At 50.0% G+C, this 138,709-nt stretch overlaps 4 protein-coding genes across 8 annotated transcripts; 1 reads left to right on the top strand and 3 right to left on the bottom strand.

Moving 5' to 3' along the window:
• Positions 1–19,962: 19,962 nt before the first annotated feature.
• On the bottom strand, positions 19,963–30,521 carry LOC307192594 (armadillo-like helical domain containing protein 1; the record flags this gene model as incomplete). Its single annotated transcript, XM_079933663.1, has 7 exons — positions 19,963–20,168; positions 20,243–20,324; positions 20,616–20,693; positions 20,786–21,134; positions 21,236–21,269; positions 21,302–21,358; positions 30,491–30,521. 7 exons carry the CDS (start codon positions 30,519–30,521, stop codon positions 19,963–19,965), a joined length of 837 nt encoding a protein of 278 aa, XP_079789789.1.
• A 116-nt stretch (positions 30,522–30,637) lies between these two features.
• ARMH1 (armadillo like helical domain containing 1) lies at positions 30,638–78,137 on the bottom strand. The gene is made up of 13 exons (XM_079917561.1): positions 78,021–78,137; positions 64,463–64,575; positions 63,219–63,446; positions 55,928–55,996; positions 54,496–54,662; positions 53,337–53,533; positions 49,993–50,077; positions 31,943–32,065; positions 31,769–31,841; positions 31,493–31,622; positions 31,323–31,400; positions 30,950–31,031; positions 30,638–30,876 (listed from the first exon to the last, which is right to left on the bottom strand). The coding sequence occupies exons 3-13, from the start codon at positions 63,422–63,424 to the stop codon at positions 30,671–30,673; spliced, it is 1,416 nt and encodes a 471-aa protein (XP_079773687.1). The 5' UTR covers positions 63,425–63,446; positions 64,463–64,575; positions 78,021–78,137; the 3' UTR covers positions 30,638–30,670.
• Positions 78,138–78,314: 177 nt separating this feature from the next.
• Positions 78,315–95,793, top strand: TMEM53 (transmembrane protein 53). The gene is made up of 3 exons (XM_079915590.1): positions 78,315–78,648; positions 89,644–89,765; positions 94,275–95,793. The coding sequence occupies exons 1-3, from the start codon at positions 78,537–78,539 to the stop codon at positions 94,926–94,928; spliced, it is 888 nt and encodes a 295-aa protein (XP_079771716.1). The 5' UTR covers positions 78,315–78,536; the 3' UTR covers positions 94,929–95,793.
• A 1,577-nt stretch (positions 95,794–97,370) lies between these two features.
• RNF220 (ring finger protein 220) lies at positions 97,371–134,447 on the bottom strand. 5 transcript variants are annotated; one of them, XM_079915545.1, is made up of 13 exons: positions 134,359–134,447; positions 125,149–125,194; positions 121,525–121,626; positions 116,943–116,985; positions 113,135–113,256; positions 112,642–112,774; positions 104,319–104,415; positions 104,030–104,116; positions 103,836–103,891; positions 103,641–103,719; positions 99,363–99,471; positions 99,141–99,215; positions 97,371–98,390 (listed from the first exon to the last, which is right to left on the bottom strand). In XM_079915545.1, exons 1-13 carry the CDS (start codon positions 134,397–134,399, stop codon positions 98,319–98,321), a joined length of 1,062 nt encoding a protein of 353 aa, XP_079771671.1. In that variant the 5' UTR covers positions 134,400–134,447; the 3' UTR covers positions 97,371–98,318. The 5 variants fall into 5 exon arrangements, with proteins under 5 accessions (XP_079771671.1, XP_079771668.1, XP_079771667.1 ...); XM_079915542.1 differs by lacking the exons at positions 121,525–121,626; positions 125,149–125,194; positions 134,359–134,447 and adding an exon at positions 117,114–117,361 and having other exon boundaries at positions 104,030–104,214; positions 104,293–104,415; XM_079915541.1 differs by lacking the exons at positions 121,525–121,626; positions 125,149–125,194; positions 134,359–134,447 and adding an exon at positions 117,118–117,357.
• Positions 134,448–138,709: the final 4,262 nt, after the last annotated feature.

Raw genomic sequence — 138,709 nt, 5'->3', positions numbered from 1 at the left:
ATTGAGTCTAGCAGTGTGTAAAAGGAATAATGTGCCATCTAGCAATGCACATATTACCATCTTAATAGAAAGAAAGTTTGAGAAAATTGAATCTCAGTGTGGTAAGAGCTATCTACCAAAAACTATAGCAAAGGTCATACCTAATAGATGAAACCTTGGAAACTTTCCGTCTTAGATGAGAAGGCACCCTCCCACACATTCCTCTCCACAAAATCTTTAGTAAAAGGTAAAAGACAAGTGATCTGGGACTTCCCTGGTGGCACAGTGGTTAAGAATCCGCCTGCCAATGCAGGGGACACGGGTTCGAGCCCTGGCCTGGGAAGATCCCACGCGCCGCGGAGCAACTAAGCCCGTGCGCCACAACTACTGAGCCTGCGTGCTAGAGCCCGCAAGCCACAACTACTGAGCCCACGTGCCTCAACTACTGAGCCCACGCTCCACAACAAGAGAAGCCACTGCAACTAGAAGCCCACGCACCACAACGAAGACCCAACGGCAGCCAAAAAAACAAAAAAGGACAAGTGATGTGAAGAGAGACCAGAGTACACTTAGCTACATTTGCCACTCTCACCTTAACTAATTGTAAGTCTCCAAGACTGGTGTCTATTCCTGTGCTATGGCCGCTCCTCCAGGAAAATCTGTGAAAGGGATTTTTGGAAAAGATGTACTCTCTTTTTCTAATCTCTGGAAGAGTTTAAGACTAGAATTTTTTCTTGAATGTTTGATCGAATTCTCTGAAGCTTCTGATCTTATGGAAAAAAATAATTACCGATTCCTTTTCTTTAATGGTTAGAGGACACTTTGGGTTTTCTACTTCTCGAGTACGTTTTGGTAAATTATATTTTCTCGCTGTTTTCGTCTAAAGTTTCAAACATATTGCAAGAAGTTTTCATTATGTCATTAAAAAAATCATTTTAATGAATGTACCATCTATAATGATGTCTCCTTTTATAGTCTTCATATTGATTATATGGGTTTTCTCTTTTTGAATCAGTTCCCTTTGCCCCCAAGTCCCATGGGAGAACACAGATGAACGCCCGCTTATGCAATGGATTTTATTACAAAGAGGAACCCTGATTTCAGAGAACCTGAATGTTATATAGCAGTCAGTAAGCATGCCTGCCCTTTGCTCTAAAGTGGAAAGTGTCTTTCTTTTCTTTTTTTTTAATTTATGGACATTATTATTTATTTATTTACTATGTATGGCTGCATTGGTTTTTCGTTGTTGCGCGCGGGGTTTCTCTAGTTGCGGCGAGCGGGGGCTACTCTTCGTTGAAGTGCACGGGCTTCTCATTGGGTGGCTTCTCTTGTTGCAGAGCACGGCCTCTAGGCACGCGGGCATCAGGAGTTGTGGCATTTGGGCTCAGTTGTTGTGGCACACCGGCTGAGTTGCTCCTCGGCATGTGGGAACTTACCGGGCCACGGTTCGAACCCGTGTCCCCTGTATTGGCAGGTGGATTCTTTTTTTTTTTTTTTTCTTTTTGTGGTACGCGGGCCTCTCATTGTTGTGGCCTCTCCCGTTGCAGAGCACAGGCTCCGGACGCGTAGGCTCAACGGCCATGGCTCGCGGGCCTAGCCGCTCCGCGGTATGTGGAATCTTCCCGGACTGGGGCACGAACCCGTGTCCGCTGCATCTGCAGGCGGACTCTCAACCACTGTGGGACCAGGGAAGCCCGGCAGGTGGATTCTTAACCACTGTGACACCAGGGACATCCCGAACCTATGACTCTTTAACACTATGTGAATTACATCCTGCACTGCCTTGTAGCAAATCACCCCCTGTAGCATTTGCATTTCAGAAAGAAGGTCACGCAGGCCAACAGCCCCGAGACGCAGCGACCCAGTTACCGGGCTGCCTGATGCCAGCAGTGACTGTTTTGAAATAACGCAGGAAGAAGAAGAATGCAAGACCTTCACTATTTTGATCCTTATCATATATGCCAGACTTCGAGCCCCACATATAAAATCTTTTCCTATTCCCGAAGGAGATGGGGGCACAGTTCTTCAGGCGCTAGCCTGCTGTGTCTTCCTTTCTGCCTGGTAGAAAAATAAAGCCATCTCTCTCTTCCTCCAAAATCTCTGTCTCCGTATTTCTGTTCGGCATTGGTGCACAGGCAAGCTGATATTTCGGCAACACCATCGTCCATCTGCTCTTGCTCTTAAGGCCAGTTGAAGATGGTCCCTTGCAGTTTCCCAAGTTAGGTTAGTGATGTGAAATTCTCCTGCCCCTGGCCCTACCTCCTTCCCTTTCCCAGCCACGCAGAAGGCAGTTTGCTGGTTGTCTTCCCCAATTCTTCTCCAAGTAGGTTATGTTTACTCCCCAAATCCCTGAGCCAGAGGTGGGGGTGCCTACACTCCCAAACCCTGAGTGTCCACGTTCCCCTGCTGTTTGTAGTCTCTTGTGCTGTGCCTGCAGTGGCACCTGGGCGGGGGAGGACGCTGCCCTTGTCTAGGTTTTTCTAAATGTCTTACTCAAGTTCCAACCTCCAGCTTGTGAATCAACTGTCTCTTTTTTGCCTTGTAAGCAAGTATTAAGCTTTGGGGTTGTGGGGAGGCCTGTGATGTGAAACAACTTCTTTTCTTCCCTCCCCGCACATTGTTGTAAATCACTTTTAACGGCCAAACCCCAGATTTGCACTTTTCTTTTCCCTAACTGCTAAAACCATGTCCTTCCCCCTGGTGTTACTGTAACATTTGGAAAAGGAATAAATGTCGTCCCTTAATAAAAACAAAACAAAACAAAACAGACTTTCTGTTTGGACTCGGCGACTATATTCCTATCTGGTTTCTGCTTCGCCCCCTGGTGGTGGCTCTAGACCGAGCAGGAAAACTAATAAAGGAAGGCATTTGCCGAAGCGCGAGGTTGGTGACTCAGCTTCATTTACATACCCACAATGCATTGCATTCGGGATCTTGCCTACTTTCAAAAGGCTCTAGCCTTCTATTTCTTTTGACTTCCGACCCCACTCGAAATCAGGATATTTTCACAGAAGTGTGTGAAATAATTGCAGAACTCACTGGTTGTTTGCGGGTAAATAGTTACCGTTGGTGCCTTGGGACTTCCAGTTAGCCGAGGACTGTGTGAGCGGTTATGACGGCATACTCTGGTTTCTCTTCAGAACGCATAAATCTTTCGCCTTTTACTAAAGATTTCCGTGGAGAGAAACAATTCCGAGTTTCTACCCAATTTTTTGAGGCCTTGTTTTATTCAAGGCTAATAAATTTGTGTAAAAAATAGAATGTCTCGTATTTCGGTGCATCAGTGCTGATAGTGTTACACGCTGCGGAAAGTGGCAACACCGTTTTGACTTAGTTGTAGGCCGTTTTTGTGATGGTTTGTTAGTGTGACATACGTGTGATTTCGGAATCCTGGCAAGCGCCTGGAATTAACCTGGTTGGGGGAGCGGTATCATACAGTGTCGAGCTGTTTTTGCGGTTTTTGACCGTTGCTCGTAAACAACTGCAGTCCTCGGTGAGAACAAGGTGTTGTGTCATGTTTCTCTGAGGTTGTCTTCAGGAGGCGAGCTTCGTGTGGACGGGGCAACTGGTGCTCGTGGAGTGCGCATGGTGTTCTGAGGAGGAGGTATCGTACCTGGTTTGAGGAAGGCAGCGCCGGGGAAGGAAGAGAAAGAGGCGCAGGAAAAGTGACCCCCCACCTTCTAAGCGCGAGTGGCCCCACGAGTTATAAGGAATTCAAATACTCACAGAGCTTAAAAACGCGCTTTGTTCCTAGTGCTTTGGGTTTATCTTCTTGGAGACCACCAGGCATAATAAAGTTGAACTGCTTCTCGTGCACGGCACGCGGCCTGGCACAGAGCAGTCAGTCGTCCAGTAGACGGTTGCTCGCTGTAGATTATCTGCTTAACCTGGCTTTGGCTAGGTCGTGAATTCAAGTTCAGGCTTGGGCACATGTGTTTGCAAAGGATTGTTCAAGGCAGTACGTGAGCACCTCCGGGGAGACCCACCTCTCTGGGATTGTGGTTCTAACTGCTGCACTTGTGTAACTTGGCTTTTGTAAAAGCTTCAAAAAAATTGAAGTATAGTTGGTCGATTTTTGTATGATAAATTCAAATATACACTTTCTGATGAGGTAGTTTAGCCTTCAAACTAGAACTGTTAAAAATAAGAAATTCGAGGAATTCCCTGGCAATCCCTGGACCAGTGGTTAGGGCTCCATGCTTCCACGGCAGGGGGCGCGGGTTTGATCCCGGTTGGGGAACTGAAACCCAGCAGGCCACTCGGCGCGGCGGGAAAAAAAAAAAGAATAAAGAAAAAAAAAAGGAAAGGCAATGCTCAAGATCATCTGTAGTTTTCCAGCTTCTAATGTGGATCAAGACCGCAAGTAATTGCTCTAAATTTTAATTTTAGAAGCAAGCTTAGGGCTTCCCTGGTGGTACAGGGGTTAAGAATCCGCCTCTCACTGCGGCGGACACGGGTTCGAGTCCTGGTCCCGGAAGATCCCCCATGCCGCGGAGCAACTAAGCCCGGGTCCCACAGCTACTGAGCCCGAGTGCCACAAGCACTGAAGCCCGGGCACCTGGAGCCCGTGCTCGACAACAAGAGAAGCCACCGCAGTGAGAAGCCCGCGCACCGCATCGGAGAGCAGCCCCCGCTCCACGCAACTAGAGAAAGTCCGCACGCAGCAACGAAGACCCAACACAGCCCAAAATAAATACAGTACATAAATTAAACAGACAAGAAAAAGCTTATACTGCATGACAATCCAATGCAATATACAAACCTTAACTGGATCCTGAACAAAACCCAATAACACACCAAGGAAAGGAAGGCAGGAAGAAAGCAGAAGGTACACTTTTGGTGCCTTTGTGGAAATTTTAGTATGTACTCTATTTCACGTGACAGTATTCAATTAATAATTGTATTTTCTTGCTGCTGTAACAAATTATCACACGCTTAGTGACTTAAAACAACTTCTGGACGGCAGGAGTCTAGAATTAAGGTGTTGACAGGGCTGCATTCTTTCTAGAGGCTTCAAGGGAGAATCTGTTCCCTTACCTTTAAGAAAGCTGGCTTCATTCCTTGGCCTGTGACCCCTTCCTTGCAGTCCAAATCTCTTGCTTCTGTCGTGTCGTCTCCTAACTCTGGATCCTCCTGCCGTATAAGGAGCCTCGTAATTACCTGGGGCCCACCTAGATAATCCAGGAGAATCTCCCCATCTCAAGATCCTTAATCACACCTGCACAATCCCTTTTACCGTGTGAAGTAACATATCTACAGGTTCCTGGGATCAGGATGTGGATGTATTTGGAGGCTATAACTCACACTACCACAATACTGATATAGTAATTATGTAGGAGAACGGCCTTATTCTTAGTAGACACGTAATGTGAAATATTTAGCAGTGAAATGTCATGACATCTGAAACTTTCAAATAGCCCAGTAAACAGAGAGAGAGAAAGAAAATGTGTCATAGGTACTCATTCTTTCAACTTGTTGTAGTTCTGAACATTTGGAAATAACAAGTTGGGGGAGAATAAATGTATAGTAATAGATTTCATGTAACGTATATTTGTTTTGGGTATTTGTATTATACTTAAGATTTCCTTTTTATTTATTTATTTTGAAAAATATTTATTTATTTGGCTGAGCCAGGTCTGAACTGCGGCACGCATGATCTTTAGCTACGGCATGAGAACCCTTAGTTGCAGCATGTGGGATCTAAGTCCCTGACCAGGGATCGAACCTGGGCCCCTCTGCATTGGGAGTGTGGAGTCTTAGCCCCTGGACCACCAGGGAAGTCCCTTAAGATTTCATTTTTTAAAGCTCCATTGTTATTAAAGAGTTATCGTCTTAGACCAGTGGTTTCCTGAGTTTTGGATTTTCCAATTATTAAAATTTCCAAAAAATTTCTGGGGTACTAATTTTTAAAATCATAATTCTACAGAAAGGCCATTCCAAGACTAAAAACAGTAAGAGTGACTTCACAGCAAAGGACAGGACACGTCTTTAAAACAGGATATCCATTTAGCTTTATGGAAAACATACCGATATTTCCTGAGCTTTTCTCTCCTCCCTCCGCCCAAATAGAGGAAAGCTGAGGCTCAAAATCCCAGTTTGGGGTAAGTTAGGCTGCCTCTGACCAACAAGATCAGGGCCGGTGATGCCCTCTTGTGGCACCCTGGAGAATTACTGCAATCTGACTTCATGTCCTCAGACTTCATGTCCTCTGACTTTGAGGGACAGTGCCCACACAGTAACTCGGTCGTTCATTCATATGTGCCAGGCATTGTTCTCAGCATTTGGGACATATCAGTAATGAAAACAAATATCCCTGCCCTGCTGGAGCTTACATTCAGGTGGGGAGACACCCAATAAATAAATAACACATAAATAAGTGCTATGGAAAAACCAGCAGTGGTAGTGGTTGGGGGTCAGAATATAGGGGTTGGTAGTGTGGGACGCAACTTAAAATAGGGTAACCCTCCCTGAGAAGATTACTTTGTTTTTTTAGAAAATTATTGTTTTGGTTGTACCGGGTCTTAGTTTGGCCGGCGGACTCCTTAGTTGTGGCTCACCAGTTCGTTAGTTGTGGCATGCACATGGGATCTAGTTCCCTGACCAGGGATCGAACCCTGGCCCCCTGTATTGGGAGCACGGAGTCTTATCCACTGCACCACCAGGTAAGTCCTGAAAAGATACCTTTTGTGTAAAGAGTTGAAAGGAATTCATGGAGTTAGCCATGCAGACACCTGGGGTGAGGGTTCTAGGAAGAGGACCTCTCTCAAGTGTTCAGCAGAAAAGTCTGCACAAAAGCCCTAAAGCGGGAGCTTGTTTTGTCAACTTCAAGAACCACACAGCCAATGTGTCTGGTGCCCAGTGAAGAAGAGAGAGAGAAGTAGGAGAGAGTTCAGAAGTCATGGGATCCTAGATCACCCTGGAGGCCGTAAGAGTAAGGGCTTGGGCTTAACTCAGTGAAATGGAGAGCCCTGCAAGGTTCTGAGCAGAGTGACAGAATCTGAAGTTTACAAGGACCACTCTGGCTGCTGTGCTGACAAAGACAACGGGGCAGAAAGCAGAGTCATCTAGAAGAGAGATGATGGTGGCTTGGACCCGAGTATTAGCAATGGAGGTAGTGAGACAGAGTTGGATCCTGGATATATTTGGAAGGTAGAGTCAACAGACAGGACGGATCCAGAGGTTAAAGAGAGACATCAAGGAGAACACCACGATTTTGTTCTGAGTGGCAGGAAGGATGAGTTGCCATCAGTTGAGTTGGGGAAGATGGCACAGGACTGGGAGTTCAGCTTTGGACACTGATGAAATACAAATGCATATTCTAAAGCGAGTCAAGGAAAATTTGAACATAAATAATTTTCTCTGCCCTTTGGCCTCCTCTCTTCCCTCTACTGTGCATTGCGTATCTGCACCATGCATCGACCCACCTCCCGGTGGGCAGAAATACCTGGTCAACTGTAAAGAGCAACCTTCTCCTAGTATCAACAAGATAACTCCTTAGGAGATAACCTTCCTCCTTGATCTTGTAAGGGGCCCTGATGACCCCTGACCCATTACCTGCTTTGTAGGTGTCGATGTGGATTGTGTGAATGTCACTGTGTACGTCATTTAACGCACAAAGCCCTGGATAACTGTGCTTTGACCTCTCACAGGCAGAACACTTCTTGAAGCTTTCCGAGAGGCTGTTCCCGGCTCATACGCCACAATTTGGCTCAAATAAAATTTACCATTGCTTTCTTAGATCGACTGATTAAATTTTTCGTCGACAACGCCATGAGGTAGAAATGTTTAGCTGGAAATAGAAACGTGGGAGTCGTTGCACAGAAGTGGTATTTAAAGCAATGGAATCACCAGGGTGTAAAGGTAGGGAAGAGGCTCCAGGTCAGAGTCCTGCCTCACTCCACCTTGAAGGAAGCTGGGTTGAAGAGGAGGAATCAGCAAAAGAGAATGAAAGGAAGCAACTGGAGAGGCAGGAGAAAAACCGGGTGGGTGTGGTGTCCTGGAGGGGAGAGCGCAGGGGCCAGCAGGGAGCTGAGGTAAGGCCCGCTCCACAGGCTGTGCCCTTGAATCTTCTGCGACGTTGGTGGTCCTTCCCCTCAGACCAGCGTTTTTCCTTGGTGAGCAGAGGCACCCCGACCCGTCATCATAACTCTCACTAGATCGCCCTCTGCCCTCCACACACGGACACCAGATAGATAGCAAGACCGTTTGTTTATTGAACCCTTCCCAGCCAGCTCTCCTTTTCCCCTTCTGGCGGGCAGATCCCCAGCCTCCCACCAAGGGCCAAGAAGAGTCAACCGGAGCTTGGCCCTGGCTCCTTCCTTCTGCCAGGCATCCCTGCCACACAGCCTGGGCTTCCTGGCTTGCCTTGGAGGCTCTGTTGCTCCTTTTCTCCCACAGCCTCTCTCTGGAAGTGTGTGATGTAGGCCACCTGACCCTGATTACAATGGCCAAAGTAAAAGCTCATGGTGCTGTCGGAGAGGCCACTGAGATGCAGCTCTGGGGACAGGGAGATGAGCCTGAGTGTGGGTGCCGCCGCACCTCTGCTCCAGCCCCCTCACACCCCACTCACCTTTGGTGACATTGACTTCGTTGGCCGCCAAGATGTCCGCCTGAATGCTATCTATTTTCACGTACAAGTCCTCGGCGTTGCCCTGAGGACAGGAGCAAGGGGAACTGGGCTGGATGCCAGGGTAGCCTGGACGTGCAGTTGGGCGTGGGCACATGGAGGTTGCAGGCTGCGGTCAGGCTCTTAGCCTGACTGGAAGGGCAGGAAAGGGGACGGAAGGATGCCAGGTGGAGAAACCCAAGCCGGGGCAGTCCCTCCCGCCGCCGGCCCCGAGGCCGATCTGTGTGTGGGGTGTACAGGGGTAGGGGCCGTGCGCTGGGCTGTGCACAGGGGCACTGTTGTGTCCCGCGGGGCGCGGCGGGGCGGGATTACTTACACGGAAGAGCTTGTAGAGTTCCTCCCCCATGGACCTACGCACGTGCTCCTCCACCACTGGGAATAACTGCACAAAGTACTGCGTGGGCGGGCGAGGGGGCGTGACTGCCGTGCCCACGCGCTGTGCCTGCCGCGCCGCCCTGCCGCCCGCCACCCGGCCGCCCAGCGCACCTCTAGTGTGAGGCTGGCCTGCCGCTGGCCGTTGCTGTGGTCAGTGTTGCCCATGGCGGCCATGAGGCTGTGCACCACGCGCAGGTGCAGCATGTCCTCGGCCAGGCTCGTGTTGCCTCGCGCCAGGATCCTGGGCGTGGGTGGCGTCGGGTGGGGGTGGGATTCGTGCTGTGGCGGCCCCGTGGGACCCTCTGGCGGCCGGAGCGCTCTTGGGGGCCCGTGGGCAGCGCCGGGGCCTGGCTTGCCGCATCCGCCCACTACCTGCTGCCCGCTTACCCGGTGGCGTTGGCGGCCGCGGCCTGCTGCAAGAACCACGGCAGGTGGGTGCTGAGCTGCAGAACCGAAGAGTCTGGAAGAGGGAGGAGTGGCCGTGAGGCTGGAGGACCCCTCGCCCTCATCTTCCACCCTGCCCCGTCGGGGTCCACCACCCCGTTCTCAGTGGATCCCTACCGCTGACGATCTGGGACTGCTGTTTGCTGGTCTCCTTGAAGGACAGTATCAGCAGCGCCACGAGGCCCTTGAGCAGCGCCGGGCACACGTCGTAGTTGACCAGGTCCTTGATCAGCTCGATGGCTGGGGAAGGCAGGGGCGCTGGAGAGGCCCGCCGCTCCACTCCCCGCCCTCGCCCTCGCAAGGAAGCAGCACCCCCTCCCCTCCAACTCTTTATCGACCTTTCTTAGCACCTCTTACTGGCCAGCACTGTGCCAGGCGTGGGGGGAGCTGGGCCGGCGACCCCTCAGTCCTGCCCTTCTGGAGCTCTTGGTTAAAGGGGAGAGGGAGGAGGAGGCCGAGGCCCCCTGCGACTCACAGAACCAGCCGGAGCCGGAGGAAGAAGGTTGGAGGCTTAGAGGCTGAAAAGAGCTGGAGGCCCCACAGAGGTAGGGCCGCCAAAGGGCTTTGAGGAATCTAGAAGGTTTCCTGGAGGAGGGAAGGACGGCGGGTCTTCACAGGGAGACAGGATGGGGAAAGACAAGGGGTGACGGGAAGACAGAGCAAGTGGGTGGGGATGTGTAGCAGAAAATGAGAACGGAGGCGAGGTCGACAGCAGTTTAGAGAAACTTTGCTTTCTGATGGACCCTTATTGAGGCCTTGTTTGCCTAGGCTCTGTGCTGAGGGCTCTCCGTTCAGAGTCCCAGTGACGATCCCTGTGACCAAGGAGCTTCATTTTGCAACAGCATGATGACTTATCCCTATTGGACATTTGAGGGAATGAGGCACAGAGAGGTAAAGCACTTGCCATAAGGTACCACAGCTAGGAAGTGGTGGAAGCAAAAGGAGGGAAAGATTCGCTTAGGAAGGAGGAGGGGACTAGAATTTAAAGAGGGCATTTTCTGTGGCTGCTTCGCAGTCATTCATTCCATCCAGCATTGACTCAGCCTTTCGGTCAACCTGCATAGGACGCGTCTTGTGCCCGGCGAACAGTTTGGTGACAAGTGCTATAAAAGGGGTCGGTGGGCTGTGGGAGAGCCTGGGAAGATGGCAGAGGACTGAATATTTTTGTAAAGAGAAAAGAACCCCAGACAGGCAGAGCTGGTAGCGGGCAGGTAATGTGGTGTGATAGGACAGCGGGTAAACACAAGTGCTTGCTGCATGGAAGACGGGGCTCAGAAATGAGCTGTCCCCCCAGCTGCAGAGTCAAGTGCCGCTGGCCTCACCACCTACTTCGAGGGCACAGTTGTTTCCCTGACTAGCTCATCTGCATACCAGAATGCAGTGTAGACTACGTGAGAAATATTAACAGTATTATCTGTTTGAAAAACAAAAAATAATGTTCTATTTTCTTTTTAAGAAAATTTAAAAAATCTATTTATTTAAGGCTGCGTTGGGTCTTTGTTACTGTGCACGGGCCTTCTCGAGTTGCGGTAAGCAGAGGGGCTACTCTTTGTTGCAGTGCACGGGCTTCTCCTTGAGGTGGCTTCTCTTGTTGTGGCGCACCAGCTCTAGGTGCGGGGCCTACAGTAGTTGTGGCCCTCGTGCTCAGTAGTTGTGGTGCACGGGGTTAGTTGCTCGGCGACATGTGGGATATTCCCGGACCAGGGCTCGTGCCCGTGTCCCGTACGTTGGCAGGTGGATTCTTAACCACTACGCCACCAGGGAAGTCCCACCTTTTATTTTCTTGTCAGGAGCTTTTACCCAGTAAGAACATGTTTAGGGGTCATTCTCTACAATGGAAGACAAGTTTTTGTTGGTAGGTACAAGGCACCACAAACGTTGGGGGACCAACGAGTATATGGGAGGATGGGCATGTATGGTACACACATACACATTTCTCCCCAGTTTAAGGAAATCTTTTGTGTCTTGGCAAAGACTTTCGTGGAGAGAAACACTTGATAATTGCTAGTGGAGTCTTTTGAGGTTTTACTTAAATAAGGGTAAGTATGTGGGTTTTCAAAGAGAAATGGCTGATGTGTAGAACTAGAAAGAGGTGCATAGTTAAGAGATAGAAGATGCAGCCAACTTGTTGTTTTAGAAAGCCGTTCCAAGTTTAAGTTGTAGGTTGGGAACTGCGTTCTCTGATTCCCTGCCCCCAGCTGTAAGTGAGGCTCTAGAGAAGTTATATAGCAATCTTACTCATGAACACAGATGCAAAAATTCTACACAAAATATTAGCAAATTGAGTCTAGCAGTGTGTAAAAGGAATAATGTGCCATCTAGCAATGCACATATATGATCTTAATAGAAAGAAAGTTTGAGAAAATTGAATCTCAGTGTGGTAAGAGCTATCTACCAAAAACTATAGCAAAGGTCATACCTAATAGATGAAACCTTGGAAACTTTCCGTCTTAGATGAGAAGGCACCCTCCCACACATTCCTCTCCACAAAATCTTTAGTAAAAGGTAAAAGACAAGTGATCTGGGACTTTCCTGGTGGCACAGTGGTTAAGAATCCGCCTGCCAATGCAGGGGACATGGGTTCGAGCCCTGGCCTGGGAAGATCCCACGCGCCGCGGAGCAACTAAGCCCGAGCGACACAACTACTGAGCCTGCGTGCTAGAGCCCGCAAGCCACAACTACTGAGCTCGCGTCCCTCAACTACTGAGCCCATGCTCCCCAACAAGAGAAGCCACTGCAACTAGAAGCCCACGCACCACAACGAAGACCCAACGGCAGCCGAGAAAAAAAAAAAAAAAAAAAAAGGACAAGTGATGTGAAGAGAGGCCAGAGTACACTTAGCTACATTTGCCACTCTCACCTTAACTAATTGTAAGTCTCCAAGACTGGTGTCTATTCCTGTGCTATGGCCGCTCCTCCAGGAAAATCTGTGAAAGGGATTTTTGGAAAAGATGTACTCTCTTTTTCTAATCTCTGGAAGAGTTTAAGACTAGAATTTTTTCTTGAATGTTTGATTGAATTCTCTGAAGCTTCTGATCTTATGGAAAAAAATAATTACTGATTCCTTTTCTTTAATGGTTAGAGGACACTTTGGGTTTTCTACTTCTCGAGTACGTTTTGGTAAATTATATTTTCTCGCTGTTTTCGTCTAAAGTTTCAAACATATTGCAAGAAGTTTTCATTATGTCATTAAAAAAATCATTTTAATGAATGTACCATCTATAATGATGTCTCCTTTTATAGTCTTCATATTGATTATATGGGTTTTCTCTTTTTGAATCAGTTCCCTTTGCCCCCAAGTCCCATGGGAGAACACAGATGAACGCCCGCTTATGCAATGGATTTTATTACAAAGAGGAACCCTGATTTCAGAGAACCTGAATGTTATATAGCAGTCAGTAAGCATGCCTGCCCTTTGCTCTAAAGTGGAAAGTGTCTTTCTATTCTTTTCTTTTTTTTAAATTTATGGACATTATTATTTACTTATTTATTATGTATGGCTGCATTGGTTTTTCGTTGCTGCGCGCGGGGTTTCTCTAGTTGCGGCGAGCAGGGGCTACTCTTCGTTGAAGTGCGCGGGCTTCTCATTGGGTGGCTTCTCTTGTTGCAGAGCACGGCCTCTAGGCACGCGGGCATCAGGAGTTGTGGCATTTGGGCTCAGTTGTTGTGGCACACCGGCTGAGTTGCTCCTCGGCATGTGGGAACTTACCGGGCCAGGGTTCGAACCCGTGTCCCCTGTATTGGCAGGTGGATTCTTTTTTTTTTTTTTTTTTGGTGGTACGCGGGGCTCTCACTGTTGTGGCCTCTCCCATTGCGGAGCACAGGCTCCGGACGCGCAGGCTCAACGGCCATGGCTCACGGGCCTAGCCGCTCCACGGCATGTGGGATCTTCCCGGACTGGGGCACGAACCCGTGTCCGCTGCATCTGCAGGCGGACTCTCAACCACTGTGGGCCCAGGGAAGCCCCGCAGGTGGATTCTTAACCACTGTGACACCAGGGACATCCCGAACCTATGACTCGTTAACACTATGTGAATTACATCCTGCACTGCCTTGTAGCAAATCACCCCCTGTAGCATTTGCATTTCAGAAAGAAGGTCACGCAGGCCAACAGCCCCGTGACGCACCGACCCAGTGACCGGGCTGCCTGAGGCCAGCAGTGACTGTTTTGAAATAACGCAGGAAGAAGAAGAATGCAAGACCTTCACTATTTTGATCCTTATCATATATGCCAGACTGCGAGCCCCACATATAAAATCTTTTCCGATTCCCGAAGGAGATGGGGGCACAGTTCTTCAGGCGCTAGCCTGCTGTGTCTTCCTTTCTGCCTGGCAGAAAAATAAAGCCATCTCTCTCTTCCTCCAAAATCTCTGTCTCCGTATTTCTGTTCGGCATTGGTGCACAGGCAAGCTGATATTTCGGCAACACCATCGTCCATCTGCTCTTGCTCTTAAGGCCAGTTGAAGATGGTCCCTTGCAGTTTCCCAAGTTAGGTTAGTGATGTGAAATTCTCCTGCCCCTGGCCCTACCTCCTTCCCTGTCCCCAGCCGCGCAGAAGGCAGTTTGCTGGTTGTCTTCCCCAATTCTTCTCCAAGTAGATTGTGTTTACTTCCCAAATCCCTGAGCCAGAGGTGGGGGTGCCTACACTCCCAAACCCTGAGTGTCCACCTTCCCCTGCTGTTTGTAGTCTCTTGTGCTGTGCCTGCAGTGGCACCTGGGCGGGGGAGGACACTGCCCTTGTCTAGGTTTTTCTAAATGTCTTACTCAAGTTCCAACCTCCAGCTTGTGAATCAACTGTCTCTTTTTTGCCTTGTAAGCAAGTATTTAGCTTTGGGGTTGTGGGGAGGCCTGTGATGTGAAACAACTTCTTTTCTTCCCTCCCCGCACATTGTTGTAAATGACTTTTAACAGCCAAACCCCAGATTTGCACTTTTCTTTTTCCTAACTGCTAAAACCATTTTCTTCCCCCTGGTGTTACTGTAACATTTGGAAAAGGAATAAATGTCGTCCCTTAATAAAAACAAAACAAAATAAAACAGACTTTCTGTTTGGACTCGGCGACTATATTCCTATCTGGTTTCTGCTTCGCCCTCTGGTGGTGGCTCTAGACCGAGCAGGAAAACTAATAAAGGAAGGCATTTGCCGAAGCGCGAGGTTGGTGACTCAGCTTCATTTACATACCCACAATGCATTGCATTCGGGATCTTGCCTACTTTCAAAAGGCTCTAGCCTTCTATTTCTTTTGACTTCCGACCCCACTCGAAATCAGGATATTTTCACAGAATTGTGTGAAATAATTGCAGAACTCACTGGTTGTTTGCGGGTAAATAGTTACCGTTGGTGCCTTGGGACTTCCAGTTAGCCGAGGACTGTGTGAGCGGCTATGACGGCATACTCTGGTTTCTCTTCAGAACGCATAAATCTTTCGCCTTTTACTAAAGATTTCCGTGGAGAGAAACAATTCCGAGTTTCTACCCAATTTTTTGAGGCCTTGTTTTATTCAAGGCTAATAAATTTGTGCAAAGAAAAGAATGTCTTGTATTTCGGTGGATGTGTGCTGGTAGTGACAGACACTGCAAATAGTGGCAGCACTGTTTTGACTTAGTTGTAGGCCGTTTTTGTGGTCGTTTGTCAGTGTGACGTACGTGTGATTTCGGAATCCTGACCAGCGCCTGGAATTAACCTGGTTGATGGAGCGATAATAATACAGTGGCGAGTGGTACTTGCGGTTTTTGACCGTTGCTGGTAAACAACTGCAGTTCTCGGTAAGAAAAAGGTGTTGTGTCATGTTTCTCTGAGGTTGTCTTCAGGAGGCGGGCTTCGTGTGGACGGGGCAACTGGTGCTCGTGGAGTGCGTATGGTGTTCTGAGGAGGAGGTATCGTTCCTGGTTGGAAGAAAACAGCGCCTGGGAAGGAAGAGAAAGCGGCGCCAAGAGAAGTGACCCCCCACTTTCTAAGCGCGAGCCGCCCCACAAGTTGTAAGAAATTCAAATACTCCCAGAGCTTAAAAACGCGCTTTGTTCCTAGCGCTTCGGGTTTATCTTCTTGGAGACCACCAGGCATAATAAAGTTGAACTGCTTCTCGTGCACGGCGCGCGGCCTGGCACAGAGCAGTCAGTCGTCCAGTAGACGGTTGCTCGCTGTAGATTATCCGCTTAACCTGGCTTTGGTTAGGTCGTGAATTCAAGTTCAGGCTTGGGCACATGTGTTTGCAAAGGATTGTTCAAGGCAGTACGTGAGCACCTCCGGGGAGACCCACCTCTCTGGGATTGTTCTAACTGCTGCACTTGTGTAACTTGGCTTTTGTAAAAGCTTCAAAAAAATTGAAGTATAGTTGGTCGATTTTTGTATGATAAATTCAAATATACACTTTCTGATGAGGTAGTTTAGCCTTCAAACTAGAACTGTTAAAAATAAGAAATTCGAGGAATTCCCTGGCAATCCCTGGACCAGTGGTTAGGGCTGCACGCTTCCACGGCAGGGGGCGCGGGTTTGATCCCGGTTGGGGAACTGAAACCCAGCAGGCCACTCGGCGCCGCGGGGAAAAAAAAAAAAAAAAGAAAAAAGAAAAAAAAAAAAAGGAAAGGCAAAGCTCAAGATCATCTGTAGTTTTCTAGTTTCTAATGTGGATCAAGACCGTAAGTAATTGCTCTAAATTTTAATTTTAGAAGTAAGCTTAGGGCTTCCCTGGTGGTACAGGGGTTAAGAATCCGCCTCTCACTGCGGCGGACACGGGTTCGAGTCCTGGTCCCGGAAGATCCCCCATGCCGCGGAGCAACTAAGCCCGGGCCCCACAGCTACTGAGCCCGAGTGCCACAAGCACTGAAGCCCGGGCACCTGGAGCCCGTGCTCGGCAACAAGAGAAGCCACCGCAGTGAGAAGCCCGCGCACCGCATCGGAGAGCAGCTCCCGCTCCACGCAACTAGAGAAAGTCCGCACGCAGCAACGAAGACCCAACACAGCCCAAAATAAATACAGTACATAAATTAAACAGACAAGAAAAAGCTTATACTGCATGACAATCCAATGCAATATACAAACCTTAACTGGATCCTGAACAAAACCCAATAACACACCAAGGAAAGGAAGGCAGGAAGAAAGCAGAAGGTACACTTTTGGTGCCTTTGTGGAAATTTTAGTATGTACTCTATTTCACGTGACAGTATTCAATTAATAATTGTGTTTGTTTTCTTGCTGCTGTAACAAATTATCACACGCTTAGTGACTTAAAACAACTTCTGGACGGCAGGAGTCTAGAATTAAGGTGTTGACAGGGCTGCATTCTTTCTAGAGGCTTCAAGGGAGAATCTGTTCCCTTACCTTTAAGAAAGCTGGCTTCATTCCTTGGCCTGTGACCCCTTCCTTGCAGTCCAAATCTCTTGCTTCTGTCGTGTAATCCCCTAACTCTGGATCCTCCTGCCGTATAAGGAGCCTCGTAATTACCTGGGGCCCACCTAGATAATCCAGGAGAATCTCCCCATCTCAAGATCCTTAATCACACCTGCACAATCCCTTTTACCGTGTGAAGTAACATATCTACAGGTTCCTGGGATCAGGATGTGGATGTATTTGGAGGCTATAACTCACACTACCACAATACTGATATAGTAATTATGTAGGAGAACGGCCTTATTCTTAGTAGACACGTAATGTGAAATATTTAGCAGTGAAATGTCATGATATCTGAAACTTTCAAAAAGCCCAGTAAACAGAGAGAGAAAAAGAAAATGTGTCATAGGTACTCATTCTTTCAACTTGTTGTAGTTCTGAACATTTGGAAATAACAAATTGGGGGAGAATAAATGTATAGTAATAGATTTCATGTAACGTATATTTGTTTTGGATATTTGTATGATACTTAAGATTTCCTTTTTATTTATTTATTTTGAAAAATATTTATTTATTTGGCTGAGCCAGGTCTGAACTGCGGCACGCATGATCTTTAGCTACGGCATGAGAACCCTTAGTTGCAGCATGTGGGATCTAGGTCCCTGACCAGGGATCGAACCTGGGCCCCTCTGCATTGGAAGCGTGGAGTCTTAGCCCCTGGACCACCAAGGAAGTCCCTTAAGATTTCATTTTTTAAAGCTCCATTGTTATTAAAGAGTTATCGTCTTAGACCAGCGGTTTCCAGAGTTTTGGATTTTCCAATTATTAAAATTTCCAAAAAATTTCTGGGGTACTGATTTTTAAAATCATAATTCTACAGAAAGGCCATTCCAAGACTAAAAACAGTAAGAGTGACTTCACAGCAAAGGACAGGACACGTCTTTAAAACAGGATATCCATTTAGCTTTATGGAAAACATACCGATATTTCCTGAGCTTTTCTCTCCTCCCTCCGCCCAAATAGAGGAAAGCTGAGGCTCAAAATCCCAGTTTGGGGTAAGTTACGCTGCCTCTGACCAACAAGATCAGGGCCGGTGATGCCCTCTTGTGGCACGCTGCAGAATTACTGCCATCTAACTTCATGTCCTCTGACTTTGAGGGACAATGCCCTCACAGTAACTCGGTCGTTCATTCATATGTGCCAGGCATTGTTCTCAGCATTTGGGACATATCAGTAATGAAAACAAATATCCCTGCCCTGCTGGAGCTTACATTCAGGTGGGGAGACACCCAATAAATAAATAACACATAAATAAGTGCTATGGAAAAACCAGCAGTGGTAGTGGTTGGGGGTCAGAATATAGGGGTTGGTAGTGTGGGACGCGACTTAAAATAGGGTAACCCCCCCCTCGAAGATAACTTTGTTTTTTTAAAAAATTATTTTTTTGGTTGCACCGGGTCTTAGTTGTGGCAGGCGGGCTCCTTAGTTGTGGCTCACCAGTGCCTTAGTTGTGGCATGCACATGGGATCTAGTTCCCTGACCAGGGATCGAACCCTGGCCCCCTGTATTGGGAGCACGGAGTCTGATACACTGCACCACCAGGTAAGTCCTGAGAAGATACCTTTTGTGTAAAGAGTTGAAAGGAATTCATGGAGTTAGCCATGCAGACACCTGGGATGAGAATTCTAGGAAGAGGACCTCTCTCAAGTGTTCAGCAGAAAAGTCTGCACAAAAGCCCTAAAGCGGGAGCTTGTTTTGTCAGCTTCAAGAACCACACAGCCAATGTGTCTGGTGCCCAGTGAAGAAGAGAGAGAGAAGTAGGAGAGAGTTCAGAAGTCATGGGATCCTAGATCACCCTGGAGGCCGTAAGAGTAAGGGCTTGGGCTTTACTCAGTGAAATGGAGAGCCCTGCAAGGTTCTGAGCAGAGTGACAGAATCTGAAGTTTACAGGACCACTCTGGCTGCTGTGCTGACAAAGAGAATGGGGCAGAAAGCAGAGTCATCTAGAAGAGAGATGATGGTGGCTTGGACCCGAGTATTAGCAATGGAGGTAGTGAGACATAGTTGGATCCTGGATATATTTGGAAGGTAGAGTCAACAGACAGGATGGATCCAGAGGTTAAAGAGAGACATCAAGGAGAACACCACGATTTTGTTCTGAGTGGCAGGAAGGATGAGTTGCCATCAGTTGAGTTGGGGAAGATGGCACAGGACTGGGAGTTCAGCTTTGGACACTGATGAAATACAAATGCATATTCTAAAGGGAGTCAAGGAAAATTTGAACATAAATAATTTTCTCTGCCCTTTGGCCTCCTCTCTTCCCTCTACTGTGCATTGCGTATCTGCACCATGCATCGACCCACCTCCCGGTGGGCAGAAATACCTGGTCAACTGTAAAGAGCAACCTTCTCCTAGTATCAACAAGATAACTCCTTAGGAGATAACCTTCCTCCTTGATCTTGTAAGGGGCCCTGATGACCCCTGACCCATTACTTGCTTTGTAGGTGTCGATGTGGATTGTGTGAATGTCACTGTGTACGTCATTTAACGAACAAAGCCCTGGATAACTGTGCTTTGACCTCTCACAGGCAGAACACTTCTTGAAGCTTTCCGAGAGGCTGTTCCCGGCTCATACGCCACAATTTGGCTCAAATAAAATTTACCATTGCTTTCTTAGATCGACTGATTAAATTTTTCGTCGACAACACCATGAGGTAGAAACGTGGGAGTCGTTGCACAGAAGTGGTATTTAAAGCAATGGAATCACCAGGGTGTAAAGGTAGGGAAGAGGCTCCAGGTCAGAGTCCTGCCTCACTCCACCTTGAAGGAAGCTGGGTTGAAGAGGAGGAATCAGCAAAAGAGAATGAAAGGAAGCAACTGGAGAGGCAGGAGAAAAACCGGGTGGGTGTGGTGTCCTGGAGGGGAGAGCGCAGGGGCCAGCAGGGAGCTGAGGTAAGGCCCGCTCCACAGGCTGTGCCCTTGAATCTTCTGCGACGTTGGTGGTCCTTCCCCTCAGACCAGCGTTTTTCCTTGGTGAGCAGAGGCACCCCGACCCGTCATCATAACTCTCACTAGATCGCCCTCTGCCCTCCACACACGGACACCAGATAGATAGCAAGACCGTTTGTTTATTGAACCCTTCCCAGCCAGCTCTCCTTTTCCCCTTCTGGCGGGCAGATCCCCAGCCTCCCACCAAGGGCCAAGAAGAGTCAACCGGAGCTTGGCCCTGGCTCCTTCCTCCTGCCAGGCTTCCCTGCCACACAGCCTGGGCTTCCTGGCTTGCCTTGGAGGCTCTGTTGCTCCTTTTCTCCCACAGCCTCCCTCTGGAAGTGTGTGATGTAGGCCACCTGACCCTGATTACAATGGCCAAAGCAAAAGCTCATGGTGCTGTCGGAGAGGCCACTGAGATGCAGCTCTGGGGACAGGGAGATGAGCCTGAGTGTGGGTGCCACCGCACCTCTGCTCCAAGCCCCCTCACACCCCACTCACCTTTGGTGACATTGACTTCATTGGCCGCCAAGATGTCCGCCTGAGTGCTATCTATTCTCCTGTACAAGTCCTCGGCGTTGCCCTGAGGACAGGAGCAAGGGGAACTGGGCTGGATGCCAGGGCAGCCTGGACTTGGAGTTGGGCGTGGGCACATGGAGGTTGCAGGCTGCGGTCAGGCTCTTAACCTGACTGGAAGGGCAGGAAAGGGGACGGAAGGGTGCCAGGTGGAGAAACCCAAGCCAGGGCAGTCCTTCCCGCAGCCGGCCCCGAGGCCGATCTGTGTGTGGGGTGTACAAGGGGAGGGGCTGTGCGCTGGGCTGTGTACAGGGGCACTGTTGTGTCCCGCGGGGCGCGGCGGGGCGGGATTACTTACACGGAAGAGTTTGTAGAGTTCCTCCCCCATGGACCTGCGCACGTGCTCCTCCACCACTGGGAATAACTGCACAAAGTACTGCGTGGGCGGGCGAGGGGGCGTGACTGCCGTGCCCACGCGCTGTGCCTGCCGCGCCGCCCTGCCGCCCGCCACCCGGCCGCCCAGCGCACCTCTAGCGTGAGGCTGGCCTGCCGCTGGCCGTTGCTGTGGTCCGTGTTGCCCATGGCGGCCATGAGGCTGTGCACCACGCGCAGGTGCAGCATGTCCTCGGCCAGGCTCGTGTTGCCTCGCGCCAGGATCCTGGGCGTGGGTGGCGTCGGGTGGGGGTGGGATTCGTGCTGTGGCGGCCCCGTGGGACCCTCTGGCGGCCGGAGCGCTCTTGGGGGCCCGTGGGCAGCGCCGGGGCCTGGCTTGCCGCATCCGCCCACTACCTGCTGCCCGCTTACCCGGTGGCGTTGGCGGCCGCGGCCTGCTGCAAGAACCACGGCAGGTGGGTGCTGAGCTGCAGAACCGAAGAGTCTGGAAGAGGGAGGAGTGGCCGTGAGGCTGGAGGACCCCTCGCCCTCATCTTCCACCCTGCCCCGTCGGGGTCCACCACCCCGTTCTCAGTGGATCCCTACCGCTGACGATCTGGGACTGCTGTTTGCTGGTCTCCTTGAAGGACGGTATCAGCAGCGCCACGAGACCCTTGAGCAGCGCCGGGCACACGTCGTAGTTGACCAGGTCCTTGATCAGCTCGATGGCTGGGGAAGGCAGGGGCGCTGGAGAGGCCCGCCGCTCCACTCCCCGCCCTCGCCCTCGCAAGGAAGCAGCACCCCCTCCCCCCCAACTCTTTATCGACCTTTCTTAGCACCTCTTACTGGCCAGCACTGTGCCAGGCGTGGGGGGAGCTGGGCCGGCGACCCCTCAGTCCTGCCCTTCTTGAGCTCTTGGTTAAAGGGGAGAGGGAGGAGGAGGCCGAGGCCCCCTGCGACTCACAGAACCAGCCGGAGCCGGAGGAAGAAGGTTGGAGGCTTAGAGGCTGAAAAGAGCTGGAGGCCCCACAGAGGTAGGGCCGCCAAAGGGCTTTGAGGAATCTAGAAGGTTTCCTGGAGGAGGGAAGGACGGCGGGTCTTCACAGGGAGACAGGATGGGGAAAGACAAGGGGTGAGGGGGAGACAGAGGAAGTGAGTGGGGATGTGTAGCAGAAAATGAGAAAGGAGGCGAGGTCGACAGCAGTTTAGAGAAACTTTCCTTTCTGATGGACCCTTATTGAGGCCTTGTTTGCCTAGGCTCTGTGCTGAGGGCTTTCCTTTCAGAGTCCCAGTGACGATCCCTGTGACCAAGGAGCTTCATTTTGCAACAGCATGATGACTTATCCCTATTGGACATTTGAGGGAATGAGGCACAGAGAGGTAAAGCACTTGCCATAAGGTACCACAGCTAGGAAGTGGTGGAAGCAAAAGGAGGGAAAGATTCGCTTAGGAAGGAGGAGGGGACTAGAATTTAAAGAGGGCATTTTCTGTGGCTGCTTCGCAGTCATTCATTCCATCCAGCATTGACTCAGCCTTTCGGTCAACCTGCATAGGACGCGTCTTGTGCCCGGCGAACAGTTTGGTGACAAGTGCTATAAAAGGGGTCGGTGGGCTGTGGGAGAGCCTGGGAAGATGGCAGAGGACTGAATATTTTTGTAAAGAGAAAAGAACCCCAGACAGGCAGAGCTGGTAGCGGGCAGGTAATGTGGTGTGATAGGACAGCGGGTAAACACAAGTGCTTGCTGCATGGAAGACGGGGCTTAGAAATGAGCTGTCCCCCCAGCTGCAGAGTCAAGTGCCGCTGGCCTCTCCACCTACTTCGAGGGCACAGTTGTTTCCCTGACTAGCTCATCTGCATACCAGAATGCAGTGTAGACTACGTGAGAAATATTAACAGTATTATCTGTTTGAAAAACAAAAAATAATGTTCTATTTTCTTTTTAAGAAAATTTAAAAAATCTATTTATTTAAGGCTGCGTTGGGTCTTTGTTACTGTGCACGGGCCTTCTCGAGTTGCGGTAAGCAGAGGGGCTACTCTTTGTGGCAGTGCACGGGCTTCTCCTTGAGGTGGCTTCTCTTGTTGTGGCGCACCGGCTCTAGGTGCGGGGCCTACAGTAGTTGTGGCCCTCGTGCTCAGTAGTTGTGGTGCACGGGCTTAGTTGCTCGGCGACATGTGGGATATTCCCGGACCAGGGCTCGAGCCCGTGTCCCGTACGTTGGCAGGTGGATTCTTAACCACTACGCCACCAGGGAAGTCCCACCTTTTATTTTCTTGTCAGGAGCTTTTACCCAGTAAGAACATGTTTAGGGGTCATTCTCTACAATGGAAGACAAGTTTTTGTTGGTAGGTACAAAGGCACCACAAACGTTGGGGGACCAACGAGTATATGGGAGGATGGGCATGCATGGTACACACATACACATTCCTCCCCAGTTTAAGGAAATCTTTTGTGTCTTGGCAAAGACTTTCGTGGAGATAAACACTTGAGAATTGGTAGTGGAATCTTTTGTGGTTTTACTTAAATAAGGGTAAGTATGTGGGATTTCAAAGACAAATGGCTGATGTGTAGAACTATAAAGAGGTTCGTAGTTAACTTGTTGTTTTAGAAAGCCGTTCCAAGTTTAAGTTGTAGGTTGGGAACTGCGTTCTCTGATTCCCTGCCCCCAGCTGTAAGTGAGGCTCTAGAGAAGTTATATAGCAATCTTACTCATGAACACAGATGCAAAAATTCTACACAAAATATTAGCAAATTGAGTCTAGCAGTGTGTAAAAGGAATAATGTGCCATCTAGCAATGCACATATATCATCTTAATAGAAAGAAAGTTTGAGAAAATTGAATCTCAGTGTGGTAAGAGCTATCTACCAAAAACTATAGCAAAGGTCATACCCAATAGATGAAACCTTGGAAACTTTCCGTCTTAGATGAGAAGGCAACGTCCCACACATTCCTCTCCACAAAATCTTTAGTAAAAGGTAAAAGACAAGTGATCTGGGACTTCCCTGGTGGCACAGTGGTTAAGAATCCGCCTGCCAATGCAGGGGACACGGATTCGAGCCCTGGCCTGGGAAGATCCCACGCCCCGCGGAGCAACTAAGCCCGTGTGCCACAACTACTGAGCCTGCGTGCTAGAGCCTGCAAGCCACAACTGCTGAGCCCACGTGCCTCAACTACTGAGCCAGCGCTCCACAACAAGAGAAGCCACTGCAACTAGAAGCCCACGTACCACAACGAAGACCCAACGGCAGCCGAAAAAACAAAAAAGGACGAGTGATGTGAAGAGAGACCAGAGTACACTTAGCTACATTTGCCACTCTCTCCTTAACTGATTGTAACTCTCCAAGACTGCTGTCTATTCCTGTGCTATGGCCGCTCCTCCAGGAAAATCTGTGAAAGGGATTTTTGGAAAAGATGTACTCTCTTTTTCTAATCTCTGGAAGAGTTTAAGACTAGAATGTTTTCTTGAATGTTTGATTGAATTCTCTGAAGCTTCTGATCTTATGGAAAAAATTAATTACTGATTCCTTTAATGGTTAGAGGACACTTTGGGTTTTCTACTTCTTGAGTATGTTTTGGTAAATTATATTTTCTCGCTGTTTTCGTCTAAAGTTTCAAACATATTGCAAGAAGTTTTCATTATGTCATTAAAAAAATCATTTTAATGAATATACCATCTATAATGATGTCTCCTTTTATAGTCTTCATATTGATTATATGGGTTTTCTCTTTTTGAATCAGTTCCCTTTGCCCCCAAGTCCAATGGGAGTAACACAGATGAACGCCTGCTTATGCAATGGATTTTATTACAAAGAGGAACCCTGATTTCAGAGAACCTGAATGTTTTATAGCAGTCAGTAAGCATGCCTGCCCTTTGCTCTAAAGTGGAAAGTGTCTTTCTTTTCTTTTCTTTTCTTTTTAATTTATGGACATTATTATTTACTTATTTACTATGTATGGCTGCATTGGTTTTTCGTTGTTGCGCGCGGGGTTTCTCTAGTTGCGGCGAGCGGGGGCTACTCTTCGTTGAAGTGCACGGGCTTCTCATTGGGTGGCTTCTCTTGTTGCAGAGCACGGCCTCTAGGCACGCGGGCATCTGGAGTTGTGGCATTTGGGCTCAGTTGTTGTGGCACACCGGCTGAGTTGCTCCTTGGCATGTGGGAACTTACCGGGCCAGGGTTCGAACCCGTGTCCCCTGCATTGGCAGGTGGATTTTTTTTTTTTTTTTTCTTTTTGTGGTACGCGGGCCTCTCACTGTTGTGGCCTCTCCCGTTGCGGAGCACAGGCTCCGGACGCGCAGGCTCAACGGCCATGGCTCACGGGCCTAGCCGCTCCGCGGCATGCGGAATCTTCCCGGACCGGGGCACGAACACGTGTCCGCTGCATCTGCAGGCGGACTCTCAACCATTGCGGGACCAGGGAAGCCCGGCAGGTGGATTCTTAACCACTGTGCCACCAGGGACATCCCAAACCTATGACTCTTTAACACTATGTGAATTACATCCTGCACTGCCTTGTAGCAAATCATCCCCTGTAACATTTGCATTTCAGAAAGAAGGTCACTCAGGCCAACATCCCCGAAACGCACCGACGCAGTTACCGGGCTGCCTGATGCCAGCAGTGACTGTTTTGAAATAACGCAGGAAGAAGAAGAATGCAAGACCCTCAGTATTTTGATCCTTATCATATATGCCAGACTGCGAGCCCCACATATAAAATCTTTTCCTATTCCCGAAGGAGATGGGGGCACAGTTCTTCAGGCGCTAGCCTGCTGTGTCTTCCTTTCTGCCTGGCAGAAAAATAAAGCCATCTCTCTCTTCCTCCAAAATCTCTGTCTCCGTATTTCTGTTCGGCATTGGTGCACAGGCAAGCTGATATTTCGGCAACACCATCATCCATCTGCTCTTGCTCTTAAGGCCAGTTGAAGATGGTCCCTTGCAGTTTCCCAAGTTAGGTTAGTGATGTGAAATTCTCCTGCCCCTGGCCCTACCTCCTTCCCTTTCCCAGCCACGCAGAAGGCAGTTTGCTGGTTGTCTTCCCCAATTCTTCTCCAAGTAGGTTGTGTTTACTCCCCAAATCCCTGAGCCAGAGGTGGGGGTGCCTACACTCCCAAACCCTGAGTGTCCACGTTCCCCTGCTGTTTGTAGTCTCTTGTGCTGTGCCTGCAGTGGCACCTGGGCGGGGATGGACACTGCCCTTGTCTAGGTTTTTCTAAATGTCTTACTCAAGTTCCAACCTCCAGCTTGTGAATCAACTGTCTCTTTTTTGCCTTGTAAGCAAGTATTAAGCTTTGGGGCTGTGGGGAGACCTGTGATGTGAAACAACTTCTTTTCTTCCCTCCCCGCACATTGTTGTAAATAACTTTTAACAGCTAAACCCCAGATTTGCAGTTTTTTTTTCCCTAACTGCTAAAACCATTTTCTTCCCCCTGGTGTTACTGTAACATTTGGAAAAGGAATAAATGTCGTCCCTTAATAAAAACAAAACAAAATAAAACAAGACTTTCTGGTTGGACTATATTCCTATCTGGTTTCTGCCACGCCCCCTGGTGGTGGCTCTAGACCGAGCAGGAAAACTAATGAAGGCATTTGCCGAAGCGCGAGGTTGGTGACTCAGCTTCATTTACATACCCACAATGCATTGCAAACGGGATCTTGCCTACTTTCAAAAGGCTCTAGCCTTCTATTTCTTTTGACTCCCGCCCCCACTCGAAATCAGGATATTTTCACAGAGGTGTGTGAAATAATTGCAGAACTCACTGGTTGTTTGCGGGTAAATAGTTACCGTTGGTGTTTTGGGACTTCCAGTTAGCCGAGGACTGTGTGAGCGACTATGACGGCATACTCTGGTTTCTCTTCAGAACGCATAAATCTTTCGCCTTTTACTAAAGATTTCCGTGGAGAGAAACAATTCCGAGTTTCTACCCAATTTTTTGAGGCTTTGTTTTATTCAAGGCTAATAAATTTGTGCAAAAAGAAGAAATGTTTTGTATTTTGGTGGATTTGTGTTGGTAGCGTTACACGCTGCAAAGAGTGGCAACACTGTTTTGTACTTGGCTGTAGGCCGTTTTTGTGATGGTTTGCTAGTGTGACATACGTGTGATTTCGGAATCCGGGCAAGCGCCTAGAATCAACCTGGTTGGCGGAGCAGTATAATACAGTGGCGAGCTGTTCAAACAACTGCAGTCCTCGGTGAGAGCAAGGTGTTGTGTCATGTTTCTCTGAGGTTGTCTTCAGGAGGCGAGCTTCGTGTGGACGGGGCAACTGGTGCTCGTGGAGTGCGCATGGTGTTCTGAGGAGGAGGTATCGTTCCTGGTTTGAGGAAGGCAGCGCCGGGGAAGGAAGAGAAAGAGGCGCAGGAGAAGTGACCCCCCACTTTCTAAGCGCGAGCGGCCCCACAAGTTATAAGGAATTCAAATACTCACAGAGCTTAAAAACGCGCTTTGTTCCTAGCGCTTCGGGTTTATCTTCTTGGAGAGCACCAGGCATAATAAAGTTGAACTGCTTCTCGTGCACGGCACGCGGCCTGGCACAGAGCAGTCAGTCGTTCAGTAGACGGTTGCTCGCTGTAGATTATCCACTTAACCTGGCTTTGGTTAGGTCGTGAATTCAAGTTCAGGTTTGGGCACATGTGTTTGCAAAGGATTGTTCAAAGCAGTACGTGAGCACTTCCGGGGAGACCCACCTCTCTGGGATTGTGGTTCTAACTGCTGCACTTGTGTAACTTGGCTTTTGTAAAAGCTTCAAAAAAATTGAAGTATAGTTGGTCGATGTTTGTATGATAAACATTCAAATATACACTTTCTGATGAGGTAGTTTAGCCTTCAAACTAGAACTGTTAAAAATAAGAAATTCGAGGAATTCCCTGGCAATCCCTGGACCAGTGGTTAGGGCTCCATGCTTCCACGGCAGGGGGCGCGGGTTTGATCCCGGTTGGGGAACTGAAACCCAGCAGGCCACTCGGCGCGGTGGAAAAAAAAAAACAAGAAACAAAGAAAAAAGAAAAAAAAAAGGAAAGGCAATGCTCAAGATCATCTGTAGTTTTCCAGTTTCTAATGTGGATGAAGACCGCAAGTAATTGCTCTAAATTTTAATTTTAGAAGTAAGCTTAGGGCTTCCCCGGTGGTACAGGGGTTAAGAATCCGCCTCTCACTGCAGGGGACACGGGTTCGAGCATTGGTCCCGGAAGATCCCCCATGCCGCGGAGCAACTAAGCCCGGGCAGCACAACTACTGAGCCCGAGTGCCACAAGCACTGAAGCCCGCTCACCTAGAGCCCGTGCTCGGCAACAAGAGAAGCCACCGCAGTGAGAAGCCTGCGCACCGCAAGGAAGACCCAACACAGCCCAAAATGAATACAATATATAAGTTAAACAGACAAGAAAAAGCTTATACTGCATGACAATCAAATGCAATATACAAACCTTAACTGAATCCTGAACAAAACCCAATAACACACCCAGGAAAGGAAGGCAGGAAGAAAGCAGAAGGTACACTTTTGGTGCCTTTGTGGAAATTTTAGTGTGTACTCTATTTCACGTGACAGTATTCAATTAATAATTGTATTTGTTTTCTTGCTGCTGTAACAAATTATCACACGCTTAGTGACTTAAAACAACTTCTGGACGGCAGGAGTCTAGAATTAAGGTGTTGACAGGGCTGCATTCTTTCTAGAGGTTTCAAGGGAGAATCTGTTCCCTTGCCTTTAGAAAGCTGGCTTCATTCCTTGGCCTGTGACCCCTTCCTTGCAGTCCAAATCTCTTGCTTCTGTCGTGTCGTCTCCTAACTCTGGATCCTCCTGCCGTATAAAGAGCCTCGTAATTACCTGGGGCCCACCTAGATAATCCAGGAGAATCTCCCCATCTCAAGATCCTTAATCACACCTGCACAATCCCTTTTACCGTGTGAAGTAACATATCTACAGGTTCCTGGGATCAGGATGTGGATGTATTTGGAGGCTACGACTCACACTACCACAATACTGATATAGTAATTATGTAGGAGAACGGCCTTATTCTTAGTAGACACGTAATGTGAAATATTTAGCAGTGAAATGTCATGACATCTGAAACTTTCAAAAAGCCCAGTAAACAGAGAGAGAAAAAGAAAATGTGTCATAGGTACTCATTCTTTCAACTTGTTGTAGTTTTGAACTTTTGGAAATAACAAGTTGGGGGAGAATAAATGTATAGTAATAAATTTTATGTAAGTATATTTGTTTTGGATATTTGTATTATACTTAAGTTTTACTTTTTATTTATTTATTTTGAAAAATATCTATTTATTTGGCTGAGCCAGGTCTGAACTGCGGCACGCATGATCTTTAACTACGGCATGAGAACCCTTAGTTGCAGCATGTGGGATCTAGGTCCCGGAGCAGGGATCAAACCCCGGCCCCCTGTATTGGGAGCACGGAGTCTTATCCACTGCACCACCAGGTAAGTCCTGAGAAGATACCTTTTGTGTAAAGAGTTGAAAGGAGGTCATGGAGTTAGCCATGCAGACACCTGGGGTGAGGGTTCTAGGAAGAGGACCTCTCTCAAGTGTTCAGCAGAAAAGTCTGCACAAAAGCCCTAAAGCGGGAGCTTGTTTTGTCAGCTTCAAGAACCACACAGCCAATGTGTCTGGTGCCCAGTGAAGAAGAGAGAGAGAAGTAGGAGAGAGTTCAGAAGTCATGGGAGCCTAGATCACCCTGGAGGCCGTAACAGTAAGGGCTTGGGCTTTACTCAGTGAAATGGAGAGCACTGCAAGGTTCTGAGCAGAGTGACAGAATCTGAAGTTTACAAGGACCACTCTGGCTGCTGTGCTGACAAAGACAACGGGGCAGAAAGCAGAGTCATCTAGAAGAGAGATGATGGTGGCTTGGACCCGAGTATTAGCAATGGAGGTAGTGAGACAGAGTTGGATCCTGGATATATTTGGAAGGTAGAGTCAACAGACAGGACGGATCCAGAGGTTAAAGAGAGACATCAAGGAGAACACCACGATTTTGTTCTGAGTGGCAGGAAGGATGAGTTGCCATCAGTTGAGTTGGGGAAGATGGCACAGGACTGGGAGTTCAGCTTTGGACACTGATGAAATACAAATGCATATTCTAAAGGGAGTCAAGGAAAATTTGAACATAAATAATTTTCTCTGCCCTTTGGCCTCCTCTCTTCCCTCTACTGTGCATTGCGTATCTGCACCATGCATCGACCCACCTCCCGGTGGGCAGAAATACCTGGTCAACTGTAAAGAGCAACCTTCTCCTAGTATCAACAAGATAACTCCTTAGGAGATAACCTTCCTCCTTGATCTTGTAAGGGGCCCTGATGACCCCTGACCCATTACTTGCTTTGTAGGTGTCGATGTGGATTGTGTGAATGTCACTGTGTACGTCATTTAACGAACAAAGCCCTGGATAACTGTGCTTTGACCTCTCACAGGCAGAACACTTCTTGAAGCTTTCCGAGAGGCTGTTCCCGGCTCATACGCCACAATTTGGCTCAAATAAAATTTACCATTGCTTTCTTAGATCGACTGATTAAATTTTTCGTCGACAACACCATGAGGTAGAAACGTGGGAGTCGTTGCACAGAAGTGGTATTTAAAGCAATGGAATCACCAGGGTGTAAAGGTAGGGAAGAGGCTCCAGGTCAGAGTCCTGCCTCACTCCACCTTGAAGGAAGCTGGGTTGAAGAGGAGGAATCAGCAAAAGAGAATGAAAGGAAGCAACCGGAGAGGCAGGAGAAAAACCAGGTGGGTGTGGTGTCCTGGAGGGGAGAGCGCAGGGGCCAGCAGGGAGCTGAGGTAAGGCCCGCTCCACAGGCTGTGCCCTTGAATCTTCTGCGACGTTGGTGGTCCTTCCCCTCAGACCAGCGTTTTACCTTGGTGAGCAGAGGCACCCCGACCCGTCATCATAACTCTCACTAGATCGCCCTCTGCCCTCCACACACGGACACCAGATAGATAGCAAGACCGTTTGTTTATTGAACCCTTCCCAGCCAGCTCTCCTTTTCCCCTTCTGGCGGGCAGATCCCCAGCCTCCCACCAAGGGCCAAGAAGAGTCAACCGGAGCTTGGCCCTGGCTCCTTCCTCCTGCCAGGCTTCCCTGCCACACAGCCTGGGCTTCCTGGCTTGCCTTGGAGGCTCTGTTGCTCCTTTTCTCCCACAGCCTCCCTCTGGAAGTGTGTGATGTAGGCCACCTGACCCTGATTACAATGGCCAAAGTAAGAGCTCATGGTGCTGTCGGAGAGGCCACTGAGATGCAGCTCTGGGGACAGGGAGATGAGCCTGAGTGTGGGTGCCGCCGCACCTCTGCTCCAGCCCCCTCACACCCCACTCACCTTTGGTGACATTGACTTCATTGGCCGCCAAGATGTCCGCCTGAGTGCTATCTATTCTCCTGTACAAGTCCTCGGCGTTGCCCTGAGGACAGGAGCAAGGGGAACTGGGCTGGATGCCAGGGCAGCCTGGACTTGGAGTTGGGCGTGGGCACATGGAGGTTGCAGGCTGCGGTCAGGCTCTTAGCCTGACTGGAAGGGCAGGAAAGGGGACGGAAGGGTGCCAGGTGGAGAAACCCAAGCCAGGGCAGTCCTTCCCGCCGCCGGCCCCGAGGCCGATCTGTGTGTGGGGTGTACAGGCGTAGGGGCCGTGCGCTGGGCTGTGCACAGGGGCACTGTTGTGTCCCGCGGGGCGCGGCGGGGCGGGAGCACTTACACGGAAGAGCTTGTAGAGTTCCTCCCCCATGGACCTGCGCACGTGCTCCTCCACCACTGGGAATAACTGCACAAAGTACTGCGTGGGCGGGCGAGGGGGCGTGACTGCCGTGCCCACGCGCTGTGCCTGCCGCGCCGCCCTGCCGCCCGCCACCCGGCCGCCCAGCGCACCTCTAGCGTGAGGCTGGCCTCCCGCTGGCTGTTGCTGTGGTCCGTGTTGCCCATGGCGGCCATGAGGCTGTGTACCACGCGCAGGTGCAGCATCTCCTCGGCCAGGCTCGTGTTGCCTCGCGCCAGGATCCTGGGGTGGGATGGCGTGGGATGGGGGTGGGATTCGTGCTGCGGCGGCCCCGTGGGACCCTCTGGCGGCCGGAGTGCTCTTGGGGGCCCGCGGGCAGCGCCGGGGCCTGGCTTGCCGCATCCGCCCACTACCTGCTGCCCGCTTACCTGATGGCCTTGGCGGCCGCGGCCTGCTGCAAGAACCACGGCAGGTGGGTGCTGAGCTGCAGAACCGAAGAGTCTGGAAGAGGGAGGAGTGGCCGTGAGACTGGAGGACCCCTCGTCCTCGTCTTCCACCCTGCCCCGTCGGGGTCCACCACCCCGTTCTCAGTGGATCCCTACCGCTGACGATCTGGGACTGCTGTTTGCTGGTCTCCTTGAAGGACGGTATCAGCAGCGCCACGAGGCCCTTGAGCAGCGCCGGGCACACGTCGTAGTTGACCAGGTCCTTGATCAGCTCGATGGCTGGGGAAGGCAGGGGCGCTGGAGAGGCCCGCCGCTCCACTCCCCGCCCTCGCCCTAGCAAGGAAGCAGCACCCCCTCCCCCCCAACTCTTTATCGACCTTTCTTAGCACCTCTTACTGGCCAGCACTGTGCCAGGCGTGGGGGGAGCTGGGCTGCAACCCCTCAGACCTGCCCTTCTCGAATTCTTGGTTAAAGGGGAGAGGGAGGAGGAGGCCGAGGCCCCCTGCGACTCACAGAACCAGCCAGAGCCGTAGGAAGAAGGTTGGAGGCTTAGAGGCTGAAAAGAGCTGGAGGCCCCACAGAGGTAGGGCCGCCAAAGGGCTTTGAGGAATCTAGAAGGTTTCCTGGAGGAGGGAAGGACGGCGGGTCTTCAAAGGGAGACAGGATGGGGAAAGACAAGGGGTGAGGGGGAGACAGAGCAAGTGGGTGGGGATGTGTAGCAGAAAATGAGAAAGGAGGCGAGGTCGACAGCAGTTTAGAGAAACTTTCTTTTAACGGACCCTTATTGAGGCCTTGTTTGCCTAGGCTCTGTGCTGAGGGCTTTCCTTTCAGAGTCCCAGTGACGATCCCTGTGACCAAGGAGCTTCATTTTGCAACAGCATGATGACTTATCCCTATTGGACATTTGAGGGAATGAGGCACAGAGAGGTAAAGCACTTGCCATAAGGTACCACAGCTAGGAAGTGGTGGAAGCAAAAGGAGGGAAAGATTCGGTTAGGAAGGAGGAGGGGACTAGAATTTAAAGAGCGCATTTTCTGTGGCTGCTTCGCAGTCATTCATTCCATCCAGCATTGACTCAGCCTTTCGGCCAACCTGCATAGGACACGTCTTGTGCCCGGTGAACAGTTTGGTGACAAGTGCTATAAAAGGGGTCGGTGGGCTGTGGGAGAGCCTGGGAAGATGGCAGAGGACTGAATATTTTTGTAAAGAGAAAAGAACCCCAGACAGGCAGAGCTGGTAGCGGGCAGGTAATGTGGTGTGATAGGACAGCGGGTAAACACAAGTGCTTGCTGCATGGAAGACGGGGCTCAGATATGAGCTGTCCCCCCAGCTGCAGAGTCAAGTGCCGCTGGCCTCACCACCTACTTCGAGGGCACAGTTGTTTCCCTGACTAGCTCATCTGCATACCAGAATGCAGTGTAGACTACGTGAGAAATATTAACAGTATTATCTGTTTGAAAAACAAAAATTAATGTTTTATTTTCTTTTTAAAAAAATTAAAAAAATCTATTTATTTAAGGCTGCGTTGGGTCTTTGTTACTGTGCACGGGCCTTCTCGAATTGTGGTAAGCAGAGGGGCTACTCTTTGTTGCAGTGCGCGGGCTTCTCCTTGAGGTGGCTTCTCTTGTTGTGGCGCACCGGCTCTAGGCGCGGGGGCTTCAGTAGTTGTGGCCCTCGGGCTCATTAGTTGTGGCGCACGGGCTTAGTTGCTCGGCGACGTGTGGGATCTTCCCAGACCAGGGCTCGAGCCCGTGTCCCGTACGTTGGCAGGTGGATTCTTAACCACTACGCCACCAGGGAAGTCCCACCTTTTATTTTCTTGTCAGGAGCTTTTACCCAGTAAGAACATGTTTAGAGGTCATTCTCTACAATGGAAGACAGGTTTTTGTTGGCAGGTACAAAGGCACCACAAACGGTGGGGGACCAACGAGTATATGGGAGGATGGGCATGCATGGTACGCACATACACGTTCCTCCCCAGTTTAAGGAAATCTTTTGTGTCTTGGCAAAGACTTTCGTGGAGAGAAACACTTGAGAATTGCTAGTGGAGTCTTTTGAGGTTTTACTTAAATAAGGGTAAGTATGTGGGTTTTCAAAGAGAAATGGCTGATGTGTAGAACTATAAAGAGGTGCATAGTTAAGAGATAGAAGATGCAGCCAACTTGTTGTTTTAGAAAGCAGTTCCAAGTTTAAGTTGTAGGTTGGGAACTGCGTTCTCTGATTCCCTGCCCCCAGCTGTAAGTGAGGCTCTAGAGAAGTTATATAGCAATCTTACTCATGAACACAGATGCAAAAATTCTACACAAAATGTTAGCAAATTGAGTCTAGCAGTGTGTAAAAGGAATAATGTGCCATCTAGCAATGCACATATATCATCTTAATAGAAAGAAAGTTTGAGAAAATTGAATCTCAGTGTGGTAAGAGCTATCTACCAAAAACTATAGCAAAGGTCATACCTAATAGAGGAAACCATGGAAACTTTCCGTCTTAGATGAGAAGGCAACCTCCCACACATTCCTCTCCACAAAATCTTTAGTAAAAGGTAAAAGACAAGTGATCTGGGACTTCCCTGGTGGCACAGTGGTTAAGAATCCGCCTGCCAATGCAGGGGACACGGGTTCGAGCCCTGGCCTGGGAAGATCCCACGCGCCGCAGAGCAACTAAGCCCGTGCGCCGCAACTACTGAGCCTGCGTGCTAGAGCCCGCAAGCCACAACTACTGAGCCCATGTGCCTCAACTACTGAGCCAGCGCTCCACAACAAGAGAAGCCACTGCAACGAGAAGCCCACGTACCACAATGAAGACCCAACGGCAGCCGAAAAAACAAAAAAGGACAAGTGATGTGAAGAGAGGCCAGAGTACACTTAGCTACATTTGCCACTCTCTCCTTAACTGATTGTAACTCTCCAAGACTGCTGTCTATTCCTGTGCTATGGCCGCTCCTCCAGGAAAATCTGTGAAAGGGATTTTTGGAAAAGATGTACTCTCTTTTTCTAATCTCTGGAAGAGTTTAAGACTAGAAATTTTTCTTGAATGTTTGATAGAATTCTCTGAAGCTTCTGGTCTTATGGAAAAAATTAATTATTGATTCATTTTCTTTAATGCTTAGAGGACAGTTTGGGTTTTCTACTTCTCGAGTATGTTTTGGTAAATTATATTTTCTTGCTCTTTTCATCTAAATTTTCAAACATATTGCAAGAAGTTTTCATTATGTCATTAAAAAATCATTTTAATGAATGTACCATCGATAATGATGTCTCCTTTTATAGTCTTCATATTGATTATATGGGTTTTCTCTTTTTGAATCAGTTCCCTTTGCCCCCAGTCCCATGGGAGTAACACAGATGAACGCCTGCTTATGCAATGGATTTTATTACAAAGAGGAACCCTGATTTCAGAGAACCTGAATGTTATATAGCAGTCAGTAAGCATGCCTGCCCTTTGCTTTAAAGGGGAAATTATCTTTCTTTTCTTTTTTTTTTAATTTATGGACTTTATTATTATTTATTTGTCTATCTATCTATTTATTTATTTGTTTATTTATTTATTTATGGCTGCATTGGGTCTTCGTGGCTGCACGCGGGCTTTCTCTAGTTGCGGCAAGCGTGGGCTATTCTTCATTGCAGTGCACGGGCTTCTCATCGTGGTGGCTTCTCTTGTTGCGGAGCATGGGTTCTAGGTGCGCGGGCTTCAGTAGCTGTGTCACGCAGGCTCAACAGTTGTGTCACGCTGGCTCAAGAGTTGTGGCACACAGTCTTAGTTGCTCCGTGGCATGTGGGATCTTCTCGAACCAGGGATCAAACCTGTGTCCCGTGCATTGGCAGGCAGATTCTTAACCACTGCGCCACCAGGGAAGTGTCGAAACTATCTTTATTTTCCAACACTCTTTGCTAAACAAACATCCTTGGAAAGATAGTCTGGAACAAAGAACTGTAATTATTTCATTTACAAGGTATGCAGAAACGTGAAAGACCTGTAGAGAATTGTCTCCTAGGATTATTTTTCTTTTGCTAGAAGTAATCCTTTAGCAGACACAGTGGCTCTGTTCCTGAATTTAGGGGGAAAGCATTAGTCTTTCATTATTAAGTATAATGTTAGTTGTAGATTTCTTTTTGTAGATGCTTTTTATCAACCTGAGGAAGTTCTTCTCTCACCCTTTCTTTTTTTCCTTCCTTTTATTTTATTTTTTTCCCCGGTGTGCCTCATGGCTTGTGGAATCATAGTTCCCCAACTAGGAATTGAACCTGGGCCCTTGGCAGTGAAAGTGTGGCGTCCTAACCACTGAAGCACCAGGGAATTCCCAGGGAAGCTCTTCTCTAGTCCTATTTTTCTGAGGATTTTTAATTACGAATGAGCTTTGAATTTTGTCACATGCATTTTCTGCAATGATTGATATACAATAATGTGATTTTCCTTCTTTAGTCTGTTAATTTGCTAGATAAAATTGGTTGACTTTAGGGTATTGAACCAGCCTTGCATTCCTGGAGTGAACCCAGTTGGACTCAGCCTGTTCTTCCCAATCAAAGAATCAAAGAGTTACTCTCCCACGCGGAAGATCCTCAAGGATGTGTAGTGCCACCTCTTCCAGTGCTTGGTACTCTGGGGACAGGCCTCTGGGACAGCCCCTTTCCTCTGTGGGCCAACCTGATTCAGAAACAGCTGGCCACTGCTTCGGCACTTTCTCTTTCATCCAGGCCTCCTGGGATAGCCCTCATAATCCCAACTACACCCAACGCAACCTCTTATTGCTCAGATATGTTTCTAATCTGGAATCACAGAGCCAGCAACCCTGTGGAGGGAAAGGGTCCAGGACACTGAGCCTCCCTGTCTTCACCCATATGCTCTCCCACCTGGATAAAAATATAGCCTAGGATGCCTCTGGCCACTTGGCAGCTATAGCCTGGTGCTATAATCTTCCTCACTTGTTCTTTTATTGTTTGATTGTGAAACCTTTTCTTCCTTTTTCTTGAATTAGTGCTGCTTGGTTTTGGGGTCTGAGTGGTTGGCTCCTCCTCATATCTGACTATAGGGGCGTGGTCAGCTGCAGCACAGCTCTCAGTAGTAGCTGGGCTCTTCCCAGGCACAAGTACTAAATGCTTGAGCCTTCACTGATTATGTAGCTGCTCCTTGATTATGAATGGGGATCCTTGGCAAAATGAAGATTTATTCACTGAATCATTGTTGTGTTTTTGGGTTTTTTTGGCTGTGCCACTCAGCTTGTGGGATCTTAGTTCCCCGATCAAGGATCAAACCCGGGCCACGGCAGTGAAAGCACTGAGTCCTAACTGCTGGACCGCTAGGGAATTCCCCAATGAATCACTTTTTTTTAAAAAAATAAACTTATTCATTTACTTTTATTTTTGGATGTGTTGGCTCTTTGTTTCTGCGTGTGGGCTTTTCTCTAGTTGTGGTGAGCGGGGCCTACTCTTCGTTGCGGGCTTCTCATTGGGTGGCTTCTCTTGTTGCAGAGCACGGGCTCTAGGCGCGTGGGCTTCAGGAGTTGTGGCCCTCGGGCTCAGTAGTTGTGGCTCACGGGCTCTAGCGCACAGGCTCAGTAGCTGTAGCGCACGGGCTTAGTTGCTCCGTGGCATGTGGGATCTTCCCGGACCAGAGATTGAACCTGTGTCCCCTGCATTGGCAGGCAGATTCTTAAACACTGTGCCACCAAGGAAGCCCCCACTGAATCACTTTTGATTGAGTTTTAAATTTCACAGGTGACACTGTTTACACCCAAAGTGGAAGTGCTAGTCCCTGCCCAGATATCTCCACAAGAACCACAGCCAGTTACAACTCTATACACCGTGCAAATTACTCAGCATAGCTGACTCATTCAGAAAGCAAAGGGAACAGGAGACCGCTGCCATTGGCAGCTTTGCCTGAAGCCTGTGGTGTTGACAACACCCAACTGTCCTAAATTGAAGCAGCCACTGCTTTATTCATTGGCTGATTCATTCATCTAACAAAATGATTATTGAGCAACTTCTCTGTGCCGGATCCCTGGGCTATGAGGAGGACTAACATACAATCCCTGCCCTCAGGGACCACACAGTCCATTGGAGAGTACCAGTAAAGAAACTGGCATTTATGATTTGGTGTGAAAAGAGCCATGGGAACACAAAGGAAGCCAGGCTGGTGTGAGGGCCTGTTGAGGTCGTGGGGGATAGAGAATCAGGAGAAGACTTCCCTGGAGAAGGTGGCACGTGAACTGGCAAGGCCACGGGGAGAAGAGAAGGACTGGGAGGGAGAATGTGGCGAGTGCCATGTTGGATGGTGTGTGCCACTCTGGTAGCCAGGCAAACAGGGAGGTGTGGCTGGGACGCAGCGTGGTGGGTCATGGAGTGAGAGCTAAGGCTGTGTAGGCAGGCCAGCCCCAGCTTCTGGAGGCTTTGCATGTGCCAACTACCCTGTAGAGGAGATGTTTTCTCATCTTTCATTTCAGGGAAGACTAAGACTCAGAAAGATTGACAAGCTTGCCCAAGTTCAAACAGCTAATGAGTAGTGAAATAACTCTGTTGGATTCTAAACCTCATATTCTTCACCGTTAAACTAAGCTCCACGGCATCCTCTCTGGTGGAGGACCAGGAAAATAGACTGTGTGGGTACCATGCTGGAGAGATGGAGATCAGTGTAGATGTGAGAAATACAAAGACCTGAATTATAGCAGTGGAGACAGAATGGAGAAGGCAGAACAGGTCTGAATGATATTAAGGAATTAGAGTTGACTGGTCTTGTTAGAAGTTGGTTTAAGGTGGGAAGCAGGAAGAGATGACAATTACCCACATGTCTAACCTGGGTGATTGGATGCTTTTTGCTGAGATTGGGACCTCGGAGAATGACAGGTTTGGAGCAGGAATACCAGGAGTCTAATTTTTTTTTAACACCTTTATTGGAGTATAATTGCTTTACAATGGTGTGTTAGTTTCTGCTGTATAACAAAGTGAATCAGCTGTACCTATACATATGTCCCCATATCCCCTCCCTCTTATGTCTCCCTCCCACCCTCCTTATCCCACCCCTCTAGGTGGTCACAAAGCACCGAGCTGATCTCCCTGTGCTATGCAGCTGCTTCCCACTAGCTATTTTACATTTGGTAGTGTATATATGTCAATGCCACACTCTCACTTCGTCCCAGCTTACCCTTCCCCCACCCCGTGTCCTCAAGTCCATTATGTACATCTGTGTCTTTATTCCTGTCCTGCCCCTAGGTTCATCAGAACCATTTTTTTTTTTTAGATTCCATATATATGTGTTAGCATACGGTATTTGTCTTTCTCTTTCTGACTTACTTCACTCTGTATGACAGCAGGAGTCTAATTCTGAACATGGTCAGTGACATCCAAGGGGAGATGTCCAGAAGGTAGGTGGGTATGAGGGTCAGGCTCTCGGGCTCAGGAGAGAGGTCTGAGCTGCACAGTGGTCACTCAGCCACTCTGCACTTCATCCATAAAATGGGAATAATAGTGATATCTGCCGCATCAGCTTGTTGTGAGGACTAAATGAGTAATGAGCTAGAGCAGTACTCAGTATATAGTCAATACTCTATAAAAGTGAGCTATTATTGTTTCTACCATTCTGGGTGGTAATTAAAACCATGGGAGTGGATGAGGTACCACAGAATCAAAAGGAAGAGAAGAGAAGAAGACCTGGCATTGATTCCTAGGAGAAAAAGAAACCAACACTTAAGGGACTGGTGGAGGAAAAGGGATGTATGAAGGGCTGAGAAATAGTTTCCAGAGAGATAGGAGGAAGACAGGAAAGTGTGGGGTCTGGGAAGGAAGGGATCAGAGTCCTCAGGGAGGAGGGTGGGATCAGGAGGGTTTGTAGTTTGAGAGTTCATGCCCAGTGAGGCTGAGAAGCAGCTCTGCAGGACCTATGCCCATTCATTGGACAAATAACAGATTGGGTATGTGTCAGCTACAGTCAGCACCAGTGCTGACTGAAACTGCAGTAAACAAAACAGATGCAAGGAGCATGCCACCGACACTCGATGGAAACTGGAGTGCAAGGGGAAGGATCCCTCCAATCCAAAGAGGAACCACGGAACCCACAGCCTGTCAGCACCAGAAGAAAGCTCTGTGATCACCTGTCTGATAGATGCAGAAACCCAGAACAAAGACTTGCCCAGGGAATTGCAGTGAATGGGAGACAGAGCTGTAGCACCAGGCTTCGTATTCATGTGGCAGACATGCCTCAGAAATGGCATGGCACCTGGGAATTGTGGCTCTGTCAGGCAACCGTTGCCAAGGCACTCAGCACTGATGAGGTTGGTTTTACAATTCTTTGCTCCTAGAGCCTGGGAAAACCAGTGCCCCCGTTCTTTGTCCTCACATCCAGACAAGACTGCCACCTGCTGGCCACACTAAAGAAGTGCACCTCAGTGCCATCCATACACAGCTTTGCTTCCTTTTACAGCAGAGTTGAGGGTATGAATAAGTTGGGCAAATTGCACTGTTGTAAGGAAAAGACCAGTGCCAGGCATCTTCCTGACCAATTACATCCTGCCTTTGATTTCTGTACATTTCTCCACCTCTTTTACCAAATCCTGTTCAAAGCCCAAAGTTGAAACATTAAAAATATATTTTATGCAGTATTTTGTTTTAAAAAGCCAGGCAAGGGACTTCCCTGGTGGCGCTGTGGTTAAGACTCCGTCTGCCAATGCAGGAGACGCGGGTTCGAGCCCTGGTCCGGGAAGATCCCACATGCCGCGGAGCAACAAAACCCGTGAGCCACAACTACTGAGCCTGTGCTCCAGAGCCAGCCAGCCACAACTACGGAGCCCGTGTGCCACAACTACTGAAGCCCACGCTCCTAGAGCCCATGCTCCACAACAAAAAGAAGCCACCGCAGTGAGAAGCCCGCGCACCGCATCGAAGAGTAGCCCCCGCTCGCCGCAACTAGAGAAAGCCCGGGTGCAGCAACGAAGACCCAACGCAGCCAAAATAAATAAATAAGTAAATAAATAAATTTATTAAAAAGAAAAAAAAGCCAAGCAACAAGGTAATTAGTGTTACGTGCTATGGTGGTATACCTGTTGCTGAATCAATAATTACCAAGGTGTGTCTCCCACTGGTATCTGCCCTTCTGGGCTGGTCTCGCCAAGCCCAACCAGCCTGTGTGCTGGTGCTTAGAAGCATCCCTGTCGAGCGGCACACCCCACACCAGGTGCAGGGTGGGGTGAGGGGAGACAGTATCAGGCCCTGGCGGACACAGTGTTTAGGGCCAGGCCAACTGGGCAATTAGAAACAAGTTTTTCCCAAGGACTTTCTATTTTTAAAAAACTCTGGAAGACTGTATAATAAAACTTATAAATGCTAAGTTAAGTGTCGCAGTTGAAGGGCTCATGTAATTTTGGAGAAATAATGTATCTTTTAAAAACATTCAGTAGGTTTTTATGTGAAACTGTCCTTTAGTGTCAGAGCCTTGTGACCGTTGTTCATTGAAGTTACACAAGACCTGTGCCTCTTACACAGCAGGAAAGGCTGACACTACTCCCCGTGTCAACTCAGAGGAGGAAACAAGGGCACAAGGTTCTACGGGGCAAAAGCTGTAGTTTAAAAAATGAAATCTTTTAGTATTTGCTTGACCTTGTGAAGGGCATGAAGCTGAGACACATAATTTTTAAAACTATGTTTTATTGTAATAATAATGATGTTGTCTATCCTCAGGTTTTGTGTGCTGCTCCAAACTGGTAAAAACAAAGAAGAAAGTCTTGTTCTCGTAACACTGGGGAGACAAGAGTGTGGTGGTGAGGAGATGGGTGCAGGAGTCAGACTGTCTGGGTGACCCACAACTTTCCAGCTTAACATCTTTGAGACTTTGGACAGGCTATTTAATTGCTCTGTGCCTCGGTTTCCTCACCTGTAAACCAGGGATGATAATACTACGTACTCCTCAGAATTATCCTGAGTGTCACTGGAGATGATGAAAGAGCTAGAACAGTGCCTGGCACATAGTCATCCTCAGTCACTGGTAGTGATCACCAGTTATTATTACTATGATTATTGCTTCTGTAACAAAGTTCTAGGACAGCAGGGACTTTGTTTCATTTGTCACTATATACACAGTGCCCAGCCCAGTGCCTGCTCTTGTTGAATAAGTAAATGAATGAATGAAAAACTTAAGTTATTTAAAAGTAAACCAACAAAGTACATTATCAAAAAAGTGAAAAGATAACAACAGAATGGGAGAAACCATTCTAGTATCCAGAATACATAAAGAACTCTTAAAATTCAACAGCAAAAAGACAACCCAAGTTTTAAAATGGGCATAGGATTTGAATAGATAGTTCTTCAAGGAAGAAACATAAACATCAACAAGCACACGAAAAGACGTTCAACATCTTTAGTCATTAGGTAAATGCAAATCAAAAACTGCAATGAGGTACCACCACTCCACATCCACTAGGATAGCTATATATATATATTTGGACAATAACAAGTGTGGGCAAGGATATGGAGAAATTGGAACACTCAAACATTGCTGGTGGGAATGTAAAATGGTTCAGTTGCTGTGGAAAACAGTTTGATGGTTCCTCAAAAGATTAAATGGAATTACCATATGACCTGGCAAATCCACTCCTAGGTGTATACCCAAAAGAACTGCAAACAGGCACTCAAACAAATACATGTGCATGTATGTTCATAGAAGCTCTATTCACAATAGCCAAAAGGTGGAAACAGCTCAAATGTCCATCAGCAGATGAATGGAGAGACAAATTGTGGTATATCCATACAATGGAATATTATTCAGCCATAATAAAGAACAAAGTACTGGGATTCCCTGGTGGTCCAGTGGTTAGGACTCAGCGCTTTCACTGCGGTGGCCTGGGTTCAATCCCTGGTCGGGGAACTAAGATTCTGCAAGCCGTGCAGTGCAACCGAAAAAGAAAAGAAAAGAAAAGAATAAAGTACTGATACATGCTACCACGTAGATGAACCTCAAAAACAGTATGCTAAGCAAAAGAAGCCTGATACCAAGTTCATATATTGTATGATTCCACTTTTATGAAATATCTGGCATAGGTGGATCCATAGAGACAAGATTGATGGTCTCCAGCAGGTGAGGGGAGGGGTGGTGGTCAGGGTAGGTCCCTGACTAGGAATCAAAGCCCGGCCCCCTGCATTGGGAGTGCGGAGTCTTAGCCACTGGACTGCCAGGGAAGTCCCAATCACACTTCTTAGTATTAGGAATCTACATAACTTCACAGAACAAAGAACCTCAGGAAAATTAACAACGATGTTCTTGCCCATCGCCAGTCTCTCCAGGTCTCTGGAGGACAGGGGAAGAGATGTTACACATTTGAAGACTCGTCTGTGTCTGTCCTGTTTGGTCACTTAGGGCCACTCTTTCCCTGCACTAACATTTCTAGAGGAGTCCACTGTGTCAGTGAATGCAGTTTGCTTAGGCATGAATCCTGCTGTTGTACTTTGTGGCTGATAAGCCACACTTCCAACTTCACTATAGGAAACAGGATCATTTTATGAGCGTGTCAAGTTAATCATAGGTTGTAGGTCAATTAGAAAAAAAAATTATTCTCCAAATGACCATTTTTCCAAATTCGCAAACATTTCCATTTTACCATAAACTTGTTTCTTAGAGCTATCTGTTAAATTTTCAGCAATTTTTATCAGATGGTACAGTGGTTTTAAAACATGTCCACAAAGTTTTTAGTATGTTTCCTTTCAAGAGGTGGTGCCCAATTCTTCTCCCCTTGAGTGTGGGCTCAACTTAGTGACTGGCTTCCAATGAACAGAGTGAAACAGAAGTGACATGTGCAACTTCTGAGATTAGATAATGAAAGATATTGGGGCCTCCTCTTTGCTCTCTCTTGCATCACTCGCTCTGGGAGAAGCCAGCTGACATGTCAGGACACTCAAGCAGCCCTATAGCGAGGTCCACATGGTGAAGAACGGAGGCTTCCTGCCAACAACCAGCACTAACTTGCCAGGCGTGTAAGTGAGCCACCCTGGAAGCCTGTCCTCCAGACCAGATCGTGCCTTCGGATGACTACAGCCCCAGCTGACCGCCTGACTGCAGTCTCATGACACACCCTGAGCCAGAATCATTCATTTAAGCTGCTCCCAGATTCCTGACCCACAGAAACTGTGGGAGATAATAAATGTTTATTTTTTTTTAGTCACTGGGTTTTAGGGTAATTTGTTATATAGCAATAGGTAATGAATATAGATGGACAGATTTAACAGCTTTTGCGGATTTCTGCAAAGTTTGAATATAATGCCGTTCATGTGGCCTTCATAGCAGCATTTTAAGGAAACTTCCTTTGTCTCTGCCGAAGCTCTCTGTAGCTGCAGTGGCAGGGAGTAGGGGCAAGGAGGGGGGACCTGGTGAGGAAACTTGCTGGAGGTCACCATGCTACATGGCCTAGACTGCCCATCCTTGGGAGAAGAGGGGATGGGGAGGGGGTGGGGCAGAGAAAGGGAGGGCAAGGGTCAGAGAAGGGGACCAACCAAGGGCAGAAAGTGGTACTGAGGGGCCGAGAGAGGCTGAGACCCCTGAGAACTCAGAAATTCCGGCTTCTCCCAGCTCTCCTAGGCCCTACCAATACAACCAAGAGGAACTGCTATGCACTTTAAATATTTTAAACATTTAAAGTAAACATTTTCAGTAAATTGGTAATTTGGTGAATTGGGTACTCAGCAAATTGGTCATTTGGCCAGTTGATTTTTGGGTAAGCATACACTTGGCAAATTAATTTACAATAATTTGTCTGTTTCTAATTAAGTCATACATAGTAATTTTTATGTTCCTAAGGTAATAATTTATTTGTAACAGATACTAATATATGTACACACACATATATATTTCAAATTCCCAACAGAATTAATTTCTCCTTCCAAAAAATGTTGTGACTTTGACATTTCTCTTCTCCAGGGAGGGAGACCAGTGAGTGAATACTTCTGTGGCTTTAGACTGCTCGTCATGATTAAGTCCCTGCCTGCCACTAATTCCATTATAAATCGAGATAAATTCCAGGCAGGACCACTTTGGAGAAGTCCTCCCTTAATTTTAATTTTGACTCTTTTAGACTGAATGGAATCATCATTAAAAGAAATTCTGAAGTCTTAATTCCATGAAAAAAAAAACCAAAAACAAACAATCCTCAGAAATTAGCAGATGTAAGTGTCAGAACCCTTTCCCTGGTTATTTCTACTTCAAAGTGAAGAACAGACAAGAATGGGCAATCAGAATCTGCTGCAGTGGGGACCAGAAAGCCATTACTTGGTCCCAGGTTTCCTCTTCCACTCTTTTGTAGGAACCTGGAAGGGCAGGGCTTTCCCCACGACCTTCAACGTGGGGCTCCCTGACCCACCCCTCCTCCAGGGGCCCCTGCATGGGTATGGAGGAGATGTAATGTTACAAAACCCAGCTTGGCCAGACAAACATATTTCAGGAAACTGCATGAAAATATGGAGAAAGGGGAGAAAAAGGAAGAAAGAGAAGCTTATCCCACCTAGACAGACATGGAGCCACCACAACATATGTGCCCCACATGGCCCACTGCAGTGGTTTTAAAACTTGGCCACAAAATCATTTGATCCCCCTCCCATCAAGATGTGGGATCTACTTGCTTCCTTTGAATCTGGCCAGGAAGTGATGCTATGTGACTTAAGAAGCTAGGTTGGGCTTCCTTGGTGGCACAGTGGTTAAGAATCCGCCTGACAATGCAGGGGACACAGGTTCGATCCCTGGTCCAGGAAGATCCCACATGCCGCAGACCAACTAAGCCCCTGCACCACAACTACTGAGCCTGTACTCTAGAGCCGCGAGCCACAACTACTGAGCCCGCGTGCCTAGAGCCTGTGCTCTGCAACAAGAGAAGCCACTGCAATGAGAAGCCCGTGCACCGCAACGAAGAGCAGCCCCTGGTCTCTGCAACTAGAGAAAGCCTGCACACAGCAACAAAGACATAACACAGCCAAAAATAAAATAAATAAAATAAATAAATTTATTATAAAAAAAAACCTAGGTCAGGAAAGGCTATGCAGCTTCAGTCTGCAATGTCTTGGAAGCTCACTCAGGATTCCTCTTGGAATCTGGCCACCAAGCTGAGAGAAGCCTAAGCTACAGGGAGAGGCCACATGTAGGTGCTGCAGTGCACAGTCCCAGCTCTGAGTCCCACCTTCAAGACCCAGAAGATCCCGGCCTCCTTGTGCTGCTCAAGGCTTGGTCTTGGGTGAGGCAAGTGAAACATTTGCCTCTGATGCAAAATTTAAGGGAGAGATCAAAATCCAGTAATCAAGATAGATACTTTTTAATGCAATTTAAAAAATCAATGCAAAAAAAATGAATGAAGAACGACCTATCAAAATGTTAAATAAAAACAGTAAGAGTCATATTGGAGCCATATTGGAGCCTGAGACAAAAGGAAAAATCAGTAAGAGTGATCCTCACTCGAGTTCCTGCTGTGGTCCCAGCTGTCTTCCAGCTGAGGCCCCAGGAATCATGGAGCAGAGGTAATCCATCTCTGCTGTGTCATGTTCAAATTCCTGACCTACATAACATGTGAGAATAAAATAGTGATAGTTTTACAACACTAAAACTGGGGTGGCTTGTTATAAGAAATAGGTAGCCAGAATACCCCCCCGCCCCCCCGCTCGAGAGCCTTATCATCTCCTACCTTCCTTCTCCTTTTCCTCCTCCGAACCTTGCGCCTTGGCCCTAAGAACTCTCAGAAAGTAAAGAGTCACTTAAGATACACAGCTTCCACTTAGCCATCTGGGCTGAAAAAACTAGGTATTTCAAATTTTATTCCCAATATGATGGAAGAAAATGGAAAAATGAGGAGCTAGAGGGGAACTTGGGGTCAAGAGGTGGCCTGTGACGGGAGTAGGGACACTCTGTTGTAATGGGAAAGAGAGTAGAGGAGGTGGGTGACAGGCCAGGCAGGTTGGTAGGTGTGGAGGGGGGAAGGTCTCAATGGAAAAGGAGGTGAGGTCATCTCCTGGCTCCTCCATCACGGACGCCCACTGCGGGGGAAAGTGTCACCAGGCCCACCGAACCTCTCCACCTCCTGTTTTCACGGGACTCCCCCTGAGAATCCACTTTCCCTGGAGCCTTCTCAGGGAAGGATGTCGTCCCCCGCCCCATGCAGCACGCAGGGTAGAGAGCATGGCCTCCGTAACTTCCTCCTTCCAAACCATTCCTTTTTCTCCTCAAATACAAACAAACAAACACAGACAAAACCCTAGTACTTGGCATAGTACTTGGCACACCACAGATGTTCAATTAATACTTGTTTTTAAAAAACAAGCCCTTATAAAGCTTAGTCCCTTCAGCTGTATCACTGGCTCCCCCTGATGTTGCCACCATCCTGGGGGAGCTCCACCTTGGTCTTGCAATTTGGTGTCCTCAAACTCAGAGAAATTCATCTCTGATCCTCTCCGGTCATCAGTGTTAGGCCCCACCTAAGACCTGTCAGACTTTCCCTCCCCTGCCTCTGGAGGAGTCGCCGTGAAAACTGAGAACCATATTCTTGCCCTTAACTTCCACTCCACCAATCGTGTGAAATAGTTCCCCCTGGTGGACGATCAATGCACATGCATGCTCTATATTCCCAGGGACACGAAGACTATTTTACTTTTTTTTTTTTTTTTGCGTGCGGAGCACAAGCTCCGGACGCGCAGGCTCAGCGGCCATGGCTCACGGGCCCAGCCGCTCCGCGGCATGTGGGATCTTCCCGGACCGGGGCACGAACCCGTGTCCCGTGCATCGGCAGGCGGACTCTCAACCACTGCACCACCAGGGAAGCCCACGAAGACTATTTTGAAGTGCCCGGTAAAAAAGAATAATTCTTTCATTCAATAGACATTTCTTGTACTCCTGTTACGAGTCTGGCTTATCCGAAATTATTTTGAGGTGCACAGTTTCACACCAGCAGACATCAAACCAAAAAGGCAGTGACAATTCATGCTCCTGCTGCCTCTGCCAGAGTCGGTTGTTACGTAATAAACGCAGCAGGACTCTAGATTGGGCCTGATACGGGAAGAAGCTGGGCCAGTTCAACTCTGGAGGACTTCATCAGCGAAACTGAAGCAAAGCCATTTTTGCATAAATTCATTCAACAAAATTCTACTGCACACCACACTTTATATGCCAGGCCCTGAGCTGGAAAAAGATGAATCAGACCCTGTCCCTGCCCTGAAGCTGCTCAGAGGGGAAGGCATTTAGGCAGGTAGTCACTAATACAGTGTGCATATGCAGGACTCCCTCCCTCCCTCACGCACTCAACAAACACCTACCAAGGACCTAACATACGCTGGGGACTGTGCTGGGGGTATAAGGACAAAAACTATGAGAGCTGCATGGAAACTGTGCACAGTCTATGTAAAGGGAAGTTACCATTCTGGAGATAACTGCTCCAATGGAGGCAGGTGCTGGCGGGGAGGAGGGAGCAAGATGGTAAAAAGGAAGGAGGCTGACATTTGGGCAGGGGTGACGGCAGGTCAGGGAAGCCCTCAGAGAAGAAATGCTTAAGGCGGGAAGTGGCGGAATGGTCACTTTGCCACGTGGAAGTTGGGTGAGGGGAGGGAGGTCACAGCGCCACTCAATCTAGTCTCCTCGGGGCTGTTTGATTAAGCCTCCTGACATGATTCCGCCGCCAGCTCACTCCCTTGCTCCAATGCCAGCAACAACTCTCTGCTGCTGGGCCTGACCTTGACTTAGGTGCCTCTACCACTCCACCTGGCAACTCCTCCCCAGCTAGGAGGCTCTGCTCCAGCTGGTAACCGATTCCAACATAGCATTACTTCCCAACACAGGAGTCCATGTACCCCCGCAGGGGTCAAACAAATACAAAGTTGACAGTGCTGCTGAAGGAAAGATAAGGTGGGCATTCAATCTCAACACTGCCTCCAAAAAACAATCTAGGCTGGGAGTGAGCGCCAGGCCTTTGCTGATCCCCAGGGTCTCACTTGTATACCTTAACCCTGGTACCGGCCTCCTCCCTCTGACCCTCCTAGGCTTCCTGGACCTGGGGCTCAGCCTGTCATCCTGGGCACAGAAATCCTGATATGTAGTGCCACCCAGACCCTTCCTGCCTTATGGGTCTCCCTGCCCTGGCCTCCTCGGCTGGGCCCATTCCCCCTTCATGTGCCATCTCACTCTCCACACCCAGGCGCTCCCCAGTCCTGTCCCTCCTCTCTCTTCCTGGGGCCTCTCTATCCTGCTAGATCAGCACATTCCATTTTGTTGTCTGGACAACTCCAGTCTAAAGTCTCCCTGTGGCTCTGGCCTGCTATTCCATCTGGCGTTCAAGGTGCTCCATGATCTGGTCCTGGCCTACCCTCCTAGGTCTTCCTAGACCGAGACCACTACCAAACCTCCACCAAATGATCTCCATGCCACTCCCCAGACACATCTTGTACTTCCCTGTGTCTGGGCCTTCCTTTACACCATTCCCCTTTCCAGAATGCCCTTCTCTGCTTTCTACCTTCCCATTTTTCAAGGCTCAGCTCAAATACCACCTTCCCAGAGAACCCTTCCTTGATCTCTCCTGTTGAAAACAGAATCTCCCTCCTCTGAACCATCGGAAGAGCAGGGAAGGAAATAACATCCTGGAAACACCTGCCATGTGCTGCATGTTAAAAGCACAGGCTTTGGAGTCAGACAGATCTGGTTTGAATCTGGTCAGCTGTGTGACTTTGGGAAGCATACTTAATCTCTCCGTGCTTCAGTGCTGTAGCTCAAAAAACATAAAAATGCCAACCCCCACCATTCATTCATTTGAACATCTGAATACCTAATATGTACCAGAATCTGTACTCTTGTGGTTATTTTGAGAATTAAATGGAGCAATGCATGGGAAGTGGCTGGCACATAGGCATACTCAATAAATGAAAACTTATTAATACTACCATTACCCAATCTGGTTTCTTAGAAGAAGAGTCCTCAGGGTGATTTCTGTTTGGAGGGGAAATGCCACATAAGTCTGGGAACGAGAGCCAGCTCTGGACCCAGGCACATTCTAACAACTGCTAGAGCATGTGGCTGATTCCAGGCCCAGAATGTGACTGTCGTTTTCTGAATAACTTGCCCATCAGCACAGAGCCAGCACCTTCCGTCTGCCGAGGCTGCCTAGGACGCTCACTAAGGCTCTTTGTGAATGGGAGAAAACGTCTCAGAGCAAAGCTGCCTAGTTCTCGTGGCCACCTTGTGCCGTCTGCAGCAGACCCAGCCGCCTCCCCTACCTTCATACTGGACTTCCGGGTGCACAGTGCGCAGCACCTTCAGCACGCAGTCCACAATGCCGGGGTGTGTTGTCCCGATGATCGACTGGCAAGAAAGACAGCAGGACAAGGTGGTTACTCTTTCCTTTCCGTCTAGTCCACCTGGGAGAAGTGAAAAGCTGACTTCCAAACAGCCGGGCAGCCTTAGCTGAATGGGGAGAGGGGGCCAGCAGTGAGTCACTGGGCCCTGGCCCCGCACCCGAGAGGTTAGTTTCTTTCTTTTTTTTTTTTTTTAACATTATAGTCAATTTTTTTGCATACTAGTAAGGAGGGAGAGCTCTCTCTCTCTCTTTTTAAAAATTAATTAATTATTTTGCCAGCGTTGGGTCTTCGTTGCTGCGCGTGGGCCCTCTCTAGTTGTGGCGAGCGGGGGCCACTCCTCGCCGCGGTACGCAGGCCTCCCACCGTGGTGGCCTCCCCAGCTGCGGAGCACGGGCTCCAGGCGCGCAGGACCAGCAGTTGTGGCACGCGGGATCCTCCAGGACCAGGGATTGAACCCGTGTCCCCTGCATTTGGCAGGCGGATTCCCAACCACTGCGCCAGCAGGGAAGTCCGAAGTTAATTTCTTCTGGAGAGGAGGGGTGGAGACGGGCAGCCAGGAATCTCCAGAGACTCTGCCGAGGTTGCCACTGAACCCTCTGGCTCAGGAGGCACTCGGTGGAGGCTAGCTGGCCACTGCTAGAGGTGCAGGGACAAGTCGGCTATCTTGGCTGCAGGGAAGACAGGCACAGGCTGGAGAGAGGGGAACTCATCCAAAATCCTAAATCTTCTCTCTCTCAGGATCTCAGCTAATCAGGCAACCCTCCTGTGTCTTCTACCCGTGCACTGGTTCCTGTCTTTTGGCATTAAACATTCTCAAGATCACCCAGATTGAAAGCAACCGTCCTTCAACTCTGTCTCCTCTTGCTACTGCTCTTTCCCCCTTTACACCTAAGCTTCCCAGGGGAAGTTACTTCTTCATCCTCCATGCATCCTTTGACAGGTGGCTGTAATTTAATTTTTCCTGCCATCGGACAGTCCCCTAATTCACCAAAACTTTTCCTGTTGAGCTCAGCTTTCTGTTCTACCTGCACTGAATCTCTCTGCTGTATTTGAGCCAACTGATCATGTCCTTCTACTTTGATTTTTTAAAAATTAATTAATTTTTGGCTGTGTTGGGTCTTCGTTGCTGTGCGTGGGCTTTCTCTAGTTGTGGACAGCAGGGCCTACTCATTGCGGTGGCTTCTCTTGTTGGGGAGCACAGGCTCTAGGTGCCAGGGCTTCAGTAGTTGTGGTACAAGGTCTTAGTTGCTCCTTGGCATGTGGGATCTTCCCGGACCAGGGATTGAACCCCTGTTCCCTGTGTTGGCAGGTGGATTCTTAACCACTGCGCCACCAGGGAAGTCCATGTCCTTCTTCTTGAAACTCTTCTCCCTTACTTTTCACAGCCCTGTGTTTTCCTCTTTTCTTTTTATGGCTTATCATTCTTTTTCTTTTTTAATGTTTATTATTTATTTATTTATTTTTTCTTATTAGTCATCCATTTTATACACATCAGTGTATACATGTCAATCCCAATCTCCCAATTCATCCCACCCCCACCCCCTGCCATCATTCTTTTTCAAGGAGGCAGAGTGGTATATGGAAAGAAGACTCTGGAGTTAGAGTTGGATTTTAATGTTCACTTGGTATATACCTTCTACTTAGTGTGTGGCCTTGAATAAGTCACTGAACACCCTCCTAAAGCTTGTTAGCATCACCTTTAAAATGGGGATGATAATACCTGTCGCCATCAGCCTCTGTGAAGACTAAAGGAAACAGTGTAAGCAAGCCCTGAGCACAGTGCCTGGCATGTAGGAGGCGCTTAATAAACGGAAACTGGAAACAATAATGATAATCAGATGTTTTGCTGATCTTCTTCCTCAGCTCATCTCTTAAATGCTGGCAGTGCTCCTTCTCTTCGTACTTGGCGTATTCTACCTGGCTGATCTTACTGATTTCTACTCTTTCGGATATCACTTCTCTGTTCATGAACTCCAAACTGCCATCTTCATCTCGGATCTCTCTCTGGAGCCTCAGACTTTTATTTTCTACTGTCCTGTGGGCATCTCTACTACACGTCCCGAGCAGTGATTCCTCAACTGAGCTAGGAATCAGAATTGCCTGGGGGAAACTTAAAGGCCACCCGAAAGCTGTCAAATTCTACAGGAGGGGAGCTCAGGGTTCAGTATGTTTTGCACAAGTCATCCATCTACATCTTCTGCAACCAGCTTGGCCTTCTCCTGAGATGGGCACTTGGGAGCCACCAAGGCTCATCAAGTTTATTGGGTCAAAACCTAAATCAGATCCGTTTTTCCTGTTCTCTTGGTGGCACACAACTCACCCCGTAGTCTAAGTCCAAAGCTGGCATCTTCTTGACTCCTTTTCTTTTTTTGTTTTTGTTTTTGCGGTACGCGGGCCTCTCACTGTTGTGGCCTCTCCTGTTGCCGAGCACAGGCTCCAGACATGCAGGCTCAGCGGCCATGGCTCACGGGCCCAGCCGCTCCGCGGCATGTGGGATCCTCCCGGACCAGGGCACGAACCCGCGTCCCCTGCATCGGCAGGCGGACTCTCAACCACTGCGCCACCAGGGAAGCCCTTGACTCCTTTTCTTTTACTGCCCCAAGTCCCATACACTCTGCCTCCGAAATGTCTGTCCAACCTGGTCACCTCGATTTCTCCTGCCATGGTTCAGGCCGTATCATCCCTTTGGTCTCTTAACTGCCTCCCTGCCTCCAGCCCTTCCTGGAGCTGTACTACTGAGAGCTTTCGATGGTTCATCTCAAAACCTCTCTTGGAGCCTCTATTCCCTCCTTGCATGGTGTCTTCGTGTGGTCGCCGTGCCCCAAAGCTGACTTTGCTGCATTCTAGGGCACCGAGAGGAAGGCAGAAGACAACGAGAGAAATGGAGGTTTCCCAAGCACCGGAGATCTGGCTTCTTTCTTCACTTACATGCTGCCTACAAATGCACCAGGATTCTTTCCCTACCAAACTGACTCCTTTAATCTTTTCTACGGTCCTTTCATCAACCTTGCTGCTTGTCTCCACCACTTTTAAGTCTGCCAACGTCTTTCTGATCCTTAAGCAAACAGGACAAATCACTCTGCTGGGAGACACGAACTCTCTGCCCTGCCCTGGCCTTCTGGAAGTAACGCTGATGTAGCAGCAGACACGCAGTGGGAGGCTGAGCTCTGTTTCTCATGCTTGCGTGGAGTGCAACTGTGGAAGGTAGTTGTCAGATGACTGAGTTGGAATCAGAACCACCGGAGCATGCAGCCTGGGCTCACCTGGGCAGTCCTGAGGGTCTGCAGGGACAGCTGCTGAGCTTTCGGGGACGCACAGGGCAGCAAAGCTATTAGGCCTCTGTACACTTGATTCCGATACTTGGGATTACTGTGGATCAAAGACTCCAGCAGAACCTGCACTTCTTCCTGGGTCTCTTCTGACTTAGACTTTGCCAAGAACTCTGCTATGGATCGTACCCCTGAGCAAAGGAGAGAGGAAATGCTAAACTGGAAGGGGTTTATGAAAATAATCCTTACTCAAGGCTACATAATATGAGGGAATAGGATTAAGATGTATTTAACCAGGCCTGTCCAGTCAAAGCAAAATCGAGGCTCTGTTCTCATGTTGCATCGCTACTGTTTTCACCTCGTGCCTAGGTGGCTGGGGGATTTTGTTTCCACGTAGGCATGTTGTCAAAATCTGTTTTAAAATTTAAAATGGCTCTGCAAAATGCACAAATAAAACTTGCACTTTTGATTGCTGTATGATAACTAACACATAGATAGCGCTCAGCACTAAATGTTTTTTGACAAATACTACCTTATTTAGCCCTGGAAACTACACTGAGAGGGAGGTGTTGGTCCCTTTTTAGGATAAATACACCGAGGCTCAGAGAGGCCATGGGGGATAAATGACGGAAGAGCAGTGAGGGAAGTGCTTTAAAGAGGGATGCGTGGGGGATGGCATCTCCTGTGCACACCTCAAGCAGACCACTTGGTGGGACATACTAAAATTACCGGGTTATTTCCTTTTCTCATGGCACTGTAAGCTCTTTGAGGACAAGGACTGTATTTTATTCATCTTTGTGTTCCCAGCACCTTAGCGTATACCTAGCACACATATTCAACGCTTTTAGTTCAATCTTATTTCTAGAGTTATTCATAAATGGCTCAACAAATCTTTGTTGAATGGATGCACGAAACAGGATATACTTGAAATGAAGTATTTCCAAAACCACCATGGAAAGATTTGAGCAAAAGATAAATCGAGACAATCGTAACTCTGGGTCTTCCGGTGGTGATCCAGACAGGAGCTAAGTGGGTCCACCCTACAGAACGCTTCCTGTGCAACCAGGTCCGTGATGCGTTTTCCTCTAGCAGTGCTGGGGGCAGCCCCCAGGGAGACAGGAGAAGTGACACTCTCGTTCTACGTGGTACCCACCATAGCTTTCACAGATGAGCTCCTTGTACTTTCTGCCAGAGTTTGAGATAACCTGAAGTAGCCTGATGGATTCCTTCTTGTCCTCCTCCTCGATCTCCTTCAGTGCAAGTATTTCCAAGAGTGTTAGGGCCCCTCCAACCTCAAGAAATTCTATGAGATATCGATTACTGTCCAGAGGGATAGAAAAGTAGAAATAAGACATTGTCAAGTTCCTTGACACTAACCTTTCTAAGGGATCTCAAGGACCTTTCTTCATATACTCCTTCTACCCAGGAAATGTTTGTGGGTAAAGTGACACAATAGTTTGGAAATTCTTCCTTCCGGAAGGAAATGCGGATACAAAAGTTAAATACAATGGCCATTTCCTGTGCTTGGATTTCCGGCATCTGTGTCTCTTCTTCTTGAAAGGGCATCTCAACTGTCCCGTGGGAGATCACCCCTCCACCACTCACGAGCCATGTGGTTTTGGGAGGGTAAGCAGGTGAAGGTGTGTCATCCTTCTGGCTGCAGTAATTGGTTTGGGGCCAGGCATGTGACCTAAGTTGGTCCAATGAGGCTCAAAACCTGGGACTTTCTTGGGAACACTTGGGAAATACATGTTCTCTTTTTGGTGTGACTGAGCTAGAGGGATGCATGTCTGGAGTACTGAGGACTACAACACATGGAGGCCTATGAATACAGAGGAAAACAGAGCTGAGAAATGGAGAAAAAGCGGGACAGACCAAGTACTGAGAAATGGTGGAAAAGCGGGAAAGACCAAGTACTGAGAAATGGTGGAAAAGCGGGACAGACCAAATACTGAGAAATGGAGAAAAAGCGGGACAGACCAAGCACTGAGAAATGGAGAAAAAGCGGGACAGACCAAATACGGAGAAATGGAGAAAAAGCGGGACAGACCAAATACTGAGAAATGGTGGAAAAGCGGGACAGACCAAATACTGAGAAATGGAGAAAAAGCGGGACAGACCAAATACTGAGAAATGGAGAAAACGCGGGACAGACCAAATACTGAGAAATGGAGAAAAAGCGGGAGAGACCAAGTACTGAGAAATGGAGAAAAAGTGGGAGAGAACAAGTACTGATGACATTTTTTGAGCCCCTGGATATAGTCAGGCCTGAAATATAGATTTCCACTCTCTGGACATTTCAGTTAAGTAGTCTAATAATTTCTACTTTTTCCTGGTCCAGTATGAGTCGGTTTTCTGTAATTCACAACCAAGAGGGTGCTGACTAGCAAAGTATCAATGGAGAACATGGGATGGAGGAGCAACTAGACCAGGACCACAGCTGCCACCACCTCTGGGTCCAACCTGAGGGCTACTAGGTACCCACTGATAACTAGAAGCTAAGGTCCCATGTGGTGTGAATGTCAAGGATACCATGAGTCAGGTAGGCAACTGAGACCCCAGAATTTCGCTAGAACAGAACTCACCTGCTTACAGCTGATAAGAAGATGCCAATGGACCTGAGCAGCTTATCTAAACGTGAGCCAGTCATGTAGCTGTACGACAAGTTAAAGAGTGAATTTCAGGGTGGTTTTCCATCCTGTGTCTGATCCCTGATACCATCTATGGCCCAGGATGACCAACAGCTGAATTGTATCCTTTATCTGAGAGGGGCCACTAGGCTGAAGGGGTAGGGGCATGGGTGGTGGTGGCAGGCATGTTCATGGTTCTCCAGAAAGCTCTTCTGGGGTAGTTCAGCCACTTTGTCTCTAACATGCTCTCTAGAGAGTAAGAGGCGCTGATGAATGGAGGGTGCATGAAGAAAGCTGGGGGTCAATTTCCGAAGCTTCTCTGTGCCGTGACCATTGCACCCTTGGGCTCAGCCCAGTTCATTACTTTATGCCTCATTCTTGGACTTCTCTAAAAATAATCAGCTTCATCATTAATTCTCAATTTTGTACTTGCTCAAAGCTTTATAATGGAGGTCACTATCTTTATGAAGAATTGTGTGTCTTCCTAATAAGAACAACAGGAGATGGTGGAAAAATTAAACTCTGATTTAAAACAACTCCAGTACTTAATGTTATTTTTTAATGCGAGCTTTTGCAAAAAGCTTCGTTGTAATAAAGCACCCAGAGCACGCTTCAGCTCGGATACAAGGTATGAAATCAAGCCACAACAGAAAAGGAACCAGTCAACAATTACTAGGCTCATAACACATCACAGGCTCTTAGAACACTTAAGAAATTAGCTGAAATTATTGCAGCTCATGGAGGATGACTGAAAGCTTCCAAGACTGATAAAGGCTAATGTAATGGGTTGGAGGTAATGGTGCTTTGTTGGGGAGGGAGGGTGCATGAGGCAAATTATCTCGGCTGCACCCTGGTTCCCAGGATGCCAATAGAAGTAGAGACAGATTGGCTCATTAGAAAAGGCTCTTTACTGCAAAAACAGTGTTTGCTCTGGAGCCAGGCTCCCCTGCCTGTTGCCGTTTTAGCTGGGGGCCAGGCTATCAGCCCACCACTCAGCTCCTCTGAAACCCCAGCCCCCATTTCTGCCTCCATGCCTTCTCAGCGCCTCTTTTCTTCAGCTAGCAGCGAGGTTGACTGACTTTCGTCACCTTCTTTTTCCTCTGTCCCAGGCTAGCCTTATTTTCATAACCACTTCATTATACATATTTCTGGCCCATTATTTCCAGCAATTAGTTCCAGAAGTTTGCCACGATATCAGCAGTAGCTGACAAGTACTAAGCATTTATTGTGTGCCAGGCACTGTGCTAACTGCTTCGCTGGCATTGTCTCATTTAACCCTCAGCGCACCCTGCAGTGGGTGCTATCAGTATTTCCACTTCCTTCATGAGGAAACAATCTCAGACAGTTTAAGGACCTGATCATGGTCCCAAGGTTAACTGATGGAACTGGGATTTGAACCTAGGCAGCCTAACTCAGAGTCCTGCTTCTTACTGTCAGCCCTTCCTGCCTACAGACGAACAGAGGGAGGGAGTGGGCTATTGACACAGATGGTGTTGGAGGTGGGACCGTGGCAGGGATTCACTGAAGTCGCCTGGATGGTGTATGGGCTTTGGAGCCAGACCACCCATTTTAATCCTTATCTCTGCCACCTGCTAGTAAATTATTCAACCTTTTCAAGGCTCATCTTTCTAATCTATAAAATGGGATGATACTGAATTCCCTGGTGGTCCAGTGGTTGGGACTCCATGCTTCCATTGCAGGGGCTGCAAGTTTGATCCTTGGTCGGGGAACTAAGATCCCACATGCCTCGCGGTGAGGCCAAAAAAAAAAAAAAAAAATGGTGGTTGGGGGAATGATACCAATACCTATTAGGCCTGGTGTTAGGCTCAAATGAGATATTTGTGCTGTACACAGAGTTCAGTGCCTAGAGCATAAAAAGACTCAGTACATGGTAACTAATAATTTTTGTTATTATAATATATAAATCTTTAGTTTTACTGATTGGTTCTAGAAGTTCAAGTTTAAAAAAGGGGTTTGAAGCTAATGTGGGATTAGGTGGCAGTCAATTTTACAAAACATAATGATACTATATTGATTTGTTTTCCTTCAAAATCCACCGTAACTGGAGGGGTGGGGAGGAGAAGTGGGGGTGGTCACTGATTCAAAATGCTATGTCTCTTCAGCCAGTCTCTTTTCTCTCCTGTATGACAAGGTCACAAAAAGTTAGGAAATTATGAATAATTCCAGGTGTAGAAACTGAATATACAACTGTATATTAAAAGTGTGGTTTGGGAGTTCCCTGGTGGCCTAATGGTTAGGATTCTGGGCTTTCACTGCTGTGGTCTGGGTTCAATCTCTGGTCGGGAACTGAGATCCCACGAGCCACGCAGCGTGGCCAAAAAAAAAAAAAAGCGTGGCTCATTTAATAAACATTGGCTGAGTGTGCACTAAATGTTGGGTGCTCTGATTAGCACTTAGGACATGGAGAAGAATGGTACGATGCCTCAGTTAACAAGTGCAATGATTGAGTAAGAAAAGAAGAGGGCTTGGGCTTCCCTGGTGGTGCAGCAGTTACGAATCCGCCTGCCAATGCAGGGGACACGGGTTCGAGCCCTGGTTAGGGAAGATCCCACATGCCGCGGAGCAACTAAACCCATGCACCACAACTACTGAGTCCTCGTGCCCTAGAGCCTGTGCTCCGCAACAAGCGAAGCCACCGCAATGAGAAGCCCTCACACCGCAATGAAGAGTAGCCCCAGCTCTCTGCAACTAGAGAAAGCCCGCACGCAGCAACGAAGACCCAATGCAGCCAAAAATAAATTAATTAATTAATTAAATTAAATTTAAAAAGAAGAGGGCTGAACACAGAAATCTTAGAAACACTAATATTTAAGGGGTGGTAGGAAAGACCCTGCAACAGTGACTGAGAAACGGTGATGGGAGAAGGGGGAGAAGAGGAGAGCTTTTTTTTTTTTTTACTTTTTATTTTTAAAAATATTTATTTATTTATTTATTTGGCTGTGTCGGGTCTTAGTTGTGGCACATGGGATCTTCGTTGCGGCATGCGGGATCTTTAGTTGCTGCACGTGGGATCTTTTTAGTTGCGGCGTGTGGACTTCTTGGTTGTGGCAGGCGGACTCTTAGTTGCAGCATGGATACAGGATCTAGTTCCCAGACCAGGGATCAAACCTGGGCCCCCTGCATTGGGAGTGTGGAGTCTCAACCAATGGACCACCAGGGAAGTCCAGAGAGGAAAGCTTTAGAAAGGGCAGTGGTCAAGCAGGGCTGGGACCAGGGTGTGAGGCGAGTGACTCACTTGCTTAAGGTATTAACTTTTTTTTTTTTTGGCCACGTGGCTTGTGGGATTTTAGTTCCCTGACCTGGGATTGAACCCGGGTCCTTGGCAGTGAAAGCGAGGAGTCCTAACCACTGGACTGTCAGGGAATTCCCTCAGGTATGAAATTTAAGGGGGCATTAAAATCTCAGTAACTAAATAATATTTCCTGCATTATTAAAAAAAGAAAAAATAATATAAAAATACACAATGAATAAAATATCAAAGTTTTAAATAAAGCTAGGATCTGACACTGCCTCACTCACGTCACCCTTTGGTCGAGTGGAAAATGTTGTCAAGTTAGTGACAACATTTTGGTGAGGTTAGTGTCATGAGTTATGGGGACAAAGCCAGATTGTAGATCCTGATGTTTTTCAAAGCACCACTTGTGGACCACTGGCATCAGAGTCAACCCAGGGCTCTTTTTTTTTTTTTTTTTTTTTGCAGTACGCGGGCCTCTCACTGTTGTGGCCTCTCCCGTTGCGGAGCACAGGCTCCGGATGTGCAGGCTCAGCGGCCATGGCCCACGGGCCCAGCCGCTCCGCGGCATGTGGGATCTTCCCAGACTGGGGCACGAACCCGTGTCCCCTGCATCGGCAGGCGGACTCTCAACCACTGCGCCACCAGGGAAGCCCCCCAGGGCTCTTTTGAAAACTAAAGAGTCCTGACATACAGATGGCCAAGAGGCATATGAAAAGATGCTCAACATCACTAATTATTAGAGAAATGCAAATCAAAACTACAATGGGGTATCACCTCACGCTGGTCAGAATGGCCATCATCAAAAATCTACAAACAATAAATGCTGGAGAGGGTGTGGAGAAAAGGGAACCCTTTTGCACTGTTGGTGGGAATCTAAGTTGATACAGCCACTATGGAGAACAGTATGGAGGTTCCTTAAAAAACTAAAAATAGAACTACCATATGACCCAGCAATCCCACTACTGGGCATATACCCTGAGAAAACCATAATTCAAAAGGACACATGCACCGCAATGTTCATTGCAGCACTATTTACAATAGTCAGGATATGGAAACAATCTAAATGTCCAATGATAGATGAATGGATAAAGAAGATGTGGTACATATACACAATGGAATATTACTCAGCCATAAAAAGGAACAAGATTGGGTCATTTGTAGAGATGTGGATGGACCTAGAGTCTGTCATACAGAGTGAAGTAAGTCAGAAAGAGAAAAACAAATACCGTATATTAACGCATATATGTGGAATCTAGAAAAATGGTACAGATGAACCTATTTGTAGGGCAGGAGGAGAGACATAGATATAGAGAACGGATATGAGGACACAGAGCGGGGAGGGGAGGGTGGGATGAATTGGGAGATTAGGTTTGACATAAATACACTACCATGTGTAAAACAGATAGCTGGGCTTCCCTGGTGGCACAATGGTTAAGAATTCGCCTGCCAACGCATGGGACATGGGTTCGAGCCCTGGTCCGGGAAGATCCCACATGCTGCGGAGCAACTAAGCCAGTGTGCCACAATTACTGAGCCTGCGCTCTAGAGCCTACGAGCCACAACTACTGAACCTGCGTGTCACAACTACTGAGCCCGCACACCTAGAGCCCATGCTCCGCAGCAGAAGCCACCGCAAAGAGAAGTCTGCACACCGCAATGAAGAGTAGCCCTGCTCGCCGCAACTAGAGAAAGCCCGTGCGCAGCAACGAAGACCCAATGCAGCCAAAACAAAACAAACAAACAAAAAACCCAGATACCTAGTGGGAACCTGCTGTACAGCACAGAGAGCTCAGCTCAGTGCTCTGTGATGACCTAGATGGGTGGGATGGGGGGGCTTGGGAGGGAGGTCCAAGAGGGAGGGGATATAGCTATACATATAGCTGATTCATTTCATTGTACAGCAGAAACTAACACAACATTGTAAAGCAATTTTATTCTAATAAAAAAAATAAAATAAATTAATTAATTTTAAAAAAGAAAAGAAAAATAAAGAGTCCAGGGACCCATCCTTAATCTACTAAATCAAAACCTGGTGGTGGGGTGGGGAGGCAGACTGGTTACCTGCATTTTAAACCTCTTTTATGCACACTAATGTCTGAGAATATTGGGGTTAACCCAGAGATGTATTCAGTGGATTCCCGTCAGACTGTGTTCAAGGCCTGAGTCTAATTAATAATTTAATCAATGATTAACTATAAGAAGAGAGAGCTGTGTTTACCTAAGCCTTTAGTTGTGCTTAGCTTCAGAGTCTCTGGTTCATTCATTCCGTTGTTCAACAAACATGTATTAAGTACCCATTATGTGCCAGGCACGTGTTAGGTGTTAGAAATACAGAGAGGAGTAGAACAGATGTAATTCCTGCCCTTGTAGAGCTTACAATCCAGTGGGGGAAGAGAGATATTAAGCAGGTAATAACAAGATGTTATGACTATTAAAATAGAGGAAGTGCCCTGAGTATATTTAACAGGGGAACCTAAGCTAGTCTGGGGCTCTGAAAAGGGCTTCCTGAGAAAGTGATGCTTGGATTGAGACCTGAATAATGGAGTAGAAATTAGTTAAATAAAGAGGAGGTTTAGGGAAGGGGAGAGGGTTCAGGCAACGAGAAAAATACATAAGAAAAGGGTCTGAGATGAATCCATGGAGTGCTACGGGCATACGGAGCAGGAATATCCTGAAATCCACCCACGACTCAAATTATCACCATCATGGGGACCAAATCTGTCTTCAGCCCCAAGTCTGCTTCTGGGGCTCCAGAGCACAGGCACCTCAAACACAACATGTCCCAAATCAAACTTATCTACCCCCAGACTCACTCCTTTCCTTGTATTCTCTTCCCACGTAATGATGTCCCATTCGCCTAGTTTCCCAAGCCAGAAACGTGAGAGTCTGTGGGAGACAAGTGGAGGTGGCAGCTGGGTTAACAGGTATGGAGCTCAGATTCCAGAGAAATATGGGCGGGGTACACATCTGAGAGTCCTCAAACTGCAGTGGTGTTGACATCCTGACAGTGGCTAGATCACTTAGGGAGAAGCTGAGAGCAAGCAGAAAAGAGGGCTGTGGCTGGAGGCCGGCAAACACCAACATTTAAGGCATGGCTGAAGAGGAGAAGGATGGACAGAAAGAAAGGAGAAAATCAAGAGAACTGGTATCAGAAACCACAGGAAGTGTGTGTGTGTGAGTGTGTGTGAGTGTGTGTGAGTGTGTGTGTGTGTGTGTGTGTGTGTGTGTGTGGTGATATGGTCTATATGTGCTTCTTTTTGCTTTCCTTCTCTCTCTCTCTCTCTTTTTATTGAGGTAAAATTGACATAAACATTACATTAGTTTCAGGGAAGAATGTTTTGAGAAGTGGGAATGGTTGGCTGACAAACGCCACTGAGAGGTCCTGTATAAGGTCTGAGGATGTGGTCACTGGGTTTCACAATTAGAAAAGCACTGGTAACCTTGGCAAGACCTGTGTCAGTGGAGTGGAGGGGACGGAAGTCAGGCTGCAGTGGGTGCAGGAGAAAGGGAGGCGGGGAAGTTCAACAGCCTTTTCAACAGGCTTCAGCACGAAGGGCAGAAGCAAGGTGGAATATAGGTTCCAGACAAGGATTGAATTAAAATCTTAAGGTGGAAGAGATTTGAGCATACATAAATGCTGATGAAAAAGCTGGTAATGAGGCAGAAGTGAAGGCTACAGGAGAGAACGAATAAAGTCCTTGGGGAGATGGGAGGGGATTCAAGCAGAACACAGAGTATTAGTCCTAGACAAGGAACACCCACTTCAACTCTGATGGGAGCAAGAGAGGTTAGCAGTGAGAATGAGGATATCTTTATAGACTGGGAAGACGGGACGCTGAGGGAGTTCTTGACTTCAGGGATGGTATTTTGATCACTAGATGTCCTGCTCTAAAATCTGACTGAGAATCAGGAGAAGAGCTCCCTCGACTATCTTTGTTCCTTTTCTCTTTTGAAGATTGCCTGTTTGTTTTCCTGTTCAGCAAAGGATACGTGAGTCTAAGCCAGGTGGTCAAGCGGACCAGGAACAAGCTGGCTCCCTGGGAAAACTCCTGTTCCAGCTCAGGGGCAGTCTTGCCTTGGTTGGTTTCAATGAAATTGTTGAGGATGTGACTCCTTGCGACTTTGCCAGCATTGTCCCAATCCTGTAAAAAACTCAAGAGCCGGCTAATTGCTGCCTGCTCCTTGATAGAAGTCATGATCAGTGAGTCCTCAAGTTGGCTACAGAGGAGGGAAAACAGACAGGTTACCAAAGTATTCAGAACCATGCAAGGCCTGTAGTTACTCTGTGAGTTTTGCTTTTCCATCAATCATCTGGAGGCAAGGTGAGCCTCTGTCACCCTCATGGATGTAGTGACGTTCAAAATACACCTCTAGGACTGGTCACCTGCTACTTGAACAGGGAGGATCCAGCTGTGTTGTCATGGAATTAAGAATATACAATATAAATCTTTAGCTCTTTGGCTTCTCTGCTGGTGCCCGCAACTAAAAGGACCACAGCCTCCAGGTGAAATGCAGATGCTGCCTAAAACCGTGGCCTCTCTCAGCCCTCACCTCATACAACATCAGAGACTGGGCCTTAAAGACCCAGGCCCCTCCTACGCCAATCAGCCAGAAAGGTAAAACGCTCCTTAATCTTGTACCTGTGGCCTTTAGACTAACTCTCGTAAAAACAACTTTTAAACAAAGTTAGTGGGAAGAAAACGTTCTCATTCCATAGTTAGATTAACGGGCTGTGATTTGTAGGAATCTGTGTCCTTGGGAGAGTGTTTTCAGTGGGGGAGGGAAGGCTTAAAATAAACCCGCTTTCCAAAAATAGTTGTGATGGAAAGTGTTATTATCCATAACAAATGTTAGTGCTGATGGGAGAGAGGCATGTGTGATTCTTCTAACAGACAAGTGAAAGTCATATTTCACATTATCATGGGGTTTTCTGTGCTTTACAGAATATTTGTGAAACATTACTTGCAGGGCCACGATTGACATGGAGAAAACAGCTTGTGTGTAGGGGAGAGGTGTATTTCACGAAGACTGTTCAACGTGAAATTTACAGTCCCATGAAGTACTTCTACATCTTCGCCAGAGATATAGTTAAAAGGACTTTACAGTCTGAAACATCTTAAAACTGATTCTAAGTTAACGTTTCCTCACATTTGAGATATTGATGGGGCCCAACTCTCAGAATTTTATCAGGAAGCAATTGAGGCATGCTAAGACAGACAGACGTACACACCAACCTCCACTGCTCCCCGGAGGACACCGGGTATGTGCTCCCAGGAAGGGCGTCCACGTAGCCTCAGGGATGGAGCCAGCTACAATGTCCTGTCAGCCTTAACAGCCAGGTGAATAACTGTGGATCAACCGAAACACAGAAATGACCAAAAGCCCTCATGGGATCAGGCATCAATCATTGTGAATGACATTACAGCCCTAAGTCTGAGAATAACTTACAGAGGCCATGGCCACCTTTAACGGCCAAACTGGACTCAAGAAAATGGGGATGAGTGGCTGTTCTAGACCCCAGGAAGGAGGGGTTGATACACCACCAACAGCAGGAAAGCAGCCTGTGCCCCTCCCCTGCCGTGGATGGACCGTTTCTAGGATCAAAACTCAAAGTGCTATCAGAGATGCACCCAACGATTCTAGAACATCAAGGGTGGGAAACTTTCAGCTGGACGCTCCATATTATGGCCCCTCGAGGTTTCCTTGGATCTGTCTTCCCCATCAGCTTTTTTTTCTTAAACAGGAAAAGAAAACTGACAAATGGCAGCTTTAAAGTCATAGTGATACAGCTGTAAGTCGTACATACATAGTAAAGCACTGTGCAAGGTGCTGAGGGAGGTGTGAAGAGGCGCACCGCACTGCCCTGGCCTGGAGGAGCTCCAAATCTCGTAGCAGTGGGGAAGAACATGAGATTTAGAGTCAGACTGGGTTCAAGGCCCCACTGCCCACCTGACAAAGTAAAAGAGCAATAGTACCTGCCTCCCCCTTTTCCATCCTCCGTCTCACTCCAGAGGCAACCACTTTCAACTCTTTTGGCTATTTCTTCTGGTGTTACTTCTATTTGTCCAAATAATGAGTTTATACTACTTGCTATGGGCTGAATTCAACAAATCTATATGTTCAAGCCCTAATCCCCAGTGCCTCAGAATGTGACTCTATTTAGAGATAGGGCCTTTAAAGAGGTAATTAAGTTAAAATGAAGTCATCGGGGTGGGCCCTAATCCAACATAACTGGTATCCTTATAAGTGGAGATTAGGACACAGACACATAAAGAGGGAAGGCCATCTGAAGACACCAGAAGGTGGCCATCTGCAAGCAAAGGAGAGAGGCCTCAGAAGAAACCAATCCTGTGACACCTTGATCTTGGACACCTTTATCAGAGGTACAGAACTGTGAGATAATAAATTTCTGTTGTTTAAGCCATCTGGTCTGTGCCACTTTGTCATGGCAGCCCTAGCAAACTAATACATTACTATTATTTGGTTCGGCAATTTTAGGCACTATTTATTTCTAATTCTGAGGAATTAGCTCTCTTGCACCCTCTAACCCCCATTTTTCTTCCCTCATTCTCACAATATAGTTTTCCACAATTTATAGTTAAATCAATAGTTAGTGTTTACATTATTGACCAAGTAAATAAACACTGTTCATTCAAGCTGTAAACTACTATTACGTTTTCCTTCTCTTACAAGTTGGTTTTACCTGGAGTTAATAATTGTTTCTTTTTTCAGTTGTTTAATTTTCTAAGTACTAGAGCTGTTTTCTTCCAAATATTCCAAACACATAGCAATGATCTTTCTGAATGTTCAACCCCTAACTGATCAGTCCCATCTTCTGCCTGGAGAACTCTGTCCCAAGGCCCTCTGTCTTTCTGCTCCAGTTTGGACTGGCTGCTTGCTAAGCTTGGCGTACAAATGTTGTCCTGGGATTTCCTTTTGCCTGTCTTCGCTATTGCCCTATTTCCTGGATCCACCTCGTCCTCTTTGGTTTACTCTCATTTTGTTGAATCACATTCTCCAGTAGCTTCCTAAGACATGAATTTTTTTCTGTGTCCTTGAAAATCTGAAAGTATTCTGACCTCATGTCAGATTGGTTGGGTGTGTAATTCCACGTTAGAACAAGCTTCCCTCGATTGAGCATCCCAGGGTTGCTTTTGAGAAATCTGACATCATTCTGATTTCTGTGCCTTTGTCTGTGGCTTGTTTTTTCACTCTTGATGCTTTGAAAACCTTTTCTGAAATTGTATGATGATATGCCTTGGTGCAGGTCTTTTTCAGTTATTATACTAAGCCTTCCATCCTGTGCCCTTCAGTTTTTGAAAATTTCTTTAACAGGCAACAACTAGACTTTTCATTGAGAAACTCACAAATGTCAGTCAGTGGAGGGTTTTTTTTTTTTTTCTTTTTTCCCCACCTGGGGTTCTCAGGGCCTCTGGAGAAGAGTTTTCTACTTTCCCAGGGAGGATGAGAGGGTAGGGGTGCTAAGCGCCTGGCTGCTGGCATCCTGGGGGTGGGGTGGGGGAGGGACTAGGGCTGCCACCATGTAGTGTGTAAATCTTCCCTCCATCCCTCAGTTTTCCACCCTGTATCTCATCCCTGCCCTTCAAACCCTGCCTGAAGTCCCTGAGTATGGAGGCCTCCAGAGTTCCTCCTTATGCGGCAAGAGTTTAGAGTAGCCATTTGGCTTTTGAGAGCAGAGCTCTGGGGCCGCAGCAAAGTGCTCTGCACACAGACTCCAGCCAAGCCCCCATGTTTATTAGCCCTGTACCTCACTGCTGACCTTCTGGAGTAACTCATGCTTCCAAGGCATTAAGCGTCTTGGAGATTAAGCTGGGTTAACTGATTTGCTTCTTGTTGGTAATCTCCCCTGGTTGACAGCTGGTCTGGAACTTCTTAGGATGTTTCAAGCCAGGTAACACTCCCCCACCTGCCTTCTACTTCCATATATCTGTTGACTTTCATCTGCTGTTGCTTCCTTCTCTGAGCTTTCGTAACTTAATACCTTTTATATTTCTTTAGTGTTAAGTCAGCAAGGTTTTGAGAGGTAGGGGGAAATACAGGGGGGCAGCCATGTTTAATCAAGAGACTACAGCCACATATTTATTTTAATCTCAACTTTTCTTCAAAATAAGATTTGATGATGATTGAAAAAAAACCCCTAAAACCTAATAAGTACAGTTTTAAAAAGAATTAAAGAAAGAAAACTGGGAAAAGGGGGGAAACGTACCACTTTCAAGAGTTCATGTTACATTCGTAGACTTTATGACTCCCAAATCCATATTTTCAGCCTGGGCCTCCCTCCCAGGCTGAGAATATGATTAAATGACCACAGACGTCTTCCTTGGTAGGTTTCACACACTCTTCAAATCCATAAGTCCCAAACTGAATTCATCAAGCCCTCACCCCTGCTCCTTTCCCTATGTTGGTCCTATTTCAGTGACTGTTACCACTCTCCTAGTCACTCAAGAGCTATGTTGACGTATTCCCCTCCCTTGCCCTCCTCATCCCATCTGCTGCCAGGTTCTGCCAGTTATACCACCTAAATCTCCCTCAGATCAGTCTATTTAGCTTCATCTCCACTGCCACTGTTGTAGTTTACCCCCATCCCTCACGTGGATTGCTGCAGCAGCCTCTTAACTGATCTTCGGGTTTACCCCAACCTAATCTCCACAGTGATGCGACAGTCTTCTTTTTATATCATTAAAATAAAATGCGCTTTATTTTCTATACAATTTTTAAAGGATACACTCCATTTACAGTTATTACAAAATATTGGCTATATTCTCCAGGTAGTGATGTGAGATTCTTTAAAAAATGCAAATTGGGCATATTTCCCTGCTTAAAACTCTCCTGTTGCTCCCCATTACCCCTCTTCATTCAGGCCGAAGAACGTCTTCCATCTAAGTTTTGCTGCACCTTAAATATGAGTCTGTTCCCCCTACCCCGCCCCCCATGTCACTGCTTCCAGTAGGAACTAAGGGGAGGCTGCCAGCTTCCCCATGCTTCACACACCATTCTCTAAAGTTCTCATACTGCTGGGGCTTCCCTGGTGGCGCAGTGGTTAAGAATCCGCCTGCCAATGCCGGGGACATGGATTCGAGCCCAGGTCCAGGAAGATCCCACATGCCACGGAGCAACTAAGCCCGTGCGCCACAACTACTGAGCCTGCGCTCTAGAGCCCTCGAGCCACAACTACTGAAGCCCGCGCGCCTAGAGCCCGTGCTCCGCAACAAGAGAAGCCACCTCAATGAGAAGCCTGTGCACCTCAACGAAGAGTAGCCTCTGCTCGCCGCAACTAGAGAAAGCCCGCACACAGCAACAAAGACTCAACACAGCCAAAAATAAATAAATTCATAAAAAAATAATAAAGTCCTCATACTGTTTCTCAATCATTTCTTTTCTTCTGAGGTCAGGCGTCCTGTACTTCCCCGTCTCCCTTGCCCCAGTGCTGATTTACTTGCCATACCCACTTGCACCCAAGTCCTCCCGTTTACCCATGAGCTGCTAGGCAATTTCAGCATCAACCTGTTCCATCTTCGTAATTTTGGCTAGCATCGTCCCTGGCACATCATGGATATTCAACAAGTGTTACTTAAATTGACATCCAACACACTGTGCTCATAATGAGCATTTTAATTTCCTTAATCTCACACAGTAATTAATTAAACAGATGTCCTGGGTGCCACTCCTAGCCAAGCACTGGGACTGGCATTGGTCAACATAACAAATACATTTTTTGCCCTCAAGGTGCTTACAACCCTGAGAAAACCATAATTCAGAAAGAGTCATGTACCACAATGTTCATTGCAGCTCTATTTACAATAGCCAGGACATGGAAGCAACCTAAGTGTACATCGACAGACGACAGGATAAAGAAGATGTGGCACATATATACTCAGCTGTAAAAAGAAACAAGTTATTTGTAGTGAGGTGGATGGACCTAGAGACTGTCACACAGAGTGAAGTAAGTCAGAAGGAGAAAAACAAATACTGTATGCTAACACATATATATGTATGTAATCTAAAAAAATAAGGTTCTGAACAACCTAGGGGCAGGACAGGAATAAAGACGCAGATGTAGAGAATGGACTTGCGGACATGGGGAAGGGGAAGGGTAAGCAGGACGAAGTGAGAGTGGCATGGAGTGGCCAAATGTAAAATAGATGGCTAGTGGGAAGCAGCCACATAGAACAGGGAGATCAGCTCAGTGCTTTGTGACCACCTAGAGGGGTGGGATAGGGAGGGTGGGAGGGAGACGCAAGAGGGAGGAGATATGGGGACATATGTATATGTATAGCTGATTCACTTTGTTATAAAGCAGAAACCAACACACCATTGTAAAGCAATTATACTCCAGTAAAGATGTTAAAAAAAAAAAAGGTGCTTACAAACTGGTGGGGTAGAGAGAAAGGGAACCAGATGATTTTACTGAAAAGTGTAAAGTGCTCTCATGGGGGTAAATCCCAAGGTCTGCTGGGGCTTGTAGGAGAGGCACAAAATCTGGACTCTGGTGACCTCCATCCAATCCAGCATCCACACTCATGGTCCATAGCCTAAACTTTGTGAATAGCCTGGGAAGTCTACAATTCCGAGCTCCTTACCCTCCCACCTCTTCCATCTGTTCTCAGGAGATCTACTCTTGGGCTTCACAAAAAAGTTATAGGCCATTAGGCAAAAACGTCCTCACAATCTCTTCATTCTTCCCATGTTATGGTATCCATACCCATCCCTCTCTTTTCCTTCTTTACTCCTTTACCAGAGCTCTACACCCACCCATCCTGCCTCCTTAGAGCCCTCACTCCATCCACTACTCCCTCTTCCCCTGGATCCTCAACTGCTCTCTTTAATTAGGCATTTTTTCGTGTTAACTTACTTAATTCTTGCCTATCCTAAAACAAAAATAAGCAAAAATGAAAACAAAAACCACTTACCTCACCCTCTTGTCCCCCTGCAGTCACCTTTCTGGTTTTTGCCCTTCACAGAAAAGCTTCTTAAAAACAGTCTACACACTCTTTTCTGATCCTCCACGGACCAGTGTCTCCTCAACCCACTGCAGTTCTGCTTCTCTGCACTCCCCCTTCACTTGCACATTCAGCCATGTCTCTGATAACCTCCTAATTGTCCAGGTCAATGAGGACATCTTAGTCCTTTGTTTACTTGTTCTGTTGCTGCAACAACTAAAATCACTGACCATCCCTCCTGCTCAAAAGGCTTTCTTCCCTGATGCCTCTCCACCCTGACATCTTCTCTTTGACAGCCTGTATCCCTGGCTGCTGCCTCCTGCCATCTCATCTTTCAGTTTCCAGTGCCTGTCACATTGTACGTAAATTGTCTCAGACCTGACTAGGAGTCCCTCTGCCCCACTGCCAACCTTACTATCAGCAATTCCACTCAACGTGAAAGTCAACAAATACTGAGAGACAAGTGTGTCCCATCCTTGGGTTAGGCCTCTAGCGATAATTGTGAGAACCAAACAGAGTTCCTTCCCTCAAGGGGTATGCAGTTTGGGGGTGGCATAGAACCCTGTAAATAAACCATTTTAAGTCCAATAGTGTGGTAAGCGCTAGGATGGGGCAAGCACAGGATACTTTGGGCATGTGAGCGAGGGACACCTAACCCAGCCTTAGCTGGGGTGTGGGCTGCTATGGAAAATTTCCAGAGGAGATGCCATCCAGGCTGAAAGGCATCTGCAGCTAGCCAGGTGAAGAGGTGAGGAAGCTGTACTCCAGGTAGAGGGAATAAAACACGCGGAGGCTCAGAAGCGCGCGAGTGTAAGGTATATTTAAAGAATTGCGAGTGCAAGGCAGTGTGGCGTAGCGGTTAGGAACACAGACACTGGAGCTGGGTGATCTTCCACCTCCCGGCTGTGTGACCTTATGCAAATTACTTAACCTCTCCAGGCTTCAGTTCTCTTACCTGAGAAGAGGGGATAATAATACCTCATAAGGTATTATGAGGTGTTATGACCCTCATAAGGGTCAACAAACTGCCTAACATATAGGAAACCCTCAATAAAGCTTAGTTCTTATTTTCATTGCTGAGATTGTTCAGAGTGGCTGGAGTACAGTATGAGGATGGAAGCGGCAAGAGACGAGGCTGGGAAAATGGGTGGAGGCCAGAGAACAAGGGGCCCTTGATGCTCTGCTGCAGGGTCAGCACTTTACCCTGAGGGCAACGTGAGGATTTTAGGTCAAGGGCTTTAAGTCAAGAGTGACAAGAAAAGACTTTGTTCTAGGAATAGCATCTTGACTTTAGTGTAGAAAGGTGATCCGAAAGGGGCAAGACTGGAGGCAGGGCACCAGTTAGGAAGCTGTTCCCATAATCTCGGCAAAAGATGCTGATGACACTAGGGTTGGAGAGAAGTAGAAACGCCACACAGGAAGGAGCGACAGGACCTGGTGACTGTCTGACTGTGGAGGATGAAAGGGGGAGGAATCAGCGAGGATGCCCAGATAACCTTGCTTCCTACTTCACAGAGAAAACAGGGCCCATCAGGAGCAACTCCCTTCTCTCCCTCCATTTTTTTGGTGGGGGCTGTGCCACGTGGTTTGTGGGATCTCAGTTCCCCGACCAGGGATTGAACCTGGGCCACGGCAGTGAAAGCCTGGAATCCTAACCACTAGGCCACCAGGGAACTCCTTCTCCCTCTATTCTTTTTTTTTTTTAGCTATGTTGGGTCTTCGTTGCTGTGCGTGGGCTTCTCATTGCTGTGGCTTCTCTTGTTGCGGAGCACTGGCTCTAGGCATGGGGGCTTCAGTAGTTGTGGCATGCAGGCTTCAGCAGTTGTGGCTCATGGGCTCTAGAGCGCAGGCTCAGTAGTTGTGGCGCATGGGCTTAGTTGCTTCGCGGCATGTGGGATCTTCCTGGACCAGGGCTTGAACCCGTGTCCCCTGCATTGGCAGGCGTATTCTTAACCACTGCGCCACCAGGGAAGTCCTCTCCCTCTATTCTTAACCTCACCACATGGGCACGCAGCCTTTCTGTGTGCACTAGATTCTGCCCCTCTATCTTCAATCTCTCCATCTCCTCTGACTCCTCTTAAACTTGCTCGATCTCTGTCAACCCCAACAAATACATAAACAAAGCCTTTCCCTCAAGCTTCTACACTTTCTCCCTTATTCACCCCCAAATTTCTCCTTCTGGCCTACAGGATAAAGTCTGAACTCAATGTGGCATACAAGATCCTACAAAACTTGACCCCAGCCTAGCCTCATCTGCAGTGACTTCCACGTTGCAGCAGACACCAACTTCTCAACTCCCCAGGCCCTTCCAGGGCCCACTTGTATCTCAACCCTGCTCTGCCATCAGGAATGGCCAGCCTCCTTTTTGCCCTTTGGCTAATTCCCCAAGACAGCTAGGGGTTCTCAGGTCTGTGGTCCCACTTATGCCACCTCTTCTCCTGCTATGCTGTAAAACTTCACCGTCCCTCCCACTAGAGTGTGAGTTCCTCAAGGGCAGGGGTTGGTCCTCCCTGTCTCTATGTCCCCAGGGCCTGCCTAATGCCTGGCACAAAACAGATGTTTAATAAATGCTCGCTGGTGAATGAGTAAAGAAATCAGCCAGCTCCCGTTTAGATGGTTATATCTGAATGTTCATGATATGTAGGTCCATAAAACTACCAACTTCCCAAAGCTGCCATGTGCAGAGTGGCAGAGTCTCCATCCAAGAAGGCCAGTGCATAGTCTATGAGGCATTTTACAGCTGACAGGAAATAGCAATGTCAGCAGCGGTGTCATCTTTGGACACTAAGGACAGGGATTCAGTGCCATGAACGGTCAGTTAAATTGTAATTGGAGTGAACTGTTCCTCTGCAAACCATAATGTTCTTTAGCTGCAGCCAAATGGCATTCAAGAAAATTTTTTGAAATGTCAACGAAATCATTTCCAATTTGGTGCTCACAACCAGAGACTCTAATGATCAGTGGAAATGAGAAGCAAACAAATTAGCACTAATGGATAATGGCTTTTGGAAAAGAGGATTTAATTTATAGTCAACTGATCATGGCATGCAGCACGCAGTAAAAGTCAGTTTCACCAGCTTGATCGTAAGAACCAGAGCACACCTAGAATGCCAGAGAAAAATATACGTATGCCATCATGCTTATTGGAAACTCTCTGTAAGTGGCAGCCAATTAAAATGGTCATTATTTTACCTTGGAGAGAAAATGGTCTGAAAAAATCAAAGCACATGAAATTAAAATCTGGATTAGGAACCTCGGTCCAAATTGGTTTGTTTGTGGCCTTCTAACCTTGGCAAGGTCTTCTGCAAGGACGACAAACCTACTTTGTCTTCAGCCCAGAGTGGACTCTTTGTTTTTAATTTCCTCTCCATCTTCAGAGGTGATTAATAAATCTGGACTCATCCATAAATCATTTCTATAGCAGCCAAACGGTTCTTCTTTGTGCCCGGAAACGAAAATCACAGAAATCTCAAAACCCTTGGCTCTTGTACTAAGTCAAAGGTCCTTAGCAACAAGTGAGAAGAGGTATTAAAAATCAGGGCTTCCCTGGTGGTGCAGTGGTTGAGAGTCTGCCTGCCAATGCAGGGGACACGGGTTAGTGCCCTGGTCCGGGAAGATCCCACATGCCGCGGAGCGGCTGGGCCCGTGAGCTATGGCCGCTGAGCCTGTGCTCCGCAACGGGAGAGGCCACAACAGTGAGAGGCCCATGTACCGCAAAAAAAAAAAAAAAAAAAAAAAAAAATCAATAGGTCACTAGGTTTCATTTCTAAATAAAATTTCTCAGAGGGCTTTTTTCCTCCTACATCAAAAGACACATTTCTAAAAACAAGAAGCCTCCAGGGCATGGGCTGCCAGCCTGGCTCCTTGTCCCCACATGGCCTCGGAGATAAGGCAGTCACTGTCTCCTGTTCCTGTGGGTTCCACGTGCACAATGGGACAGAGGCCTTCTCCCAACCCGACTCTTTACTCTCAGCTCCTCATTCAGAGAGAGAGGGAGAAGAGACAGAGACAGAGACAGAAACATTCTCCTTTCAACTTCACGCCCAGCCAAAGAGGGTGTCCTGGCCTTTACTTCCACCTCAGGGCCAAATGCAACACAATTTGTCACTTTCTTCTCATAGACGCCCTTCCTTCTGCTCCCCACTCATACCCTCTTCACAGACTCCATCTGCCCCATCTCTTCCCCACAGCCAGCCACCATTCCCTCCACCCTGTTTCCATAGACCATTTCCCCCATCTCCTTCCTGCAAAACCTACTGCCGTCACCAGCTTCCCAGACCTACCCTCATTCTCTACCCACGGACCCCCTTTTCCTCTCCCCAGACTCACTTCTGCCCCCAGCTCCACTCCACAGGCCTGGCTTCATGCCCTCCCCACAAAATGTAACTCTCTAGGTCAACCAGAGTCTCTCTGCCCACGTTCTCCTCACCCCTTCATTGCTCTATGCTTCATCTTCCTTGACCTGATTGCCTGCCCTTCCTTCCCTTCCCAACCTTCTTACTCTTCCCTGGAAAACTTTTGTTTCTGATCAGCAAAGTCTCCTCCACACTTAGCGGCTCCACACTCGCTCTGCCCACCTCCAGCCTGCCCTGGAAGCTGGCTCTTCCTCAGGGCGCCACTTCTGCATAGTCGACCCTGGAGGAAGCTGCTTATACTCTTAAACCCAAGGGATCTCAGGACTGGGAGAGGGGCTAATGTCTCCCCACCAAAGTTCAATTCAGTTCCTATTCTACCTGCTCTTTGTAAAAACCCTTGCTACTTTAGGGTCATGCCATTCAGCTGTATTGACCTTTGCCCCTCCTCTTGCTGTCATCTACAGACTCCAGAACAACCTGCTTTACTGGTACCTGGCTCACAAGCATCCTCTTCCCTTTTCCTTCCTCAGGTCCTGCCATCATCTGGGGGGATTTCAATGGCCATGTCAACATCTTGGCTGTCTTCTGTATTCCACTTTGGCCACCTGCTACCATGGTCATACCCTGGACCCTGTCATCACTTGAAACTACTCAAACTTCATTACTCCACTTTCTCATCATAACTCTCTCATTCAACTGTTTCCAAGATATGGGTTCTCTGACTTCATTAGGACCTCCAGCCCGTAACACTTTTACTCTCCCTTATGCAGTTTAGGTCTAAGATCCACCATCTCAACCACTCTTTTGCCAGGATCCTCAACCTCCTTGTCCTTTGTCCTTCCATTTCATCCACCTGATAAAATTCAAACCTGGATCAACTCAACTCACCTCTCTGCAGCCACCAGTAGATGGCTGAATATTGTTGGGGGAAAAATACATAGCACACAACCACGCAGACTGCTGCTGCTACAAAATAATGGTCACCAACCTCAACAGGGCTCTAACTGCCCGGAAAGCTGTATGCTACCTCGGTCATCTTGCTCCCATTCTCCACTGCAGCTATTTCAATCCTTCTCTGCTGGTCTCAAATCTTGTAGATCATCTCCAATCCCTTTCTCCCTGGCTGATACCATGTCCCTATTCCACAGAAAAAGTAGGAACCACCATACAAGAATTCTCTCAGGTTCCTGCCACCAAATCTACTAATGTACTAATCTCACATGCCTTTCTGTCACAGTGCAAATGTCCCTCTAAGTGAACTTCTCCACTAATGTTTTGGATCCCCTACTCAGGAGTCCCCAACCCCCAGGCCGCTGACCGGTAGCAGTCCATGGCCTGTTAGGAACCGGGCTGCACAGCAGGAGGTGGGCGGCGGGCAAGGGAGCGAATCTTCATCTGCCGCTCCCATGGCTCCCCACTGCTCGCGTTACCGCCTGAACCATCCTCTCCTCTGCCCCATCCGTGGAAAAATTGTCTTCCACCAAACCGGTCCCTGATGCCAAAAAGGTTGGGGACTGTTGCCCTACCTTATTCTTTTTCTGGGGGCGCCACTCTCTGTCATCTCTTTTTCCCTATAATATTATCTTTTTCTCTTTGCTGGATCCATGCCAACAGCATTTCTCCCATCTGAATAAAAACCTGCCTCTCCTTCCAGCTATTTTCTTCTCTCTTTTTGCCTCTTAAAGAGCCAAACTTCTTAAAAGTGTAGTCTTCACTTCCTCCCCTTCCCACCCACTTCTCGACTCACTGTAATTCGACCTCAGCTCCCACCACGCCACTGAAACTGCCTTTACAACCACTTCCTTGTTTCTAAAGCCAGTGGATTTTTTTTAGACCTTATTTTACTTGATTTGTCATCAGCCTTCAACACTTTCCTCCCCTGGTTTCTGGGAAACCATGTTCTACTACTGATTAATTAACCACTGTGGACACTTCATCTCAATTACTTTTGCAGAACCTCAAATGTAGGTGCTTCTCAGGGCTCTGTCCTAGGCCCTCTTCTCTTCTTACTCTACACATACTCCCTGGGCAAGCCCAACAAATCAATCCACTCATGTGGCTGCCATATAAGGCACAACAGACTGCACATTTTAATTTCCAGTTTAGACTTATCTTGCAAACTCCAGTCAGGCATACTCAGCTGCCTCTTGGACACCTCCACTTGGATGTCCCACTGGCACCTCAAACTCACCATGCCAAGAACTGACCCTCTCCTAAGAACTCTCCTTTCTGTTTGCCCAAAGCAGGAATTTAGAAGTCATTCTTCATTTTTCCTACTCACCCCATGTCCAACCAGTCACCAAGTCCAGTTCTTTTAAACTCCTAAGTGTCTAAGGAATCCATCCCCTTTTCTTCAATCCTGTTACCTCTCCATGTTTCAGGCCACCATAATCCTTCCCCATTACTAAAACAACTTCCAAAACTGGTCTCCCTCCTTCTCCCAGTCCCCAATCCATTCTCTTCATTGATCTTTCTAAAACACATATCTGATTGTTACTCTTCCACTTAAAGCCCTGCAGCCTCCCCATTGTCCTTAGGATAAAATCTAAGCTCTTGTGCTCATTGGTGTAAACTGCATTGGAAATTTTTTCCATCAGTAAGATCTACCCATAAGTTCAGAGCTGAGCGTGGTATCAAAGACCCTCCAGAATCTGGGCCTACCTGTTCCTCCAAGGTTGCTCTCCCATTAGTCTCTCCTCTGGCCAGGAAATGCTCATAATTCCTGGCACCGACCCCTCACTTTCCTCTCCTTTTATAAATTTATTTATTTATTTTTGCCTGCGTTGGGCCTTTGTTGCTGCACGTGGGCTTTCTCTAGCTGTGGCGAGCGGGGGTTACTCTTCGTTGCAGTGAGTGGGCTTCTCATTGGGTGGCTTCTCTTGTTGTGGAGCACAGGCTCTAGGCACGCGGGCTTCAGTAGTTGTGACTCACAAGCTCTAGAGTGCAGGCTCAGTAGTTGTGGCTCATGGGCTTTGTTGCTCTGCGGCATGTGGCATCTTCCCCGACCAGGGCTCGGACCCGTGTCCCCTGCATTAGCAGGCGGATTCTTAACCACTGCGCCACCAGGGAAGCCCTCACTTTCCTCTCTTTGAGCCCTGTAAGGTCTCAAGTCTCCACAAGTCTTTCAAAACCCAGCTCAAGAGCCATCAGCACTGCCATAAATGCCCCTTCTAATTCTGAGCTCCTAAAATCCTTAGGGCCTACTCTTCTTGTAGTACTTATCCCTTGCACAGTATTGCAGTTGGCTCATGCATGATTTCTTTCCCTCTCCTTTTAAGACTTACGGAAGTCAGAGCCAAAAACTTAATCCTCACTAGAGTCCACCTATGTAACAGGTGGTCAGTAAATATTTTTTAAGCGCGTTGATAAATTTAAGAAAACTGTACCCCCTAGCCCCTTTATGTCCCGCACGAACAGGGCATTCTCTAAAGTAATCGCTAGAAAATAGCACCTCCTTTGCATCCTCCCCATCTCACCAGTCAGAATATTCCTCGACCAGCTGGGTGGACGATGGGCTGGCACGCATTCCTGTGGTCGTTTTGTGCGGTTTTCTACCTCCAGCCCTCGGAGCTGCGGCTGGTAGAGGGTAGTAGAGATAGCTAGGTGATGTAAGTCAAAGGGCACTGCTGTACACCCGGTACGATAAGACACGGTTTAGGAAGGAAAACCCTCCCCGACCCCAGAACACAGCAACTCTCCCGCAGACCCTCTTACCTACACAGGAGGGTGGGGACTCTTCCTGACCGGCGTCTTGGCTGGCCAATACCTGACCCAGATCAAGCGAGTCAGCCAATGGCTGAGGGCCAGGGATAGAGCGGGGCGGGGCATGGTTGCTAGGGCCGAGCTAGCAGGGTGCTGCGTGAGGCCCCGAGAGAGACTCGCTGGTTGCTAAGGCGGGAGGTCACAGAGCGCGGCTCAGGGATTGGGTAGCGTCGAGGGAGGTGGGTGGTGATTGGGCGGTGCCCAGGAGGCCCCGGGTGAGGTGCGGGAACATGAGCGAGAGTTCCGGCCGGAGGCCCGAGCTGAGGGCTGGCGCCTTCATCATGGCCTCGGCCCAGCTGGACTACACCATCGAGATCCCGGATCAGCCCTGCCGGAGCCGGGGTATGGAATGAGGGTTGGGTCCAGTCGTGGGGAGGTGACCTAAGGAGTCTGTGGGTCTCAAGCGCAGCTGTGGCCCCGCCCCTCTTGCGGCCCTGTCCTCTCGCGGCCCACCCCCTCACGGGGGGGTCCCCCTCACCGCAGGTCCTAGACTTAGTCGGGTCCAGAGAGCCCCGCCCCCTAGTAAGCCCCTCCCCCAGAGTGCTCTTGGTGTCCGAGCCCCGCCCCTTCGCGGCGTCTACCCGACCCCTAACCCCGTAGGCTGGGGCCCTTCTTTCTGTCTCTTTAGTCGGAGTTCCCAGGCGCGTACCTTCGCTTCTCTCCTGGTAGCTGAAGGCCCTCCTGATTCTTTTGTTTGGGGTCGGGCTTCCCACTGCTAGCCTTTCTTCGGCAGTTGTGGTTAGGGGTCCCACCCATTATATTTCATCCACTGTTTTCCTCGGGGTCCATGCAAAAGCCCAGGACACAGAGCCTTCATCCCTCCCTCCTCTGCACTCTCCTTGGCAGTGGTTACAGAGCCGTCTCTGCCATGAAATAGAAGTCTGCTCAAATCCTGACTCCTCCCTTTAGTAGCTGGATGACCTTTGGCATGCTTCCAGCTCTGAACTTCGGTTTCCTCATCTGCACAGCTGGGGTACCAATAGTAACCTCCCTCCTAGGGTTGTTGGTTGCACAACTGAGATTATTTGTCTGAAGGACCCAGCATAATGCTTGGCACAGAGTGAGCTTAATGATTAGCTTTGTTTTCCTCTCTACAGTCATATCATTACAGAAAGATGTGTGGGAGGCTCCACAAAATTAGTAGCCTGTAGAACAGGTCTGGGTCCCTGTCAGTGTGAGTCAGATTGGGGGCCCAGAGAATGGAAAGTTTGGCCCTGATTGGGAATCATGGTAGAGGAGCCTTGACATGCACCCCAGCCTAAGCTGCATGTGTTGCCTGCCTTACTCCACATCGTCTTCACACCTCCAGCTGCAGCTCAGCCTCTTCTATTGCTACCACAACCATCTTCCCAGTGCAAAGCTTTGATCTTATCACTGTTCTACATAAAACCCTTCAGTGGCTCCTTATTGCCCTCAGGATAAATCAAATCCAGATTCCTTAGCATGGTATTCAAAGTCCTCCATAATTTAGCAGACCCTTCCCTGACAGGATGCTTCCTCCCAAATATCCTGGCCTGTTGGAGGCAACTGGGATTGTTAGAAAGCACTTCCCTTTCTTGAGCCACAGTAGGCCTTCCTGTCATTTCTGCTTTCAGTTCAGCATTTGCTGTGTCCTGGCGATGGGTTAGTTGCTGGTGCCTCAGAAGTGACTCACACACAGAGTCCTTCAAGGAGCTGTGGTTCTGGGGAGGGCTGAGGGCTTAGAAGCAGGGGGTTTCACAAAGACGTGGTAACCGCAGGGCTAGGAGGTCGTGGTGGGTGCAACACAGAGCAAGGTAGTCTCTCTTCCTCTCTTTTCAAGCTCATCTCTCTTCTCCAAGAGAAATACCTCCAGGGCCTTCAGTTGTTCCTCCTCTGGTGTGGTTCTAATAGCCTCCTCCTTCTCATTGCTCCTCTGCACTGGCTTTGGTTTCTCATTCCTTTCCCTCTCAAAGTGCATAGCCCAGAGCTGACCTCAAGGCGGTATGGCCCTCAGAAGGAAGTGACAGCACTGTGATCCCCTGAATCTGTTTTCTTCCTGTCTGCAGAGAGCTCCCCTCCAGGCTGACAGGGCTTCACAGACAATCTTTGGGGGTCCAGAGATTGTCTCTCTTTTGCAATTACTGTTTAATGGTGGAGAAGTGTGAAGGACAGTCATATTTGGTTTCTGGAATTGCTTTTCCCCCATAATTGAGCATCAGAGCCACAGAGCCCAGCATTGCTGTGAGTTGATAGAGAGGCGAGCAGCTTCTGCTGGCACATCAGTTAGCTGGAAGGCAGCTACAGATCTGGGGTCATTCAGAGCCCAGGGTCCTTCTGCTGGGATTCCCACCAGCAAGTATCCGTGGCTGTCTGGGCCAAATGAGGGTCGTCTGCCTGGTCCTTTGCTGAAGCTGATCCCTTGACCTAGCATTTCCCGCCATCCCACCCACTCCTCTTTGACCAGTGATCCCCTCACCCTCCTAAGTGAGAGTCGGGTATTCTCATCTCATTTCCTTGGGGAAGGTTCTGTTCTCAGGGCTCCCACAGCAGGGATCCCTGTCGTGTTGCTGGAGGTTTTGCTCAGTGTTGCCAGAGCCTGGCAAGGATGAAGTGCCAAATGAGCTGAAGGGAGTCGTTTAGGCAGCACTTGGGCCGGGCCCAAGTTGCTCTGCCATCCCAGGCCAGGGCTGTGCTGCCCCTCCTCCCAGCCAGAGAATGGTCAGCCAAGCCCTGCCCTGGGGCCCCTCTGCAGCTCACTGGCAGGCCAGCAGGCCTTCTTAAAGGCACCCTGTTGCTTTCATGTTCAGTAAACATTTTTTAGAAATAATTGATTCACAGAATTAATGAGGCTGGGACAAGGGGCTCACTCTTAGAGTACAAAGAAAGCCTTCGGTGGGGGGGGTGGTCACAGAGAAGGGAAGTGATAGGTTTATTGTAGGCCCAGGCTTAATTGTCAGTCTGCTCTTCTGCTGAGCGCCTGCCGGGGTCAAAGAAATGTAGACCTTGTCTTGACCCCCAGGAAGTTCTCCCTGGCACCGGGGAAACAGTCTGGGGTGGACCACAGTCCAAACAACCATGGTGGGCCCCAGGGGTCAGCTGCCTTCCTGGAGTAGAGTGGCCCAAGCTGGACCTGGAGCTGCGGGAGGGCTGACAGGTAGATGGGGAGCAGCAGGAAGTGCAGAACTAGGGGCACTGGGGGGACTGAGAGTGGCCCGAGAGAGCAGGGCCCTGGCGGCAGGCCGCCGGGTGCTTTCAGGAGCCGGAGAGAAAATCTCAAGAGCTGTCATACCAGAGAGGCCTCAAAGGCCCGGGCGAAGGGTTGGGACTAGACCCTCTTCTTGTCTGTGGGGACCCCGTAGGTGCTTTTCTTTTTTAAACAGTAGAGTTTTGTTTATTTTTTTAATCACGGTATGTTTTCTTTCATACATTAATAAAAACCCTTCCTAATTTGTCTGCTTTATACCAGGCACCGTGCTAGGCCCTGGATCTGAGCTCCAGACGTGAAGGACCCTTTGCTGGCCTCCTTTGCCTGAGATCTCTGTGGTTTCTGTTGCACTTACATTGTTGACCATGCCTGGCTCACATGCCAGGCCTGCCAGGAACCTCTCTTATGATTTTATTACTTCTCACGACCACCTTGTGAAGTAGGGAGTACTCTTATCCCGTCTTACAGATGAGGAACAGAAGCTCAGGGGAGGTGAAGTATCTTGCCCCAAGTTATCCCAGATTCCAACGTGGGAGCCTCACTCCAAAGCCTGTGCGTGCAGATTTCAGTTGCCAGCAGGAAGTACTGCCTGAATACAGTTCCATTTCTAGGAAACAGTCAAGGACATGCAGGAAGAAAGAGGTGTCCATTAAAGTATTTTTATAACAGCAAAAGATTGGAAACAACATCATGTCCAATAATGGGAGCTTGGTCACCATAAATTATGAAATATTCTATAGCTGCTCTGCAGCCACTAAAAAGAATGGGGTAGAGATATATAAGCCGACAGGGAGAGATGTTCACAATATATTGCTAAATTGAAGAAAGCAGATTACAAAAGCAGTATGGTTCCAATTTTATGAGATATTCATTTTCTGCTTTTTCTACAGTGAGCATGCATTCCTCATGAAGTAATAATAACTTCAATTCATTGAACTCTTTCTTTGTGCCAGGGTAACATGCTAAGCCCTCAGTAGTCACTGTCTTATTCAGTCCTATGTATTATTATCCCCATTTCACAGATAAGGAAATTGAAGCTTAGAGAACTAGCTCAAGGTCTGTTTCATAGTTATTGGTGGCAGAACCAGAGACTTGAACCCAGGTATGGTTTTATACAGTATGCACTCCTAGATACCATGCTACTCTCCTATGCTGTTACTCCAAAAAAAAAAAAAGTAAATTTAAAATGAAGTAATTTTGTTTAAATATAGGAACTGTGAGACTCTAGAAAGTATTTCTTGGGAGTAGAGGAAATTGAGGATCCTTTTATTCCTTGTATTTTAAGAAGAAAACAGGTTCTTTGTATTTTCGTTCTGGCTTGCAGAAGAAAAGCACATATTGTTCCACAGAGTCTTATCTTGTCAGCCCTTTCCTTTGTCTTCCCCATATGCCCCTGGGATATACACAATCCAATTTATGCTTTAGTTTTATGACTTGAACTGTTGTACAATATAGTATGTATCTGTAATTCTTGTATTATTGGTGTCAGTGTTGTTTGTTGAGAAAAGTCCAGAGGACAGAGAGCCCGTGGGATTAAATTGTTTTGTGGGGTACTCAAGAAGTGCCAGGGTTGAAAAGAATACTTCTGCCTCGCCAAGGGGCTTCTGGGTATCCATGATCTCTTTGACTTCTCAAGTGCTGTTGACTCTGCAGGACACCTCCCCCCACCCTTTTAAAAAAAATAATATTTTAACTCTCATTGCAAAAGTGATACATAGGGATTTTAGAAAGTGAGTAGAAAAAAAAATCATGAAAAAGAAATTGCCTCTGATCCCAGAAATAATTGCTATTAATATTTGATGTATTTTTTCTATACATAAGTATGTGTAGGTATGTGTGTATGTATGTATATAGGTATTCTGTTGTACTTACTTCTTTGCAGCTTCCTTTTTCGCTTAATGTGTTACTGTTAATTCTTAAAATAATAACATTATTGAGATACAATTCACGTACCATAAAATTCACCCTTTTAAAATGTGCAATTCATTGGTTTTTAGTATATTTACAAAATTGTGCAACTGTCACCACTGTCTAATTTCAGAGCATTTTCATCACCTCCAAAAGAAGCCCTGAACCATTAGCAGTCTCTCCCCATTTCCCCCTCCCTCCAGCTCCTGGCAGCCACTAATCTACTTTCTACTGTGTGGATTTGCCTATTGTGGACATTTCATATAAATGGAATCATGCAATATACGGTCTTTGTGTTTGACTTCCTTAACTTAACATATGTTTTCAAGGTTCATCCATGTTGTAGCAGTGCTTCATTCCTTGTTATGACCAAATAATATTCCATTGAATGGATATACCACATTTTTTTCATCCATTTACAGGTGATGGGCATTTGGATTGTTTCTACTTTTTGGCTATCGTGAATAATGCTGCAGTGAACATTCGTGTACAGGTTTTTGTGTGGACATATGTTTTCAGTTCTCTTGGGTATATACCTAGGAGTGGACGTGCTGGGTCATATGGAAACTCAATGTTTAATTTTTTTTGAGGAACTGCCAAACTGCTTTCTAAAGTAGATGCACCTTCTTTGCTTTCTCACCAGCAGTGTATGAGGGTTCTGAATGCTCCATATCCTCATCAACACTTGGTATTATCTGACTTTTTATTATAGCCATCCTAGTGGGTATAATGTGCTGTCTCGTGGTTTTGATTTTCATTTCCCTAATGACTGTGATGTTGAGCACCTTTTCATGTTCTTATTGGGCATTTGTACATCTTATTTGGAGAAATGTCTTCAAATCCTTTGCCCATTTTAAAGTTGGGTTATTTGTCTTTTTATTTTTGAATTGTGAGAGTTTTTTTATGTATCCTGGATACAAACCCCTTATCAGATATATGATTTGCAAAAATTATCTCCCATTCCGTGGGTTTCTTCATTTAAAAAAAATAAATTTATTTATTTATTTTGGCTGCATTGGGTCTTCGTTGCTGCATGTGGACTTCCTCTAGTTGTGGTGAGCGGAGGCTACTCTTCATTGGGGTGCGCGGGCTTCTCATTGCGGTGGCTTCTCTTGTTGCGGAGCATGGGCTCTAGGTTCGTGGGCTTCAGTAGTTGTGGCACGCGGGCTCTAGAGAGCAGGCTTAGTAATTGTGGCGCGCGGGCTTAGTTGCTCCGCAGCACGTGGGATCTTCCCGTACCAGGGCTCGAAACCTGTGTCCCCTGCATTGGCAGGTGGAGTCTTAATCACTGCGCTACCAGGGAAGTCCGGTTTCTTCACTTTTTGATGGTGTCCTTAGATGTTCAAAAGTTTTCAATTCTGATGAAGTCTATTTTTTCTTTTATTCCTTGTACTTTTAGTCATGTCTCAGAAACCATTCCCTAATCCAAGGTCACAAAGATTTACTCTTACATTTTCTTCTAAGAGTTTTATAGTTTTAGGTCTTACATTTATGTCTATGATCTGTAGACATAATGTATGTTTACATTATGTATGTTGTATGTTTAATGTATTACAGACTATTTCCATATGTTTAATGTATGTTTAATGTATTACAGACTATTTCCGTATGATTAAACATTTTTCTTTCATAAAAGTAGAATTACTAAGTCAAAGAGTGCATGTTTTTTGAGGCTTTTAATACATGTTCCAAAATTGTTGTGATTCTCTTCTCCCTATCATTTCCTTCCCCCTTCCTACCTGTCCCCCACTGCTCTGGTTCAGGCATTTGCCAACTTGCCTTGCGTGTTACAGTAGTAACACGACCTGTTCTTAACAGGCCCTTTCAGTGCAGTGGATAAGTACAGTGGCATGGTGATGGTGGTGCTGTGACAATACAGAGGAGGGGCATCTAACCCAGTCTAGTGATGAAGGGGCTGGGGAGGGCATCAAGGGGGGCTTCTTGGATGTCAACAGTGAGCTGACTCAGCAGGTGGCATGGGCATTAGCAAAGCATGACATGGAGCATCAGCCTCCAGGGCTGGGGAGTGAGGAGCATGTGCAAGGTCCTGGAGGCGGGGGGTAGTGTGGCATGGTGGTCCAGAGATGCATGCTGGCTGTGCCACTTCCTGGCTGTGTGTTTTGGGGGAAAAAGACTTACCCTCTCTGTGTTTTAGTTTTCCTATCTGTAAAACGGGGATAGCAATAGTAGCTAACTCCTAGGGTGGTCAAGGGACCAAATGAGGCAGCGTATGTTGAGGTTCTGACTGCGATGGCCAGTCCCTGAGGAGGAGCAGGTGGAAGAGGTTGGTGTTGGATCTGTTGATATACAGAGGCAGCCATGTGTACGGGTTTGGAGCTGAGTGGAAAGAGATTTGGTTAAGACTTGTTTTTTTTACCCAGGGGGCCCCCTGGGGTAGTGGTGATGAGCTAGTCTCTGGGTCAGACCACCTGGGTTTGGATTCCAGCTTCACTGCTTATTAGTTGTGTAACCTTGAACGATTATATACTATCTCTCTTTTTGTTGTTATCATTATTGTTTTTCTTGGTGATGGCAAAGAGGGGGAGGTAGGAGCTAAAGGAGATGTGGAATTCAGAGAGGTTTGTGATGGTTTAGGACCAAGGTGGGTTTGATTGCCTGTGCAGGGCTGTGGTAAGTCCTGGTGTAGAAGTGGGAGACAGAGCCAGTGCCCGAGTCTTCAGTGCCTGAGGGGCAGTGGCCAGAGGCCAGGAGATGTCAGCAGTGGGAGGGGGATAGGGGAATGACCAGTGGAAGGAGCATAAAAGGAGCAGGGGCTTTTACAGAGAATGGAGGAATCATGACCCGGAGGTGGCAATAAATAACAATAGCCATAGCTCTTACTTTTATTACTCTGGAAAGGGCAATAGGTAACAAGAAGAATGCCAGCTCTTTCTCCTGGGATCTGTCTTTCAGTTTGCAGCCAGGTGTTCATTCATTCAGCATGTTTCTGCTGAGTGCCTAGACAGGCCAGCTACAGTGCTGGGCACCGGGAATCTGGCGCTGAATGCAACAAACCCAGGTCCTGCCTTCACAGAGCCTACTGGCTGAGGGGAGACGGACATTATACGAGTAACTGTTCAAGTCATTAATCAATACACACTGGATCATGCCACTCCCCCAGTTCCAGAATCTTCATTCGCCCTCCACTGCTCCGGATAAAATCCTGACTCCTAAGCATGGCTTGGGGGACTTTCAGGATCGGGCCCCAGTCCCACTCTTGGCAGCTCTCCTGCCCACTTCTGCTCCCTCTTCCAGGCTCCTAGCCTCCTAGGACTGCTTGCCGTGCCCCAGAGCAACTGTAACATCGCCATCGTCCCCTGCCCCTGCTCATGCCCTTTCTCCACCTGGCATGCTCCTACGGTCCGTCAAGGCCAGCACAGCAAGCGAGTCTTCCTGTGGGAGGCCTCTCCCGGTCACGATCACTCTCTCAGCCATGTTCCCGGAGCATCTTGGACTTTTCTGGTTTATAGTGCTCCATGTCTAGAATCAGAGTGGGCAGCGTGGCTCCAGTGGGAGGAGGTCATGACAAAGGCTCTGAATGGGCCTTAGGAATGGGCATGGAGAGGGGGCCCTGGGAAGAGACTGTGTCGGGGCGTGGGAGATGCCTGTGGGTAGGAGGAGCACCTTGTGGTTCAGGGGGGTGGCCTCAAATGCCTGGCTGGAGTAGAAGGACAAATTCCCTCCTTTTAGGAATGTTATGGAAAGCTTGGGCTCTGGGAAGAGGCAGTGTGTCCAGGGTGTCCGTATTCTGAGTTTCTCCGTGGAGATGTGTGTCTGGTGAAGAGTCATTTCTGCCTGAGTTGGTGAAGCCAAGGGTGCCGGCAAAACCTGCAGTGGAGCAAAGTGGAGTTATAGAGCCCTGCTGTGGGCTGAGGGGCAGCTCAGAGGCCCGGCAGAAGTGTCTGAACCTTCCCGGACTGGGAATGCCCCACCACTGCTGGCAAGGGCGGCCACCAGGGGATGTGACCGCCCCTGGCTGCCTTCTCTCCTTTTGAGATAAACCCCCAAACCCTTTGCTGGTGTCTTGGTGGTGGTACCTGGAGGGGAGCCCCATAGGCTGGGGGAGGGGAGCCCATGCTCAGACAGCTGCACAGAGGTTAGGGAGCCTCCCTGGGGCAAGTCTCAGAAATCCAGGTGCTGGACCTCAGAGGGTCAAAGGCAGATCCAAACTGTAGCTGTCGATTACCACGCATGAGGCTGCTGCAGCCTGAGCTTTACGGGTAGTCATTGCCAGCAAGGTTGGGCCAGGGCCCCAGTGAGGCCCAGATAGAGCCTCTCCACCAGAAAGGCCAGTGCAGGCGAAGAGCTGCCCTGGCCAAGGACAGGAGGCCACCAGGCCAAGAAAGGTGGTGAGAATATTTAGAGTGGCCTGGTTAGAGCTGTGGGACCATCTCTCTTTTCAGAGGCTGAGGCCGGTGTCAGGGGAGCCTGGGACGGCTGGCAGGGGTCAGCAAGGGACTGAGGTGCTGGGAGCTCCTGGTCCAGGCTGAGTTGCAACTCAGTCTGGCATCCCCATGGGTGCAGGCAGTCAATCTCCAAAGGCCGGAGCTGCCACTGCTGGAGAGCAGGAACACTGAACTTTTCAATCACATTAATTTCCACAGGAAATTGTTGTCTTCCTTTTGTCCAAAGGTTAGTGATTTATATTTACCATCCTCTTAACTAGCCTTGAAATTTACTGTCGCCAGGTCACCACCAGCATCCGTAAATCTTAGGGTGGCAGCTGAGCATAGCCAAGTGGCTTGATCCTTGGAAGGGTACACCCTGGTCCTTTCAGAAGGGCAGATAACTAGCAACAGACAGTCCGTGCACAGAAGTCGCCCCAAGGAGGGTGGGTACTCACTTGGCAGGGGAAATGAGATGAGGTCTGACCGACAAGCTTGCAGGGAGGCCTTCAGAAGCAGCCATGGAGGAGGCAGGTGGCTTGTGCCTTGGCACATCACCGAAGGAGATGAGCTTCTAGTTGTGGACGGGGCTGGTGGCACAGGAGGTCTCAAGTGACTTAGCTAGGATGGGGAGCAGGGACCAGATTCCCAGCTCTACACTTCCTGTGTGACCTTAGGCAAGTAACTTAACCACTCTGTGCCTCAGTTTCCTCATCTGTACTAATATTATTCGTATTGTTGTTGTGAGGGTTAAACCTCAGTAAATACTGGCTGTTATTCTTCTCTGTCAGGACAGGGTGGGTGGTTTGGTAGTGGCCGCCAGAGTCTGTCTGCTTCACTTCCCTGCTTATACTGCCCTATCCATTTCTCCTTTTTTTTTTTTTAATAATTATTTAATTTATTTATTTTGGCTGCGCTAGGTCTTTGTTGCTGTGCGCGGGCTTTCTCTAGTTGCGGCGAATGGGGGCTACTCTGTTGCGGTGTGCGGACTTCTTATTGCGGTGGCTTCTCTTGTTGCAGAGCACGGGCTCTATGCATGTGGGCTTCAGTAGTTGTGGCGCACGGACTTAGTTGCTTCGTGGCATGTGGGATCTTCCCGGATCAGGGCTCGAACCCGTGTCTCCTGCATTGGCAGGCAGATTCTTAACCACTGCGCCACCAGGGAAGTCTCCCATTTCTCCTTTTAAAGACCTCTTCTTCCGTCTGCTCATGGAATTAGGACAGCAACTGGCAAACTTTTTCTGTAAAGGGCGGTATCTTAGGTTTTGTGAACTGCGTGGTCTCTGTTGCAGCTACTCCGCTCTGCTGTTTAGCTTGAAAGCAGCTGTAGACATTATGTAAATGAATGAGCTGGGCTGTGTTTCAATAAAACTTTATTTGTGGACACTGAAATTTAAATTTCATATGATTTTCACATCACAAAATTTTCTTTTGATTTTTAAACAAAAACATTTTAAAATGTAAAAAACATTTTTAGTTTTAGTTCGAAGGTCATATGAAAACAGATCATGGGTCGAATTTGGCCCATGGCTTGTAGTTTGTAGATCCCTGGATTAGAAGGTGAAATTGCATGGTAGAAGTATTTATTCACTTTTCTCACCTGGGCTATGTCTTTGAGTCACTAAAGACAGAGGCCCTCGGGTGGGTTTTTCCAGTTACCCTGCAGCGCCTCCTGAGAAGCCTAAAAGCCAGTTGAAGTGAAGGACAGAGGAAGGAGCCCCCTGGGAACCTGAGGCACAGGGACCGGCAGGATGCCTGGGCCTGGTACCTGGCGCTCCCCTGCCAGCAGCCCGAGTAGCGCTGGCTCTGGATTGGCCAGTCACCCCCACCCCGAACCCTAGCTCCAGGGATGACAGTCTCATCCTGCTTGTGTTTCAGAGAACAGCCCCAACCAAGGTGGGAAGGAGGCGGGGACTCGACAGCCTTTGGTGATTCTCTTGGGCTGGGGTGGCTGCACGGACAAGAACCTGGCCAAATACAGCGCCATCTACCACAAAAGGGTGAGTACTGCAGGTGTGCGGACGCCCAGTGCGCTGGGGCCGCTCTGCGGGGCTCTCCCAGCATCTCCGGGCTGCAGTGGAGGCTGACCACCAGTCAGCCCAGGAAGGCCTGGGAATGGCACCAAGAATGGCCTGTGAGGAAGACGCTGGGCCCATGGGGACTTGGGCAGGATTATCTACCCTTTTGCAGCCAGCTCTGTGGCCTGGTCTGTCCCCTTCAGCCGCCTGACCTGCTCCCCCTCCTTCCTCCCCAAGCCCCACAGTGGGCAGCCCATCCCAGATGTGCTCCCAGCTGCGGAGTCAGCCCAGACCTCCAGTCTCTGTTGGCTAGTGCTGCCACTCTGGGCAGCAGGAACCTGGGCCGGGTGTGCTGGGCATAGTCTGGACTCCTGGGGCTTTCTCCTTTTCTGACCAGGTGAGTTTCTGTCTTAGGGCTGACCATGGCCCCTCACGTTTCCAGAGTAGAAGGGCCTCTTGGAAGAGAGACTCAGGACTGCGGTTTCCTTGCTTCATCTCAGGATGCACCAAGAGTTGTATGTAGAGGCTGTGGTTATTGGAGAGAGCCTCTGGGAAGCCCGTTTCACAGCTTTGGCCGCTGGCCTGACCCTGCCCTCCTCAGCCCAGACCTCCCAAAGCAGGGAGGCATCAGTACAGACCCCCAGCCACCAGCTGGAAGCCCTGAACTGAGGAGGAATGGCAGTCACCTGGGAGAAGGGCCAGCTGGGGCCCCCTCCTCTCAGCCTCCCTCCACTGACCCACGTCTGTGCTGTGCCCCAGGTGTGTGGTGGCCCTGGAATGGGAGAGGAGTTGGAGGAAAGATGTAGTTCTGAGCTTGAGGCCTCCCCTCAACCAATAAGCCTGGTCCTCTGGCATTGCCTTATTCCTTAAGTAGTTTCAGCTGCTTCTGAATTCTACTTACTGGGTGAGGCTGGTTTGGCTTCTCCATTAGACTAAGATCCTTGAGGGCAGGCAGAGGACTGGGAATAGGTGAGTGTGGCCAGAACAGAGGACAAAAGAAAGGGCAAGTGTGAAGAGATGAGGCTGAGAGGGTCCTCAGGGGACTAAACAGGGGTGTGATGTTAGACTTGTGCTTCTGAGAGTCCCTCACTGCTGAGTGGGGAAAGGATTGTGGGGGCCAGGACCAGAGGCTGGGAAGTGAGTTTGTTGAGGTGGCCAGGACCTTGGGGCTGGTGGTGCTGGTGGAGGGAAGTTGATGGATCAAGGAGCTTGTTAGGAGGTAGAGTGGTCATTGGATGAGAGGTTGTGTGTGGGCACAGGGATAGGGAGGGGTCTGGGTAATGCCAGGTTTCTGGCTGCAGCAGATCCTGGGTTCTTTGAAACAAGGAGCACTAGAAGAGAAGCCGTGGGCTCTGGGGTGGATGAGATTTCCCCCAGGGAGTGTGTAGAGGGCAAGGAGAAGAGGCCCAGGACAGAACCCAAGCTTAAAGGAGCAGAAGACGAAGAGGGTCCCACGTGGAAAGGAGGAGTGGCTACAGGTGGACAAGAAAACTCAGGGAAATGTGATGGAATCCACAGGAAGAGAGTCTTAGGGAAACGGACCACTGTCGAGGGAGAGAGGAAAGATGTTCTTGGGGCAGACGGCATGGGAGGAAGTGATGGAGTGGAGGGAGGAAGTGATCCCAGGGAAGGCAGAGGGGTTGAGGTGGCAGCGCTCGTTGGCAGGGGGTTGTCTGGGAAAGGAATGGGTGCCTTTACCCCCTGGTCAGGAGGATAAGATGGGGGTAGAGAAAAAAATTTTCCCACCCCAAACTCCTGATACTTTATTATTTAAAAGAATATAAAAACGTCATAGTCTGTCCCCTAGAGATCACCTCTATTTAGCCTTAGTATATATCCTTTCAGCTTTTTTTCTGTTTGTGCATCTTTTCTTTACCTAAATAAGATCTCTTGAATACACTATTTTATATCCTGCTTTTTTTCGGACCATGATCTCCACCGTCCCATGTTAATACATTTTAATCTCATCGAGTTTCCAGTCCATATTCAGATTCTCTGATAGTCGCCAAAGTGTCCTTTACAGTTGATTTTCCCGAACCAGGGTCCAATCCAGGATCGCCCATTGCATCTAGTTATTTCGTTCCTTAAGTCTCTTATAAGTCTAGAACAGTCCATTTTTTCCTGTTTCTGTCTTATTGAAGAGCCAGGGCTATCAGAGAGTGTTTCTAAGCGCTCGTAATCCCAAATGCTGCTGGAAGGAAAGTACGGTGGGGACCGAAAGGTGTCATGGGATTTAGCCATTCGGGAGAACTTGGGCGACCATGGTAAGAGCAGTGCAGCTGTCAGAGTGAGTCAGTGGGAGGGGACCAGGTGGAGAGGGTGTCAAAGTTTGGGAAGGTGAAGAAAGGGTGGGACAGAGTTAGAGGGGAACATGGTGGGAAGGCAGAGGCTTTAATTTTTTTTTAATGAAATCGGTTTGAGCAGGAATCTGGAACGAGGAAGAGACTGAAAGTAGAGTGAGGTGAGGGCAGATGGATCAGGCTGGGACCGAGCATGTGTGGAGATGGAGAGATGGTTGGCTTCAGAGGAGAGGGAAGAGACTGGGATCGGACAGCCAGTGAGAGCCCGGCCCTTGGTGCAGGGGGGTTCCAGGAGCATCTGACTCGGGAGGTGGCAGCAGAGATGGAAACCTCAGAGCGAGGCCCAGGGAAGCTTGGTGTATATGCCCTTCCTTCACAGGGGGTGTTGGGCGTTCACAAGGCAAGCTCTGTGCATGCACTCATGGGTGACGTGGAGGTGGAGGGCACATGCGCCCTCAGAGACAGTGAGTTCCCAGAACTTGCTGCTGGGTTTATGCCTGTATCAACAGGTAGTGCTGCATGGGAATGCTTCTGGGGAGAAGCGTGTGTGGGCGTGTGCGCACGCACATGTGTGGGCTCCTGAAGGTAGTACCTACAGTGGTGTGTGCGCTGTGGGTGTGCGTTGGTGGCTGTGCTTTTTTGTGCACTTCACAGGTGGTGCAGTGGGTGCCATGGGTGTCTGCATCTGTGGGGTGTGAGGCGGACAAGGCTGTGTTTAGTCCCAAGGGTCGTGTGTGTGTGGTGGTGTGGAGTATGTTTGCGTTCGTGGGCGATGCTGTGTGTAAGTTGAGGGTGGGTGGAAAGCACCCTCTGGGGAGTTGGAGCAGAGCTCTTTGTGAAATTTTCCAGATCTGCAGGGCCAGGTAGCATCCGTGACCCCCCCTGCAGAGTCTTGGGAGGGGTGCTTAGGTACGCTAGGGTCTTGGTGAGAGCAGAGCCAGGAGGAGTTGGGGCACATGTGATCACAGTCAGCGGGAGGGGACAAAGTCAGGAGGCTGATGGCAGGGTTACCTCAGCTGACCATCTCTCTCTGGCTCTGGGTCGTTCGGGTACTGCGCGCATGTAATTTTCTCCTTGTTATTACTCCTACCACCACTAATGACTGCTGTTCTTAGCTGAGGACTTTGTGCCAAGTGCTGTTTTGGGCACTCGAGGTACGTTTTTTTCGTTTCATTTTCACCACAATCCCATGAGATGGATGTTATCCCAACTTACAGCTGGGAATGCAGACTCGGAAAGATGAAGTAAATTGCTGTTCATCCATACTGTTAGTAAGTGCTGGTCCCAGGAGTTGAGCCCAGAACTGTCTGACCCCAGAGCCTGCCTAACTCAGATTCCCCCGGCAAGGGGCCCTTTGTCTCTGGCACATGTTAGTGAGAGAGGATTAGGACTCAGGGTGGCTTTGGCTGCCTGTTCTAACTGGCCTAGAAGGGGATCTGTGTGGAGACCTTGAGGTGTACTTGACCCAGGCATTGAGGGGCACAGAGGCCTAGAGAGAGTTTAGCTAAGATTTTAGAATTTGAGGAACAACGGAGTTTACTGTATTTGGAATTTCAGGGAGAGTGAGGAGTGATCCCAGGCCTTGGAACCAGACATTTGGGAGTATGGCCTCTGTTCTCAGGGCCCTGCGGGAAGGTGGCAGTGGCCAGAGACTGACGCCATGTGGGCCTGGCTCACGGGTGGCCTCTGGTGGTCAAGGCTGGGCCTGCAGGCTGTCTCGGGTGTTGGGTCTTGCGGGGATACCTGTTTGTCCCTGGGAAGTAGGGACAGGCAAGAGCAGAGTCGCTGTAGCAGGGTGTAGCCAAGCAGTGAGGCCTTAAATGTGCCAGAGTTGAGCAGATGAGGGTGCAGGGTCAGGGGTGGGAGGGAGACAGGGAGCGGACCAGAGTGAGGAGGCTGCCTTCTGGTCAGCCCAGATGTTTCCAAAGTGAGCTCTGGGCTCCAGGCCTCGCATACCATCCCAGCCTGAGGGGGCTTGGCCAGCATGAAGCGCTTATTCCACAAATGGGCCTGGAGTGGACCTTCCTGCGTCTAGGAGAGGTGAGCTGTTGCCCAGACTGCAGCAGGGCCTGGAGCACTGCCAGCTTATGGGCCTGTGGAAATTGGAGCTGCTGGACCCCTCTGACCTTAGCTGCTCCCCACCTCCCTACCCCATCCCCGAGGATGGACAGGGCCTCTCTCCTCTCCTCAGGGCTGCATCGTGATCCGATACACAGCCCCCTGGCACATGGTCTTCTTCTCCGAGTCCCTGGGCATCCCTTCACTTCGTGTCTTGGCCCAGAAGCTGCTTGAGCTGCTCTTTGATTACAAGGTTGAGAAGGAGCCCCTGCTCTTCCACGTCTTCAGCAACGCTGGTGTCATGCTGTACCGATACGTGCTGGAGCTCCTGCAGACCCACCGGCGCTTCTGCCACCTGCGTGTGGTGGGCACCATCTTTGACAGTGGTCCTGGCGACGGCAACCTGCTGGGGGCTCTGAGGGCGCTGGCAGCCATCCTGGAGCCCCGGCCTGCCGCGCTGCGCCTGCTGCTCCTGGTGGCCTTTGCCCTGGTGGCAGTCCTGTTCCACGTCCTGCTGGCGCCACTCACCTCCCTCTTCCACACCCACTTCTATGACAGGCTGCTCGACGCAGCCTCTCGCTGGCCAGAGCTCTACCTCTACTCCAGGGCCGACGAGGTGGTCCTGGCCAGGGACGTGGAGCGCATGGTGGAGGCACGCCTGGCGCACCGGGTCCTGGTGCACTCTGTGGACTTCAAGTCATCTGCACACGTCAGCCATCTCCGTGACTACCCTACTTACTACACGAGCCTCTGTGTCAACTTCATGCGCAGCTGCGTCCGGTGCTGAGGTCCTTGCCCTACCCACCTCACCTCTGCTCCAGAAATAAATGCCTGACACCTCCCCATGACCTACATCCATGGGTGGGGTCCTCTTCTGGTTCAACTCCCTGCAGCCCTCTGGGACTTTATGGTCCTCCAGGTAGAGAATTTCCATGGGCCTCTGTCCTGGGGACTGTGGTGGTCTGCTTATCCCAGGATTCTTGGGGCAGGAGTGCCTGCGCAGGTCTCTGTGGAAGCCTAGCAGTGGTTGTGTTTGGATAAGTGCAACAGGCTGCTGACTCCTGTGGCATTTAGGCTGTGAAGGGTTAATAAAGCTGCGGGTGGGGGGTAGGGGTGAGGATGAGCCCCAGCATTGATCTCTGATTCCTTGAATAGAAGGTGAGCTTTGCAGGGAGGCGCCAGAGGGTAGGGGCAGGCTGGGGCAGGGGCTGTGATCTGTGCTCCCAAGTCCTGGAAGGGCAGAGCCCCACAGCATGGAGTGCCGTCCCTGTGGATCCCATTTAGCAGTTCACTCAGGCTTCTCATTGCCAGGGAGTCTAATGTGGAAGCCAGATGGGGAGCTGAGGGTACACAGGTGGGGGGCCTGTCCAGGTGTACCACACTTTGCCAGGAAGCTGCTAGATCCAGGAAAGTTGCAAGATGTGTGTGTAATGGGCAGAGGGAGTGGGGTGCAGGAAGACAGCAGCGCCAGATGGGAGCTGGGACAAGCTGAGTCAGGAGCCCTAAAGACCAGAACCAGAACCACTGGCCTGAAAAAAACTCCTTCATCTCCTTGAGGGGGACCCACTTGGATCCTCTGTAGGTAGAAGTGGTGGCTTCAGCCTTAGAGAGTCCTGTATCATCTATTATTCTACAAGTTACTGCTGCACAATGCTGGCACATAGCTGGCATTCAATAAATTTTTGTTGATTTAATGAGCTTACTGTGGTGATCGAGGGACTTGGGGGGCAGGGATGGACTTTGAAAGTTTGACCTGCAGCGAAGGAGATGGCTGGAAAAGCTCTGGGTGGGAGCTGACCCCTGATAGATAGTCTCAGGGCTGATGGACCCTCTGTCTCCAAGCTCTGTCTCCAAGCTCCAAGCCAAGCTCTCCCTACATCGCCTCAGCCCTCTGGGACTCCCCCACTACTGTGGCAGCCAGTTCCTATGCCTTCATGGCTGCATTCCTAGCCATGGCCAACAGGTGGCAGTGCGGCACGCGACAGTGCTCAGGGATCCCACAGCAGGGCGGGTTTCATGCCCTCACTCTGGGTTAACGTCTCCTGTTAGCATATGGTCCCCAGGGTGGAAGTAACCAGCCATCAAGCACCCACTGACGTGAGTCCAGGGCAGGCAGAGGGGAGAGTAGAGAGCCGAAAGGAGCCAGCCCAGGGGGCTGGGCATTGCCCACTTCTGTTCCAAACCCTCAGCTGTCACTGCGGCTGCTCCGCCTCAACGGGCCACATACATTCCCTAAAATCTTGGGGCCCAGGATCCTTGCTTTCAGAATATTTGGTGTCATCAAGCTGGGCCTGGGCCTGTGAAGGGCCTTCGCTGGACTCCAACCAGGGTGATTTGTCATCTGGGTGCAGAGAGGGACAGGAGCTGCCAACTGGACCTGATTCTATATTTACTGTGGGCAGCCCAGAGGAGACAGGTGTGTCAGATTTGGGAAGATGGAGGGTGGGCCTGCTGTGTGAGAATGTGTGAAGGAGAGGAGTCTGGAGTCATAAAGATACTCTGAGGTCTTGAATTTTAGCAGAATCTTGTTTTGTCAAAACAGCTTTCTGTGTGTGGGGGACAAGGACTCATCTGCAGCTCTGAGCCCCTGCCCAAGTACCCAGAATGCTGCTCACTCACTGGCACTGGGCAGCCATGGGGATAACTGTTTGACAAAGCTCCATCTCCAGTGCTGGCTGCCCAGCCTCAGTTCCCTGACTTAAAGGCCCACTTTGGTTAAAGGGGGTTCCTACTGTTTGTTTCATCTGGGCAGTTAACTATACCAGGCTGTTGGTCACTAGGATGGAGAACAGAAGAAGCCACAGGGGACTGCGATGGTGGCTCCATTTTTGGTCCCTGGCTCACTTCAAGGGACTAGAAACGGACAGAGGTTTGGGGCTTACGTTTTCACCCAAGCTTATAGCTGTTCCAGCCCTAGACTGGGGGATAGAGCCTGCAACCCCTCTGTAGCCCCAAGCTCTGACCTCTTCTGTGATTAACGAGCTGACGATTCTGCATCGATAAGGAATTAACCTGGAGCCCCTACCCATCAATAGTCAGGAGTCCAGGTCCCGGCCTCACCCCCACCGACAGTGCTCCAGGGCCCCTGAGCAGACCAACCCCACACTGCTTTACAAACCCATAGCCAAGTCCTTTCCCGCACTGCGGCCAGGAATTAACCCCTTAACTGCCTCTGTTCATACCACCCCATCATCCACCCCTTCCTATACACATGCACAGAGGCAGCAGCTGTTTATACTGGTTTAATCCATGTCAAATGTAGTTTACAAAGGGAAAGGACAAGTACCTTTGTATAGAATATACAAACACAGCATCACACCATGGGGCCCACAAGAAGGGCACAGGAGACAAACACTTTTCCCTGGGAACAGCAGTCTAATCCCAGGAAAGGTTCTCTGCAGAAGGCTGGGTAGCCAGGAGCACCCTCATCCAGCCCCAGTCTCAGCCCCTGCTTCAGCTCGGTTCCCATTTCCTGTGCCTCCCCCCTCCCCCAACTCCTTATGAGGAGCCCCAGGAGCTAAGACTAAGGAGAGGATCATGTCCCTTGGGGCATGTGCCCCACGTCTGGGAGAAGAAATATACACCACTGAACACCGAGCACACGGGAGAGGGAAGAGAACCACGGGAGAGGGAGTGGGGAGGGAGAGGCAGGCACCCCAAGAGGTGGATGGGCCGAGCCCCCAGCCAGCCCTGAAAGAGGCACTGCTTCCAGGTGTTCTTAACAAAAGAAGAAAATCATACAACCAAAGGGCAGGGGACGGGATAGAGGGTGAGGAGCTGTCCCATTTATACACAACATTGTAAACATACACGGTCTATATTACATGTGCTTCAGTCTGGTGTTTGCATGTCTGTCTGTCCATCTGTCAGTCGGTGTGGGGGGGGTGCTGGATCTCAGGAGCCTTGCCTGGCTACTCCCCCTACCCCCACCTCCCTGCCCCACCCTGGGAACGGAACCTGGAACAGGTATGGTCCCCAGTCTTGGTGGGAGCCAGCAGGCAGGGCCTGGGCCTCAGCCTCCACTCTGGCTCGAGTCCTGTGTGTGTGCATGTGTGTGCGCGTTCGTGTGTGCATGTATGTACACGGGGAACCTGTGTGTAAGTATGTACAAGGGGGGGTCACGTCACAGGCGGGGCAGATGGGGCGCTCGAGGCAAGGCCTGCCTGGGGTGGCTAGCTCACAAGTAGATTCTCCGCAGGTCTCCGGGCGCTGTGATGGTGTTGCACTGAGGGCAGAGCTTCTTGGCACCCTGCAGGGAGAACAGGGAGGGCTCTGGTTATACCCTGTGCCGCACATTTGCTCGTGTGAGCCCCTGGGCCTGCAGCTGCATCTCCCCGAACCACTGTGCTGGGGCCTCGGATTGGTCCTGCCCGCCTGCGCTGGGGAGGCATGCGCGGCTTCTGTGAGCAGGCAGGCACGTTCCTGTGTTGGGGAGACGCCAGGATCAAACCGGCTGGCCAGGCCCGCAGCGGGAGCCCCAGTAATGAGAACAAGGCTGGGTCCAGCTGTGGCTGCCGCGGCCCTAACGAGATTACACGCGGCCTTTGATCAGGACACAGAGCCCACGTCCGGGCCTTTTATTGCTGTCTCCGGGCGACATTTTAATGGCTGCTCCCGAGCGAAGAACAGGGGCAGGAGCAGAAGGAGCTTAGTAATGGGAGGGGGAGGGGCTGAGGCCCTGGTCCTGCTTACCCACACCCAGCCTCCTCCTGACCCGGGATCTCACTGCTATGCGTCATACGTGGGCCTGCTGGGGTGGGGGGATGGGGGAAGGGAGCAGGCAAGAGAACCCACCGGTGGGGAGAAGTTAATAAACCTGGGGTCGGGGAGGAGAGAGGGTAGTGAGCTTGGGGGTGAACATCCTGGCTTCGGGCTGTGGTCTATGCTTCTGCTCCCCTGCTCCTCGCTCCTCCTCCCCCGAAGCAGGCTCAAGCACAAGCATGGACATCTGGGCAGTACCCCAAATGGCCACCCACTCCCGACCCCCATGCCACTTCACCAGGGTCCGCAGCCAGCACTCTTCACAGTGCACATGCCAACACTGGATGGACGTTAGGGGCATCGAGTATGAGTCCTAGGGAGAAAATGGGCAGAGAAGGAAGGGGTCACTCTGAGGCTGTCCCACCCTTTGAAGGGCCCAGATCACAGGGCAGAGACCCTCTCCAACCCCCAGGGAGCACTGAAGCCTCAGCAAGGGCGCCCGAGGTTCCCTTCCTCTCACCATGCAGATGAGGCATTTGTAACGGTCCCCACGGGATAGCTGCCGCTCCAGTTCCCTGACCCGAGCCTTCAGGGCCTCAAACGTGGTCACAGCTGAATCTTCGGTGATTCTGCAAAGAGGATGGCATACCTGGGCAGGCAGCAGGCTGGCATCCCTAACCTGAACCTCCAGCCTACAGCTCCCCTGAATTCCAGAATCGCATATATAGCTGTCTGCTAGACGCCCCACCCATATCCTCGATCCGCACACTCCACATTCCAGAACTGCACTCCTCACCCTCTCCTTGCTCCTCTACCTCCGTCCTGGTGAATTTCTAAACCAGACACCTGGGAACCATTCTCAAACCACGTCTTCCCAGTCACTCCTCACATCCAAAATCTGTCATCTAGCTCCTAGTATCTTTGGCATCTCCACTTCTTTCCATAGCTACCACCCCTAGTCCAGGTGCTCATGATTTCCTCTGTGGATTGTGCCATCAACCTGAATGGCCTCTCAGACCCCAGTCCCCTCATTCCATTCTGTTCTCCTGGCACCTACAATTCTGCAAACCTGACCACTTCTACTTCTAACGTTTTAGTGTCTACCTCAGAATAAAGCTCCACCAAACTCTCCACAAGCTCACAAGGGCCTCCTCGGGCCGGTCCCCGCCAGCCGCATCCCTCAAGGGCCCTGCCACGTACTTTATGCTCCATCCATGCCAAACTCCTGAGTTTCCCCATACACCCCACCATTTTTCACTCTACTGGCCTCTCAGCACTTTCTGCTGCTTCTGGATCACCCCAACCTCCTAACTCACTAGTCCCATCTCATCATTCAGGCCCAGTTCCCACCTCCTCCCAGAAGCCTTTTCCAAGCCCCCAGCCAGTACCCCAATGGTGGCTGCCCCTTCTGTGCTCTTCCAGCCCCTGTACTGGACTTCACCACAGCAGTATAACCACAAATGTCCGTCACTGCTAGACTCACTTCCCTGAGGGCAAGCTGCTCACTACACCACTACACTCTGAACATCAGCCCCATACTAGGCACGTGACTATGAATAAACATCTGCTGAAGAAACAGCTGGTCTAACCCCCAGGGAGAGTGAAAAATGCGGGGACTGATGAGGCCCCTGGGCTACAGTCCTAGCCTACCTCAAAGGCTCCTGGTTGCTTCTTCCTAGACATGTCAGATGTCCTGTTGGTCCTCACCCGTAGTCCAAGCCCCGCACAAGGTCCCTACAACTTCCTGAAGACTCTCTGAGCTGCAATACTGAACAGGGAATAGCTAGGACTATTCTAAAGAGTGATCCCTCCCACCTCTCCTAAAACAAGTCAACAGAACCTGGAGAGGCTCAGAGGATGAAGAATGCTTCCTGGAGGAGTAGAAAAGATGGCACTGGAGACAGGCTTTAGGGAATAATAAGGACAATAATACAAATAAAAGAGCCAAAATTTATTAAGCACTTACTAAATGCCAGGGATTGTACGGAGGGATTAAAAGTAATTATCTTATTTACACCTCACAAAACCCCCATGATGAGATCCTAATACTCCTATTTTATATATGAAGAAACTAAGCACAGAAAAAGTAGCCTGTCCAAGGTTCACAGAGTGGGGAAGATGGGATTCAAACCCTGGCAGACTGATTCTGTGATCAACCAGTAACTGTGTAAGTAACCGCTACCCTACACTGGCTACACCCAGGAGGAGACAGGCCTCCAGGCTGAGGGAACAGTGGGAACAAGGCCTAGAGGCCCTAGAGCCCCATCTGGCTGGAAGGCTCACTTCTGAGTAAGCAGAAGGTGCTACACTGGGAAAGGAGACTGTGTCCAAGAAGACCCCAGATGCCGCAATCAGAGAGGAAAGTTTATCTTACTGGCAATTTACAGGAAGTTGTTGAGAATGTTGGAAGAGGGCTGTAAAGGGTAAGAGCTGAGGTTTAAAGGGTGTATTCAATCAGCTGAGGTAGAATCACAAGGGTGGTGTGTGGGCAAGGACCATCTCCTAGGGTGGCCTGTCTTGCCAGCTTAGGGGAGAGAGTTGGCCCAGAAAGCCTGAAAGCTTACAGGTAGTCTGTCCCTGCTGGGTGTAAGTGGTAATGGGGGGGCATGGGTAGGATGATGGGAAACATTTCATGGGCAGCAATGAACTTTGATCTCTGACCTTTCTCTTTTAGGGCACTAGCAGCAACCCAGAATGTGACTTCCTGATGGCTGTGTCCCTATGTCAGGGATGCTCTAGATCCATCACTCCATGGGTCCATGATGCTTTCTGCCTTGCCTCTCTCCAGGGAAGCTGAGAAAGGCTCTGACTACAACTCCTCCTGGCATTGGCGGATTTCCTGGGAGCATCCATTCAACTTTCCAGCTCTGGAAAGCTTTTACCATCCCCTCCTTCCTCACAAGCACTTGCACGGCTGGCTCCTCCCCCAGGCACTTTGCCCAATGCTCTATGTGCCATCCCCACCTGGACTGTTGGTAAGTTCCTGACAAGGAGACAAGGATGGGTAGCTGTGTTCCCTTCCTCTCCAAGGACCAGGCTGATCCTATGAGGTTATTTCAAAGATTGGGAAACCAAGGCCTGGAGCTGGGGGCAGCCTACCCGAGTAGAAAACTAACTGTCAAACCCCAAACCAGACAATGAGTTAGAGCTGGGAAGGCAAAAAGGATGGGGCCAGGAGAGAATGAAGCCATTTCCCACTTCCATCTCCAAAGGCTCCAAGGCCACATCCAATTCCAGAGCCCACCCTATCTTGGATTTGCTCGGCACATAACTGGCCTCTATTCTTTGCTCTGGTGAACTACCCAGTCCTCCAGGCCCCTGACCCAGGTAGGTTGTGAGCTATTCCTGAGCCCCTCTAGGGTATGGGGTGGAGAATTTCTTGGAAGAAGCCATGTCTTCCTGCCTTTCTCCTCCCCTAGGTTGTGAAAAAGATCTAGGATGGGAACCCATAATGTGTACGGGGAAGAGAGACATCATGGGGACTGAAGGGCCCTAATCTTGGCAAATCCAGACCCAATGGAGATCTCTGCACATGACTAAGCCAGTCCCCAGCTCATCCCAGACAGCCCTGCCCACTGGTGCCTGTGCTCACACAGGTGGGACAGTCCCCAGCTCCCCCAGCCCTCAGCGGGTAGGACCTTCATGGATGGCCACTGGTTCTGGCCCCCACCTCCCCCTGGGCGCCATCCCTGATTAATGATCTTGTCTTTCTGATTTATGAGCAGCCCCTCCAGATGAGTGTAGGTGCCCCTTACGGCCCCGCCCGCCCCGCTCAGCTGGAGTAGGAGAGAATTATTAAATAAACATCCATACGTCATTCCTCCCCCCCACCTCAAGCTGGTTGCGCCGAACCCGTGCGGCCCGCTCCGGCGCTGACATGGAGCAGCTGCGGTGATTCATGGGCAGCTGGGCCCCACGCTGCGGCCCATACATCATGCCAGCAGCACTCACGGCCCTGGCCGAGATAAACTGATCAACCACAACGGGCTGGAATGAATTTATGACAACACAAAATGGAGGGAAACAAATGGGAGGTGACCCTGGGCCACCGACCCGGCCCTGCACCGGCCTGCAATCCACTCTACTGGCAGAAGGCAAGATGGAACACTGGCCCTGGAATGAAGAGGTTGCCTTTTAACCCTGGGCAACCTAGCCTCGAGAGGAGGGAGGGGCGGGTGTGAGGAGTTAGGCAATGGCCAATGGCAGCAGCTCCAGGCAGCCAGAACTGGACAATGCCACCTCCTGGGGCCAGAACTGGCCTTGCCTGGGCTTCTGGAAAGGCAGTAAGGTGCCCTGCTGATTTCAAATCCTGGTGGCTCCTGAGGATCCAGGCCAGGGGTTGCCCAACCCTGGGAGAAGTGCTAACGGATCCCCTTTTCCCCTGCCTGAGAACACCGGCCAAAAATTCCTACCAGAAGTGATGAGACCCAATACTCCTGCCTAAAACCCACTGCAAGCGCCACCGGGACAAGAAAAATGAAACCAATTTAGCTCCCGATTAAGAAACAGAAACTGGAGATGAATCAAGTGTGCTGGCTGGGCTGGGCAGCCATACATCACACTCCCTGGGCGGAGGCCTCTGCAGCGGGCGGGCAGGCAGGCAGGCTGACTGCTCCTCCCTCCACCAAGGCTCCCAGGGCCTGGGCCCAGCGATCAATTCACAGAGGCATGCTCAGCACCAGCTGGGCCCCACCGTCGGCTGTGTGCCCAGGGCACCAGGCCTTCCTGGTAGCAAAGGGCCCCTCGCCCTCCAACTGAGCTGTGGTTCCCCAGGCCTCCCTCCTGGCCAAACACTCACTTCTCGATGTCACTGTTCTTGCAGGTCTTCTGCATGGCCTCCTGCTTGCTGCTCTCACCGTTGCTGGTAGATGGCATCTCTGCTGGGACAGAGAGGCAACTCACACTCTGGCCAGACTGGGCAGCACAGGTGAGGGGTTGGGCTTAAGGCAGTCACTACCACCCCCCATCACTCCTAACCTGCGTCAGGACTTACCGTCACTGGCCCATTTAGAGAACTCAGGTGTGATGCGTGTGCTGGGAGGGCCACCACTAGAGGAAAGGAAGGAGGAAGAACGAAGTGGGCCCTGAAGCAGGCAGGATAACCCTGAGGGCGGGTACTGGGTTGACACCCACCTCAGGGCTTCCCATCCCTCTAACCCCCCCACCCAAGCCTGTGCCCACACTTGCTTTAGGACTGCGCCCCGGAGTGCCTCTCTCTCCTTGGCTTCACCGGGCTCCTCGCCTGTGCAGGGGATGACGTCGGCCTCCGTGTATCTGGCACGGTGGTCAAGGACAATGGATCCTAGTTTGCGGTGGGCCATGAGGGTTGAATCCTCAGGAGGGCTCCCCCGGCCCAAGCTGAGACACTGACCCTGGGGGGGGGTGTGGATGAGTGACCGGAGGTGCTCGCTACCTTTCTTATTCCCTTTGGACTGTCCCACCAGCCCCACCTTGTCCCGCAGTGCCCCAAGGATACTGTGGTTTCCCATACTCCAGAGTGTCATCCCCATCCACATCCAAGTCAGCATCACTGTCCGGATTCTCTTTGCCGCTGCACATGACGAAGCCAGAGCCTGTGGGAAGCAGGATATGAGGAGGGCCTGGGGCCAGCAAGACGAGTCCAAGGGTACCCCTTCTGTTTCCCTAGGTACGGCTCAGGTTTTGGGCTAGGCAAGGCCAAACAGAAACGTGGGCTTGGGATATAGAGAGCCAAGAAACTTGGGTGCTCTTGACTCTGACATTTCAGGCCTTTTCACTCTGCACACCTCAGCCTTCTCTGCACTGCCTCCTGCTCCAAGTGGTCTCTGCTTATAAACTAGCCCATTCATACACTAGGTCAGGTCCTCAGGAGACACCTAGTCTAGGCCTGCTGAACACCTGTCTTCCAGGTCTAAGAAGAGCAGGAAGAAGACAGAGACATTCAGGTCTACAAGGCCACCCCCACCCAGGACCTGGGCATCCCGTGTCCCATGGTCCAGCCTGACAAGTCTACCAGAAGGGAGAGTAGGCTGGCAAAGGCCTGTCAGAGCCATACAGCGGGACCCCCAGCCAACGTCCTGGTTTTGGCCATCAGGTCCTCGCCAGCAAAAACACCAGGCAGCTGTTCAAATATTTGGTGTCTGAAGTGCCTGACATTAATTATTCATCCCAACCTCACTCAGCCCAGATTCCTGGACAAGTGCAGTTATAGAGGGATTAAGACGGGATGGCCGAGGGAGAAAAAGCATGCGCACCTGCTTCTCAAAGCAGTCCATGGAGGCAAGCGGGTGGGCGGAGGCAGGGCCAAGGGCCGGGCAGGTAGCTGACCTCACCGAGGAGCATCTGGCACAGCCACAGGCACTCTCGGCCAGGGGCGGCGGTGGTGATGTAAGGCGCTGAGTTGCTTAAGCTACTCCAGGCCCGCTCACCTGCCATGTGGTCTGACTCCCAGGACCACCCTTCCTGGTGGCCCAGGGCCAGTGACCACAAAGCTACTTCTCCCTCCCTGCCCATGTCTTCTCCCAGTGGTCCCCATCTCAGACCACATCTCATGAGCCAGTGGAACAGCCCTGCCGGGGACAAAAGGGGCTGAAAGCAATGGGATCTGGGTTGAGTGGAATCAGAGGTGTGAAGCAGCTCAGGGTTCTGCCCGATGATCTCAGAAATTTCTTGTTCATTCTTCCCACTTCCAGGGTCTTAACACGCTCATCAGGGCAACAGACATGTACCGGGTTGTCATGCCTCTCGCCTGTTCCTTCACCCTGTTCCTTAGAGCTCTGACCCTTCTTTTCCCTGCTCCAGCAGTGTCTGCAGCTCCCCTCTGCACACACGACCAAGTCCCAGCTCCTCAGTTAGACACGCTAAGCTCCGGATGCCCCCACTTCTCCACCTTCCCTCTTTCTCTCACTTCACTCCATAAGCTCCACATATACGGATAGACTACTTACTGCACCTCAAACGTCACCATGTCCTGCTCATGCTCTCCCCTCCATCTGGAATGTTCTCCACCTTTCAAGCCCATTTCGAAAGCACTTTCTTCCTGATCCTTCTTCTCCCTCCTACACCTCTGGTCTCTGGTCTCACAAAGGTTCCACCCAACCCAAAGGGAAGCAGCACCAGGGAAAGGGAGAGGCCAGGCACTGCCCAGGCTCCACCCCTCCCTGCCAGTCCTCATCTGCCCTCCACAATGAGGCACCAACAAACTCGAGGCAGCAGGCAGGTCAGCAGCAGGGCCATTAAGCTGAGAAAACACCAAGTTACAGCTCTGTCTACTGTTCACGGCCAAGTGTCCTGACAAGCAATTCCCGCCTTGTGGGTGAATGGCACCTCTATAAACCCTCTGACAGTTTGGGAGACAAACTCCGCCATCAATCACAATGTAGCCGTCAGGTTCACTTACAGCCTGCGCCTCCCGAGCTCTGCCAACCTCCCTCCCCCAAGTACACGCAGCTCAGCAGTCAGCCTCACATCCTTGGCTTAGCCAGGGCCTGCCCGGCCCTGCCTTTTGGGTGGGCGAGCAGCAAAGCTGAGAATCCTGGCACCACTCCTCAGCCCAGTATGGCTCCCATGGCAAAGCTGAGAAAACTGGGCACCGCCAAACTGCTAGGAAAAGTCCTAGCTTCTCAACACGTAAAGCAGCCCAGTGGCCGAAGTCCTCATCTCTGCAGTCTCATCGCCTACCAGGCCTGGACCAGATCTTGTACTCCAGTGGAACACAGCTATTGTGTGCATGTTTTCTCATGCCCCCCTGCCTTTGTACTTCCTGTTATCTCTGCCTAGAAACATCTCCCTCTTGGTCTACAGAACAAATTCCTGCTCGCTCTGCGAGTCTGACTCTTCTCAATCATGCCTTCTATTCATAGTGCCTACACATGGTAGTTGCTCTATAAATACTTCCTGAATGAACTCACCTCAACATTCTCTCAACCTTTATCGAACTCACTCTCTGCCTGGTTTGACACTGAAGACAGTGTTTCCAGATCTGATTCCTACCCTCAAGGTGCTGAGTGTGGACGAGATGTCCCCAGACATTTCTACACAGGGGTCCCTTCTGCGGCGTCCATCCAGGCTCCTGTGCAACTCCAAAGTCACATTTATTACCATGTATTGTCACTGTCCCTTACCAGAATGAAGGCCCAAGTCTGTGATCTCAGCGTCATCCAGCACAGAGCTGGCCAGGCCCACAGCGGGTGCCATACAACACACGCAAGCAGTAATGGCTTAATGCCAACAATGCTGTTCTATTAGGTCCTGGGAGCCCTGTGCCGGAAGGAAGGCCAAGGCCTGATTAGCCGGTGGCCTGGAGAAACCTCTCAGGCCACAACCCTCCCTCTCAGACCCCAGCTCTCGGGTGAGCCGCGACCTTCTGCTCCCTTGACCAGCCCGGCAGGATGGAGAGCACAACACATCTTGTTTGCCAAGGAAAAGGCCTGTCTCTGGTCTGAGCAGTTTCCTCTGACCCTGACCCCACCCCCCAGCAAAGACAGATGTTGGGAACCTCTCCCTACCCCCACAGGTGTTCAGAACAGGCTGCCGCCACCAATTTCACTCTTGTGCTGCCCCAGCCAGCTCCAACCTCCTTCCCAGCACATTAAACTTTATTTTCTTAATGAAAATAAAGTTTGCTGACTTCTGGCAGAATCATAATAAAAAGAAACAGCCATAAAGCCATTTTATGCAGACAGCGCCCCTGCCAGCTTGCGCCCCCCACCCTGCTTCGAGAAGAAGGCTCCACAGTCATTTTATGTTCTCAGCTGCTGGAACATCCCAAGCCAGTACTCAGAGGCAAGATGGCGCAGAGTACTCCTTTCCAAGCCTCTGGCTCCTGTTCTGTGTAGCTCCAGGGATAACAGGCAAACTGCCACTCCTGATGCTACTATCCAGGGAAGGGACTCTGCCCCTGGGACCTGCAAGATGACCCAGAGTACCCTTTAGTTACCAGGGAGGCCGCCTTGCTGAGGCTCAGCCCCACTGTATTGTGGCACAAAGGGCTGGGCTGCTGCCCACAGGCAGACTAAGCCTGAGAGTCAGTGATGCTCAGCAGTGGGGGCCTGGTCCTGGGAGGACGGGCGGTGCAAAAAACCTCTTCCCTCCAACTGGACACTAGCAATAGAAAGGGAGAGGGTTAAGTGCATATATAATAAGCAAAGCCTAAATTTTATAAAAACGACCCCCCTCGCATAAACTCCTTTTTTCTTAGGTCAAAGAGAGAGAGAGAAAAAAATCAGCATTAATTTGATCAACTGATCAGATAATCGATTGAGAAACTGGAGATGCCCGCTTACTGGGGGCAGTAACGTCGTAGAACATGAAACCACAAAAATGGAGCCATTGATTTCCTCACCTGCTGCTCCCAACAAAACCAGAGCCCAGGAAGAAAGGAGTCCTGGGGCCTCTGGAGGCGTGTGCTCTCCAAAGGTGTGGTTTGGGGGTGGTAGTGCAGAGCAGCAGCTTCCGGAGAGTTTTACACTGGAATTAGTTACAGATGCAGTTACGGTGTCTTGTGTAAACGCCATCGATTGGGGAGCTGACAGTCTGGGGAGCTGCGATGCGGGACAATCAATCGGCCTGCAGTGTCACCTGCCACCTCGCTGAACAGTTGACAATGCAATTATCCAGTGTGGAGGCAGGGAGTTGGCGTGTGTCAAACGCACTTAGCCACTTTCCGGGCCTCCTCGATAACGTGTTTCACTGCCTCACGTCAGGAGAGACGCAGAGAGACAGACGCCGTTTAAAACCACTGATACTTACTCCTTCTGCCTGTACTCCCCCGGTCCCAGCTTAACAATTGTGTTCCAAAAGGCGATTAAATCCCGTCAGTCGCCACAGGGGACAAGAAGGTGCCCTGCTCCTTGCCACCTCTTCTCGCCCCTCCCAGCAGGCAACAGTCATAACTAAAGGTAGTAAGGAGGTAGAAGGTGGCAGCCCTAACGCTCTCCATTCCAACACTGCCTGCAGCAGTCGGCTGTTCCAACACCTGTCACTGACTGCACCTGGCAGCAGGGCTGTGCTGGGGGACATTTTTAGCATCTGGGGCTCCTATCTTTTGGAAACCAACACAGCAAAGGAGGCAGCAGCTACGGCCCGGCCAATTTCTCCATGCCCCTGGGCTAAGAACACCTCTCAACCCCTTGACCCATAATCTGGAGCTGAAGTTTTATCAAGCAACAGCCAGTTAAAAGACCTGTGCCACAGCTGCCCTGCCTGTCCTCTCCATGGCATCTCATCCCAGGCCACATGGAACCAGCTTAAATCTAAGGCAAGAACTCGAGAAAGATGCAGTCCCTAGGCGAGGATTGGGGCAGGGCAGAGGCCCTGGACAGTGGGTTCTCTTAGTATCATCCCTGTCCAACACCTGTTTGATTCAAAGGGGCTCAGTGCTGGATTCCAGGGATGCATTTTCCTCCAGGGCTCAAAGATGGAGTTGCAGCACCTTCCACTTCCTGTGCTGCCTCCTGGGAAATCCCTCCATCTCGCCACTCATGTGCCCACCACATCACTGTGACCTTATCTGAAGCCAACCATTCCATATTCTCTCTCCAGCCTGTCCATTCCAGATATGATGAGCTCCAGGCTCCCCCAATCCAGCTGGGTGAACTTTCACTGGCAACCAAAACAGGAGGGACCAAAGCTCCCACCACTAGTCTCTTCTCCGGGACCCAGGAGCTGGTGACAGGCAATGAGGAGAGCTGGGGCTCATTCATCACGTACCTCCGTTGACTACAGGCAGGAGCGGGTTTGTCCCCAAGGGCTGTATAATTAGGTTTCCGCTGTGGCCCAGCCTAGAGGTCCCTTGCTCTGCCCAGGGCTGGCACAGGGCACCAGAAAAGCGTCTTTCTTCCCTAACTGTTGAGCTCTTTTAGGGGAATGTTGGTGAAATACTAGGGTCCACGTGCTGCCCTTTATGCAATTATTAACTCTGGGTGGGGAGAAACAGCAGTAGCAGGTTAGCAAACCTAAGGTTCAGAGAGGACAATCGACAGCTTAGGCACGCAGCCCAGGGCGTCTCCGAGAACTGAGAAGGCCAGAGCGTTTCCTAGTCACTGAAAGTTTCTTCCAAACTACTCTCTTAAAAACTTTCTCTCGTCCTTCAGATTCTTAAAGATCCACTTCCAGCTGGACCTATCTCAGTGCTTACCTGTTCTGTCTGGTCCTTCGCTTTGTCCTAAAATACCAATTCCAAGTACTCCCAGGCCTAAGCAATCTGGGCCTCACCCTCAGTAACCACAGGCCCCATCTCCAAGGCCCATTCCCCTCAGCCAAGTGTCCCACCAAAACCTCTTGCTTGTTTACTGGTTCCACGGCAGAATACATTCAAGGAAACCGATTTGCTCCACCAGACCAGCTCCCAGTGGGCCTGGTGGGAAGCTTTGCTGAGGATGATGAAGGGGTCCTGGTCCGGAAGGAGGGATAGGGGGTGATCAGATACAGGAACTTATCTGCAATTCTTTCATATCCAACAAGAACAGCAATCTCTGTTCTGTCAGCATGCACAGCTTGGCTTAAATGGGCCTCACCACTCGCCTGCTCATCCTGCCTCTGCTCCCTCTCTCTGAAGTTGGCTGGGCAGCTTCTTCAGCCAGCGTTATCACTCCCTCTAACCGGTCTTGGCAGGCAATCTAATTCCTCCTGAAAAGGTCACCGCCATTTTAACTGCCTTTCAATCACATTAAGCACGCGCTGCCCGGCTTGCGGCCCAGCCCGCCCGGCGGGCGATCAATGCGCTACACTGACACCAGCCCGCCTGGCGGGGCCACACCCAACCAAACCCCCCAAGAGTTGGGGCCTATCGGTCCTGGCCAAGGAGGGTAGACTGACAGATGGCCAGCTCCTGCAGACAGGGTTTCGGGGGCAGAGGCGGTCAGGATCAGACAGGGCCTCCTTTGATAGCACCCCCCACCGAGGAGCCTCAGCCTCCTCCGCTCCACTGCGCCCTGCTCTCTGCCTCGTGGCCCCTGCTGATCTCGCTGTAAAACAGCCTTTCAAGTCTGCCTGTCTTTTGACTGCACTAAGCTGTTTAAGAGGCGGCAGCAGCTTCTATCAGGAAAGCCGGAGCAATTCTCTGCAGATAAAGGCACCTCCGGCCCCCGTTCCCTCTTCAAGTCTCACTCTCATTCTCGCTCTCCAAATCGCTCAAAGAAAAGCCCCCTTTGAACTCCTCTCAGGAATTCTTGAAAAGAACAACCTCACAGTGTAAACACTCAGGGAAAACTGACACCCCCCCATAGGGCTGAAGAGCCCCTCACACCCGCTCTGCAAGTGCGTCCCAGCACCTGGGAAATACTTGGTTGTAGCAGCAGGCCCCATGCAGCTTCATCCTCCTAAGCCCTGTTTGGTGCCCAGAAGCCACCAGGTCCAGTTCTGTGCCAAGAAACCTGACTAAAAACTTGCCGCAGTAATGGAAGATATGAAAATCTGCAGCCACAACAGAGCGAACCCAGAGCAGAGTCCTGGAACTGCCCCTGAGCAGACACCTGTGTGTACAAGTCACTGGACCCTGGGCTTTGCTGCTCATGTTCCCTGGGCCTCAGACACTCGGAAACTCCAGGATAGGACCAGAGTGAAACGGCAAACGGACATCCTCCCAGCTCAGCGCTCAAGCTCGGGAAACGGTTTGGCCTGATTAACCTTCCTGATTTACACTTTGGCTTGTCCCCAAACGCTCGGGCAATATGAGAGAAGCCCAGAAGCATAATGCCACACCTGGGCTCGTGGCCCCTTCATGTAGCCAGTCTGCCCTGGATGGCACTGTGGGGACCGATCCTCAGCACCAGCCCGAGAAGCACTGCCCCAGTGAGGCAGAGACCCTCCTCCCAGCTGCTGTGAGATTCCCCAGGGACCAGACACAGCAATACTCCCAAGGGTGTTGCCCAGAGAACTGGAGGCAGATGGGAAGCAGACTGGATCACTTCATGACCACAAGCTGCAGTGCCAGCTGTGCCTGTGCACAGAAAGAGAGAAGAGCTGGAGGCTGACAGCTCCCCCTTTGCCCTGCCCAAGGCAGAAGGCTTTGACAAGTGGATACCGACCCTGGGCACCTACCAGTCTGCTATTTGACCTGGTGGGGGTGGGGGACTTCCACTGGGCCAAGCTATATCTCTCCAAGGAGCCAAGTAGGTAGTGGGGCTGGGCAGGGTCCTGCAGAGTTCTCTGCAGCAGTGGGGGAGAGTCCCAGGGAAGCAGGGAGCAGCTGGGCACAGGCCCCTCTTGCTTCAGGGCAGAGGGTGCCCAGGGAGAAGAGATGGGATCAGAGCTAAAATTAGATTCACCCATGAAGCTCATGGGAGGTCAAATTTTGCCATAACTCACTCTCTCCTCTGTAACTGATTTCCCTGACATGGGGCTGAGGAGGAGGGGCGGGGCGGGGGGAGGAGTGGGGGGAGGGGGGCGGGGGGGGGAATCCAATGTGTTTGCCTGGAAGCCCTCGGGGCCCCCAGTGCTGGAGGTGTACAGCAGGTTGCTGGATTCTCATTTATCAGCCTTAAGAGGGATGGAGTGATAAATGCATAACCGTCCCTTTAATATTTTATGCAGGTGCTAACGTGGCTTGGCTGTCACCTTCAATGCATCACCCGAGGCTGAGAGACCCCCTCGTCACTCCTAGCCTACAGCCTCACAGTTCCATTTCCCCACCCAAATACATCCATTTTAATATGCACATCACAGGCAGGCAGCACGGTCACAAAGGAGCCCCACCAGCAGCAGCTCGCACGTGGTGGAATGACCAGCCACCAGCCCTGGCCTCTTGGCTCCCAACAGATGGATACCCAGCAGAGGCCTGGCCGCCCGAGTGCCACTGCCTATGTGTCAGCTGCTTGTACCTCGGAAACCACCTTCCAGGAGAGTGGTGGCCCGTATCCGCTTCTGCCCGCACCACTCATACTCCTCGAAGCGGTTGCTGTTCTCATGCTCGATGTCCACGGCATCATCCTCAGCCATGCAGGAGCCTTCCCTCTGTGAAGAGCAGAGCAGGATCATGCGGGTCCCAGGCCGTCCCTACCTGCTCCCCAGGGCCTGCAAGGAAGGCACAGCCCTAGCCCCGAGCTGCAGTGTGCCCCACAGGCCCCCAGCTCTAGGGCTCCTTTGAAGTAAACCAATCTAGAGGTCAAAGACCTGGGCTTTTCCCCAATAGTTTTCCACTGGAGCCCCAGGAGAGGAGTGGGAGAGCGAAAGCAAAGGAAGAGAGCAAAGAACAGAGAGTAAGAAGCTGCTGAGACCACAGAGAGACCCCAACAGCCCATAGATCTGGAGGCAGTGAGCAGCTAGTGTCAGGGGAAGGAGGGGAGGGGAGGGAGGTGGTGATGGCCCCTCTACCTTAGAAAGGCAATGCTCCACATGCCTACTCATCTCCTGCTCCGATCCTGCCAGGGGGCGGCTGCACAGGGGACATACCTGCCCTTCATCTTGCTTCCTCCGTTTCATTTTCCCAATCCGAGCTGCATGGAGAAACCGAAAACAAAGCATAGAACAGGCAGACGGTCACTGTAGTTCCCAAGGTCCCAGTGGAGCTGACACATCCTGACCTCCTGCCAGCCATTAGCCCTTTTGTTCAGTGCCTCATCTGGCCCTCATCATGCAGCACCTTTGGCTCCTTTGGGGACTGGACCTTGCCAAGAGCACCTGGGGAGGAGATTGGTGCTAGGCCAGTGAAGTGTCCACTCTTCGGCCACAGCTGGCTCAAGCTCAACCCTTACCTTCCTACCTGCAGTGCTCAATGAATCCAGTGAGCAAAGATGCTCTCCTTGGCACTTGCTATGTGTCTCCCCAGAAGGCCAAGACCACAGGCTCTTTTAGAGTCAAGAAGCATAACTTTAGAGAACATTTCTTGGTTAGAATCCAAGGTCCCTCCAGGGGCCTGATTTGGCCTGCTGTTAACTTATCAGTTAAAACCCCTTTGTTCCTGGCCAAGAGCCCTGAGGTACAGACCTTAGTGTCCTATGTAGAATTACCCCAGTGAAATTTCTCTCATGTCCACTGGTCCCATTTTACAGAAGAGGAGACTGAGGCCCAGTCATAAAGGTATAGAGGATCTGAGTCAGACAGCCCAGATACCTTGAGAGGGTAGCCCTTACTGTGCCTACCCAAACCTGTTCCATCATTTCTAATCAGTGCAGAGGGCTCCCTGCCATGCTGTCCCGCAGGGGGCTCAATTCCAAAGTGCATGCTGCAAGCCCACAGCACTGCTAATTAATGCCGAGAGATACAATCATTTCTAATTAGCTCACTAATCCCTCTCTGCAGCCCTCCTGTCACTGAAGCAGGAAGGGGTCAAAACAAGGGACTCTGTTCCCTCTATCCACTCCTGTGATGCAAGAGGAGTAGAGCTAGCCACTCTGAGACCAGACTGACTGGGGTGGGGGTAGGGGTGGAGCCAGCCAAGGAGGGAAGGGTTCCCCACTGCAAGGCCAGAAAGAACTTCCTGTGGATACTGACCCTGGTGGAAAGCTCATCAATGCAGTTTAGGGAGCGAGACACAGGTGAAAGGTGATGCAGGTGAGAGTCGGTAAGTTACAGTTTAGAGCTTCAGTTGTGTGTAAGGTTCAGAGCCGAATACCTTATACAAGGTAGCTCATTTTATTCTGTATCCAGAAACTAGGTTGTATTATCCATTTTAACAGAAAAAGATAGTCAAGGCAGTTGTCCAGGTAGCTAAAAAGTGGCAAAGGCAGCACAGGAAAGCAGGCCTGACTCCATAGCTTAGAAGGCTCTCCTGTCCCAAGAGTGCCCCCAACCGATCAGCATCAACAAAGACTGATCCTGTGAGTGTGCTAGGTCAGCAAGAATATGCACTTGGGGCTCCTGCCTGTTGCGGGTATGAGGCAGGGAGCTACTCCAACCCTAAAACAGAGTAGCCCTAGAAAGAGCCAAATCAGCAAGAAAGCCACCATCCCACCAGGACTGAGCATGGAGTTTGAGAAACCGTGGTCTGCAGCCTGGCCCGTCTCAATTTCCTGTGCTCTCACTGTAGGAGATGTGACTATGTTCTGGTGCCCCGCTTGATTTTGTGGACAAAGATCTAGACTCCTTCACCTTGACTTCCCTAACCCTTGGACTCTCAGGCTTGGGCCATCTTGACACTCTAGAGCAGGGGTCCCCAACCCCCAGGCCACGGACCAGTACCAGTCCATGGCCTGTTAGGAACCTGGCCACACAGCAGGAGGTGAGCGAGGGAGGCTTCATGTGTATTTACAGCCGCTGCCCATTGGTCGAATTATGGCTTGAGCTCCACCTCCTGTCAGATCAGCGGCAGTACTATATTCTCACAGAAGCGCGAACCCTACTGTGAACTGCGCACGCGAGGGATCTAGGTTGCGCGCTCCTTATGAGAATCTAATGTCTGATGATCTGAGGTGGAGCTGAGGTGGTCCCATCACTCCCAGATGGGTCCATCTAGTTGCAGGAAAACAAGCTCAGAGCTCCCACTGATTCTGCATTATGCTGAGTTGTGTAATTACTTCATTATATGTTACAATGTAATAGTAATAGAAATAAAGTGCACAATAAATGTAATGCGCTTGAATCATCCTGAAACCATCCTTTCCCCCAACACCGCCCCAGTCTGTGGAAAAATTGTCTTACACAAAACCAGTCCCTGGTGCCAAAAAGGTTGGGGACTAACTGCTCTAGACCCAGGGCTAGGATGGAGAAGGGATGCTAGATATCAGAAAGGCATTGAGCAAGGTACCCTGAGACTTCTAGAAGCCTGTATGGAGCAGTGTGCCAGTACAAAGGTTCCTCCCCTACCCGGCCTAAAGCTCAAGGGAGTGCCTCTCTGGTAAGAAGGAGACTATGGCAGACACTGATAATTGAATAAAGGAACGAATCTCATAGGATTGCCAAGGAAGGCATGATACTGGATGCTCTCCTTGCCCAGGCCACCCATGCCAGAAAATTCCTTGTAGTCCTAGGAAAGTCCCTGATGGACTGGGCATCACCTGGAAATTCTCAGATAAGCAATTGAGGTTTGATTATTTTACTGCCATTCATCTTCTAAGTCCTGAACTAAGCTTACTAAAACATGATAGGGAAAGTTTGCTCCCTACCTAGAGGCTTCCACTGAGTAGGACAAGTCAAAGTATTGCCAAGGAGGTAGCATGGCATGGTCCAAGAAGCACAGGCTCTGGAGATAAACAAACCAGTTCAAACCATGGCGCAGTTACATCCCAGCTGTGTGGTTTATAAACAAATCACCTTCACCTCTCCCAGCCTCAGTTTCCTCATCTACAAAATGTGTGTTAACACTTCCTCTCAGTTATGATAAAGGTGCTTAACATGGTGCCGGCCCATGATAAATGCTCTCCTTTTCCCAGTCTGGGGCTCAGCCTCCCAGCAGAAACCAAGTGGCAGGAACTGGGGATCTTGAACGTCCATGGCCTCACTCACCAGTTGGCCTAGAGACCCCCAAGCCCCTTACAGACAACCCCCATATATACCACACCCTAGCCAGCACAAAAAACTAGATCATTCAATTGTGTTCAGCAAATAGGAACGTTCCAGAGGCTTGAATCCAAAAGGGGCACGGGGCGGGGGGGCGGGATGGTGGCCTGCCAGGTAGTACATACACGGAGTGCTTTCAGAGAAGGCCTCTAAGAGCTGTCGAGCCCACGCTGATCACCTTTGTGAAATGTGGGCCGACTGATAACTCAAAAAGCCCTGGGATGAGTTAGTTCCTGTTGCCGTGGGAACTCCAGATCTCACTGCATTGTCAAGTCTCAGCAGAGAGGCTGTATTCACACTACTGGGCACTGATTAAAAACTGGAAGAAAAACATTCTCAGCGCCCTGCCGGCTTGTACAGTGAGGTCCCAGCAGTTTGCAAATTCAAAACTGAGCTCCCGCGTGGAATTGTGTGGCTTGTTTCTCATTCTCTGGCACTTACTGACCCCCAGGGTTCTTCAAGGCCTAGAGAGGCTCACGCAAGAGCTGGGGACCATAACCTCCACGAGACAGATGGAGAAACTGAGGGCAGCCGCCTTGGTCAGCATATTCTCAGGAGCTGTGACTGTGAAGAAGCCGCCAATGGGCCCTAATGTCGAAGAGACCCAGGGAAGTCAAGAACTGCAGGCAGTGAGGGAGGGAGGAGGCCGGGGGTGGGGCAGAGGGAGGGGCCGCGCAAGACTCACCATTCAGTCGGGTCTGCCGGTTGGCTCGCACTCGCAAGAAGGTCTGGGAAAAGATCCCGGGCAAATGCAAAAAAGAGAAGAGAGCGTCAGCGCGGCCTCGAGTCCCGACCCCTGCCCCGGCCCCAGCCCCCGGTCCACACCTGCCCCGCCCCAAACAGCCCGTAAACAAACCTACTTCCTCCCTCCCGCCGGCCCCCCTGCTCCGCCGGCCGCTCCGGGCCTTCGGCATAGCCGCCGGAGGCTGCTCTAGCGGGACCCCGTGGCCGCCGCGCAGTGCCGCCCCAGCCCCGGCCTCCGGCGCTCCGGGCCCCGCGGCCGCCCGGCCGGCGAGGGCGGCGATGCGGGCGGATTCCCCCCGGCTGCCCGGCGGCGGCGGCACCTCAGCTCCCAACGGCGGCGGCGGCCATGTTGGCCTTGATCACGTGACTCGCCGCCGTCGCGCGCCGGGGGTGAAAGTTCAAGAAGTGGTGGGGGCTGCCGGACCGGGACCAGGAAACAGCGGCTCGCACTCCGGCAGCAACAGGCTGAGGCCGCCCTGGGGTCCCTCCCACCGGCCGCAAAGCCAACCCGCCCGGGTTTTAGTGGCTGCGAGATCCTCCCACCCTACTCCACGGCCCCTCCCAGCGCGGGGCTCCTTCCGTCCCGGAACCCCGCCTGGCTCCCGCCTCCCGCGCGGCTACCCCTTTGCTGGGGAGATAGCGTAGGACTTCCTGATCGCAGCGGCCCGTCTCACCGCGAGTCCCAGCTGTCTCTTCCCCAGTCCCCAGCCTTTCATCAGTCCCGATATTAGAGGATTCCCAACGTTTCACCTGTCTTCTGGACAACCTTTGGAGCTGCCACTGGCAACGCACAGCCACGCGGCCAAAGTGGAACCCAGCATCCCTCAAACAAGTGCCTTCTTCCAGGATTCTCAGTTTCTAACGGGATACCACCATCCACTCTGGTGTGCCCACACCAGATAGTTGAGAGTGAGTCGTCCTTGACCCCACCCTCCTTCAGTTCCTCACACTCAAGCCTTCTTTCATCTCAGAGTCTACCTCTAAAGGTCTCCTACATCTTTTTATCTCCCCTTCTGTGTATCTCCTTCTCGCCCTTCCAGGCCTAACCGAAAAATATCATTTCCTCTCTACTTCCATCTCTACTCTCAGTATGGCTTGTACCAATGGTTGTCGGTGGGCTGACCACTCCAGGTATGGGGCCATGTGTGAGTCCTGGGTGAAGCCAGAGCCCGGCACAGCGCTGGGCACAGGCCAGCCATCCCTGCGTGTTTCTTCAGTGACTATACCTATCTTGGATGTCCTTGCTCTGGTTCATAATCTTAGGAGCTCTGTAAATTTGCAGCTGTCTCCCATCTGGCCTTCTCATCTCCAGCTTTTCTCCCTGTAACCCATCTTCCACTGTACATGCAGTGTGATCTTTGTATCATGCAAAATTGACCCTCTTTCTTCTCCCCTTTAAATCCTTTAGTGGTTCTCCACTGAGATCTGCACCGTGGCATACAGGTCGTCTCTGACGTGCTCTGCCTATTTCTCCAGACTCTTCTTCTGCCACTCCTGCTCTCTCCTTTTTCCCTCCTGACACACCTGTAGCTCTTTGAGCACCCCATACTCTGGACTTTGGGCTATATTATTCTCCATGCACCCATATTCCCTGCTTGGATAACTGTTTGTTGTTCATCCTACAGGACTCTGGGATGACTTCGCTTTTCCCTCAGGGCTGGGTTAGTTGCTTCCTCTGAGTTTTCACAGTCCCTTGGCTTTCCTTTGAACTTGGATATTTTGACTGTTTACAGACCTGTCCCTTCTACTTGGGAGGTCATCTCTATCCAGTAACAGGGTCTGGCATGCAGGAGAAATCCGTGGGGTGGGGAGGAGGATATTTATGAGGGAAGCCCCTAAGCCCAGTGCAGGGCTGAGAAACAATCTAGGATTCAGGGCCAGACAAACTCAAGTTCAAATCCTGACTTGGTTACTTATAATATATGTGCTCTTAGAAAAGTCACTTCTTCTCTCTAGGCCTGTTTCCTTAGCTATAAATTGGGGGCAATGAATCCTAGCTTGCACAGTTGCTATGAGGGTAAAGTGAGGTAATGGTTAAAGGGTTAGGTAACCCAGCAGGGGCTAAGGAAATGGGAATCCAAACCAGAAACCAGTACCTCCTGATTTCAGGGCCAAGTTTGATGATTTTTTAAAAACAGTCCAACATAATTGAGCAACTACTACATGCCAGGTGTTGTGTAAAGATCAGGGGATTCCAGCTTCACTTTCTACCAGTTCCCCTTGTGTTTTACATTCTAACAAAACTGAACTGCTAGTGGGTCCCCAAATACATCATTCTGTGTTACACCTCTCTGCCTTTTGCACATACATAGTGTTGCCTTGATCTGGAATATCTTTTCTTCCTGGTCCACCAAAGTGAACTCCTACTCATCCTGTTCAGTCATTACCTCCTCTGTGAATCTTACTCTGATTTTCTCTTTCATAGCACTTAAAACACTGGGCTGTAATTATCTATTTGCACATCTAACCCCGTGAAGGCAGGGAGCCTGGGCTGAGCATGAGTGAGTACTAGATAAGTGTTTGAGTAAAGGAAGGGAGCAAAGAAGGGGCCTTGGCGAGCCTGTCAGTCTAGTGCAAGAGTCAGGCTCATCATGATAGATTAAGTATGTTCATAATTCTTTGCAGCTCCTCCTATCAAAGAGCTGCATTTCCTCATCCCTTGATTGTGTTAGCTTTGTGAGTTCCAGAGCCTAGGCCTCAAGAGGCCTTTCAGCTTTGGCCTTCGCCCTCTTGGCATGACACTGCCCTGAGACTGCCAAGTAAGGAAGCCAGTCTAACCTCCTGGAGGATGATCGGCCGTATGGAAGAAAACCAAGGTCCCTAATCTCCCAGACATGTGGTGAGGCCATTTTGGACTTTCTAGGCCAGCTAGTCCTCTAGCTGAATGAGCTTAATGAATGAGGAAAGGCCTACTCAGCTGACAGAATCGTGAGAAATCATGAGAGATTATAAGTTGTATTAAGCCACTAAGTTTTGGGATGGATTGTTATATACTAGAAGATAATGGAAACATACTTAAATGGGTGTTGATATAAGATGATCAGGGCAATAACATGGGCATGAAGGGGTCATGAGAAGAGAAAGCTAATCCGGAAAGGCTTCCTGGAGCAGAGGGAAGTTGGGCAGGTTGTTGAGGGATAAATAGAAATTTGATGGGGTGGGGTAAAATAACCCGGTTAAAAGCAGCATGTGTAAAAGCAGAGAGGCAAGAAAGGAGTGGCACAGCCAATGAGTGGTTAGCATTCATCTGGTGAGCACAGCACACAGGATTCACGGAAGGCAGTATTAGAAATGGAAGCTGGAAAGGTTGACTCTAAATCACAGAGGCCTTGGTGCCATGCCTTTGCACACCTAGCCTATGCCTAGCATGCCATGCCTATGCCTGATGGTTACTCTTCCCCTAGTTCAACAAATAGTGGAGCTGAATGCTGGGGCTGAAATAGAGAGGATCCGCCTCTGAAGGCAGGGCTCTGTCTCCCTCTGGGATAGAATTCTCTGGGATGGAGCCTTGTCTCCCTATCCCAGAATCCCCTAGAGTTGGGTCATTTCTCCATCTTGAATCAGGATTGTTTGGGTGAGGACTGACTGCCTTTCTCAAACCAGGGCTCGCAAGAGCAGGGATCCCTCCCCAGGGCTGGCACTTTGGGCTCTGCAGTTTGAGTCCCAGACAAGGGCATCCAGCAGAGGAGGTGCTAGTTGAAGCTGGTGTACAGCCCACACTCCGTATTCCACTCACCAAACTCTGCACCCTGACGCCAGGCTGTGTCAGCTAGGAGGAAAAAGTGCCCAGAGAGAAGACCTCGAATTCCAAGAAAGGCTTCCTGTGTACCAGCAGTGGCCCTGGTTCTCTACCCCAGATGATAGGTCCCTGCTGCCTTGTCTCTTTGCATTAGTCAGGGCTGTGTTTCCCTGTTCACATAAGGGCTCCCTGAGAAGCCATGCTGCCATTTGGATAGCATGTTCCTTAGAGCAAGCCCTGTTTTCTGCCCTCTGACTGGGGCTCCTGAAGGCAGGGCTCTGTCTCTCCTCAGAAGCTTCTGGGGGAAGCTCCTTCTCCTTCCTACCACAAATAAGGTCTGTATAAGCTGGGATATTACCCTTAGGTCCCCCTCCTGCTCTGATGTTTTAGGATTGTGTAGTTATGCCCAAGGCACTCACAGGCAATCTCTCTCTCTCTCTGTCTCTCTCTCTCTCTCTCTCTGTCTCTCTGTCTCTCTCTCTCAACGGAACCCTAGAGGAGACCTCCAGATGGCTGGGATGCTTCCAAAGAGCCCACCTGAGCCCAGGTGACCTTGGCATCTCTCCCAAAGAGCCCACCTGAGCCCAGGTGACCTTGGCATCTCTCCCTAAAATCCATCTATTTACGGCACATTCCCTGACACCTGTGCCTTTCGGTTCAGTTAGAAGCACTAGACACAGAGGGAACCAAACACAGTTCAGGCCTTTCCCCTTGTATCCTGAGGATGGGAGGAGTTAGCCCCAGGCCTGCCCTATAAGGCAGGGCCCATCCTACCCCTCCTCACCTGGTATCTGTCTGAGTGGTGCAGGTCGTCGGTGGCAGACGAGTGTGGTGATGCTGTCGGAGACTCTCCTTCCCTCTTGATGGAAGCAGACAACAAGAGGGACTGGAAGAAGAAAAAGGACACGTGGCCTCAGGCTGAATGAGACCTACAGTCAGTTCCCTAGAGTGTCCAGTCCTATGGAGCTTTTGGGATAGAGGCAGAGAAAAGGAGGGCAGAGGGGTAGAGACCGCTTGAGATTCTGAAGGCATGTGGTCAGGCCCCCCAGAGTCTGGTTGTGGGAAAGGATAGCTTGATCCTAGGGATGGGTGGAGACCCCTGGAGAGGGTCCAACCTCTTCCACCCCAGCGAATCTCTGTCCCAGTGGGTCAGGCCTCCCAGTGGGCTGAGACTATATATAGGCTTTGTTCTCCCATAGTGAGCAGACTCTGGGACCCCTCTGAAGGGTTGGGGGTAAAGCCACATCCCTGCTGCCCTGCCTGCCCCTAATACAGGCTGGTGGCAGCCCCGCTATGGAGACAGTAAATTAAATAGTGTGTAAGAGTTTCCTTCGTGCAGCTAGGGATGTACACTGGCTCCATTTATCCCTGTGCTGTGGCGATGACCCCAGCAAAAATCCCAGCAAAATTAATCCCCCCATGTCAATCCTGCATGGGCTCTTCTACATATGCCCGCAGTTTAGATTAATAAACTGTCTGCTTTAAATTGTACACGAGCACCGCAATTCTAAATACCACATGGCACGTTCAGCCTGCTCTTGCTGCCTCTTGCCAAGGCCTGTTCAACTGCAAACTGGGGCCTGGAGGCCTGAAAGCAATCCATACTTCCCCCCCCCCCCCCACCTTTTCCAGCCTGCACAGCCCAGAGCCGGAAGCATACAATTCCCTAGGAGGCCTCCCCAGCTTAGAAAACCATGCCAAATCGCCACTGACAGCCCAAAGAAAGCAATTTGGGAAAGATGGAGCAGCCATTTATCCTTCATCTCCGACTGAGCCTTAGGATGTGACCTGCATGCGGTGGCCACGCTGCACATCCTCAGGCGAGGGCCCTGGGAAGCGGGGGCAGCTGCTGGTCTGGCAGGGCTCCCTGACTCGGCCTCATCACAAGAGCAGAGGAGGGCAGAGGCCAGGCAGGGACTGGGATGGGATTCCCTGCAACTTGGAGCCCCTTCCTCACCTACCCAGGCCCAGTGGGAGGCCGAGTGGGTGCCTTGGCCCCCAGCTCGGAAAAGAGGCTTTCAGGCAATGGCCTTTCCTTCTCTGGTCCCAAGGAGGATGCTGAGGAGGGGAAGCATCGTGGGGCCCCTGCCCCCCCATCATGAGAAAGTTCACGCTTGTGTGCTCTCTTTCATTCTCTCTAGGTTAGAAGCCCTGAGAGGCCTCAGCATTACACCTGGGGCAAGCGGAATAAAAAAAGGTCACTGGCGCTTTTTAAACATGGACCAAAAAGCAGTAAAATGTGTTTTGAAAAAAAAATCCCCACATTAAATCATGACTTTTTGCCTGGCTCTTCGCCTCATTAAAAGTGGCCTTTTGGAAGGTAAAATTATCATTGTAAGCGATAAGATCTTTAAGAAAATAATTCACGGCTTCTTCACCCTTTAATATGATAGCCGCCACCGGCTAATTTTTTTCTTAATGGCAACGAGGCCATCAATCTTGTCTGAGGCCCCTTCGCCCTCTCCTCCTCCTCCCTCCCTCCTCCCTGTCCTCTCAGTCTCTTGCTTGAACCTTCTACCTCGTGCCTCTTCTACCCATGACCTGCTTCCCTAAAGCCCCATTCCAGGCTGAGGACAGACCCTGAGACAGGCAGCTTTGGGGGCGTGAGCCTATATCTAGAAGTGGGTGAGCGGTGGCCCTTGCCTCTAAGTCTGATTATCAATGAGCCCGCGTTGGTGGTTGCAGGAATCTGCACATATTTAAGACTTCCTGTATGAGTATTCTCACGGGGCCAAGTGGGTGTGCATCTGTGTATGTGGGGAACCAGGTGTGGACGTGGATCGTGTCTGTGTTTGTGCTTTGAACACAGGCCTCACTGGGGTCCAGTCCCCAGCCTGCCGGCCATGCTCAGGTGTCAGGGGTCAGTGGTTGTGGCTGACCTGGCAGCACGTCCGTGACCTGCCTGCCTTAACCATAGCCACTGGCGACTGCAGCCTGGGCCAAGCTCCGCCAGTGTGGCCCCCCACTTGTCCCCCAGCGCCTTTTCTCTTTAGGGCTGGGAGGGCTTTGCTTCCTTGGCCAGGGCCTGCATCAGTCCAGGGCTGGGCTAGGTTCCCTGCCCCTCTTCTGTCCAGCTTGCTGTGTTGAGTGATTCCTGAATGAAAATGTGGAGTCCACTCCCACCTTTTTGAAGGGCCTGCAGGGGAGACAGGCCAACCCCCTGGAAGTAAGATTGTCATTCTGGCTCCTTTTCCCAAAACTGCTCTCTCAGAGGTCACCAGTGCTTTTAAGACTTCTAAATACAATGGCCTCCTTCTCTAGCCCTTTTCTGCTTGACTGCTGACCAGCCCAGACATTTTGGAATTTTCTTCTCTTAGGATCCTGGGACACCATGCTCTCCTGTGCCCCTCCTCACTCGTCACTGTTCCTCTTCTGCTCCTTCCCTGGCTCTGGGACCTTCTCTTGACCCCCAGCACAGGAGTCCCAGACTCTCTTCTTGGCTTCTGCTCTGATCTCTCCACACACACTCCCTTACTGATTTCATCCATTCTGGGGAATTCCCTGGTGGTCCAGTGGTTATGACTCCGCACTTTTACTGCCAAGGGTTCGACCAATCCCTTGTTGGGGAGCTAAGATCCTGCAAGCCATGTGGCGCAGCCAAAAAAAAAAAAATGTATCCATTCAGCACTCATTCCTCACTCCCGGTAGAAAGGGCTGAGGATTTCTGCTTTTACAAGTCATTGTGAGAACTTATAAGACAGGATGCCACCTTACTGAGGGGTGGGGGAGAGGACACTCAGTGAGTGAGCGTTTAGTCCTCCAACCCCAGGTCCCCACTCCCTCAAAACATCACCACCTTTGGGGATGCAGTACCATCTACCTGTGTGGCCACCTATGGGAGTTCTTGGTACAAGTCATGTCATCCTGCTGAGGCCTCTGGCCCTTCCTTTGAGCCACTTGTCCTTAACTCTTCCTTTCTCCATCTGATGCTTTCAAGCTTCCCTTCCATAGTGTCTGTTCAGAGGGTCAGATTGTCTCCCCAAAAGAGCCCAGCATCCTCTCTGGCTCCCTGTTGCCCTCGGGACAAAGCACATGCACACACCCCATGGTCTGGCTTCTAAGGCCCTGCACCACCTGTCTTGACCTGCACTTCTATATTTTTCTTTACCTGCTACAGCTCACCTTCCTCCTTTGAGTCTCCCCAGACTTAGTGTCTGGGTCCCCCCACACCCCCAGGTCATTCTTGGCTTTGACCCCATCCTGACTAGAAGAGAAAGTCAGGTGAGCATACTGTTACTCACATGTATACACATATGTATTCAAGTGCACAGGGCAGCCCGAGGCCTCAGGCTGACGATCAAACCCTGAAAACAGCTGGGGATCCAAGAAGAGCTCCTTTTTCTCAAGAACCAGTTCTGAGTGGGCTTAGGTTAGGATGGGCTGGAGGAAAACACAATTGTCCACCTACCTTGGGGGTGCCTGGAGCCATGGCATCCTTCAGAAGGGAATTCTTACTGCCAAGAAAGAAGAGAACAGGGTGACCATTCCACTTGCTGCCCAGGGCGTGTAAGAGTAGAATAGGAAGAAGATCCCAAGGAGAGAAGACATAGCCAGCCTAGCCCAGCCCCCCTCAGCCAAGCTCCACCCAGCCCATTCAGCCCCAGCTGGCCCTGCCTCACTCAGCCTCCATCAGGGGCCAGGGGCCAGAGTGGGCTCCTGGGCAGGGGTACTGACACTAGGCATGGTAGGCTGTCTCGTGGATCTGAGGAAAGGGGCTTTACCTGACTGCTCCTATCAGCCCTGAGGATTCTTCCTGTCCTGCCCCCTTCCTTCCAACCCAGTCCTCAGCCTGCTCTTAGCTCCTATGGGATTGGGGTGATAGAACTGACATGGCTCTTGTCAATTTTCCCTCCAACATGCTGCAAACTGCGTTAGGCCAGGAATGATCTCCCCCTGATTCAATTTGTCAGCCCCAGGCCCTCCGGCATCAGGCGCGGCAGGTGGGCGGTAGCTGGGCCCTGAAATACAGTGGGCGGCTCAGAGTGGGGGGAGCAGGGGTGGGAGGTGATGGATGGGCTGTGGGGGAGGCGAGGACTGTGTTTAATAACAAAATTGGTATGCAAGGCCAAATCCTGCGCTAAGCATGAGTGATCCAGAGCCACGAAGTATTACAAATCCCCGCTAAACAGATGCTGACAATGGAACAAGACGTATCAAATCAGATCCACTTCAGAAACATTAATATCCCTGTTCCTGGCCCTCCCTCCCTGCCACCCCGACTGTGCTCACCACATCTGTGCTCACACGTTCACTTACGTGCTGTCACGCACACAGAAATATTACATGCACACAGAGGCGCTGGCTGATACACACAGGAGGCAATACAGCCAATTCACATAGGGTCCCCACACAGATGCACATACAAGGTGTACAGGTAGAGCACACCCGAGAGATCCACACAGCACAAAAGACGCACCCGGGCACACACGGGTGGTGTATACACAGGGAACACACACTGGGTCAGGTATAGACACACCCAATATGTGAGCAAAGGCATAGGCAGATTTGGATAAAGTAAGAGTTCTCACCCAGGGCCATTTTGCCCCCCCAGGGGACAATTGGCAACATGTGGAGACATTTGTTTTTTTTTTTTTTTTTTTGCAGTACGTGGGTCTCTCACTGTTGTGGCCTCTCGCGTTGCGGAGCACAGGCTCCGGATGCGCAGGCTCAGCGGCCGTGGCTCACGGGCCCAGCCGCTCCACGGCATGTGGGATCTTCCCGGACCGGGGCACAAACCCGTGTCCCCTGCATCAGCAGGTGGACTCTCAATCACTGCGCCACCAGGGAAGCCCCGTGTGGAGACATTTTTGATTGTCAGAAGTGGGGGCGGGGAGTTTTCTACTGGCATGGAGTGGGTAGAGGGGATTAACCATCCTGCAGGGTACTGGATAGACCCTCACAACAAAAAATTATCCAGCCCCAAATGTCAGTAGTGCTGAGGTTGAGAAACCCTGGTGTAAAGGCAGATACACACATATCCATTGTCTATAATTCTGTCAACGTGTGGTCACACCTGGAGGCTCAGACATGCACGAAGAGGTGCAGGCACACAGAGTCCTGTTCCCAGAGATGTGTCCTTAAAAACACATTCACAACTGTCACCCAGGCCTGGATGAAGAGCTGTGCCCACATCCACACAAGCATGCACAGACACCCACGTGCGCCAACACACACCTGACACGTGCACCCACAAATGTAGACACACATGGATACACACCCACACAAGCAGACACGTACATCACAGTGCAGGGTCCAGAAGGCTTGGCAGCAGCAGGCTGAGGCTAAGATCTGAGTGTAAAAACAGCTGTCTGGGGACTTCCCTCGTAGTCCAGTGGTTAAGATTCGAGCTTCCACTGCAGGGGGCGCAGGTTCAATCCCTGGTCGGGGAACTAAGGTCCCACACGCCACGGGACGTGGCCAAAATGTTGAAAAAACAAACAACAACAAAAAACAGCCGTCTGCCTGTCTGATCACACAGTGGGGGCATCACAGGCAGGAGAGGACCACCAGACTGGGTTCCAGTCAGTGCCATTTTGTTCATAAATGGTCCCCATGGTCCTGCTCCTGATCCAGGCACCAGGGATACAGAGAGGAAACTGAGCTGCTTTTGAGGAACTGCTAGGTGCGAGTTTGTTACTTTTATCTTTCCTTCACTCAGTCAACAAGTGCTGACGTCGCCGTTGTGCCAGCCCCATTCCTGGACTTAACGGGTGCAGAACTGAGGCATCTACTGTATGACACTGTTCTCGCCAGACCCCTGGACTGAAGTCTGAGTGTTATCCGAGCAAGATCAGGGTGAAACAGAAGAGGAAAGAATGAACAATTATTGTGTGCCCACCACACATGACAGGCATGGGCTAGGAACTTTAGATGTGTCATCTCTTTAAATCTTCACAAAAACTTTACAAAGTTGACTAGCAGGCTACGTGACACCTCTCTGCTCACACAGCCCATGCAGGGTTTGGGATTTGAGTTCATGTCTGACGGAGTCCAAAGTGCTGCTTTTCGGTTGGCCACACAGCCTCCTAAAGACACTCAGGGGTTAGGATGGAGGGCTGAGCTCTGAGTTCTTTTTCTCTCTTCATTTTGGGGAGTGTACTTCTGACTCTGGGCTTTAGTTTACTGCGCTGGTGAATAGAAATGGAGACGTTTAGGGCCAGGATGTCCAGCCTCTCCCTTTGCCAGTCCTACGGATCTTTTCCTGGCAATCCTCTTCCCCTTCCCTCGAGTTGGACTGGTACTACGCCAGACTCCTTCCCTCTCCCTGAGCAAGCGCCCCACTGCCCTACCTTTCCTCCAGCAACCTGCTTACCTCCAAGTGTGCTTGGTTCCCCCAGACACAGGAGTCTGGCGAAGGGCCCACCTTGGAGAAGAGAGTCCGAGCCCTGAGCTGCTGGCAGCCGGGCTCCCGCCCAGCCCATCCACTCTGCTCTGCCTTCGTCCCTCCCTGTTTCCACAGCCCGCCCCCAACGATTTCCTCCCTTCTTAGTCACTCGCTGCCTAGTGAACCATGGGTTTTAAATTATAACTGGGACCCAGGAAACGCGTTCCTAAGTACAATATTCATGGGCTGGGCTGACACTTTTAATTAAGGTGATTTACACTGAATTATCCCTGGAAATAAAGAAATGGTGTGCTGCCCGGGAATAAACCATCATCACCAGCCGCCTTTGTAAGTTACACTTCGTTTTAATCTATTTGGGGAATTGTTTATCTAGTTCATTACCCAACCAAACACCGAGGCAGGCCTTAAATAAGGCTTAAGTGGGGGTGGGGGCACTGCCATCTCCACACCCCGCCTCCCGTCTAGAGTCACCCAGCCTCCCTCTGGCTCCTTCCAGCCCCTTTAAAGCACTGACCAGAGATCCTGCTTCCCAGCCTACAGGCCAGATCTCAAAGTAGGGAAGCCTCCAGGAAAAGGTCTCTGAGCTCAGGCCCCACCAAGCCAAGCCCTCCTTTCAGCTCTGTGCAATCTTCCTGCATCCAAGGCTCTTTCCTCTCTCTGGGTGGAAACTCCTGTTTGAAGGCCACAGAGAAGACTGGGGGCCACTCCCCGACCTACCCTTCAGCCTTCAGCCCCCATCTATTTTCCTGCCTGTCTGTCTGTACACATCGTCTCCACCCCATCACCATCCTAGAGAAAGCTTAGCGTGCCCAGAGCTCTGTCCGCTGTCCCCTCCTTCCTTCAGATATCTGCTCCTCTGCCATCATCACTCTTCCTGTGACCCAAGTCAGAAAGCTCTTCCTAGTAAGTACCCCACAAGTAATCAGCTAAGTTCTCTTGCTTCTCCCCCCCACCAGTCTCTCATTATTCCTTCTCTGTTCCCACTGCCACTGCCATTGTCCTAGATCAGCTTCACAACATGTCCCCTGGACCCTGCCTAACCTCCTCACTTGCTTCCCTGCTTCTACCCCCAAATCATGTCCCACACTGGCCTCCAGAGTGATTCTCCTACAGCTCAGCTCTCTGATAGGCTTCTCCAGCTCACTGATGTTCTAATTCCCCCATTACCTCCAAGACCACCCTCCAGCATCGAAGGCTCTCCACTGTCTGTCCTCAGTCTAACTTTGCCCTTCTCATTCTAGGTAGCCGAGTCCTGGGGCCTATTGGAGTTCCTATGCAGGACTGAGAGGGGGAATGGTAGAAGATGGGGTGAGGGAGGGTGTGTGGGCACAGCCTCTGATCTCTAATGGAAAAGTGCTTTGAAAAGTGTAAGTGCTTTGCCAATGGGAGTTCTGACTCTTCTTCCTGTGTCTGTGTGCCCTTGTGCCTGTGGGAATGAGCATATGTGGGAAGTGGTTCTTTTAGGGGGTAGGTGTGAGCACATCTGTGTGTTGGAATGGGGCTGTGTGCGTGTGCCTGTATGTTGTGGACATACATTTGCGCCTGTGTCTGTGAAAAACAGCCAGCCCTAGTTTGGGAGCTGGAAGGTCCCTGCTCCTCTGTGTGAGCCCTTGGGTGTGTCTAAAATAGCAGCCTGCTCTGTGCTGTTGGGCAGAAGGGGGCAGAGAGCACACACCAGGCCCACCCAGAAGAGCTCCTCTGGGACCAACCATGTGGGAGGGTGATGGAGAGGCACCCTGGCAGCAGCATCCACAGACTCAGGAGCTGGCTAGGCTGAGGGAAGGGAAGGAGGGCAAAGGAGGCAAAGGCAGGGTAAGAGAGGGGAGGGGACAACTGGAGAGAAGAGGAAAGCAAAGAAAGCGAGGGGAGCAGAGAGAAGGGAACAGAAAGGGAGAATTGGAGAGCTGGGGAAGAAGCTGCTGGCCACATGCCGTGGATGGGGATGCCCTCATCTGGGCTCTGACCAGAACTCTCTGAGTGATGCACACACAAGCTTTGCCCTCCTGCAGGACTCGGTTTCCCCATCTGTGAAATACCTGCTTAAAGCTCGGCGCTGATGGCGGGAAGAGGAGGAGGGAGGGAGCCCGGGTGCCACATCCTCTCCCAACCTCCACTTCTCCTCTCCTGCCTCCTAGAGAGCGGGCAGGGGCGGGGCAAGGGCATCCAAGGCTGGGTCCTTCCCCGAGCTACCCAGGCGCCACGGCCCTCAGCCCGGAGGGAGATGACACGCTCCTTGGGAATTTATCACGCACCCAATTACAATGTTAATTGGCAAGTTCCTGAAATCAATTAATTCGCAAATTTTTTCCAATTAAAAATCCAGATAAATCACAAGGGCGGCGGCGGACCGGTCCAGCCTGCAGTCCGGTGGGTGCAGCGGCTGCAGGGAGGTGGGGGGGAGAGAAGAGGGGAGGGGGCGGAGGGCGCGGCTGCCCTTGAACGCCTTTGCCGGCCGGTCGGACTGTCAGCGCGCCGGGCGCGCGGGGCCGAGACAGATAAAACCATCGACCCGTCGCCGCCAGCGCTTCGGCTTTATCGATCCGACGGGAATTTCACTTGCTGTGCAGATCCCGCTGTCCGGCTGTCAGACACCGGGTTGAGGAGGGGGGACGTGCCAAGGGTTAGGGGGTGCTGGGTTGGGCCTGGACGAGAGGGGCACAGAAGTGGGGCACGCAAGACATGGCGGTGAGGGGCGGGGCAGATGTGAAGGCTCCGGGTGAGGGAATGGACGTGGGCCGAAGGGTGTGGACGTAGGGGATGCTCTGAGAGGACGTGAGGGAGGAGTGTTTGGTGCAGGGTCACGGGTGGGGGTGGAACACTTCTGTGGGCAGAAGTGGATGCCCTGGGCAGTGCAGGGATGGGGCCACAAGGACTAGGCTGTAGCGTGGCCCCCAAGGAAGAGGCAGAAAGAGAGCTTTGGCCCTCATTCTCCAGACCCTTAGGGGTGCACTGAGATTACAAGGCTCTGCGGGTCCCTCCATCTCTGCCTCTATTCTTAGTTCCTGTTGAGAAGTCCTCTACTGGGAGCAAATTACCCAGAAACACTCCTGCATAGCCAAGGTATGGAACTCAATTGCAGAAGAGTGTTTCTTTCACTCCCTGCCTGTTCTAGGCTGGTCCTGCGTGTGTGTGTGTGTGTGTGTGTGTGTGTGTGTGTGTGTGTGTGTGTGGGAGGCGGGAGTGGTTAAAAGCATGGGCTCCAGAGTCAGATTGATTGGGTCTGAATCTTTACCACTTCACAGGCTGTGCAAACTTAGAGAAGTCACTTAACCTCTCTGACCTCAGTTTCCTCATCTGTAAAATGGAGTTAATAATTTTTACCTAGCTCAGTGGTTGTCGTGAAGGTTAAATAAGTTGACATAATATAAAGTTCTTGGCACACGGTGTTCACCAGGATTATTATTATCATCATTAGTATAGTCTTCTGTGGTAGTTTTAAGTATTCCCACAAATTCTTTGGTGCTCTCTCCTTCAACAGCTTATAGTGTTTGATTCTCCTCTGTTGAGTGTGGGCTGTACTTGGTGACCTGCTTCTAGTGAGTAGAATAGAATACATTAGAAGCCATAGTGTATGACTTCCCAGACTAGATCATAAAAAGCATTGTGGCTTCCTCTCTAGTCTTTCTCTTGGCTCACTTCCTCTGTGGGAAGTCAACTGCCATGTCACAGGGAAACTCAAGCAGCCCTGTGGAGAGACCTGCATGTTGAGGAACTGAGGCCTCCTGCCAACAGCCATGCGAGTGAGCCAACCTGGGAACGGATGCTGCAGCCCCCGTCAAACCTTCAGATGACTGCAGCCTTGGCTGACATCCTGGCTGCAGCCTCATGAGAGACTGAGCCAGAAGCCACAATTACCCCCAACTACCCACAATTACCCAACTAAGCTGTGTCTGAATTGATGACCCACAGAAACCAAAATATTAAGTGTTTGCTGTTTTAAGCCATGGATTTTTGGAGGAATTTGTAACACAGCAACTAGTATTTTGGCCTTCAAAATTCAGCCCAGGCCTCACCTCCCTTAGGAGGCCTTCTCTGCTCCGAGCTGGGTTTGCTGCCTCCTCGATGCTCCTACAGCTCCTGTTCTTCCTGTAGAGCAGTCTCCATCCCTCAGGGTTTCTAGTGCTTGGCTCTCCTTACTCTGCTATTATGAGCTCCTGAGGGTGGGACCATTTCTTTCTTTCTTCTTTTTTTAAATGGAAGTGTAGTTGATTTACAGTGCTGTGCCAATCTCCACTGTACATCAGAGTGACTCAGTTATACACATAGAGACTTTTTTTTTTTTTTTTTTTTTTTTGCAGTACGCGGGCCTCTCACTGTTGTGGCCTCTCCAGTTGTGGAGCACAGGCTGTGGACGTGCAGGCTCAGCGGCCATGGCTCACGGGCCCAGCCGCTCCGCAGCATGTGGGATCTTCCCGGACCGGGGCACGAACCCATGTCCCCTGCATCAGCAGGCGGACTCTCAACCACTGCGCCACCAGGGAAGCCCGAGACATGTTTTTTTATATTCTTTTCCATTATGGTTTATCCCAGGAGATTGGGTATAGTTCCCTGTGCAGTAGGACCTTGTTGTTTATCCATTCTAAATGTAATAGTATGCATCTACCAACCCCAAACTCCCAGTCCATCCCTCTCCCTCCCCCACTCCCCCCCCACTCCCCCTTGGCAACCAAAAGTCTGATCTCTATGTCTGTGAGTCTGTTTTTGTTTTGTAGATAGGTTCATTTGTGCCATATTTTAGGTTCCACATATAAGTGATATCATATGGTATTTGTCTTTCTTTTTCTGATTTCACTTAGTATGATAATCTCTAGGTCCATCCATGTTGCTGCAAACAGCATTATTTCATTGTTTTTTTATGGCTGAGTAGTATTCCATTGTATATAGGTACCACATCTTCTTTATCCAGTCATCTGTTGATGGACATTTAGGTTGTTTCCATGTTTTGGCTATTGTGAATAGTTCCACTGTGAACATAGGGGTGCATGTATCTTTTTGAATTACACTTTTGGCTGGGTATATGCCCAGGAGTGGGATTGCTGGATCATATGGTAGCTCTATTTTTAGTTTTCTGAGGAACCTCCATACTGTTTTCCATATTGGCTGCACCAACTTACATGGGACCATTTCTGATTCACCTTTGGTCCCCTACACCCTGCACGGGGGATTAGGTGAGAGGGTAGAGGAAGGAAGATCAGTCAAGTCTGGTGACTTGAACTGAACAAGGGGTGGGATTGGGAGTAGTGGAACAGACTGTATTCCCCTTTCCCCCAAAGATGGCTATGACCATGTCTCCCATCCCACGTGCTCTTCTGTAATAGAAGCTTGCCACTTCTCCATCAAAAGGTGGGGTGTATGTCCTTGCCCCTAAAATCTGGGTGGGCTAATACTGCCTCAACCAAGAGAGGACAGCAGAAGTGATGTTAAGTGATTTCTGTGGCTAAGTTATAAATGGTGGTCCAGCTTCCATCTCATTGACCGGAACATTTGCTTTCGAGCCCTAAGCTGCCATGCTATGAGGAAGCACAGGCCACAAGGAGAAGCCATGTGTAGGTGCTTTGGTTACGGCCCCAGCTGAAGTCCTAGCTGACAGCCAACATCAACCACCAGATGTGTGAATGAAGCAGCCAGGCGATCCCAGCTTCCAGCCACCATGTCTTCCCAGCTGGGGCCCCAGATATCATGAAGCAGACACAAGCCACCCCCTCTGTGCTCTGTCTGAATTCCTGACCCCACAGATTCCACAAGCATCATGAAATGGTTGCTTTAAACTGCTAAGCTTTGGGGTAATTTGCTACACACCTCCTCTGCTGCCTTTAACAACCATAGCTCCTCCACAAGGCCCGGGAGGAGGCTCTGCTCAGTCCTTCAGGCAGGGACAAGGGAGGTGGGGCGGAGCAGGGGGGACACGCCTGAGCACGTTCTCAAAATTGTCACCTTTCAGACCTTGAGATTCATAGAGAAGGTGGATGGCAACCCCAGGCTGCACTTCTGGGGGAGCTGCCAGGCCCGGGCCCTGCTTCCGTAACCCTGCCCTGAGGCTCCTCCCCTTTCCAGCTCCTCTTGTGCCCTTTTGAGGCTGAGGATCACTCTCCTCACATCTCCAAAACCAGAGCAAGAAGAGAAAGGCAGCACCATTCAGGTGGTGGAGCTGAGGATTGAAAGCAGAGTGGAGAATGGCAGCAGGGCCTTGCTTTGTGCCAAAAGGCTGGGACCTGTTGGCCAGAACCCCGAGTGGAGGCCTCCGGCGGGCAGGCTCCCCGTCAGGTGGCTTACCTGGCAGGCAGCTGCGCCAGCTGTTCCAGTTCTTGTTCCATATGCTCCTGCAGCTCGCTGGGCCTCAGCAGGACCTGGCAGATGGGGCAAATAGGGGCCTGGCTGTCAAACAGTGCTGCTGCCTTTTTCTTACCTGGTAAGGGAAGAAGAGACAGACATATAAGCCGGGCTATATGTGGAGGGAAGTGCCTTGTCCCAGTCCTCCACCCCAAGCCGGCTGCTACCTCCTAGGGCTTCTTGGCCTAGAGGAAGGGTGAGCCTGAGGGTCTCAGAGCCCATGAACATCACTCAGCTTTGCAGTTCCAGAGGCTGTGGCTGTGCACGGCACCTCCCCAGCCAGCTGCCCCTCTCGGAAATCTATCAGGACGCAATCAATGCTCTGTGCAATCAAACCTTGATCACTTCATTTCACACGTTAGTGAAGCAGGTCTTGTTTAATCACACCATCACCCAGAGTATCCAGGGCCCTCTCTGTCTCTACCTTAGCCTCACTGCTTTCACACTCCCCAAAGCGGGAGAAGGAAGAAAAGAGGGAGAAAGGGGATTCTTTCCTGCAGTCATTCAACAAACATTGATGTCTTCACTGAACCAGGCTTGGTGCAGAGTGGTGGGGACACAGAATATAATCCAATCTAGTCCCTGAAACCGAGGCGCTCACAGTTTAGTGGGAAAGACAGAAAAGGACCTGGGTGACTGCCAGGGTGGCGTCCTCTCCCAGTTCTTCACTTTTCCCCATGCTTCCTTCCATGGCCTCTCCTCTCCTCCCTCTGCATTTGGGATGATCTTGTTCATTCTTATGGCCATCACTCCCACCTGTGCCCTGCCGACTCCAGAATCCATTTCTCTATGCCAGATCCCTCCCGTATTCTTCAGACCCCTATATCCAAATGCCTAATGGACATAAATGCCTGAATGTCCCACAAAAATCTGACACTCTACAATCCAGAATTGAGTACTTCAGCTTCTTCGCTTTCCCCTCCCCGCCCTCTTCAGCAGTGCTCTTCTCAGTGAAAGACACCTGCATTCACCTGGTCACCCAAGCCAGTAACCTTCGCCTCGCCCTCGGCCCCCTCCCTGGCCTTACTCCCCTTCCCACATTCATTTAACCACCAAGTCCTCTCCATTCTGCTTCAATATTCCTGGAATCTACATTCTCCCAGTTCAGGTCTCACTCCGTCTCACTTGGATAACCTCATTGGCCTCTGTGAGTATAACAGATTCTGAGCTCTTCCCTCCAAAATGCCCTGCAAATTGTGTACCCCCAATACACAACCACACGTGGGTTTAGCACTGGCTATGCTGACTTGGGGGCCCACTGGGAGCCTGAACTCTGTCCCCACCCTGTCCCTGATGGTAACCAGAGCACATGGTGCTAGGAAGGGGCCTGCAGGTTGCCTAGTGCACCCACTGGGATACCTAAACTCCCTCCCTTGCCGCTCTCCCCAGCCAATGCTCCCCTGGCCTCTGCTAACAGGCACAGTGTTGAGGAACCCTATTCATCTAGAAACATCCCTGTCTATCCATGTAAACTCTGATTGTAGGAAGGACTTCTTTAGCTTAAGGCCACATCTTTCTCCCTGCTTCTTCTTTCCTCTGGTGCTTAGGGAGGGTCAAATTAGCTTTTAGAGAGATAAAGGGCCATGCCAGTGATGACTAAGATGGTTGCTTCAGTAGGGTTGCCAGATAAAATACAAGATGCCCAGTTGAATTTCACATAAATAATGAATAATTTTTTCGTATAAATATGTCTCAACTATTACACAGGATATACTTATGTTAAAACTTATTCATCGATTTTCTAGAATTCAAATTTACCGGGACGTCCTGTATTTTTATTTGCTAAGTCTAGTAACCCTATGCCTGAGGGAATTCCCAGTTCAGGCTGAACACAAGAACCCACCTCCTTTTGACACAAGACTGAGGGTGATCACGGCTCTCCTGGATGCCCAGACTAGGTCATCTGAGAGCTCAGAGGAGGGAGTGATTCATTCTGGGTGTGTGTTTTGAGGAGTGGAAAAAGAGAAGGTTTAACCAAAGAAATGAAATTTGAGATGTGCCTTAAAAGAGTTCCAGGCAGAGAATGGAAGCAAAGGAATGAATGAATGAATGATTGAGTTGTGAGTTTCTTGTGGGTGGGGACCGTTTCTTAACCATCTTTTAATCTATAGACAATAGAAAAAAGACCTGGCATAGATTAGATGCTCAACGGTGAAATGAGACAGTAGAGAAGAGGAAGGGAAGGAGGGGAGGTAGGGACGAAGAGCTAACTGCCCCAGAAGCAAGATGACCTTTGCAGAGCTGGGATGTCAGCTGGGGAGGCTATGTGTGTGCCGGGGTCGGGTCGGGATGGCTCTAGTTGGTGTGGCTAGGTCTGTGAGGAAGGGAAGGGACTCTGCTGATCATGTGCCCTGGTGTCTGGGCCTCAGATGCTCAGGGGACAGCTGGAAGGCAGCTCTGAGTAAAAGAAGCAGATGTGGTCCCGGTCTGGGAGTGAGGAGATGAGGAGTCTAAGCTCATTCTAACTTTATTCAGCCAGAAAATTTCAGAGGTGAGTGAGGCCCTAGAAATTCTGCAGGCCATTATCTTTATTTTACAGATGGGGAAACTGAGGCTCAGAACTAGACAGGGGCCTCTGAACTTGGCTCTTGATCTCATTGCTTCATTTATTTATTCATTCAGCAAACACGTGTCAAACAATTATTCTACATCAGGTATTATTCTATGAGAAACTGAGATATCTTTATCTCTTTCTCAGAGATAAAGATAACACATTCCTGGCCTCAAGGAGATCACAAACTAGTGGAAAAGCTGAAAAAGAAAATCAGTGATTGCAGTCAGTGCAGCCCTGGTCAGGGCTGAGGGAGGCATGAATGGGTGCTTGTGGGGGTGGGCAGGAAGGGGCCAGAGGACAGTGGTAGGACCCAGCCAGGGGGGATGGGGGGTGGGCATTGCTTGATGGCAGGCATGAAGGATGAATAAGGGAGAGCTGACAAGGCTGTTGAAACCAAGCACTGAGGAAGGATATGGGCATAAGAGGGGAAATGGTAAGAGAGAAGAATGGAGAAAGAGTAGGATCTAGGGCATGGGCTAGGAGCTGAGGTGGAAGTATCAGGATTTCAGCCCCTCTTAGCCTGGGATACCAAGTACGGCTCTTAGGGTTTCCTAGAGCCCAGGTTCCTCCCTCTACACCTGGGAGCAGGCACCAGCTTTCCCATATACCTGTCCTCAGTTCATCTGCTTTGTTGACAGGGATCTTCTACTTTTCTGAGGTTGGCCTCAGTTTCCCTTTTGGGGAAGGGTCCTCTTCCTGGCGCCCAGCTTCAGGAATAGCACTCACAGGGATCAGCGGAGGGACCCTGCAGACTATGCCCTCCATCCCACCCCCATTTTCTCAAGGGCTGGAATGGCAGGTGTCAGCATGGCTGTGGGCCCCCTTCTTCCCCTCCCCCGCTGTGTTCCCTATAATTTTATATTGAGACCTGTGGTCATGACGTGGGTTTTACTGCACTAACGACATGGCCTGCCCAGGTTTAATGACAAAATCCATACTCTGGCCCTGGGCCTGCTCCTCGTTTGCATAATTCCCAGAATACAGCTCCCTGAAGCTTTTGACCTGGGCCATTACAGTGGCCATAAAACGGGCCATAAAACCGCTGGGGATGGCCAAAAGGAAGGGGCTGTGGTCTTGCAGGGGTGGGAACAAAGTCTTCAACCCCCTACTCTTCCTAGGCATCCTTTGGCTCTTCCCTTCCACAGTTCCCAGTGTCTGGGAGTCCATCTCAGGCTGGAGAGGCTTCCAGAAATCCTTAGTCCAGCTGCCCATCTAATGCAGGAATCCCTTCTCCAACACCGCTGCCAGCATCGCAGGTAGGCAGACCGAGCCCACCAGGGGCGGGCTGTGAGAAGGCATCTTCTCCTAGAGCATTCCTCACTCCTGACCCCGCCCTCCCACCCCACAGCTGGCCAAGCCCTCGGCCACAGGTGGGTCTAGGTCCGAGGGGCCTAGGTTGAATCCCGTCCCTCTTCAGGAGGCCTAGCTCTCCAGGGAGGTCAGGAACCAGGCTGAGCAGCATCGTGGGGAGACGCGGGAAGCATGAGGGGATGGGGACAGCGACTGGGACGGGCTGTCACTGCTAAAGATGATGAATGGGGGAGGTGAGGCAGGAGGCCCGGTGTTATCGGCAGTGGATGGCGGTGCGGGCGCTCGCCGCTTCTGCTAATCCCCGGGCGCTGCCTCAGCCCTTGCGCTGATAACGAGGAAATGGGACTGACAACAATTTTTAGCTGAGAGATTCTTCACCAAAATGCCAGGCGGCCGGAGGTCTGACAGCGCCTGATTGAGTATGTGAGT

This window comes from Stenella coeruleoalba, assembly GCF_951394435.1.
Source record: "Stenella coeruleoalba genome assembly, chromosome: 1".
In the NCBI taxonomy this organism is placed as follows: Eukaryota; Metazoa; Chordata; class Mammalia; order Artiodactyla; family Delphinidae; genus Stenella; species Stenella coeruleoalba.
The sequence above is the reverse complement of the archived record's forward strand: the minus strand, read 5'-3'. Positions and strand labels throughout refer to the sequence as shown.

Excerpts from the sequence above, each read along its gene's own strand:
- TMEM53 (XM_079915590.1), top strand. The coding sequence starts at position 78,537 with ATGAGCGAGAGTTCCGGCCGGAGGCCCGAGCTGAGGGCTGGCGCCTTC. Across the intron at positions 78,649-89,643 it reads TCAGCCCTGCCGGAGCCGGG|AGAACAGCCCCAACCAAGGT; the intron begins GTATGGAATGAG and ends CTTGTGTTTCAG. Across the intron at positions 89,766-94,274 it reads GCGCCATCTACCACAAAAGG|GGCTGCATCGTGATCCGATA; the intron begins GTGAGTACTGCA and ends TCCTCTCCTCAG.
- RNF220 (XM_079915545.1), bottom strand. The coding sequence starts at position 134,399 with ATGGAACAAGAACTGGAACAGCTGGCGCAGCTGCCTGCCAG. Across the intron at positions 103,720-103,835 it reads CTCTAAATGGGCCAGTGACG|AGATGCCATCTACCAGCAAC; the intron begins GTAAGTCCTGAC and ends CTGTCCCAGCAG. Across the intron at positions 99,216-99,362 it reads ACAAATGCCTCATCTGCATG|GACTCATACTCGATGCCCCT; the intron begins GTGAGAGGAAGG and ends TTTTCTCCCTAG.
- ARMH1 (XM_079917561.1), bottom strand. The coding sequence starts at position 63,424 with ATGACTTCTATCAAGGAGCAGGCAGCAATTAGCCGGCTCTTGAGTTTT. Across the intron at positions 55,997-63,218 it reads ACCACCTGGCTTAGACTCAC|CTACATGACTGGCTCACGTT; the intron begins GTATCCTTTGCT and ends CTTGTCGTACAG. Across the intron at positions 31,032-31,322 it reads AACTCTACAAGCTCTTCCGT|GGCAACGCCGAGGACTTGTA; the intron begins GTAAGTGCTCCC and ends TCCTGTCCTCAG.